A 143,211-nucleotide genomic window follows, 5' to 3' on the forward strand; every position below is an offset into this window, starting at 1 on the left:
TGGTAGGATGTGACTGGCTTCACAATTAGAGAAGGGCCCTGCTGACCTAATCATACAGGATCTTTACAGTACTAACATGCCTGCTGTCTGTGCGGACACTTCAGTCTTATTTCTCTTCATTGACATTTTTGTGCACCCACTTGCTACTTGTCTGTCTATTCAGTATGCTGTACAATCCCATAAAAGTGAATGAGAATGCAATAACTCCATTAGGGCTAGATTAAGGATGGTGTCTAGTTTGTTTGTTTTTTAAACCTGTAAGCCTTGACACCTCTGCTGAGGTTGAATGCAGTGACCAGAGAAGATTTGGGTGGCACCTTACCAGGAAGGTTGTGCTGTGCATTAGGGGAATAGCAGAGCAGTAGCATATAGTTGTAGTTATGTGCTTCCCCCCACCTGATTGAACACCTTGTGTTTTGAAGGTTTCACACAGATATAGTAACCAGCATAGCACAAGCCCAGGAATGGGACCCAGTCCCTCTTTCCTGCACCCCCACTGAGATGCTTCTCTGTGCTGTGATGAGCCACAGCCAGACCTTGAATACTCTCACTTCTTCCCAAGATGGTTATTTGGGGTTAGGACGTTTGGGTTTGGTTATCAACCACAGAGGACTGTCTGGCTTTGTAACTCCTCAGTTCAGTTTGGTTAGTCTACATTCAATTCCCAGCTTAGCAGGGTGCTGTTGTAGCAGCCTCTAGGATACCTCCCCGCTCTGGAGTAACAAAGGGGTGGATTTTCTCACTACTGGAAGCCCCTCATCAGTCACATGGTGCATTGAAACATAACACAGGCTTACGTGCTGTTCTGCCCAAGTTGTTTTTCCATCCTCCTTGCTGTTTTCCTGACCCATGTTCTTTAGAAGCACCCCAATACTCCTGCACTCTTGTTCACAATAGAACTTGTCTTCCATGTGACTGTCTACATCAGGCGGCCAGCTGCTTCCTCCAGGCAGAGGCTCCTTCCCCCAAGTCCAAGACTGTATTAACTACACCTGTCTCAGGACGAGAGTCTCAAGCTTGTATTTCAACGCTCTTTGGGCACTTAACCCACGCTAGCTATGCACGGATAGGACAACTGACAGCAGAAGCCATGCTCTAATAGCAAGGCTATTCAGTACAGCTTTGCAACTGTTGGCTGCTATAGCTACATCCATGGCTAGAACTGCTAGAGAACAGAAGACCTGCTCTTACTGTGTACGCTCACACATGCCTTCCCTGCCAGAAAGAAGCCCAAGGGGGATGTTATGGCACAGAAGGCAACTTCCAGGCAGACTCCTAGGAGAGCTGCTTTGACTTAGATAGCGCTTGTCTCAGAACTTTCCATTTAAGCTGCTTACCACCTCCGGTGATATTTAAGCCATCACCTCCCAGAGGCTTCCAATTCTGGTACGCCCTCAGAGGCTGTGTGCTCTCTCCAGCACTGCTGTATGTGGTGGGTAGGCAGATTTCAGACAGAGTGCCACTTGCTTCAAGTCCTCACCCGTGGAGGAATCCTTTTTGTTGGATATCCATGAGTGCCTCCTTCCCCTCTCTTGAAACTTCAGTGAAGACATGACTACTCCCCTACTTAAATGCACTGCTGGCAGAGCATGTGGCTAGCCACCTGGTTAGTGTAAAGTCACCCTCTCAGCCCTGCCATGACTTCAAGCCACCTTCAGATCTCACGTTGCCACTTCAGCTTTTGCATTGCAGATGTGTTTTTAAAACAGCTTGATGTTAGCTAGATAGACCGTAGTGCCTTATAGTATTTAGAAAACATTTTGGAGGAAGAGTTCTAGGGCTGCTAGCCTTTGGCCAGTTGGGTCATTTCCCCTTTAGTTTCTGTCAGTCTAAATATGCTTCTCTCCTTTGATTGCCTGCCGATGATGGCTTTGCTGCAGAGTGCTCTAAGTTCCCTAGAATAGTGAGGCAGTCATACAGTTTACAGGTAGTGGTGTCTCACCACACCTCACCTCTGAATCCTCTGGGCCCTGTCCAGACTCATCCTAGAGCAACAGCAGCTAAAGCGGGAATTGCTCTAACCTACAGCTTTTGCAAGGACATAAAGCTTTCTGGGAAGGGGCATCTCTTTCCTTGTGCTTGACATCATCTGTCTGCCCAGCTCCTCCACCTTACTGCTGCTGCCTGAAACGTCTCACCCATCATATACATTTTTGGCATTAGGCTTTACAGCTGGGGAAATTCTAGCTTCTGGGAAAAGGGAGACTAAGGGGGAGGCTCAGGACTGCCTGGTCTCTGCAGCTCATATTCATACAAGAGCGTCTCCTGATTTCTAACTGACCACGCTTGATACTGAACTTAAAAACTGACACTGGAGGGACAACTCTAGCTGTTACAAGGTCTAACCCTAACCAGAGTGGGGGCGAGTTGAGGGCTCCTACCAAGGAAGTTCCACTGAGATTGAGGCTCGCTCTCACAAGCCAGGTTTTTGGTAGAACAGATGACATGGCCCTGTCCATGTTATAGGATTGTATTAAAATTGTTTACTTCTAAATATCCTGTTTACAGTGGGAGTGAGGGGAAGTAGCCACATTTCTGGAGGACTTCGAAATGCGTTGGCTACACCAACCTGCACTGGAGGTCGGCACCTCCAGCATCGCACCAACACGGGGTTGGCTGTAATACCACCAATGTGAGGAGCGGGGCGCCAAGATAGGCTCAATAGGCTGGTTAGAGAAGGGGTCGAACTAGCTTCCCCCGTGTTCTCCTGCTGCTGTGTTTAAGGTTCAGAGGGGCTAGTGACAGCTAGACAGTGGTCCCCCTTTAGTCTTCCTTTACTCCTCAGGATCCAGCTCCTTAACATATCAGGAGGCTCCCAGAGCCTTCGTGGAGCAATAAGAGACTTTAACAAAAGTTACCATCTTTGTGGAATTCCTCATTTGTGTAAATCTTCTCCATATGCAGTATCTACTCTGGGTTTAAGCCTGCCCAGGGACATGGTGCAGCTACAAAGAGAACAACCAGCTACAATGGGGGCAAAAATCCAAACATACTAAGTTTAATTTACAGAGGCCATGATAGTGGGGAACACATTGCTGCTTTGTTTGGTTTCCTCCTCTAAACACACTGCCAAAGCATGTTAGGCAAAACCCTTCCCAGGTGCTACTGGTGTTACTGTTGCTTTAACACTTTGTTTTAAAGCTAGTCTTCTTTTCCCTCTGGAGTTGAGTTGGTGCCCTTCAGAGATTTTTCTCTAGAAAGCTAATCAAGCACTTACCCCATTCTTCAGCATCCACCCCTACATTGTCATCTGTAGGTGGATCTAGACCATGCTGCTCAAATTCCCCTCAAGCTGTGTACTGCACATTGCATTGCAGCCAACCAACTTTCTTGGAGACACTGGTCTTTGCACTGAAGCAATTCAGATTTGAGGTTTGGCTGCAGTACCCTGGAGCTGGACCTTGTATTTTTTCTGATGCTTGGCAACACTAGTTTGTGTGGCTGAACAAAGCAAATTACTTGGCGTTCACATTTATCCATTCCTTCCATGTTGCAAGCAATACATCTGCTGCTGGCACCTCTGGCTATAGTTCCTGGAAATCACTGCATAGGCTGTTCTGTTTGCTACACTACAGTGCTAGCTATTTCCTATGTGAACTGGTGCCTGCTTACGCTGGGCTGCCCACTTCCAGTGTAAACATTTGACTGCAGTGTGAAATGACAGTCCGTCACTTTCCTGAAACCTCCCGTGACAAAGCAGTTACACCATTCCAGTCTAAAAGCATTTTCACACTTTTCAGAGTCGAGGGGGAAGGGAGACAGGGTGAAAAGGACAGTAGAAAGTGGCCTCTTCTAACTGCAACGTGACAAATTCCATCTTTCTGCAGTTTGCCATCTCAATGCTTTTAACTCTAAGGTGTGGCTCCCAGGGGGATTTGTGGTTGGATATTTAATGCATCTTCTCTGCTGAACGAGGTAGAGTGGGAAGGCTTAAACCCAGACTCCAAACTAAAGTTAGTTCATGATACTAGTTGTTAAATCTGTATTTTTCTTTTTTGCACAGAAGCTGGTAATCTAGGACCTATGTGTGAACTTTATATAAATATTTTTTGTACTTGGTTTACTTGGGTTGGTATGAGACGTATTTAAGTTCCTTGAACACTGTGGATACCCTGATGTGTATGAATGGCAGAGGCGTTGTAAATTAAGATTCGTTTGTGTGAATAAAGCTGTTTGATGGGGTTGAAAAGCCATACTCAATTTGAAACGTGAGTTTTGTTTCTTTGTTTTCAGCCTTCCAGCTGCAACACATTGTTAAGAGAAGGGAATCCTTGGAGCAGCAGCATACACCATGCGCTCAAAGAACTGCAGGGGCCGGGTCAGGCTTGTTCTTTGATTTCCCCTTAGGGAGGCTTCCAGCATCGAGCTCCAGCAGAGAAATGGCCAAGGAGTTAAGACATGAACTGTGAAGTGAAAGAACCTGCAGCTCCTCTCTCCAGAGAAAGTGGTGGGGAGAGGGGAAACAGGAGTGAGGGCAAGACAGGAGCAAGGCTTCCCTTCCTCCTCTGTCCTGTTACAACCACTGCTATTTCCAGCCTCCCCCCAGATCTTGCCAAGGTCTTACAGCAAGGAGGGACAAGAGCTTACAGTATATTGCTGATATGAAAGCAAGCCAGGAAAAGGTTTTTCCATTGTAAGGAGCAAAAGGTGCAACCTGCAAATCAAAGAAACCCTAACTAAGGTGATGAGCACAGTCCAGGCTCTTATGGGCTACAGCTAGAGCTCTGGCTGAAACAGAAACCTTGATCTTGGAAGTTTTATTTCTGCTTCACTTCTTCCAAGAGAGAGTCTCCTGCTCCGGGCCTTGAGAAGGAGGCTGAAAGGCAGAGTCTTAAATTCTGCACCATTGGAAATGTTGGCAGGCTGGGGTCAAGCTGCAGAGGGCAGGTAGAGCGTGAAAGGGGCTGCAGCTAACAGTGCCATGTTAAACAACTAAAGAAAATCGGAGGCTAAAATGGCTTGAGGTTGCACTTGTTTAAAACATCACCTACTACCCCATTGCAGAGGGCATTGGTTTAAGCTATCCATGACTTCTCACCCTGAGAGAGGCTTCAGAGTTTGTCTAACCTTCCTTTGGGAAAGGACTCATCAGGTTGGGGCCATAAAAGTAACATTGCTTCTGCTGTGCATACTCTTGACCCCCCAAGAGCAGCTCTGGGAGCCCTGACCTAACCCGGTTTTATGTCAGGGATGTCCCTGGACTCACACCTGCTTAATGACATTCTGAAATAGGCTCTGCTGCTTCAGAGAGGTCCCGTCTCTTACACAGACGGGCAGCAAAAGGAGCGCACGAACACAGGAGAGGGTGTGTTCCTCTCCTCAGAGCTACTTTGGGAAGCCAGTTTACAGATAAGCCCTTTCCCGCTCCTGGTGTGGCTGGACATTCTGGGCCAGCAGCATGGTATCCCTACCGCAATGGAGAGGTCATGGTCTGAGGATTCTCTCAAAGGTCACGCCGAAAACAGAAGCTGAAGAAAATTCTCTTTATAGCTTAGTATCAGTCTGAGGAGGTTGGAGGGGAAGTGGCCTGCCCCTATGGTGGAATGACTTAGTGCCACCACGATTAGACCATCATCATTTGTAGTCTAACCCAGAGGATTCACAGCAGGGAGGAGTTAGGCCGCAAAAAGATGCGTCAATGTTCTCTACCTGCTCTGAAGCCACCTCCCCCCACGCTGTGTCTGGGAGGAACTGAAGTTCTGCTTCAGCTGCAGGGAAGTCCACATAAGGGGCTTCTTCTCATCCTGCCCACCCCTGTCCCTGGGTGAATGGAACTAGCTAAAATGTAAATAGGACATCCTGGAACTGAACTCCTTGGGCCCAAGTCATCAGCCTGCACCTTGCGTCAACACCCTGCATGACGACCAAGGAGCGGTTCCCAGCTCTGTGCTGGTGTAAGCACGTACACAAGGTTCAGGGAAATGAGGGAGTAAGTACCATGGGCTCCTGAGCGAGAGAGCCTTCCGCAAACTCTGTAGCGTGACCCTAGGCAGAGAGGCCTGTGGGGTCCATTTCCGTAACAGAAGTGCAGACAGCTACCTGCCAAAGGCAGAGGGCGCAAGTTGGCCTATGTCACTGAACTCCGCCTTTGACAGAGGGAACTTAAAAGGATGGTATCCTAGGAGATGCTGAATGCCCTAACTCCCACTGAGCCTGCTTCTGCCTGCCGCTGAGAAGAGAGCTCATTTCTTTAATTCCTGGAGCAATGAACTCATATGCAGGGGCCCAGCAGCTCCGCTGCTAGCCTTTTAAAATGGATGCTACCAAGGCTGGTTAGACCCAGCTGTGAGTTTTCTGATAGTGAGTGGAGAAAGACAGTGTAATGATTCACAGAGTTTGGTTTCAAGGTCAGCACAAAACCAGACACTTTGACACTTATTCTAAAATAAAAGCACAGCAATAGATGTGAGTAGCACCAAAGTGACGTGGGGGGGGGGTGTTCAAATTTAAATTATGAAAGCAGTCTCAACTGTGTTCTATTAATAATCTCACGTGTACTTATCACCTTTAAATGTGAATGAGCCCCAAGCACTTCGCAAACCATATAGCAACTGCACGGGGAGGGAAAAAAACAAAACCACCATCCATCCCGGAGGTGACTGCATTTTAACACACAGCAACAGTTCAGGACAGGGAGAGAGGATTACTGCAGCCACTCGAAACTGGAGTGCAGGGAAGGAGAAGTATTAGGTGAGCAGATAGTTGGATAAGGCACAGCTTGACATGCCTAGTCTCAGATCCTTCAAATATTGCTGTGATTTAACTTGGTCTCAGATTTGGGAAACATGGCAGGTTGGCCAAACTTTTTATAGAAGGTCCGTGCTACCCAAGAGGAAAGCCAAGCAATAAGCCAAGTCTGAAATGCTATTAGACTCCCATATAAAGGCACAGTTGTCTAGTTGATGCTTTTTCCCCCACCCCTGCTTACTCAGAAGTTGAGGCTTGGGGCAGTACAGACCGTCCTTCCTCCAACTTTTGGGATTCCAGCACCCCGCCCTGTCTTGGAGGAATCTGGTCTCCCATCCTGACAGCAGATAAATCACAGCCCTAGCAACAAGTCCATTTCTTTCCCTGTGTTGTGTAACCTGAATGGAGTTTTACAGCTGTTACTCCCAGTCTGTTACCAGAGTTTGGCAAGATCCTGCCCTTTTTGGGAGAGGAGGTTAAATCATCAATTGAAATATGCTAGACTGAGTGCACATGCGTGCTCACACCCACAGCCAGAACCTTATATAATGTGTCGAACGTGGTAGTCTACCATTTAGTGTACGTTTAGAGAGCTGTTTAACAACTCAATTTTTTTCAGCACTTGGCATCCTGAAAGCTCACAAAAGCATAAACTACACGTAGTACATACAGCACCACAGATACGAGGCCAGCTCTGGGGTGGAAGACAGCAATCTGCATGCAGCATAGTAACCAATTAGTTAACATCTGCTGGATGCTCCCTACAGCCCCAGGACATTCTGGCCTTAGCTCAGCTTGTTTTTATGCTTCACATTTCACCTGTTGTAGTCTTCTGTTTTCTGGCCCACATAAATTGCTTTTACCCCCAAGCCAGAGCCAGCATCATGGTTTCATTTTTTAATTAAAGTTTTAGATAACAGCTCTTGCTTTGGCCATGTGGCTCTTTAAGGACAGAAGGATAATAGACTGAATCAAGTAAATATTGGGGGAGGGGAGGGGTTCTAATTAAAGAGGATAAATCTGGTAACCACTGCTCACATGAGCCATCCCAGCCAAGATTCATGAGAGTATGGGTTAGGGGAATCAGACCCTGAGATTTCAATACTGTGATTTGAATACCATGACCAGGTCAGCTTCTCTATCTTCAGACCCCCTCAGAAATCTACCACCTTGCTGATCACTCCTCCCCCCCTCCCCCCGCAATATTCAGTGCAGTTGCCAGGGAAGGATGAAAGGCTGTGTCAGCTCGGCTGGGAACCGACTCCAGTTCCAGAAAGTCCAGGTGGACTGAGGCTTACATACAAAGCCAACACACTCAGGCCAGTGAGTCCCTGTAATGCTTTTTCCTGGCACGCTCCATCACCTATGACATCAGGATAAAACTGCTGAGGATATGATGAGCTTTGTTCTCTCCACATCAGGTACAATACAGGCCAAGGCACAGAGCATCCCAGCCATTCAACAGAGAGCTCAGGGTAGCATTTCCTTGGAGCTGGGGGCCTGTGCAGGTGATAGGGGGGCGATCATGCAGTGGTGTGATGCTCCCTGAGAGGTGCCTCTGCTTTCCCTTCTCCCTCAATAATCTACTGTTCATTAAGAAGAAGGGGATGAGCGCTTCTCTGTGCGGCCCCAGGAAAGCACTAGGCTCAAAGCCACAACAATGCACCCACCCAGTTATGGCTTCAAAAGCTACAGACAGACTCTTTACTCTGCAGAATCCCTCTGCTCCCTCTCCTGCAGTCAGACACATGGGCCAGGAGAATTTAAGCCTGGAATAGAAGCAAGCGAAAGACCGCCAAACGCCCCATTCCCATGCATGGAGATGCAGTCACCCCTCCCTTCTAGTCAGTGGCTATTCTGAGGTTTGCGGTTGTATGAACCGTTCTGGAATTGCTGCCAGAGACTGGCACAGGACAACTCCCCAGTAGCCGGGCCAAGAGGAGAGAAGCATCCCAGCCAGTGAATGCAGTTTTCAACTGGCAGCACAGTAACATTCAGGACTGAAAGTAACAACCAAGTTCGTAGGATTTTAGGGCCAGAAGGGACCGTTATGATCCTCTAGTCTGACCTCCTGTATAACACAGGGCAGAGAATTTCACCCAGGGGGTATCTGTTCTGCAATCAGACATGCAATTGCAGCATGCGGAGATGCATCCCAGCTCAGTGAATCCAGCTAGCTAAGGTACCAAGAGCAGGGGAACTATGGCAAGCACAGACTTCACCCCAGCCAGCTTCCCAAGTGCCCAGCGTCCTGGGCAAGTTATACAGCCTGCATTGCCATGGCTTCACGGCTATTGGTAGCCACACTAGCTAGATTAGGTTTCAGAGTAGCAGCCCTGTTCTTTTTGCGAATGCAGACTAACACGAGGACTTGTGGCACCTTAGAGACTAACCAATTTATTTGAGCATGAGCTTTCGTGAGCTACAGCTCACTTCATCGGATACATTCAGTGAAAAATACAGTGGGGAGATTTATATACACACAGAACATGAAAAAAAATGGGTGTTACCGTACACACTGTAAGGAGAGTGATCACTTAAGATGAGCTATTACCAGCAGGAGAGCGGGGGGGGACGACCTTTTGTAGTGATAACTAGATTAGACTGCTCAAGGGTCTGCCTACCTGCTGCAGTCACACACCGGGACTGAAGTGTAGACAGACCCTAAGTGAAGTGAAAGGGGTGAAACCCTCCATGTAACGAAGACAGCAGAGAGTGTCATGTTTTGGGCAAGTGTCAAATAACCCCCGCAACAGAAGAGCTCTCAGATATTACAGGGACGCTCAGTTGGTGGCTTTTCAAGGGCCAGTAGGCTCAGAACATTGTAGTTAGTGAGGACAATGCTCTGCGTCCCCCCAGCCCCAAGAGAGCCTAACGTCAGCTACAGCCAAACCCAGGTTCCTCCGCAGGTACCAGGCAGCATCCTGGGCTATCCAGCTTAGCAGACGGAATGGCTCAGAGCCCGAGAGGGAAGAGCCACATGACGCAGCTCAAGCACTTGCATAACAGCTGACAGCAGCTAGCAATATTACCGCCTTATGTAATCGGTCACCAGCCTGATCCCAGAGACCTCCGCGGTTTTGTTTTGAACGTGCTTCCTTCCCACTCCCCTGCCCTGCCCCGGGGAACTGAAATGGCCCAGAGAACGCAAACCGCCAGTCACCGGCTCCCCTTAATAGACCCTGTCACCATTGTGCTCTGTAATCGCTTCCGACACTGATCTAAAACGGATTCATTCAGCCCGACTAAGCCTGAATGAGCCTTGTCTCTTTCTGTGCCTCACTGGGGCTGACAAGGTTCAGGCACTGAGCTGAGCAAGCTTAATAGAGCATCACTCACGCCAGGGCTGCACATGCATTCGCATGCCTCAGGTGCGTGACTCCGAGGGGAGCTGCACTGCTCACCTGGGGAATGGGGTGGGAGTTAAACCTGCCCAATGGAATCTCCATGGACCCCTTTGGGCTGTAAGATGCCACCTACCAGTCCATTCCACCTTGCAGACCTGTGACAGCCCGGGCCATCCCAGTGCTGAATGCCACCACGTTAGCAGCCTGCACACCCTGCATCGTCGCTCAGCAGGGCTGGATCATGGAGCCCTCCCTGATCTACTTGCACTGCTATAGTCCATAGAAAAGGGCATTATACCCACCTGCTGGCCACACAGAGCTTCAGCCATCACCTGGCTGCGGTCCATGGCTCTCTGGAACCTCAGGCTAAAAGCAGAGGAAAAATAAATACAATCAGATCCACAAGCCCTTCTCCTGCCCCCCCAACACTAGAACAAAAAGGAAAATCTTCAGTAGTTCTTATCAGCACAGGGGCCATGACACAGCTGAAGAGTTTTGCAATTACCCATGACAGGGCATCGGCACGCACACACCGCCAGCTCGCGGCACTGTTGGCCATATGAATGTGGTGTTTGGGAAATGTGGACAGCCCCGACCGAGAGCCCAGGAGAGAGTGTGAAATCCACGGAGCAGGGACATCAGCAGTGCAAGCTTCTGTCTTGCTGCCACCTCCACAGGCTTCCCATGGAGGGATTGCTTCTAGGGATGAGGGGGATTTCAGGCTCCATGGCCCGTCCAGTCCTTGGCCTCTCTGTATGTTACTGGCAGCCTGGGCAATATGGACACCTGACCACTAGGAACAGGAGTGAGTTCGTTCCACAACTGCTGCCCATCATCCAAGCATTTTCAGGGCCCCTTAGCAGCTTGGTTTGATTGATAGTTGACTTGTCTGTGTGTCAGCAGCTCTGGAGATCCAGCTCTCCCCATGCCTGCCAATGGGTCCCTGAAAAGATTTTTTTAAAGAGAAGCCCAAGGAGCCTGACACAAAGCAGGGCAGTGAGACCTGGGCTTAGAGCAGACCTGGAAGCTTGTGAGATGGCCCCTGCATAGGCCTCCCTTGCCCCTATCTCAACCACCCTGCAGCTCCATGTGTCCAGTCATGCATTCGAGATCCAGGACTGGAACGGCCAGTGTGCTGCAGGCCACCGGGGAGTTGCGTTAGCAGAGCTGGATGGGGTCCAGAGGAGAAGCAGCAAGGGATGCTGCGTGTCTGGATTGTGGTGCATGGCAGAGCTTAGGGAGGATGTTTGCACAATGCCTGCCTGAATTGTGGCTTAGCTAGTGCGATTGGCCCCACTCTCAGATATGCTGACAAAGGAGATGTGGAGTCCTAGAATTTTATGGCTCTCGGGCTTGCTCCATATAGGGTTCTGTCTTTTGGTCCTTCAAGGTACATCTTTCTTCTTCTTCCCTCCCACCTCTCCTCCCCTTCAGCAGTCACTGCAGTGTCAGAGGCAGGTTCTCCTTAGAAGTTACTGATGGAACGACCCTCAGTACATAAGACGAGTCCTTGCCAATTGCCGAACAGGAGCAGTTGTTCAGCGGAGAGGTCATGTGATCAGTCCAGCAGCGTGGGCGATTCCTGTCAATGGTCCGACGTGAGGAGGTTGGCGGTGACATTCAGCTTCATGTCATCTCATTAACCCACCCTGGAGAGCGGAGTGTTGGCACATTCTGAAGTGCTGCTCTGCGTTCTCCTGTCTAAGGCGTCACCTGAGGAAGGGAAGGAAGATCTGTCACGCCTCATTAGTGGAATTTTCCATTTGGTGCTTAACAATGGATCTTGTGTGCCGAGAGACCTTTGAGTGGGAGCACACAGCAAGGAAGTCACAGGCCAGCTGCTGCATCACACCGAATGTGGCCAACAGCCAGGGTTTGCGCTCCGACTCGTTTCCTAGGGCTGCTCTGGAATCCAGCTTAGCTGCAGAGTCTCGGCAACCCTAGGGACAAGCGTCACCCCTGGCTCCTGCAGTGCTGCAGCATCTTTGAGGTCTCTTCTGCATCTCTTCCATCACCAGGGCATCATGATACATAGACTGAGAGGGCAAGTGAAGAGGAGGGACTCTTACTCAACTCATTGTCACAGTTACACCCCAAATTCCCGTGTGTCTCGAAGACATCAGGCAGGCAGAAAGGCTACTAGTGAGGGTGCCTAGGGCCTTTTCTCCAAGAATAAACTCTTTCCAAGTGCACCCACCCCTGGCATGTTGTCTTGCTTCAAGGAAGTTCTTGGCAGCCCCTGGCGCTCAAGTGCCAAAGGGTGTCCAGTGAAGGGACAGCTATTCACGTCTGGGCTGTGCATCCAAGCCCCACCCACCAAACCAGAACTTAGCACTGCTGAGCATTGGGAAGGGCTGCTCTCTAATCACACACACCCCTCCAGCTTAGTTCTCACCCACTCCAGTTCCTAATGGACAAGTGTCCACATCACAATGAAATACCTGAGACAGCCAACACCTCAAGAGCCAAACAGGGCATGGATCCGCAACTGAGCCTCCTGATCTGGATAAGGGTGCAGGTCTGAGAGTTGCTCATCCACTGTCCATATTGTACCTCTTCTGTGGATGGAAGGTGTCAAGCAGCATTGCTGTCAATCCAGCACCTACATTTCTGCGGAAAAGGACCTAGGGGTGACAGTGGACGAGAAGCTGGATATGAGTCAGCAGTGTGCCCTTGTTGCCAAGAAGGCCAATGGCATTTTGGGATATATAAGTAGGGGCATAGCGAGCAGATCGAGGGACGTGATCGTCCCCCTCTATTCGACATTGGTGAGGTCTCATCTGGATTACTGTGTCCAGTTTTGGGCCCCACACTACAAGAAGGATGTGGAGAAATTGGAGAGAGTCCAGCGAAGGGCAACAAAAATGATTAGGGGTCTGGAACACATGACTTATGAGGAGAGGCTGAGGGAGCTGGGATTGTTTAGCCTGCAGAAGAGAAGAATGAGGGGGGATTTGATAGCTGCTTTCAACTACCTGAGAGGTGGTTCCAGAGAGGATGGTTCTAGACTATTCTCAGTGGTGGAAGAGGACAGGACAAGGAGTAATGGTCTCAAGTTGCAGTGGGGGAGGTTTAGGTTGGATATTAGGAAAAACTTTTTCCACTAGGAGGGTGGTGAAACACTGGAATGCGTTGCCTAGGGAGGTGGTGGAATCTCCTTCCTTAGAAGTTTTTAAGGTCAGGCTTGACAAAGCCCTGGCTGGGATGATTTAATTGGGGATGAGTCCTGCTTTTGAGCAGGGGGTTGGACTAGATGACCTCCTGAGGTCCCTTCCAACCCTGATATTCTATGATTCTATGATTATGGGAGCTCTTCCATTCCCAGCCATGCATCCACTCAGGCGCTGCTGTTGTGAGTTCAGAACCATTCCCATGTGCTGTAGCCACACCACACAAGACTCTCCATCTAGAGCTGGGATCAGTCCCTAACTCCAACTTGCCAGCAGAAACTTTCCCAGATCCTCCTCTGTTACCCTATTCCCCCCAGCTGTCTGACTAAGCAGAATTATCAAGGAGAGACTCTCCCGAAACCTCTGTGCATTGTCCCCTGGGATAGGATGGTGCCAGCTGAGCTAATTGCATCTGATGCTTTTCCTGCATCACACGGCTGGAGAAATGTCAGAAAAAGTTAAAGCAAATGGTCCCAAAGGGAAAACAAACAAACATTCTTTGCTTTCTGCAGAGGAGATGGGAGTCCATGCCTCTGTGATGCGCACACACACACACCAGCATCCAGGTGCAGCCAAATAGTTGGGAAAGGGGGAAATCAGAATAAGGAATTAAAACCTAGAACTGCTCTGTGATCAGATGCTGGCCAGTGGCATCTGAAGTAGCCTTCCTTGGTCCATGTAGCACAGAGGACTAGAGAGAAGAGAATCCAGATACGGCCAGCAAGGATCAAGGAACAGGATGGAGAGGGAAATGCACATTGAGCTGCAAGCCATAGTGTCCACAGATTTACTACAGCCTGGCATCACCACTGCCAAAAGTGGGCAGTGGCTTCTGCCTCAGTGTCAAAGGCCAAGTCGGACTTGCTAGGAGCTCCATTTCCCCAAAGGACGTTCGGCTGCAAGGACCTAGCAATGCAATAAACTGACCCAGCATTTGCAGAGGTAATAAACCCTCAGATGAGCATTTCACTTCCTCCCACCTCTCCCTCCATGTGGGCTGAAGACATCAACGCCTGGGTATGCCACACCACGTTGTGACACCCGCTCTTCTGAGAGGGCTCCTAGCTATCATTTTCCATTGTGTGCAGGGAGGAAGCAGTAGCTTCATACCCTGAGCGGGACAACCACGTGGATCACTGAGGAGCTCATGTGGACTGGTGACTCGAGGTGGAACAGAGCCAGTAAAACTGGCCACGGAGCCGGGTCTGTCTGAGAGCCAGAGGTTCCATCCAAGCTGAGCTCTCTGAATACATCAATTCCACCCTCGCAGGGGGTGATGCCTCAGCATTTCAATGCTCTAGCACAGCAGTTTGCAAGCTGTGGTCAACCGTGGTCCCTGGAGCACCAGTTGGTGACCCAGAGAGCTGGCCGGTCACATGGTGCTGGCTCCTCATTTACAGCTATGAAATGGCATTAGAAGAGCTAGAAATACATTAAATGCATCCACCACACTTTTCCCCAGGGCTGATATTCAATTTCCAGTGTGCAGAAGGGGTCTGCATGGTGAGGAGTGGGAGCGATCCCAGGAGACAACCATGCAATAGCACGTGATCCCCTGCTGACACTCTTGCAGGTCCAGCACCTAAGAACAAGAGCCCACAGCTTTGCCACTCGTAGGAACTGCTCATTAAACGCTTCCCGTTAGTGTAACAGCTCGTACATGCTGCAGCTGGTGGGCTATCTGCTCCACATGCATGACCGGGGCTGGCTGGATGTGTAGAGAGAACATAGCCCTACAGATTATCCTGGAGCTGGAGTAGTAGAGGCAGGTATTTTTTGGAGGAGTGGAAACAGTTTTCTTCCCATTGTCAAATGGAAAGCCCACCCCAGCACCAACTAGCTACTGGCTGGGAAGTCTGCCAACCCATTGAATTGTCACACCCTCCAAGGAGGGGGAATATCCCACAAGTAAGGTCTCTTCATGCCACAGCTGAGGGCCGGGCTATTTGGGCTGGTTTTTGTAGCTGTATTTGTTTGCATTTGATTTAATGCAGCGAATTCACAGCCCTGACAGTGCCGTGGCTTCTCCACCACACTGGCGGGACTAGGGGACCAGACAGAGATAATGCGCTCATCTTCTCCCTGAGGCTTGGCTGAGTGCCCTCTCCCAGTCTTATTTCTCTCTTGTTCTCTCATGTATTGTTCCTCCCTGTCCTCCTGGGGAAGCAGGCTGCGAGGCAGCATTCCCTCCGTTAGTAAATGGATGGTGCTCAACTCTGCCTGGATGCTCCTATCTCTACTCAGCTGCAGCTCGGGGGAGATGCTGCCAAGCTTCTGTCTCCAGACCATAACATGAAAATCCCCAACCCCACCACTGCTCCAATGGCTGGGGCAAACTGCTGGTTCCTCCTAAGCACAGAGATCACAACCCTCCAATGTGCCTTCCCTGCAAGTCCTTGGGCTCCGAGTTGGGTTCCTTCTGTTCAGTTATTTCTTAAGAGAAGAAGAGAGCTGAGAAAAAGCTTCCCAAGAGCTTTATTTGCTGGCTAGTTTTGCATTCCCTTGGTGGGAAGGTATCTGCTCTCTCTGCGCGAGATGGGACCTATTGTAATCCCAGCTTTGGGAAGGGCATGTAGAGGGAGGAGGAAATTTATGCACCAGTACATCTCATCCCTGACCAGGGAATATCACTCCTTCTAGGCTGCACTGGAAAGCTTCCCCAGCCTAAAGGAACCCCCCTACCCAAGGGTACCATGGGATCTCGTGCCATTTCAGTTTACTTAGGTCCTGGCCTTCTCCAACTGGCCAGCCTATAGGACTCACCTCTACCCCCATAAGAAGCAGATGCTGTTTCTATATCACTTCAGCTATAAGCCTCACCAGCTCCTGCACACATGGACCCCTGACCCTTATCTGGAGGAATCACCACCTCCAGGGAGGCACATGGAATTCACCCTCTCTGTTAGCTTCTCCTCAGCTGGTCTCAAACTGCTTGACCTAAGCCTCCCCAAGAGGAATTCTCATCCCCAGGGGTGAAAGGGCTCAACAAACTTCTCTCTGCTCCACTTTCGGCCAGTTGAGACTACACCGTCCCCATGCTTCTTCATTACTGAGCTTCCCACAGAGCCTCTCCAAGGGACCCCAGCCCTGACATGGATGGACCATGCTTTCCAAGGGCAAGAGGGGGATTCATTCAGCACAGGTGGTCATTTAGCCCTGTGCAACCCCTACCGTGATATCGACCGGCGAGAGCAGGGCTCCCATGGTGAATGTTCTGCTGGGTGAAATCTCCTTCATTTCTCTCTTTCAATAGAGAATGCTCTGTTAGACTCAAGGGGGAGCAGGTTTCCTTTCAAGCCAAGCCTTGTGGAAGAGGGAAAATAGTCTTCCTCTTCCTTCAGGCCTGAGCTTTGCTCAAAATTGCTCCATCGACAGACCACGCCTTGAGATAAGATAAGGAAGCTCCAGTTCTGCTGGCGTTTTTCCCCCCTCCAAGTGACTTTTTCCCCCTTCAATCAAGGTCCTTTTTTCTACACTGAGTATTTTTGGGGAAAATCATCAAGCTTATCAATGAAATCAAATGAAAAAATGTAGCTGTTTTAAAAATTCCATCCCCTCCCTGTTTCCAGTTTGCTGCTGAAGACGATCGAGTGACCGGGGACCAGGACGATTCTCATGTTTCCTTTTGCTGCTCTAACTTGTGGAGAATTCCTCAATTCTCAGCTTTTCAAGAGTCAGTCACAACCCCCCACACACCCAGGAAGAGGATGAGAGAACGACCAAACCACACGATGGATGGGAATCACGTCACTCCCTGTGCTAGTGAAAGGTGCTCAGCACTACAGTGTGAAGTGGAACAGGACCCTTCAGAGAAGAGAGCAGGAAAGGGAGAAAAGAAAATCCTCTGCTATTGTTCACCTGCCACGTTCATTGGCAAAATGGAAAAGGAAACAAAGGGGAGAGGAGGAAAAATTGGAAATAAGATTGTGATTTTTTTAAGTGCAAATGGTTCCATGTGGAAACCGACAGAAGAACTTTGTCTTCTGACCAACTCTCAGCCTCCATTCTTAGCAAGAACAGAGCCAGGCCATCTTCAGAGCCCACTTCCTCCTGGACAGCAGTGCCTGCTTGGAACCCTCCTCTGCCCCTCTCCAGCTCACGCCATGATTTCTAGATGAGTGGAATAGAAGGTCAAAAAATCCAAACTCTTTACCTTCATCCTGACCAGCCTGTTACCACAGCAAGAGCAGCAAGCTGCCATTCACTCCAGGCAAGTCTCTCGAAACTCTCCTTAGAAACCACAGGCCAAATTCTGCTTTGGTTTACACAGGTGTAAATCCAATGAAACCCCATTGCCTTCTGTGGAGTTGCTCCAGATTTACACTGGAGTAAACAAGGGCAGGAGTTGACTGCAAGCCCAGGCCTGCTCCCTAATCAGGGATTCATGACTAAACCTGATGTCAGGACATAAAGGTCCTTTCATTCCCAACAACAAGCGTTTGCTCTCGTCAACCCTTTCCCAGCTGCAGTTCTTCTGCAGCCCACCTGTTGTCTGAAGTGCCAGCCCTTCGGAGGAGACCAGCCAGGTATACGGTGCAGCACGGGAGGCTCCATTCTCTCCCCATGCCAAAGACAGAAGAGAAATGCTTTGTTGCCCCCTTATCCATCTCCCCCAAATCCCTTCTCACCTTTGCCAGCTAAGAGAAGAGGCTCCTCACCTCAGCTCCTGGAGAGCCGCCAACTCAGCTGAGGCCAGCCCTCAGCACCTAAAAGCACATGGCTTCTTGGGAGCAAGTTCTCTGGCGCATGAGCTCTACCTCCAGGACAAGACTCCCCTCCTCTGCAGGAGATTCTCTCTCCTTCCAATACCGTGGGTCCATGTTCTTCCCCCGAGTGCCGCAAAGCGAGACTCCTTTGCTGCCAACAAGCCAACAGCAATTAGTGCTGCTTAGCCCCAGGGCTTAGACAGCCCCATGTGCTCTCCAGTTCATTGTAACTGGATCAACGAAGCTAGAGATGCCAGACATCTATAAGCTCATCTTCTCCACCCCCAAAAAGGCAAGATTGCTCCCCAGGATGCATGCTCCAGGGTTTCACCCAGGCTAGGGTGAAGTGATTCAGTCAATAGGACTCTCACCGCTTCCTGTTCCACTGTCTAAGATCTCCATGTCAGGACGCTTCCTCCCCCCTCCTCCACACATACACACGGATACCAAGCCAAAGCTTTCCGTTCCTCGCTTTTCCCATTAGGCCTCATGGCACCTCCCCTTGGAGCTGCCCAAACGGTTCCTATCCTTGGTGTTCCCACCCTTCAGATTCTCCCAGACAGTAATCATATCCTCTCTCAGCTAGCATTTAACCAAGACACAGCTGTGTGTGTTCAGTTCTGTCTCCTGATGCACCCCCACCCCCGCGTCCCTTCACATTTGCTGGCACTTCTTTGAGTTTCCTTCCATTTGTAAGCATCTTGCAGCTACTTAAATGCCCAACCCTGAATGAGAGATTCTAGCTGTGGCTCACCTAGTTCTGGGGAGGAGCTTGCTGTCATCTCCCTGGTTAGCACTGTCTCTGTCTGTTTAGGGCCCTGCCGTGGTACAGACCATATGGCACTATATAACAAGAGATGAAAGGAAGATGGGATTGAGGCGGTCACTGCTCCTCTGCCCAGGCTCTGGTCCATGTTCCCAGAGCTCTGCTGGTAGCCTATTCAGAGTGGGCAAGAAGGGACCCCTGGCTGCTACTAGCCCAGGGAAAAATGTGTCATTGCAAAGCTCAGACAGACACGTATACAATCCCCGAGTTGTTATTAATAACCCAGGAGGTCAGGGAACATGTCCCTCTGCCCTGGGCTGGCTAATGGGAACCAGATGGAGCTTGGCTTGCCTGCCAGCCACTGGGATCACTGACCCTTTGAAATGTAAAGCTGTCCACAAAGCAGCAAACCAAACGGCTGGCATTAATTACAGCACAAGTACCAACCCACTAGACGCATGGAAGGAGAGTCCTCCCAACATCAGTCCTGCCGTTCATGCCAATGGGGAGGCTGCATGATCCTGCATAACAGGCCCAGCTGTATGATAAAGTGGGAAGGGCTGGCGTTTGGTAGGTTTCCACTCATGAAGCTTCAGTTGCCTCCAGAAACCCCAGGACACAAAACACCCTCCCTGTCCACCCTCTCCCCGAAAAATAGAGTATGGAGCCCAGCTTGTGTAACACAGAGGGCTGTGTTGGCAAGTGGCCAGTAGCCCCCAGCGTCTGCACATGCTTTGCACACAAGTTCGTGTTTTCTCCATTAAAAGAGCACCGCTCTGATACACACACTTAGCAACACTGCACACGTACTTTGTAGAGTTAGCTATACAGGCATCTAACTGGCACTTTGCACATGCAAATTAAGTGTGCAATTGCACACATTTGCTCAGCTAGCTCCACATTTGCAAGTCCTTGTCTTTACCTTGATACATGAATAGAAAATGCTGTTTGAGTTCTCACCTTTGTTCCACTCTCACTTACAGCCCTTGCTCCTGGTTGGGGGTATTTTAATTAGAGGGGAACCAAAAATGGAGCCTTTAATCCACATGCCTTGGAATTTTACTGGCTGAGACTAACCCCCGGGTACAAGCTGATCCATCCTGAACCCTAACTATAGGGATCTAGAACTGGAAGGAGATTATATTCCGGTGCCAATTTGGACACAGCCAAATCCAGGCAAGAATGGTGGTTGTTCCCATGTGACCCTGCTCCAGAATGGTGGCGCTCTCCCCAAGTTAGCTGTTCTTGACAGAGGTCTGTCATCCTAGACCAAAAATCTCAAGAGAACTGCTTGCTGAGTCAGTGCTGTCAAGCGCAACCCCCCACCCCCTGCTCAGTCTCAAACCCAGTCCCCAGCCTAAGCTGGATTTGAATCCAGATCACAGCACTGCCTTCTTAGCACATTTTAATGTAAAGATTCCTCAGGTCTCAATCTGCATCATCCCATCAGGTCAAATCCTGCATTTCTCCAACCCTCACTCACCCTTGGAGTGGGATTTCTGGATATGTGATTCAGCCCCTACATTGTAGCTGCCAGTTTGAGGTCAGTAAAGATATTGGCCTGTCTTCCCCCACCCACAATTTTCCCATAATCCTCCAAGGGACACCCGTCATTACCCATAATACAATTGTCGGCACAGCAGGTACAAGTGAAGTAACAAGCAAAGCATTTAATTAAAAGATCCACTGAAGAACAAAGCTACCGGCCAGTCTCATAGTGGGATCAGCCCAGGAAGAGGAGACACTCAACTGCTAGCATTTTCAACATGCATCTGCTTACACCCACACTTTAAGTACTTTCCAGAGATGTGCACAGGGATTGACTCACCGACAGCGAGATGGTGAGGGGCAAACAGTGCATTTCTACTGATGACTGGACACTAGATGCCATTCACCCAAGAGTACCGAAGGAACTCAAATGTGAAATTGCAGAACTACTAACTGCAGTCTGTAACCTACCATTTAAATCAGCTTTTGTACCCAATGACTGGAGGATAGCTAATGTGATGCCAATTTTTGAAAAGGGCTCCAGAGGTGACCCCAGCAATTACAGGCCGGTACGCCTGACTTCAGTACTGGGCAAACTGGTTGAAACTATAGTGAAAAACAATTGTCAGACACATAGAGGAACATAGTCAACATGGTTTTTGTAAAGGGAAATCATGCCTCAATCTACTAGAATTCTTTGAAGGGTCAACAAGCATGTGGACAAGGGGGATCCAGTGGATATAGCCTACTTAGATTTTCAAAAAGCCTTTGACAAGGTCCCTCACCAAAGGCTCTTAAGCAAAGTAAGCTGTCATGGGATACGAGGGAAGGGCCTTTCATGGATTGGTAACTGGTTAAAAGATAGGAAACAAAAGGTAAGAATAAATGGTCAGTTTTCAGAATGGAGAGAGGTAAATAGTGGTGTCCCCCAGGGGTCTGTACTGGAACCAGTCCTATTCAACATATTCATAAATGATCTGGGAAAAGGGGTAAACAGTGAGGTGGCAAAATCTGCAGATGATACAAAACTACTCAAGATAGTTAAGTGTTAAGACACTAGTTGATAAATGCAAAGTAATGCACATTGGAAAACATAAACCCAACTATACATATAAAATGATGGGGCCTAAATTAGCTGTTACCCCTCAAGAAAGAGATCGTGGAGTCATTGCGGATAGTTCTCTGAAAACATCCACTCAATGTGCAGCGGCAGTCAAAAAAGCAAACAGAATGCTGGGAATCATTAAGAAAAGGATAGATATGACAGAAAATATATTGCCTCTATATAAATCCATCTTGAATACTGCGTGCAGATGCGGTCGCCCCATCTCAAAAAAGATTATTTGTTCAGAAAAGGGCAACAAAAATTATTAGGAGTATGGAACGGCTTCTGTATGGGAGAGATTAATAAGACTGGGACTTTTCAGCTTGGAAAAGAGACGACTAAGTGGGGTGATATGATAGAGGTCTATAAAATCATGACATGTGGAGAAAGTAAATAAGGAAGTGTTATTTACTCCTTCTTTAACACAAGAACAAGGGGCACCAAATGAAATTAATAGGCAGTAGGTTTAAAACAAAAGGCAGTATTTTTTCACACACTGCACAGTCAACCTGTGGAACTCCTTGCCAGAGGATGTTGTGAAGGCCAAGACTATTACAGGGTTCAAAAAAGAACTAGATAAATTCATGGAGGATAGGTCCATCAATGGCTATTAGCCAGGCTGGGCAAGGATGGTGTCCCTAGCCTCTGTTTGCCAGAAGCTGGGAATGGGCGACAGGGGATGGATCACTTGATGATTCCCCGTGCAGTTCATTCCCTCTGGGGCACTTGGCATTGGCCACTGTCAGAAGACAGGATACTGGGCTAGATGGACCTTTGGTCTGACCCTGTATGGCCGTTCTTATGTTCTTAGACACCATGATGATGGTCGCATTATAAAAATCAGATGCGGTGCTCTACTGGTAATTTGTCTCTCTCCTGTTAACTCAGTAACCTTCTGGGGACATTTCTTTGCAATTTGGCAACTGAAATTGATTTCAAAGATAAGTTCTCATCCTGGGTTTGCATATTTTGCACACACACCCCATTCGCACCTGCAAACATGTTAGAACACACAAATGAGGCAGCCATGCTTACAACGGGCTAATTTGTGTACACAAGTGTACGTGTGCACAAATGTACGTTTGTGTGCATAATTTCCACAGGTGCCATTTCAGAGGCCATGTTTGAACATGTGATCCTCAGCGTTCTAGACTTTGTCATATTGTCTCCAGGATTCACGCCCACTTCGTTCAAACAAAAACATACTTTGCCCATCTGTAGTATATGTCATGTGACGATCCCAACACAAATACCCTGTCAGGTAGGTCAGCATTATCCCCATTTTACACACAGACAAGCCAAGGCACAGCAAGATCAAATGATTTGCCCAAAGATACAAAATCAGAGAAAGAGCACTCAGAATCTTGCATCCCAGCCCCCAAGTTCCAAGCAGTTTGTTTATAGTATGATTTGGCTAGTCTACCTGTCCTGAGGGTCAACGTCTAGCCTCTTGTCTCATGCTGCCTTGTCATGCTTGGTGGCTATTCTGGGTCTGTATCGGCCAGCCCCCCCACTTCCATCCGCCCCAGAAAAGAAGATCTCCCCTGTTTGAGGAAGGGCTGTGGGGAAGGAACAGCAGCTCTGTCAGGAAACCTCCACACAATCTCAGCTACATCTGCAGATCAGTAAGCAGGGCCAATGCTGCTCCCTCGTGGTTATAGGGAAAGCTGCAGCATTAAGAAGCAGACAAGATAAGAGCAGAGTCCCATGTGGAATGTCTTAGACAGTCTCTTGTTGGATGGGTTGAAAATCCTGCAGTGCGCAAAACTGGCCAGGGAGAATTTATTCCCTTAGGGACATCCCTAGGGGTGCATGTGCTCTCATCAGGGGGTACCCATGAAAAATCCTGTAACAGTGAACAATGCATTTGATTTAGTAAGACTTGGCAATCTAATCCAAGGTATATGATGACCCTATCTTGGATGGGGGTACATGGTACACTGCCTTATCTGGAAAGGGCTATGCAGCCTAAAATGGTTGAAAACCACAGGCGTAGAGGCTGGGAAAGGGCACACTCACCCATGGTGGGCGCCTCACAGCTGAGTGTGGTGAAGCAGGCTCTCTCCTCTCCAGCGCCTCCCGCTGATGGGTGCTCCAGTGCTGCAATGGTCTCTCTTCCTATGATCAAGTCCACCCTTTCCAGGGTAACGAGTCTAACAAATAAAGTCCAAGGTCCTTACATTAGGTCTCCTGCCCAACAATGGGTCCTGTGTCCTTGCACCCCTTGGCACAGGGCTTTCTGATGTCTGAAGCCCCCGATGTAAGGGGCCAAAGACCACATCCTCCAGTGGCTAGCAGAGGAGCCTGAGCCTTCCCACTACCCAGGGGTCCAGCCTAGGAACACTGCAATGAGCAGGCCAGGTCCATCTCTTCAGACCTGCCCCTGTTACCTCCCTGGGCTTCCTCCTATCATGGCCTTTGCCCAGGCCTTCCCCCCATAACCTCCCCTGGGATCCCCTGACAAATCCAAACCAGCTTTCACCCACCTCAGGCTTGGCCTTTCATGCCCCTTCCGTTTCCCTCACTGTTCCCCTCCCAGTGCTCTCTACCTGAGAGTCTGGAGCCTGCCCCTTTCATCAGGGCTTTATCACTCTGCTCCACGCCCAGGGGCTGCTTCATCTCTCCCCGGCCAGTTGTCTGTATTCAGGGAAGGATCCAGGGCTGCCTTGCTTTGCACTAACCACACGGGTCCTGCCCCAGCTGGGGCGCATCAGTAAGTCTGACCCACCCTCTAGGTGCAGCCCAGTTTGTTCATTGGGCCCCTGAGGGCCACATTAACCCTTTCAGAGCCAGTGTGGGGCCCACACCCTCTCTCAAAAAATAACTGGAGCCATCGGTCCTTCTGTGGCCCCTCGGGCTGGATGAGACCAGCCCCCCAGTATCCTCCCTCGTGTTCTCACAGCCCCGGCTTTGAACCAGGGCCCCCTACTGGATTGAAAGCTGCCACAGGTGCTCCCACGTCCCTGAAGAACCAGCTACTGTCACTCTCCTCCCCTGGGCCCCTCAAACCGAAATCTCACAAGCAGCCAGTTACTGCCACCCTCTTTCCCTAGGCCATTCCTGAGCCTCAATTCCCAAGTACCCAGCCATTATTCCCCTCCTTATCTTGAGGGCGCTAGCGGAATGAATTGGGCCTTGGACACTGAGTTCCTATGGGGAGTGCGTGGCAGGGCAATCTCTCTGTTGCTCCTCAGGTCATGTCAGGCCCCGGGACGTCCAGTACAGAGTTCTTTGTGTTCAGGGCTTGCGTTAACTCACCCAAGTCAGTGTTGCAGATGCTGCCACACCAGCCCTAGAAAGGTTTCAGAGTAACAGCCGTGTTAGTCTGTATTCGCAAAAAGAAAAGGAGGACTTGTGGCACCTTAGAGACTAACCAATTTATTTGAGCATGAGCTTTCGTGAGCTACAGCTCACTTCATCGGATGCATACCGTGGAAACTGCAGCAGACTTTATATACACACAGAGAATATGAAACAATACCTCCTCCCACCCCACTGTCCTGCTGGTAATAGCTTATCTAAAGTGATCATCAGGTGGGCCATTTCCAGCACAAATCCAGGTTTTCTCACCCTCCACCCCCCACACACAAATTCACTCTCCTGCTGGTCACTAAGTTCCCTCAGGGAAAGAACGCTTTTTGAAGGTGCAAGGGCCTGATCCCATTAGGTTCTGCACACCCTTGACTCCACCTGTTTTCAGATGCCTGGCCTCTGGCAGGATTGAGCCAGCATGGTGCTGTGAGGGGCCACTCAGACCATTGTGCTTGGACAGCCCCAGAAAGAGCGGCTGGGATGAAACCCGGCAGCTGTTTGGGACGAGATCTCCAGGTCGGCTTTTATGTAACATCACAAATGAGCCAACTCCAAAGTGCAGAAGTGAGTGGGTAAGAGCTGGTGACCGCACAGAGCTGAAAAGCTTTTAAAATCATTAGCACAGAGAGCTTGGTGTCAGTCAGTCACCTGGAGAGATGGCTCATGCTGGAGTTGCTCTCCTGAGACATTCCATTTCATATGCAAAGAGGGCTGCTAAACTCCATGAAGACTTCAACTCTTCTACTGCTGCCAAAAAACCACCTCCTTTCTCCTGGGGACCAGGGCAACTATCAGATCTGTGTCTAGCTTGCAGGCTGCATGAGGCAGTTGGGAGCAGGGAGGTGGTGGTAGCTGAGGGACAGGCAAAGCACTGCAGGGTGAGGCTGAGGAATCAGCTACTCAGTTACAAGGGACAGCAAGAGGACACCCAGGGCACTGCTAAGGAGTGTGGTGCAAGAGGTCGGGGAGGTATAGACAGCATCTGGGCTTGCAGCCCATGTTCTAACCTATTGTCCCCACTGGTTCAGCTTGAGGATCCAAAAGGAGAAATAGATTATGGCTGTGGGCTCCCACACTGACCTCATCGCCCAGAGCAGAGTCCGCAGCTCAGCCACACAACGAGCAAGTGTTCCCCAGAACGCGAGGCTCTGGCATTGCATTGTAAGGCTGGAGCACTGTCATTCCACTCACACCATGGCTGGGGGCTTGAGTCCATACTGTTTTCAGGAGTCCTCCAGTCCCCACAGCAGGGTCCACACCCAGAGGACTGGCTGAGCTAGTGAGCCGGATGACAGCAAGGCTTGTTTTATGGCACAGAGAGCTCATCTCAGCTCATTCCCAGGCTGATAAATAGCCATGGTTGAGCCAGCGTCAGGCTTGGAGAAGGCAGAGATAAACAGGCTAACGCCGAGGCCAACCCACGCACTCCCCGTTAGCAGGGAGATGACTCAGCCTAGGCTGCAGGAGGAGCTGGAAATGAGATTTGGACTCTGCTAAACCTTTCATGTTGACAAGTGTGGGGGCCCTCCATTTTCTGCCCTTTGCATTGGACTATCAGGAACACTGGCTGGAGACTCTGGAGCGGAGGCCACAGACTCACCAAGACAGGAGTAGCGCAGAGGCCAGATGGAACCTGAACAAGGGCTTCTTTTTCCCACCTATCTCCTCCCACTGCCCCATCACTTCTGGGATGCCTCTATAAAGATGGACCACCGTCAGAGGTATCCACCACCTGCCTCAACTCCATGGAGTAGAAAAACCTACTCTGATCTCAGTGCTGGATACAGATGGAGGACGGAGCAGCTACCAGTTATTCAGTTGTGTATAAATCACGTCACACTATTGTAAGAAGCTTGTCGTTTTTCCAGAGCCAGCTTCCCACCACTGGCATCTCTGTCGGAACTGGTGGATGCCCATCAGCAGTGGAGGGCGCTCACAGCCACACCCAGCCCACCTGTTTTCAGCAGAAATCACTGCAGGGAAGGCCTAAGAGGTATTGGATTCAGAGAGCTCCCAGCCCCTCCAGCTTCAGCCTTTCCCAGCAGCAACTGGCACCAAGTGGGATGGAGCGAGGAGGAAGAGTAACTATCTTCAGAAACCTGGCTTCAGATTGGCATGGAGACAGCAGACAATGTCCACTCTCGAGTGTATTTTTTAGCATTGCACCCTATGGCTCAGCTTGCAGTGTTCTGCTCAGGGACGGGAGCAGGCTGGAGGAACAGTCAGGATTCAGACACATGCATGGAGCTGGGAAGGGGCTATGACCTGGAATAGCAGGAGTTTCTGCGTAGTTCAATGGAGATGCACTAGCAGAGCTGCAGGGGGACCCAGTGCTAGCACAGGGGAGCCAGGATTGGGGAGCTGGGCTGTTGGGGTGGAAATGCACACAGCCCCTGCACATTCTGCGGGGCACTGGCCAACACTATTACGCCGTCAATTTCATAGACCCCAGCGCCGCACAATCACATTTCAGGTTGATCCCGAATCCAGAGAGCAAAGACACTTCTCGTGGCTGTTTCCTTTTAGGATTGATAGCCTGGCTTTCTCCTCTGTGGACTAAGCACCAGCGAAGAGAGACAGCAGGAGGCAAATGGCAGATGAAATGAGGGAATTAAAACCTCATTCCCTTGCCAGAGATGAGAGCTAGAAACAAGTTTTCAGCCCAGAACTTTAATATGTAACAAATTACAAGGGAATCTTGTTCTCCAGAATTGCATCCGCCTCCAACCCACTTAGCGCTGTCGAGGCCTATGCCTCCCCTGGGACAAGCCTGAGAGCAGCAGAGATGGATGAGCTGACACAGGCATGACTTCACCTACCTGCCCCACAGTGTGTATGTAAAGTGGTGGGGGTGGGGGAGTGACAGGACAGACACCCCGCCCCCCTTCCCCTAGCACACAGCAATACATCACTGCCAGCAGCACGCAGCAGGCAGGTACTGAGCCGCCAGGCAATAGCTCCAGTGGGGCCTGGCTCAGGTGGGCCTGCTGAGCGTGTCCATGGCAGGGACAGCACGGCCGATGTCTCTTGGCTATCTTGCATGCTGGAGTGCAGGGAGAGGTCATTGTTCCTCCTGCCATTTAGAACGGCTTCTAAGCCCCTTGACTCAGTATCCACCCAAGCCAGTGAAGCTATTGACCTCCTTCTCTCAGGCTGGGATCCAAGAAGCTCCTGTGATGTTCCAGACCTAGATCCATCAAAATCCCATCTCCAACAAACACCCACCCAGCTAGGCAGCCTTGGTAGAGCCCTGGCTCCCAGGCATGTGCCCTCTCTTCCCACATGGGCATCCAGTCCCAGGGGGATTGGTTAGTGCAAGGTCTTTGAGAGACAAGAACCCTTCACTGCAAGGGATGAGCCAACCGTTCATCTTCCCTCTGGCCCAAGGCAAGCTGATGGGGCAGATGGGTCACAACAGGCGGGGACGGGTTAGTAATGCAGGGTGCAGTGCAAGGCAGAACAACCCTTGGAGGGTGCAGTGTACAGGATGGTCCCTGCTGACAGCAGTTAGCTGAACTCCAACCATAGGCCTGGCCCAGCCAACCCTGGTTTCAAACACCTCAGAGCTTTGGGCTGCCTGAAATCCAGCCTGGAGCAGGAGCCGGGTTTGGGGCTTGAGTCCATCTCTGATTAAATCTGAGCCTTCCCAGACCAGCCAGAACATCCACCCGCACCGTGCTCCTCCTTCCCTGTATTTCAGCCCCGGGCCCAAGCTGTGTGGGCACTAAGAACAGACCTTGAACAGGAATGACCCCACATGCACACTCGGTCAGATCTGACCCGAACTCACTGGGACGACTGACCGTAACTTCTGTTGTAACAAGGGCTGGAACGATTTCCCCATTCAGAGATTCCAGGCACTCATCCTCTCAATCTACTGGGGTTCATTGAGGAAGGATGCTCCAATGGTTCAGGCACTAGACTGGTACTTGGGAGACCTGGGCTCAAGTCCCGGCTCCACCACAGACTCCCTGTGTGACCTTGGGCCAGTCACTTAGTCTCTCTGTGCCTCAGTTTTCCATCTGTGCTGATAATAGCCCCGCCCTGCCACACAGGGGAGCTGGGCAGATGAACACAGTAGTGATGGTGAGGTGCTCAGATAAGTAATTTAGATCCCAAAACAACCTGAGCCTCAAAGAGAGTAAACAAGCCAGGACAGGAGTGGGGACCCGAGACAGCAGCAGCCCACACCCTGCACTGTTGTGTGATTGTTGCATTGATGCTTTCTCCGGGATAGGTGCTATGCAGCGTCTGCTCCCATCCTTTCTCCTCTCTGGGACTGTAACACTTTGGGTGGATTTATACAGTACATTGGTGCCGTAAATTAAAGTGAGGGATCAGAGTAAGCAGCAGCCTGTGGAGCATGCTATAAATTACAGGCAAACAGGCTCCAATCCCAGAAGGTGCACTTAGTCTGGAGATATTAGTCTGCAGGTTCCCAGCCAGACACACGATCCTGACAGCTCCAACCTCAGAGCGTTGCCATCTCCTCTGCCTCCTGCCCCTGCAGGGAGTGGGGACTTTCTACCTCCTGCTACACCAGGGTCACAGAAACAAAGTCCAGCAGTGTCCTTCCGTGTACAGCAGGGAAATCTGGTGCTGAAGCAAGGGGGTGAGTTTCTGGAGGGCTGGGCAGAGAGAGAACACACTGCCCCACAGGGCTGCATTCAGCTCTCCGGTGGGAGTCATCCCAACAGTGACTGGCCGCAATGGGGCCAGAAACATCCCACACCACCAGGCACTGGAGGGAAAAGAGCCTTTTGACTTAACCCAATCACAGCACCTTGGCCTGAGTTGGAATGGGCGGGGGCAGCACCGGGGAAAAGCCCTCACTGGGCCTGCCCTTTCTTTCTCAGGCAAGCTGCTCGGGTTCTCCCATCACCAACTGGTCAGTAGCCTGTTCTCAGTGGAAGCAGAAGCCTATGGACAGTGCGTCCCCTTCGCTGAAGGAGTCCTGGATAATCACGCCTCCTCCCCTAAGGATTCTAACAACAAAAATTTTGGTGGCCTCAGAGTGCGGCCACCAACTCTTGCTGGTGGCCGCTCTCACAATTTTTCCTAAAATACTTAATTAGCTTTGGGAAAAACAAATATGCACATATCCATGCCCAAATCAACAGAATAGCACAAATCAGGTGCTTTGCATGTTGTCTTTTTTCTTGTTTCTTTTGCTTTTTTGGTTGTTTTTTGTTTGTTTGTTTGTTTTTTGTTAAGGACTTGCTGGCTACTAAGTCTCCTGGGAAAAGTGATATTAACATACAAACAAGTATCACTCTTCACAGCAGACTTACTCAGCCCTTGCAAGCCTGGGGACAAATTAAGTCCTGAATGAGGAGGTGGGTACGGAAGCAGTGGGGACCAGGGGTGATGGAGCACTGGGGGAGGCAGTGGGGGCCAGGATTGATTAGGGGGGTGTTGAGCTCAGGGCCAGAGCCCGCCACGGCGTGGCTGGGGAATGGAGCCCGAAGCCCTGTGGCTTGAGCCTGCCACCCGCCACCACAGGGCTGAAGACCGACCTCACCACCCCGGGAAGGTGGGGAACTCACTGGCTGCCTGCTCCTCCTGCTTTTGTGTCTCAGGGAGGCGGGCAGGGCCCAACCACTGCTGGCGGTGCTGGGGGAGGGGCCGCTGCTTTGCCCCTCCTCCCCCCAATCACCACCCAGGAGTCTGTGGCCGCAAGAAAAGCTCCTGGTGGCCACATTTGAGAAACACTGCAAGCCCCTTGTCCTACCAAACTCAGATCCCCTTGGCAGAAGCCCAGCTGCTTCCTTCTCTGTTCTGTGCCCTCCTCATTATTGACTAATGCTGCAGGGCTCTCCCACCAGGCTTGGGTTTGTAACAGCTGTTGTGGGGTGGGGTAGATTTAAGATGCTGTCTTTGGGACAGACCCCTCCTGCCCTGGTCCAGTGTGTGGGATTTGTACATCCCATTACAGTTCCCAAATGAGCAGCTCCTTCACCAAATGAAGATTATTTCTAAACAAGTGGCTGGGGAAGGAAACAATACCCCCAGCCCCTGCTTCTTTCCAGGGCCACCCTTTTCCCCCAGACCCTAGTTGACTATTTACCTTTGAGACTACGTGCAAGGCAACCTTGAAACATGGGATCAAAGTCAAACTGTGAGGATCAAGGCCCCCATTGCCCAGCCCCTTGTGATGACAGGGAACTGTTTGTATTGGATGTAGCTAGTTGATCATGATGGTCCTTCCCTTCTTGGTGCCCCAGAGGATATTCTCCCAAGGTCCCAGCCAATATGGCATAGAGATCAATCCCCGCCCCATCCCCAGGCCCTAAAGTGGGTCAGCAGCATGTGTGATAAGTCAGGTTGCTAGCAGTGTCCAGTTGGAGGATCACGGTAATGTAGGGGAGTCCACTGCACAACTGCTAGGAATGGATGTGACCACAGAATCGTTGGTGGCAGGGAAGTGGAAAGTTATTAACAAGGCGTCCTAACATCCTGAAAGCTCAAATCCCCCAGGGATTCGGCCCATTGTACGGCTTTGTGTAAACAGAGAGCACAAAACAGTCTCTGCCCAGAGAGCTCACAGTCCAGTCTCCCCAAACCCGCTACCGGTTCTGAAGCAACTCCATTTGCCCCAACATTTTAAAGGGGGCAAGGGCAGAACAACGTGCTTAAAAATAATACAGCCAAGTATTTTCCTTTATCCTCTGATGGTTTATTTATCAGTAAATTGCTATTTCATAAAAGCAATAGACATGAAATACGAGGACAGAAATTGCCAGTGACTTTTAATTTGGGTACTGCTGATTCCTCTGTTCCAGCTATTGATTTTCCATGAAGATGAATCCCGGCTCCCCAGCCCACAGTGACAGGCAGTATCTGAGCATTTTGCTCACTCCTCAAGATTGGAAATATTTGTTTTATTTACTGTCAGACCGCACTAATGAGGAGAGGAGGAAAATCAATTGGCTCCTTATATTTTGATCTTGAAGACAGAACCAACAAGTTCTTAATTTTAATGGTGTGGGAATGGGGATGGGACAGAATAACTGACTAATGCCACATACTGCATCTGTCAGCACTTCTACAGGGCTGTCTTGGTTGATGAGAAGGGGGGAAACGGAGTACACGGAGTTTGATTGCTTCATGCTAATTTATATTCATATTAATTTACAGAGATTCATAGAGTCTTGTAAAGCCTTATGGGCAAACTGATCCCTGGCGTAATGCCACCAAACTCCGTGGTGTTATAGTACAGATGACAAGAAACTAAGATCATCAGCCAGTCTATATTTTTACATTTCTAAATTCAAGATGGAGGCCCACAGGCTATTTGGGAGTCTGGGTGGGGTGGGAAATTTTTAAGGGGCCCCTGTCTTTTTCCGAATCCATTTGGGGTGGATATTGGTATTTATGGCAGTGAGGAACTGATAGCGCTCCCTGCAGCAGGATCTGTACAAGTTTCTCCACAGAGCTCTAGCAATGCCCCAGTTCAGACGTGCAACACCCTTACTGTTAAAAAGTACTGAGGTGAAATCCTAGGCCTAGCCAAGTCAGTGGGAAAACTCCCATTGACCTCAGTGGAGCCAGGATTTCACCCTAGGTCCCTAAAGTGCTGTGCCACCCAGTTCAGACTTGCAACATTTCTACTGTTCTAGTCTTATGCCCCCACCTTCCTCAGCTCAATCCTGACCTACAGTGACATGTCAGCTTTCCCACTCCTTGGCCTCTCCGGCCCCAAGACTCAAATCCAATGCATTAGAGCGTGGCAGACCTTCTCTTGTGGAGACATATGTACTAAGGAGCCCAAGTGAGCCCCTGTCGCTTATTTCCCTCATGATCTAATCCAGATTTGGTCACTGGCCTCCAGTGGTGAAACCTCTGCTCCATCACTTGACCCTTTTCAAATGAAGTCCTTTTAAAAATTATGTTGATGTGCAAAAAACTCCCAGACTATACAGGCTGGGGGCAAAGGACAACTCCATGCAGCAGTGACAAGGACCACCATGCTTCACACCATGAGCTCTGCCCTGCAAGTCCACACTGAGACAGACTCCTGGGCAGAGACTTGTGCCCTCTCCAGGGAGCAATGCCCCTCAGCAAGGATTTTCAGTGACACCAAGCAGTGTTTTCAGAACAGAGCAGCATTAGACAACCTGAACACGGCACTGGAAGCACTCAGGTTAGCATGGAAAAAACATAGTCTGTCTGGCCAAGCCACAGCAACCAACCAGCCAAGCTGTAATGGATTCCATTTCAGATTCTGTCTCTCCCGGATTCCTTGGGCAGATCCTGATGCAAGCAGCCAGCTTCTTCCAGAAGCCCACTCACTCTCCCCAGCTGGTCACCTCTCAGTCCTTTGTCTCCAGGCAGGGCCACACTGAGTTCACAACCCCACCCACCCAAGTTTCCCCACTGTTGAGTGTTGATTGTTCAGTCACTGGAGATTGCATTCTCCCTCTGAACCCCTTGGTGATCTGGGTCGGTTTCAATCAGTTCCTTAAAGATTCCTATTCTTTGCAACCCAGTCAGCAAACTGACACCCACACCTCATGTCCTGAGCTGTTCCAGGAGCCATGTTAACTCTTTTGCACCCACTGTGTAGCAATGCAAAGTACAGAGGGAAACTGAGGCAAACAGGGTTCATAAAAACATACAGAAAATTCCTGCTTTGTCATACATAGGGCAAGCAATTATGGGCCAGCATTCCCAGGGACTGATCAGCGAGGTTCCCATTGATGTCACTGAGAGCTGCAGGTGCTGGGCACCTCTGACAAGCAGGCCATTAACTGTTGTGCCTTGGGTTCCTCCTCTGTAAAATAGAGCTGCCTGCCTCACTGGGTGCCGGAAGGCTTGATGTTTGACAGCATTCTGAAGATGTACAGCGCCAGAGTAGTGCTAAGTATCACGTTCACAAAGGGAGTCACTGTGCATTGAGAGGAGGAATGAGCATGGATCAAGGTATAATCAGCTATAATAAATAGTGTGCAAGAAGAGGAGATGTAGTGTGTGGCAGGTCATGGATACAGAAGGTTTAAACTGAGTGCTGTGCGTGAAAAGTGCAGGGTGGGTGGCAGCGGAGAAAAATGCAGGTGGGGGGGAGTGAGCGGCATGTGTGCAGTGGGTGAAAGGTGAGGGAGGTGGGTCTAGAGGCTACAGAGTGATGGCTCTGCAGTGGATGGCATATGAAGGAGATGCTCCTAAAGAAGGAAATGAGCAGCTCAGTTCTCTCTCGGCACTGGACCCTCCCAGACCTGTCTAGTTTTCCCTCTTCTACTCTGGGAAGGAGTGTGGAGGCAGGGGGGATAGTTTTGGATAGGTGTCTTGGATGCTTCGTATTGGGCAGCCAAAAACATCTCACCCGTATTTCTTTCCCCTGTGCAGAAAAACCCTGCCTAGTCCCTATTCAATAGCATGCTCCCACTGCAATGAGGCAAAGTTTAAAACAGCATAAATCTTTCAGTGGTTTCCACTGATGGGGCAAGGAGGGGAGTGGGACAGATGATTTTGCTGCCCTCTTGTGGAGAAAAGATATAGAAAATTATCTTTCATCCTTTAGTTCTGACCTAGCAATGGCGTCCGAGGGGGCGTAGAGCAGAATCCCTCTCCTAAGGACTCACTAAAAGCTTATTTTTCCCACAAAATTCATTCCTGTAAATCAAACCCCATGGACATTAAGAGACCAGCACTCACCTTCTAGCCCATGAGTGCACCTGAGATTGACCGGGACTCTCCTGTCTGTTCCAACCGGAGACATTCCCAGGAGTGGATGCAGAGCAGTCTCAGCACAAGGCCTTTGCAGCTTGTCCCTTCTGGCTGCCTAGCAGGTCCTGTGATTCCCCCTCTGGGGTAGTTCTCTGTCCAGTTCTCTATATTCTTCCAGTCTTCATACATAGAACCTAAATATTAAGGACCACATTGTGATCCCCTTCCGCCATGAATACACCAATCAGCCATCTCCAGGAATCAGGTACTATGCAAGTATCTGGGATCTGGCCCTAAGGCAGGAAGTTGTGTAAACCCCTTAAAGAAAAGTAATTGAAAATGGGCTCAGGGCCACGTATCTGCACCGGTTAGTTTTGTGAAGCAAAATGTATTTATTAGGTCCTAAGCATAGTTCTCAGTGCCCCAAACCCCACCCGGAGGCAGATAGGAATGAAATCTATAATGGTAGGTACCTAGGCACATGCAAGCCCAGGATGCAGTGTGGGCCAGCTGTATTCTCCCTGCCGACTGGAACAGTGAAATCGTAGGATCCAAAACCAGGCGGACAGGAGCACAAAAGAAACAAAAAATCAGGGCTGGTCTTAACCCTTAAGAGAGTTTCTATGCTGCTGTTTCCAGGTGTCCTCCCCAGAACCAGGCACAGACCCACCCCCTTCCCCCCAAGCAGTCCTCTGCCACTGACCCAGCTCAGACCCCCATCCTGCCCAGCACTGCAGAACCAACCCAGCTGCCCCTCTTTCACCCATCCCCAGTTCCCCACTCATCCAGCCCCCCACCTGTGCCTCTCCCGCCTCCCCAGCCCCGTCCCCTGCCTCTCCCAGCCCCCTCCCGCAGCCCTGCCTGTGCCTCCCCCAGCCCCCCCACACCCTGCCCTCCCCACCCGCCACCCCCACAGCCCTGCCCAGCCCCCCCTGCTCTGCCTCTCCCAGCCCCCACCCCCAGCCCTGACCTCCCTGTGCCTCCCCCAGACCCCCACACCCTGACCTCCCTGTGCCTCCCCACCTGCCCAGCCCCCCTGCTCTGCCTCTCCCAGCCCCCCCACAGACCTCCCCTTGCCTCTCCCCGCCCCTCACCCAGTGCCCTGCCCTACCCGCGGGGGGCAGACGGGGCGGGCCCCGAACCCGCGGGCGGGGGGGGTTACGAACAATGGGTTCCCATGGCAGCTGCCTGGGGCTGGCCGGAGCCAGGGCAGCCCGGCCCAGGAGAGGGGGCGGCGGGGAGCGGCCCCGGGACACGCCGCCCGGCTCGGCCACAGGTCAGGACGCCCACCCCCCGAGGGGAACCAGCCAGAGGGGACCCCGGGGGCAGAAAGGGGGGCCGGGGAGCGTCATGGAGGAGGGACTCCTGAGAGGATGGTGCAGGAAAAGGGGGGCGGCTGCAGGAAGGGGGAGCCCAGGGGAGGGGCATGGAGGGGGGGACCCCTGAGGGGATGGTGCAGGAAGAGGGGAGCCTGGGAGGAGGGGCATGGAGAGGGGGAGGGGCATGGAGGGGGGACTTCTGAGGGGATGGTGCAGGAAGAGGGGAGCCTGGGGGGAGGGGCATGGAGAGGGGAGGGGCAGGAAGGGGGACCCCTCAGGGGATGGTGCAGGAAGAGGGGAGCCTGGGAGGAGGGGCATAGGGAGGAGGAGGTGCAGGAAGAGGGGAGCCTGGGGGGAGTGGCATGGAGAGGGGAAGGGGCAGGAAGGGGGAGCCCAGGGGAGGGGCATGAAGGGGGGGACCCCTGAGAGGATGGTGCAGGAAGAGGGGAGCCTGGGGGGAGGGGCATGGAGAGGGGGAGGGGCAGGAAGGGGGAGCCCAGGGGAGGGCCATGGAGGGGTGACCCCTGAGGGGATGGTGCAGGAAGGGGGCAGGGAAGGTGGAATTCCCAGGGGGAGGGCCATGGAGGGGGAAGGACTCCCAGGGGTGGATGGTGGGCAGAGAGCAGTGGGTGGACAGAGCAGGCACAGAGGCTCAGGAGAGCCCCCACAAGGCAAAGCATGTGGGGGGCATGGAAGACCCTTCTCTGTGCCTCCCTGCTGTGGGCACAGAGGGGGAAAGCCGAGGAGGCCTGGCACTCCCCAGCCAGTGGAGGGCGAGCCCCGGATCCCCTCACTGCCATTAGCAGTGCATCCCCTCACCTTCCCCTCAGCTGGAGCGTCAGCTACCCCTAGTGCCCTCTGCAAGTCAGGGTGTTGCAGCAGGGTCAGACTGGGCCCTGCGCTGTCATGCCCCTAACGAGGAGGAGGAACAATTATCTCTTTCTAGAGTACAACAGAAAACACAAAAGCAGCCACAGTTCAGCACTACCAGACTCTGTGTATCATACTGGCAGCATCAGGCTCTCCCTAGACTGTCACTTAGGCCTGCTGGCCGGGATCATCCAAGGTTCCCTAGTGAATTAGCACCTCTCTCCCAACAATTTACATCAGCCTCAGTTACTAAAGCTGAACACCTTGTTAAAATCTAAATTCACTTCTCCTTCATCCCGCTGCCTCTTTTGTCTTTCTCTGAACAAACTGCAAGGCATAAGCCCCTTTCACTGTCATGTATGGTCAGTTTCACTTTCGGCATCTTCCCTGCTTTCATTTTTTTTTAGGCCCCAATTCCTGCTGTTGTTGCATGCAGCTAGATCCTCACTCCTCCATAAAGCCATGCAGGTGTTTTAAAAGCATCTCTGGCCAGTGGAATGCAGAAATAATTATAGAAACATTTCTGTTTGATTTAGCTTTGTAAGAGCTCGTTTTTACATCATCTAGAGTTTTGAGCTACATAACCAAATAAGCTGCTAGCTCTATATTACGTTTCATATTGTGGTGTCCTGGGGCTGATCTGTGTCAATTTTTTGGCTTTACCTTGTTTTCCTGCATTTTTCTGATGGAAAGAATAAAGTTTAAAAAATTCAGGACACATTTGAATTGACAATATCCTTGAAAAAGCATCCCGGCAAATGAAGGGATTATCATGAAAAATAAGTGCATGCAGTGTTGTTGTAGCCATGTTGGTCCCAGGATAACAGAGAGACAAGGCGGGTGAGGGAATATCTTTTATTGGACCAACTTCTGAAGGTGAGAGAGAGATGCTTTCCGTCTACACAGAGCTCTTCGTCAGGTCTGGGAAAAGTACATGCTGAAAGCTCAAAAGCTTGTCTCACCCCTGGAAGCTGGTCCAATAAAAGATATTCCCTCACTTACCGTGAGAAATAAGTGACACTTTTGCACTTCTCTAATCCAAAGACTGAAAGCACGTCACAAATTTAATTGTACCTCATAATATAATACCCCATGAAGTCAAGTATTACCAGCCACATTATATAAATGGGGATAACGGGGCACAGACTGCTGCTGTTCTACCCACTAAGTAACATGGTCTTGTCAGAAAACATGTGAGGAGAAAGAATAAAATATCAGAATTATGCACTGTAAACACTTTATAAAAAACAACTCTAAAACAAGCCGATGCCATGGATGTCAGCTAGCTACTTGAGAGCTATTCTCCGTTTGTGTCACAAGCCCCCTCGTCGTGGTATTGAAGTGTAGCTAGGGCTAGCAAAGCAACATCTGGACATTGCACATTTTCTTTGTCTTCCATATCAACTATGTTCAGTTTTCAAGTCTAAATATGAGCTTCAAACTGGCATCCAAAACAAGCTGCATTCTGGTTCAGTCATTATCACTGTCAGTGAAGATTCAAGAACCGGAATTTAGCTGACAATTCTGTTTTTGATACCTAAGTCATAGATACCTCAACTAAAAGATAATACAGGTAGGTCTTCCATGGCTATATTGGCTCAGCAGTGGTATTAAACAGTACTCTTGCCTTGGTCATTGTAGGAAACAGATACAACGAAGGAAACAGAGCAGATATGGAGTTTAAAAGGGCCATTTCCATTGTCCCTTTTCTCACTGATTAACCATTACTTCGTTCATGTTTGTTTTTCACTTGTTGTGTGTCATGTTGTTACAGTGAAACGCTTATGGAATTACACGTTTCATCCACATGCAATTGAATATAATTCATTCGGAACCATTATAATGCAAACTAAACAAAAGGTGGGGAGAAGGATTTGTCATTCAAAATGTTGACTTTCAGGAATGGGTTGCACAGTCAAACAGAAAGGACACGTGATAGTTCCTCTCTTTACAACTCTGGTGAGGTCACACTGGGACCATCACATTCAGTTTGGGCCACTGCACTCCCAAAAAGACATTGATAGATTGGAGGGGTTTTAAAGATCAGCAGCCAAGCTGATTTGAAGCCAGTATCCTGCAGTTGCCTAAAGGAAAGCCTAAGACCTGAATGGGTGTATAGCTTGGCTAAGCAAACTAAGGGAGAGACGTAGACACTTGCTGATATGAGAGATGTGAATGACCAGCAAGAATGGAGAAAGAGATAACTTAGGGTGGTATAAAGGGGTCTCATTAGAACTAATGAGATAAGGAAAAAATGTGAGAGTATCAGGATCCATTATTTACCCCTTCACGCAAGAACCAGGAGTCATCTAATGAAATTAATAGGCAGCAGGTTTAAAACAAACAAAAGGAAGTATTTCTTCACACAACGTACTGTCAACCTATATAACTCTTTGCCAGAAGGTGTCGTGAAGGCCAAAGCTACGTTGGGGTTAAAAAAAACAATTAGGTAAGTTCATGGAGGATACGTCCATCAATGGCTATTAGCCAAGATGGTCAGGGATGCAACCCCATGCTCTGAGAGTCCCTAGACCCTGATTGCTAGAAGCTAGGCATGAACAACATGGGATGGATCACTCACTAATTGTCCAGTTCATTCTCTCTGAAGCATCTGGCATTGGCCACTGTCAGAAGACAGGATACTGGGCTAAATGGACCATTGGTCTGACCCATTATGGCCTTTCTTATGTTCTTATTTATTAAATGAAGATATAGTCTCTCAAGGGAAATAGCAGGAGCCCAGTTGACTGGGATATTTAGGACTAGACTAGGCAAAGCACTCAAAATGGTAATGTTAGAAAGGAATGTTCTAGCATTGGCAGGGAGCCTGATAGAGTCTAACAGAAATTAGAGATGGGATAAGAACTAAAATGATTTATAATTAAAGTTATAGTATAAGGAAACAGCAGTCACTATCATGGTATGCTCCATATTGACTGCTTTTCCTTTGGTTCTTAAAGGTTGTTATTGTTGCTTTCCTGCACAGCAACTATGAGTTTTGGAACCATGGATGTGTATTTGAATGAGATAGAAAACAATCTGCAGAGTATTTTGTACAACAAAGAGGAGGACCAGGAGAATGAAACCTGGAAGATGTACATGGAGAGAAAGAACATTGTGCTGGAGTTTCTGCACTCTGACTTGAGTCTCCACCTGCTGAAACGCCACCATAAGCGAATTGAACTTCTGAAAAAGTGCTCATATTACATTGAAATTCTGCCCAAGCATTTGGCACTGGGAGACCAGAACCACCTCATGCTGCCCACCACTATGTTCCAGCTGGTTGACCCCTGGAGATTCCAGAGGATGAAGAAGTTGGGAACAGTCCAAACCAAAATCCAGCTGTTGCTCTTAACTGACCTGTTAGAACAACTGGAACAGGGGCGGGAGGAGCTGGTCCACTTCCTGGAGACCTATGACATGGTAACATTCCTCGCCAGGTGGGACTTGGTCAAGCAAAAGCTGTCAAATCTGTCTGAGCTGATGGATAATTTCCTTGCCATGCTAGTGCCAGGAAGGCTGTATGTTAAGCATCGTCTGGTGTCAGATGTTGGGGCTACCAAAATCCCACACATTAGGCTTGTTCTGAGTACCAAGATGCCAGTGATGTTTGATCGAAAGGAATCAGTGGCCCATGAGGACTGGGTGAGCCTCAAGTGGTTTATCACAAGTCAACAGTCACAGCCTGAACAGTATGAACTCAGGTTTAAGCTACTGGAGCCCCGAACCCAGCAAGAGAGGATCCAGTGTGGAATAATGCCGGTCACGTCCAACATGTGTGAAATCCGGAACCTGCTGTCTGACAGATCATACAGATTCACAGTTAAAAGGGCGGAGACTTACACACTCGTCTATGAACAGTGGCGCGATACCATCACATTGGAGACAAAACCTTACCCTGATGAAGGCATGGAGAGCACCATGTGCGAACCCTGACGGATGAAGCAGCAGCAGAGAATTTTCTAATTTTGTCAATTCAAAGAAGTTGAAGAAGTAAAATTTAAAATGTATTTTTAAAGGTTTTTGCATAAAAATTGAGCTGTTGTGTCTTCAATTGTAATTTTACAAAGTGCCTCATATACATCTTTATGGGCTGAAAACAACACAGTTTAAACAGTCACCACTGCCCCTCGTGCCTCCACCCATCCTTTGCAACGTCCGTTGCCAATGAAGGCCAGCTACCCCTCGTAGTGAGGCTGAGCAGACTATAGCAGTGGGTAAAAGATCACCACATGGTGTCTGACACAAAACAATTTAGGGAAAATTTATCCACTGTCTGGTGCCTTCCTATAAATCAACAGCTAACTCAGTGCCTTCTTCCCACGCAATGTCCTCACTTTTCATTGCCCTTCCTTTCTTCATTGCCCCTTGCCACACCAACAGTGCTCTGTTTACACACACACGCACACACTCACCTGAATCCCAATCCTCATGGTCCCTCACCACTGCCCAGTCTCCTTGCCAAGGTTCCTTCCACAGCCTCTGACATGTAGTTGCCCTCTCATTTCCCATCCCATAGTAATGCTCTACAGTGCAGGAAAAGATCCTTTTTTGACTTAAAACAGGAGAGGGCAAAATCTCCAGGGATCATCCTCTATAAAACAGTTTCCTCTGTTGAATATTGGGGTTAATTCCTCTTTTCCCATCTGTTTCTGTCCAGATTCAGTTCCGTAGAATCCTTTCAATTAAGTACAGGACAGATTCTATTCACGCATGGACACATATACACGCACATAGAGAACTCAATCCCATAGTCATAAATAAACATTTTTCATTTAATAAATTTAATCATCTTTACAATTATGGCTTAAATATGAAACAGGAATGTTGAGGTTCTTATTTAAAAACATTAGAAGCAGATAAAAATATTTGTATCCAAAATGTTGTTCCAAAGCTGTTACAAGTCTCACGTTACAGACACAAGATAAAAAACCTGTCACATTTAAGGTTCCTTAATTTGAATTTCACAACACGTAACATTTTATTTCCATTTAAAAACTGATTTATTGCAGTGGATCGTTCTCTACACAGCTGTATGGCTCCTCAGGAACAGCACTGCAGGCCCACGTCTGTTCCTACTGAAGCCACAAAAGATTTTTCTACTGGTTTTACTGGGAGCAGGAGCAGACCCAAGGGAGAGTGCTAAAATCACAAAGATCAGTCAGATTGAAGCCTGAGACACTGTTTACTCTAGATGTAGATCACCTTTCTTGAACTCACATAGGGTTGAAGTCTCGGTAGTGCTGGGGAAAACTATGCTACCCTCCAGCATGGACGGACATATACCACAAAAGCAATTTTAACACGTGCTTGTCTTCTGGCTGAGAACCCAAAGACAGTCCCTCTCCCCAATCCTGAAGAAAGAGCAAGCTGTATGGAGTGGGGGTGGTGAGGGTGCTGTACTCCGACCTCTTAGCTACAGTCCAGACCCACCCCACCATGACTCCGGTCAGAAGCTCAGAATAGTGGGCTGTGCATGAGGATGGACACCTTTCTGCCCAAACTGCAGCCATTGTGCTGTTCTTTGGGCATGCACCTATGGTCAGCACCAGCTGGAGTTCAACCCCTGATGTTTATGATGAAAGGATATTTCCCAGTCATGGCATCTCCCTAGGAAACCATTCTGATCTCCTATTTTACCATTCACAAGCCTTGTTTTATCAAACTCTGTGATGTGGCCAACAAACTGCACACCATCATGCCAGACACATGCCATTGGAATTATAGTGGGGGCTTTCTCCTCTCCCCCCCCCCATAATAAAAAATGTCTTCTTTGTCTTTATGTCAATAGTTTTATGTAAGAATCCTTCCATCATAAATAACTGATTCAAATCTCTCTACGCATATGAAGCTGGACTAAATTTAATGAGTCTTTTCCATATTAACTTCTCTGATTCTGTATATCCAAAAGCACTATATCCATAACACAGTATTCAGTTATCAGTAATAGTCTCTACAAAACATTACATTAATTGCACTTCCTGCTAACCCCTGGCTACTGAGGCTACATGATCAATTATGCGACTACCTATTTACAACATCAATGCAACTCAGCAGTTTAAGCTGCGATCTCACTGTAGTTTGTAGGCCATAGGGCAGCATTTTCGAACACAAGTTATGAGACCAGTCTCTTTCAGAATAAGTTTCCGGAGAGGATGTGATCTGTTGCCTTGTAAGATAACAGTGACTGAACACAGTACTTCACTCTAGACTTTACCGCACAAGGTGAAGTAGTTTGGTGGGCCGGGGGATGGGTGGTGTTTTGTTTTTGCTTTTTTAAATACGAACAAGTGGAAAATGGTACACGCAGAGGTGACTTGGCTAAATGATGCTCAGCGGTATCAAACTAAGCCCCTACAGTGCGTCTGATTCGCCTCTCATTTATACCAGTTGTACGCTGGTGTAACCTGCATTCTTTCCATGGAGAAACTCCATGATTTACACTAGAGGGAGGAGAATAAGGCCCACTGGACTTAAAGGGACCATGGTGAGTGTGTTAGCTATACAATGTTCTCTCTGCTGGGATGTGTGTGCTATACTGAAGTGTTTAACTTAAGGATTCCAAAACTGTCTTTCAACATTCGTTTCACTAATCCACAAAGTGATCTCTGTTCCAGAGTTTACTCTGGAATCGTAAAAACAATTAGTTTGCAAAAACAAGGCCTGTTTGGAATCCTTGAGATACGAGGCTTCAATGTGGGACAACTATCAGGCCTAAGAACTCACCTGTTCTCTGCCTGTGGCACATAATAGTTTAGTCTCTTGAGGGCTGTAAAACTTTGGTTGTTGGGCTTAGTGTGCAGGTGCTGGGTAACGTTAGTGGCCTGTGATACAGAAGAGGTAGGTCTGGATGAGCTGGTGATCCCTTCTGGCCTCAAATGCCATGACCAGCCTTTATCCAGTGCCCTTTAGAAATACTGAGGAAGCCTTCTACATTCTTTCCTCAGACATGGGACTTGGACCCATATGCTGCACTACTAGAAGAGCAGATGTGCGTGTTCTCTTTTACCAGAAACCAGGTCTATTACATGGCAGGAGAGCAAGCAAGCAGTTTCAAAACAAGAAGCAGAAGAAGGAGAACCTTCTCCACAGGTTCTGCACTTTCCATGGCTATACACGACTCAAACCTAACAGGAAGGATCACGGAAATGGAGTATGACATTACACACTGGCTCTTCAGGTTTTCTTATTGCACATTCCTTCACTTTGGGAAAGAAGCCCTGCAAACGCAACACTCATTCATCCCTAGTATAACTCTTGTTGAAGTCACAAAGGTTGGTAGTTACACCCGGGGTGACACTTGGCCCACCTTGTTTTCATTTGATACAAAAAATGTTGCAACGGCAGCTTGGCTCAGTCTTACACGGACATCTACTGGTCCCCATGTATTTGGTCTTCAGGAGCACTGAGGCAGGCACACGTAGTCAGAACTGGAATAATGAGATTGCCGTGCTGTCCCCCATAAATACCATGCCCACATAAGCCGCTCCAGCTTAACAAGGCTTCAGTGCTGAGCACCATTTCACTACTACACAGGTATGATCGGAACTGAATTATTGGGAAAAATAACTCCTGTTCCTGTCAGCCTCCTGTTCTCTAGTGATCCACACCTCTCAGTTCATAGCAATTTGGCTATTTTAAAAATATATACACATACATCTCACGTGGCCAAAAGCATGGGCCTTTGATTGCAAAGCAAAGTTCATTGAGTTAAAAGTCAATAAGTTAGAAGCAGCTTAAAACAAGAAGAAGAACAGAGGAGGGAACATTCTTTACACAAGAGGAAACATTTTCAAGTAAAACTAGGTGGGCAGCTTAAAAATATCTTTACAGTGTCAAAATCTGCTGGTAGAGGTTGTCCCCCATGGTCTTCATTCTCTTTATACTGGTCATCACAATCTCCTTTGCACTAAGAGTCAATATGTCTATTTATAAAAGTACTTGGCCTTGGCTAAGTGATATTTACCTATTCATAAAGGCCAAGAATATTTCATTATCTGGGTTTTGTTTTGGTTTTTTGGTTTTTTCCTTCATTTAAAATAAAACACAGATTGTTTCTTCTGCTTTGAGAAATGAGATTGCCTTAGTAGTTTCCTGGGCTTGGTTTCAGAATTCATGGTAGCATTTGGCAGCCTTGATCCTAGTATGGCACATCACAGCTCAAGCCTGCAGCTCTGTCACATGCCATCCTTCAGCTCCTGATGAAGTAAAAATATCTATTTGGTCCCCAAAGAATAGCTGCTGTCACAAAAATGCAGGTTGGGGATTCCACGGAGGCTCTCTTGGCTTCCACAAAATCTGCCCCTGCACCCATCAACTTCCACAGCTTTTTGGTTTGCAAATGCTGGAAGTCTTGACATAAGGTTGCCTTTTCATTACAAGAAGTTTAAGGTGAGTGGTCAAGTGCAGCTTGCCAATTCCTGGTGCATTTTCTTCACTGGTTAGTGCCTGACGGGTAGAAAAGAGGCTTGAATGCAGCATTGTTCCCCAATGGGCCCATCAAACATTTCAGGCAGGGACTGGTTTATCCAGCTGTGATCTATTCACATCAGCGAAGGGCTGACTTCTTCCTGACCCGAATGTCGTGAGCCGAAGTGCTGCATCCCATCTGTTTGTAATGCTCCAGCAGTCTCCTCCACAAAGGGTTGGATTCCAGGAGATAGCGGTTTCCTGTTGGTAGAAGGGAAAAACCAACAGTGAGCAGAAATGGCTAATCTGTTTCCATAGAACACTTGGCGGACCTGTCTGTAACCTCTGGGCCTAGAGAAAAAAGCCAAACTGTGCTGGATAAACTGGAGGGACATTTCCTTCAGCCCCAAAGTCCCCAGCCATGGCCCTACCATTGCCACATCACTGTAAATGTATCCTGTCCATGTGACCAACAGGGAAATACCAGCAGGTCAAATTCTGCTGGACTAGAGATCCAGCATGCAAGCAAAGAAAGAATATGATTAAAAACAGAAACAAGACAATACACGCTGAATGTATGTTAAAAACATGGGAGAGATGCCTATGATCACTGCTCTCCACTCTGAGGGGTAGTTCAAATACATGGGGTGGTTCCCAGCCACTCGAACTTCAAAATCATTGACGTTGTAATGTTAGAAAAACGAAGACAGACCATCTTCTTCTGCCTCTAAGTTCGGATCCCCACTTCCTTCTACAGCATTTCTTCTCCCATCCTAGCTTCATGCACCTTCCCAGAAGACTCACCTATAATGCAGAGCCCCTCTTGAGCCCGAGTGATGGCTACATTGACCTGGTTTGGGTCAATAACAAATCCCAGATACTTCTTCTGCCAGCTTTTGGTGGGATTCCTATCAATATCTGATCGAGAGCAGGAGCGTACAGTGGACAGGATCACATACTTCCATTCACTCCCTAGAGAGAAGGAATTGCACCAATTTTATTGATGGTGAAGTTAAAGGCATTTAGCCAGAAAGTGTCCAGCTATGCTTCCCTACTGGAATAACATCCATTCCTCTACAGCAAAAGTCTAGAATATCGCAGCTTACAGCTGTGTTCCTATGGCATTTGGAGCCATTACTGTATCCCATCGTCATTTTTACGAGAGCATCTGCCTTACTGCAGACCCTGGCTCTATGAAGAATGCTCACTTTAACAACCCCAACCTCCCCTCCAAGTGTCATTCACATTTAACTTCTTCACTTATGTTCAACAATTGCGCTCCATCCATGTGGCTGGTTTTCTGAGACACAAAGATTTGGGGGATTTCTTTAAATAGGTATTTCAAGGGCTCCCCTCGCTGCTGATTGTGACCAAGAATCACCCAGAAAGCCAGCTCTGTGGGGTCTCTCCCGATGGCTGAAGCAAGCCCTGACCCATGAGATTTGGTGATTCTGAGTGACAAGGTGCTGTACCCCACAGGAGGGTGGAGAAAGGTAATGACCTTACTTCACACCAGCTGGAAGCTGAAATAGAGAACTCTGCTATTCCCTACGGACTTTACCTTGGCTTTTCATGATAGTGCAAACTGTCATCCCACGGACACCCTCCTGGGCGAGACGTTTGTTGACCTCCGACACCTGGGCGTTGTACGGGCTCAGGATGGCAACATTCACTGGCTTGATGGTGCCATCCAGGGTCAGCTGCTTTGCTATCCTCACCTGAGGGGGGACACAATGTGAGCTCCTGCTTGTTGTTGGGGCTGGGGGGGAGGAAAGGAAACAGCCTTTTCCTTCATTCCACACATAGGTGGAATTGCTGTGGAGGGACAGAAGAGAACAGGTCCCCCCAGCTTCAGATTGGGAAGGAAGGAGGAAGAGAAGACACGAGGTTCTCTCCAGTTTTATGCCATCCCATTGATACCCCACTCAGTGATGCACTCTGGCTTCTTGTCCACATGGCCCCTTTCACCAACGCTGTTTTGGTCTGTGGTTGCACCGTTCATCCCATCCTCTCCATCCACAAGGCACAGAGACCAAGGTGGTGGAGGAATAGACTGGTGTCGAGTTAGTCTTGGGCAGCAAAGCCAGAGATTTTAATGTTAAAGCAAGGAAACTCAACCTGGCTCTCCTAGCCCTACCCATGGCGCTCCTAGGGCTCAATGAGGCATAGCACAACTCTTTGCTGAAATCACTGTGTCAACCCGGGAACAAGACAATTAAAAAAAAAAAGGAAAAAAAAATAGATGCAGGATGATCACATCTTGGTTTTGTGCTGGTAGCCACATTATCGAAGGGTGAGCAAGGGCTTCACACTCATACACTGTGGAGAGCCTTTGCTAGCTGCAACATCAACAGGACCATACATCTTTGAACTAGTGCTGGTTATTTCAGCAAGCCCTGACCAACAATGCCCATGGCAGACCAGAGCTGCACTGGCTACAGCAGCGTTTAAAGGCAGCAGTTCCTAACATCACTCTAATGCTTTCCCCATGACCAGCATGGGCACTGGCTTGTGCTCACCAAATGGTGCTGTAAGCCGGGCTTTCCCGAACAACCTGGCCCAGCCCCACCGGTTAGACCAAGCCTGGGCCTCGGCCTCTCACTGGACGTGTGAAAATGAGTGAATGGCAGGGGCTGCCTGGGGCAGTCTACGAGATTCCCCACGAGCTTCTGTCAGCTTCAGTACTTCCACCAGGGCGCCATAGACACCAGCCGGTCACTGGGGCCATTCTGTTCCTGGCACTGAGGGCAGGGAAGACTCCTCCACTCTCAAAGCTCCCTCTGCTGCTGCCAGCCAGGGAAGACAGCATGGCTAAGAGGTGGTGGTAGTCTGGCTGCATCAGGGACTTGATAGATGCAGGGAACAGGGGAGCAACCTGAGAGACGGTGAGACAGGAGTAGCCCTATCCTTCCCCCAAGCTGAGTCCCTTGGTGGGACTCAACACTCACTCTCCTGTTACCACTCTAATCCGTCCTTCCCTAGCAGGATACGCTCCGTGCACAGAAACCTGCTCCTGCATCTCACCGGGACGCATTGTGGTATTTCACGAATGGCTGATCGATACAAAGACTCTCTCTCGCACACAGGAAGGTAGGGACAGAGCTTGTTTGCTTTGCGAAAAACAGGGGTGGCTGGCAAGGAGCGTGAGACTCCCTGGCCGAATTTTATAAACGCAGACTGATCGTGGGTCTAAGACAAAAAGTAAATCCCCATCAGCACCTGCCTGAGAGATGGTGTGAGAACAGTGTCGTCACAGCTTGTGCAGTGGGCACAGAGAGGGTCGTGCTGTTTCAATGGATGCATTGACCTTATTAATGTTTAGATCTTATGCGTCTCTTAGCAACTCCTTTCAATGACAAAATGGCAGCTGCGTTGAAAAGACCAAACACCACCGTCAATGTTTGCAGCTGATTGGCTGAAGAGCATTTCAGGCTGGATAACTATTAAATGGGACCCACCTGGCAAGCAAACAATACCAGATGCCAAACAATATGTCCATAAACCCAAGTGCTGCCTTACTCCACCCTCACCATCTGCCAGCAAAAAAATGCCCTGCTGGCTACTTACCACCTGTTCCACTTCTTCCCGGTTAGCCCTGGAATTCTCGTTTCCCTCCTCAGTGGAGACCATCAGACTCTGCTCCTTCCCCTCTATGTGCCCGAAGATGATTGGACAGCCACTTTTGTATCTGTGTTCGAATGCGCTGGTAGGGCGTTTAAGCTCAGGGCAGGTTGTCAGATTGCTCATGTAAAATTCCTGGGATGGGAACCTGCAGATGTCCTTTTGCTGACAGATCAAAAGGAGAGACCCTCAGGTGAGTAACAAAAGTGAGGGCCCCAGGTCCCACAGTACCTGTTTAACCAGGCTGTCTACCACCAATTTCTCAAGCCGTAGCTCTTCATACAACCTGCCACATAGCCATTCTTAATAGCCTCCAAAATGCTGCCCCTATGGAAAGGGCAAGAAATTCAGTGTCACCTGTATACCGATAGATATGGACAAGAGAGCAGGTGTGTAGACACGCATTTTGCATGTGCCAACAGCCAGTTGTGACAACTGGGTACCCAGCCCCTTGAGTTGTGTCTTCCCAAATCAAGCAATTGCATGGGCAAAATCAGAGGCCGGGCAAAATTTTACCGGTCTGCTATTTATATGTCCAATGCTTTACAGAAAAGCTCTTCTGACAGTTAAACCAGAAGGCAGTGCCCGCTCAAGCGGCACGGTGACTGCCATTTTGGCCTGGGTCACCTAGATCAACACTTGTGCATTCTATAAGGCAGCAATTCCTCCAGTACTGAACCCACTGAGGGTGGCTATTGCTAATTAATTAATTCAGAGCCGTCCCAGAGCCTGCATTATACAGGAGGTCGCTTTCAATTATCACAATGGTCCCTTCCGGCATTAGGGTCTATGAATTATTTGTATTGTGACAGCACCCGAAGGCCTGAGTCAGGATCAGGGCCCCATTGTCCTAGGCACATGGAGACAGGGACTGCCTTTCCATAAGAAATTACAGTCTAGTTTATGACAAGCCAACCTGTGGGTGTAGCTAATAAACAGGAGTATAGAGGAGGGTATCAGTGATAGGAATATGTATTTACTGGCTAACAATATGCCAGTCAGATTGACTAAAGGGTGAAACTCAACAGATCAGCAACCCCCCGTGACCCTGCACCTGCCCATTGTCAGCTGGCAATCTATGAGATGAGAAGAACGAGTGAAGAGTTGGCCAATGTACTAGGGAAGCTCAGAAAACCATGTTCAGAAAGCTCTTCTGCAGTGAAGAGTGCCCTATCCTGACTAAAACAGTATCCAGGAAGGCTCCCCTAAAGTAAATACTCAGGGCAGACTGGATTATCAGAGGAGATGTTACAGCAGAATATTTGCATCCCAACAGGCTGGAGCAAGCTAACAGCATTTCCTATGGCGGGGGGTGGGAGAAAGACCACCAGGGGACTCCTACCATGCGGTACTGCGTGTCCAGCATCTGGGCTTGGTTCCGGTAACGTTCAAAGAGGGATGTCTCCATGCCAAGGCTCTTGCAGAAATCGTTGTGGACTACAGGCCGCAACTGCTTATGGTCCCCAAGCAAAACAACCTGGAATATATGGAGTGAAAACACAGGCTCCAGTTCTCTGCCTCTTCTACTCCACTCCTTCCAGTTAACTTGTTGGAGGAATGTGTGTGAAGGCACATACATTATTACTATTTATTTCTATTCAGGCAGCACCTACAAACCCCAATCCAGGATCAGGGTCCCACCAAAGAACACAGTCCGCAGCTCACAGTCGAGGTGTCATTTGGTATTCAAGACACTTTGCTGAGCAAGAGCTTGCCAGACTCTCTACTATATTCTCCAACTTCAGGACCAGGTGGGTCATTAGGACAACCACAGCACATCTCATCGAGATTGTCTATACAGGCCAGCACGTTTCCTGGCTGTAGTGCCAAATGCCTCTTCCAGAGCATGCCAAAATAGCATCCACATCTTCCATCTACTTTTCTCTCCAGCTCCGTATGTGCTTTGAGGAGAGTCAAGCCAAAATGTGGATTGAGCATGTTTGAAAGATTGCACTTGTGGGGCTGAGATGAGATACTTAGGTCAAGTAATTAGCTAGTGAGCATACGGACCGGTTTTATGCTGCAGTTGTCACCATCATAATAGACCCACTAAGTGTGTGTGTTTATATACTGTGTTGACCTCTGCGTGCATGGTGTGTTTGGGGATGCGTGTTTATGCAGAGCGGTGTGAATGCAGATGTACAATGTGCACCTCTGAGCCTGGGATGCATCACACAGTTTGACAGGAGTTGCGTTTCCCTTGCAAGGTAAAAGGGCGACACATAACGGGGCATAACGCCCAGCATCCCAGTGCTTTGCTTGGAGCTCCACCCTGACGAACACACGGAGGAGACACCACAAGAGTGCATGCATCACCACAGGAGCCATCAGGGACAGCCTTGAAATACAACTGCAAACTTTAGTGGGTAGCGAGGCGCAGTCTAGAGTGAGTGCAGAGCCAATGGAGAGATCCTCTGGTTAGGGAGCAATTCCGGGGCAACTGACAGCGCCCTAATGACTGACCACTGGGAGGGACTCACCTTTTCCGCCTTCATGTAGCTGACCAGGGGTATGAGGGTCTCTGGCTCGGTGGACATGGCGCACTCATCAATGAGGATCTGCTTGACGTTCAGGTTGTCCACAAGGCAGGCGGCAGAGGCTGCAGAGCACGTGCACAGGATGACATTGTGGCATTGCAGCTCTTGCACACGGGCTTCTAGCAACAGGCTTTTGTACCTGTAGGCGAAGGTGAAGGAGGTCAGATTCTGTACTAGTGGCAGCATTTGTGAAACTTTCACCTCTGCTCAGTTCCTACTCTGGAAACGGGATACACCTTCCCAAAGGGTTACACCCTCCCCTCCCCCCAGCACGGCCCTCTCCATAAAGGGTTTCCCACAGGCCCAGTTGGAGACACCCTGGGGTCTGAAAGCTATGGAACCTACATCCCCAGGCCTGGTAGCTTCATTTTTCAGTCCAACAGCCCAGAGTCTCATGAACCACACAAGCAGAGCCCTCGAAGCAGAAATCACTCTAGAAGCACTCACAGGCTGCAGTGTTACCCTAAGGAAGTATCCCTGGATGTTCAGTTCACAACAGATTCAGAGAGTTACTATCTCCACAGCATATTCTGTGCTACAGGGTCAACAGGAGCTGGTTGTATTTGTTTTTTTCAAAAAAAGCAACCTCAGGAACATGATGTGGTTTGTTCTTTAGTTTCAATTTCCAATCTCAGCAAAGGCTAAGAGGGCCAGATTCTTAGCTGCTGTAAATCAGCATAACTCCATTGACTTCCATGCAGCTATGCTGATTTATAACAGCTGAGGTTCTGGCCCAGCAACTGCATCTTAAACCTCTCCCTGATGGGGATGTGAGTAACTGCACTGTGTTGCATACAGGTACTGGCTATTTCATACTAATACACGCTCCAGTACAGCCAACGACTGCCAGACCTTTCATGTGGGTCTCTTTTCACTCACTTCTTAACCTCCTCTTCTGATATCTGCTCTTCTCTTTTCACTTTTGTATCAAAGTCACGGATTTTTCGCCAAAGAGGATTGGGTGGCTGCCGGATTCGGTGATGCAAAATTATTTCACTGAAATTAAAAAAACAACAAAAAACGGGATTTTTCAATATAAACGTTATACATACCCACATCCATGCACACTGGGAGATGTCCCGCAACAACGGAGTATACCAGCTTGGTTATACACCAGCAGCATCTCTAAGAAAATACGTCCCAGCTTTTACATTTTCTCAGGCCCTATGCTTATTTCTCCCTAGATGGGCCAAAAGATTTTCTTCTTTCTATTCCAGTTAGTAAACTGAATGAATTTATAAGAAATGTCAACATTTGTCAAGAGAGCTTAGTAACCTCTTATTTCTGAAGTTATCCAGAAAAGAAGATGGCTTCATTCTAAATACATGTCCCAGACATGTCCAAGCATCTGCCAGGGCTGGTGGACAGCTGGAGGGACACACAAAAGGGGCCAATCGACAGAAAACCCTCCACTGAACATACTCAGAGAGGGAAAATGTAGGGGACTTAACAGAGAGTAAACGCAGAGAGTGGCCTGGAATAGGCAGAGATGGTGGAGCCTTGTTCATGATCTGATGGTGCTGGAAGGATTCAGATTCTACTCCAGAGACCCTCCTGCCAATAGTTCCCGCTCCCAACCTGCAATTCCCCCGTATACTGCAATATGATGTATTTGGACTCTCCTGAGCAAACTAGAGGATGGCTTCCTTGGCTCCACTGTGGGGTGAACTCAGGACACACTCTCTCTTTAACCTGCTTGGGGTTGCATTGTCCTACCTGAGCTCCGGCTTAGGTTTTGCATCCCGCAGGGCTTTCCGGGAGAAGTGCCGGCTGCTCCCGGGGTAGGGGAATTCCATCGACTCCATTGCCTCGCCATAAACCCTCAGAGGCTTCAGGTTCCCCTTCATCTTCAACAGCATCTCTGGGGAGGGAGCAGAATAGACTCCACTGAGTGACACCAGGACTCATGCTCTCCTAAGATGCCCCCCAGGCAACAAGCCCTTTTAGTCTCAGGGTCCCAATATACAGCCTTGCACTCAAAAAGGCACAGATCTCCAAGCTCCTTTGAGAGCAGGTCAGTGAGGGATCTTTTATAGAGCAAAGGGATGCTGGAGCAATCCCAGACTTCAATGCAAGCTGCACCAGGCACCCTGAGCGTAGGAACCATCTGCTGTTTAAGAACATGCATTATCTCGCTTTGTCAGATGTACTATTCCTACCCCCTCTGCAACTTCTCACCTGCCACTGCCTTGTTTCCATTTAAGAATTTCAGCCTAAGTAGTACGCTAGGATCTCTTCCACCTTCCCTCCCAGCTCTCTGAAAAAACGGGTAAATAGAAATCTTGTATCACGTGACCCCCAGCAGTCAGCATGCCAAGTTACCTGCAACAACGTCAACAGACTTGTTGGATGGGCCACAGTACAAGATGCATTTTCCTGCTTTTTCCGCATCGTCCAGAGATGGTTCCTTCTCCAGCCTCTCCTCATTCAGCTTGTTGAACCAGTAGACAATATGGACCCCAACCACTGTCTTCCCCGTGCCTGGGTGAAACAAGGTCTGCTGAGAATGTTCCGACATACCGTTGTTGGCAAGTGGAGCAGAGAGACTTCCAGGCTGGTGTGTTTGAGAATTTAGAACTGAATGGATTTGCACAGCCCTGAGTGTCACTGCCCCACCCCATTTCTGTGTCACTTGCGTGTGGTCCCACAAAGAACATGTCACTTCAAGGACCTGGCAGCAGAGGAGTCTGGGGGAACCCCGGGCCAGGCCTCAAGCGGCTTCCATAAAAAGTGCTATCACCCATTCACACGCATGCATGTACCCCCTCTTGTCTCACCTGGTGGTCCCTGGATGAGAGTGAAGGGTTTTCTCAGAGCATCTAGGATTGCCTTGTTTTGACTTTGGTTGAGCTTCCTCAGGCTCCCAGGGATATCAAAGGTTTTTTGGGCCAGGAGTTTGGATTTTTTCTCTGCTACATTTAAAAAAATAAAAACAAGAACACCCAACAACTTTAAACTGAGATTACAGAGGGCACCAAACAAGAAGCACACTTTGCAGTGTCATTGAGCACGGCATGGTCCAAGCATAGGACTCAGAGCCAAGAGCTCCCAAATTTAATCCTACTTTGACACCAACTCCCTCTGCCACTGAATCACCTGTAAAGATCCAGAGGGTTAAATGTTAACTGCTCTAATATGGCGGCTAGGTCCTGTGACTCCATTCCCCTTTGGAAAGAGGAATCCCTAGCCAGGGAACAGAGAAGAGGCAGATGCTGAGAACAGCAGAGCTCTATCTGGGAGCACACTCGCTTCTCTATCATAAGGACCTGGGCAGACAGCTGGGACTCCTGGGGACATACCTAGGTGGAAGCAGGTAGCCACCACACAAGGGAGCTGGCCCAGCCCTGTCACAAACGACCTGCTTATTGGCTACCCATTAACAAAGGTCACCTGTGTCAAACCCAGAACCAGGACTGTGCATATATCTGGGGCCTGTAAGATCTCAAACCTCACATCAGCTAAGAGACCCCATGCAGGAACTGAGGGAGATCTTTTTATACTTTTTCTGCCTCGGTTTGCCCATTCACAAAGTACAGATCATGCTTATTCAGCTGCCTCACAGAGGCATTAGTTAATGGCTCCCAAGGGCTCCAACGAGAGTGGTATAAGCACAATAGAAGTGGCAGTGTGGCCTAGTGGATAGGATGCTGAACTGGAACTCAGAAGACATAGGTTCAGTTCCTGGCTGTGCCATTGGCCCGTTGGGTGATCTTAGGAAAGTCACTTCCCTGTGCCTCAGTTTCCCCATGGGAAGAATAATACTTGACTTCTTTTGCACTTCTCATACTCTGAGAGCTATGCATGAAAAGCGCTAAGATCGTAAGAGCCAGATCGTTTTATTATTATCACCAGGTATGGTCTTAAACATGGCCCACTTGCTTTGGCAACTGAGCAAAAGAAGCCTGTGAATGTTTGCACCTACCTGTCTGAGGAGGCTCCTGGCCCAGTGCTATGCTCTTGGCGAGCGAAGAGGCATGTTTCAGTTTCCAGATTGCATTCTCCTTCCGGCTGATAGAAGGGAAAACAGAGAGTTACTGAAACATAGCCCCACATGGTGAAAAACACGACACAGCTTTCTTGAACTGCCTTTCGGTATCCTACCACTTTGCTTTGTTCATTCAATGAAGGCTCTAAGCAGAGAGCTAAAAGCAATTTGGGAAGAAGTTGTATTGCAATAGTGTTACTCTGTACAGGTGACCCATTCCCTGCCTGCATGAAGAACGGAGCCAGGCAGGATTTGGGGGCAGAGGATTACATTTCACAGAGCAGCAGGGAGCACAGATCACACCCCAGCTGTTTTTATCTCAAGGCACCAAGGGAGAGGTCACTCCAGAATAAGAAAAGCTAAAGCTACATGCAGTTGTAGCTGGGTCAATCCCAGGAGATTAGCAAGATGAGGGAGGTGAGGTGGTATCTTTTATTGGACAGATTGTTGGAGAGAGAGACAAGCTTTTGAGCCACACAGATCTCTTCTTCTGCTACAGTTAACTCGAGCGAGATTGGCCGCCTTGCCTGTTAATGAGGCTTGATTCTAAAGGCAGGCCATGGATCTACTTGAAGTGTGGCTGTCTCAATAAGGCACGGTTGCAAAGGAACCGGCATAAAGGAGAATAAGAACGAGAAATCAGGGGCATGGGGCTGCTAAAGAAACTATGAACAGCCTTTCAAGCCGAGTTGTTTGTGAAAGATGCTGTAGCAAGAGTGAGGTGAATTGCTACAGTAACAGAAGTTGAGCAGTCCCCCCAGGGCTGCCTCTTTTCCTAGCCCCCTCAATCCTTTGCTCTTTAAGACAGCTAGGACTGCAGGAAGCGGGGTGTTTCGGGAATGTTTGAAAAAGCGACAACCAAAAACACAGAGCACCCTGCCAGAAGCCCAAGGGCCTGGCTGATTTGTGTAGGGACATGGGGATTTTCAGTGGACCAGGTACACTCAGGAGAAGGGCTCCATTCTGTTTGGGAAGGCGGCGTGGGGAAAGCTAGCCCCATATCTGCTTTCTTTTGCAAAGGACTGAAATCACCAGCTACACGTTGAATATCGCACCCACACTTACATATCCGGAAGCATCTTTGGAATGATTTCCACTGTAAACCTGGCTGAGTCCCGGGAGATCTCTGCAGGAACTGTCTCCATGGACATAAAATGGATGTAAAAATTCAGAGTCTTCAGACCATTTCTGTCCAGCTTCTCATTGTCACTACATTCTTCGGTCAGCCCATGGGCTACCCAAGTGTATGTAGCTGGATCAACCACGAAGCTGCCACCTGCCGTGCTCTCGTTGGACAAGCTGAGTTTCTGGAGGCCGTGGCTAAGACATGCCTCGTCATTACGGCATCCACTGAGCGTCAGACCTTCTAGCCGGATGCACATGTAACAGTGGTTGAAGTCTACATCAATGGCACACTCCTCTAGGAAGCTTTTGGTTAAGGAGAAAGTCCCCTGCAGCTGCCCTTCGCTGTTCCTTTGCTTGTCCCAGGTTATTTTGACATCCTGCAGGACAATGGAGTCGTTTTCTGCCACAGCGCACGAAGCAGATTCCATGGCATTGAGCGGCTTCCACACCCTGCTATAGTCCAGTGGATTCTTGTACTTGTCCTTTGACGCTTGCGTGGCGTAATTCGAGAAGCAGTTGATGGGCTTTTCTGTGTGCTCTAAACAGACCTCGAAACCCGGAGTCACGCTCCACAGCTGCACAGAAGGCACCAGAAATCCCCGCTGAACCGCCGTGGTGAGCTGCAGTTGCACAGCATCTCCGGCGCTCAGCTCTAGAAACAGCCGCACATAGTGCGAGCAGTCGCTTCTCTCTATTCTCCCCACCTGCCTCTGGCCCATGGCCCGGCCGCTCCAAAGCAGAGCAATCACGCTCTCAAACTCTTCCTTTCTGATGGCCGCCAGCACGTCTTGCCACACCTGAGCGCTGAAGAGGGTGATGTGGCGGTCCCGAAGCGGTGAGGACCGCGGGGTGTGCTCCTTTGAGCTCACCACGGAGTACATTCGCCGCCTCCACGTCAGCCTCATGCTGTTCCGCTCTTGGTTAAACGAGGGCTGTTCCACTAACTGCAGAGCCCGGTAGTTGATTAGTTGGGGATCTGGAAGGCTCTCCTTGTTCAGTGGGAACAAGGCTTTAAAGAACCTATCAACTCCCTCAACGCTCACAACGAACGCGATCTTCTGCAGGACTTGGCACCTCAGCCGGGTGGCCATCTGCAGGGAATGGGCCCTCTTTTCGTAGGTTACTGCCCGCAAGTTCTTTCTGTTGAAGTCATGGCAGAGAAATTCAATGTCCTCTGAGGAGTACAGTACTGGCTTCTTGCAGAGCACGGAATGAAGGTGCCGCTGGACCACGATGTCCAAGTATCGGCGGATGGGGGAGGAGGCCCAGGTGTAAGAGTCGACGTGCAAGGAGTAATGTCCCGCCTTAGACTGAGCGGTCGAGTTGGAGCGACTGAAATAGGAACGGCTCAGCAGCCTCCTGAACTCCAGGACGATGGGGGCGAGCTTCGGGTGAATGTCATCGGTAGCAATGAGGTCAAGCATCTTGTGGACATCACGAGCGTCCACAGCTGACTCGAGGTGCTCCCACAGTGGGGTCAGGAGGCTGAACTCACCCCATCCAGCAGGGGCTGGGCCAGCAGGCAGAGCTCCCAGGTGGTGCGAGAGGTGGATGGACAAAGGAATGATGTGGCTGTATTTGTTCTTCATCTGAGCCACTTGCTGAGGGTTGGGCTCCATTTGACACCGAAGAGGAGTGACGTTCTTGGTGTGGTCTTTGTTGGTTAGAAACTCGGCCACAAAGCTGTTGAACATGATCATGAACTCCTCTATCATCTGGTGGGATCCCCTGTTGCCTGGGGTACTTTCCTCATCCAGCCGGTCATAGTAACAGTCTTCCTGCAGCCTGAACTGTCGGTGGACTCTGGAGAAGTGATAAGCCACAGCTATACAGTCCTCAAGGGTGTCAAAGCGAAGGGCCTTCGTTTCCCCACTGTAGTGGTTCTTAATGATGCTTTCTGCCTCCTCGTAGGACAGCTGCCGGTCCGAGCGGATTGTGGACACAGCGAAGTTCCGTTTCATCATCCTGTCTGTCGTCTTTTCTACAGTGACAAACAGGGAGATCACATGGCGATTCTTTTGTGGCAGGAGGCTGCAGAGGTCTTGGCTGATCCGAGGTGGGAACATGCAGAGCGGCTCCTTACCAGGGGCATAGTAAGTAGTGCCTCGTTTCTTCGCCTCCATATCCAAAGCACTGTCTTTGGGAACAAAGCCAGCCACGTCTGCGATGTGGATCCCAATCTCGTAACAACTGCCCTCATCTCGGACACTTATCGCATCATCCAAATCTTTAGAGCCTGGGGGGTCGACAGTGAAGGTCAGGTAGCCCCGGCAGTCCCTCAGATTCTCCTTGGGAGGGTTCGATTTGCTGGACGTAATTTTGGCCAGCTCCTTGGTCACCTCGCTTGGGTACTTTTTTGCCAGACCGTACTCCAAATCAAGGATCTTCAAGCCTTCTTCCAGAGTCAAAGCCATGGGCAGGATGTCTGTTACTATGCCTAGAGGGTAGTAAAAACCTTCCCGCCAGGAGATAATTTGGACACAGAAAAGCTGACTTCTTTTCATCTCCTGGCTTATCTTCTCACAGCTGACCACCTGGTACTTCCCCTTTATCAGTTTGCGGATGGGGACAACATTGGGTTTTTCTTTCAGCCCTGGGACAAATATTTTGGTGATGGTGCGGTCGATGGGGATCATCACGCGGGGGTCGAACTCGTCCATCGTGCAGACGAAGGACCGCTCTCGCTCGGCCCACATCAGCACGCCCACCACTCTCCCTTGGGGACGGAGGGCGCCACCCTCAGGGGCACTGGTCTGCAGCAGCTCCACGAGCACTTGGTCGCCAGTGAAAGCCATGCCACAGCGAACTCTGCCTTTGATCTGAATGTTGAGGGGAGGTGACTCATCGAAGGCGAAGGCAGATGCTTTGTCAAACCCCTCTTTGACCAGCTCACACCTCTTGTACATTTTGGGGTGCATGCGAAGATACTCCTGCATTGTGTGAGAGGAGAAGTTGACATATTCCAGCCGGCCGTTCTGCTGGGCCGAGGCCTCGGAGTTCACGTTCAGCAACCCTTCTTCGGAAACAGTCACCTGGACGTTCTTGCTCTCATCCAGGAGCTCCTGGAGAATGGGATCGTCGGGATTTCCGTTATCCAACTCGGAGGTCCAGGAATCCGTGTCGCTGTCGTCCTCCTCCTCACACAGCTGCTGCTGCTCAGTGCTTCCCTGGATCCAGCTCTGCTTGTCGGACACTGCCTGCTTAATCTGCTCCAGCGTCAGCGTTTCCGGAGTCACGCTGCCCTTCTCGATGCACTCCTGGAGGAAGCGCTTCCAGACCTTGCTGCACTGGCCATGGGAGCACAAGGCCACAGCATCTCCCACCACAATGACCTGTGACTGGGCCCTTGTCATGATGGTGTTCAGCACTCTCGCTTCGTTGAAGAACTCCATGTTGGGGGAGGCAGAGCTAAGCAGGCTTTCCTTGGTGTGAACTGTGCTGATGATGATGACCCGGAACTCCCTCCCTGCATGGGACAAGAGGAGAGAGAAGAAAAAGGTTACTGATGGGAACTGAATGAGGAGGACTCTCTCTGGGTGGAGCATGTGCCTTTGGAGGTGTCCGTGCCTACACAGCGCTGCATGTGGACCCCCAGGAGTGACCGGCTAAAAACACCCGCATGTGATCATTTCCCTAAGTGATAAGAGTGACCTGAGATTTAACTCAATGAAACAGATTCCTTGGAATTGCAGGGGCTTCCCACCCGCGAGCCATGATACAGACCAACACCCAGGCACCACGTGAGGAGCCAGAGATGAAGCAAGAGCAAGAGCGAGGTGACTAATACAAGAGCAGTGTTTGTGGATTCCAAACCACTCTTCGATTTGACAGTGTTCTGCCCCTTGTTATCCGCTCCCCGTGAACACACATGGGAATGGGGTTTGTACACCGGGACATTTGGGAATGGGCTTTTCTTTCCAAAAATCCCAGTAGGAACCAGAGGTTTTGTGCAGGAAGAGAAGTATTCACCATTCACCTGTTTAAAAAAAAAGTTTTGATCATCCAGTCCGAGAGTAGAAACAATGCCGTCTGGCTCCGGTAACCATGAACACTAGGGATAACAAACAGCCAATCAATGAGTTCATAAACCAGCCAAAGGCTGAAAATGGTTTGTCAAGAAGGAGGGATGTGAAGATGGGAAACGCACACCAGGCATTCATTATTTCCACCACAAGATGTCTCTGCTGCGCCATAAAACCAGTGAAGAACTAGATCAATCTTCTTTGGCTTGAGAGGAAAAAAACAAACCAAAACCCTCTTTCTTCAGCTCCCATGGCAGAGTCACATTTCAGCAAGCAGCCTCACTGGGAAGTCATGTGTCAGTTATACTGTGTCAGTACCCAGAGGCCTTTGCATATGGATGCCCTGTTGGTTACAACATATCACCTTCTTTTACATCATTATTAGACTCTCCCTTGGTATCCTGGGAATCTTGAGTACAGACATGAATCACACCAAGATACCCAGTCTCTGGGGCTCTGGCAAGTATGGGCATCTCTGCTTGTATGGCTGCAGGCGGGATTATAAAAGGGATCAGCGCCTATGTCCAGGGTTTTCATGCTTCTCAGGAAATAAAGAGATACCCAACCAATTTCATGGGATGAGACTAGGATACGGACATACTTCAGGAGCACATTTTTCAGTTTAAAACCCTATTCATGTGTAAAAAATGACCGGGAACCATTTTAAACTGGACAGATCAGACAGCGCTTTCTAGGCCAGCAGCAACATGGAAAGGGGCTAAAAGCGACTCACCAATTCCTTGCGGGGGGCGGCGGCAAGGGAGTGTGCATGCGCTCATTGTATTCTGTATAAAAATTTTAAAGTGACGAGTGATTCTGGGCACCCAATTTAGGTACCTTAAAGGGGCCCAGTTCTCAGAGTGTGGTGCTCAGCAAGAGGGGCACCCAACATCACCCCCCCACCCCCCCCCACAACTAGAAGGCCCAGCCAGCAGTTTTGTGGTGGGCACAGGATAAGAACCTAGATGGAACAGAATGGCATCGTACGCCTGTGTGGCTGCCCCACATCCATATGGGCACATCAGCTGCACCCGCTCTCCCCTCTGCTCTTTACAGGCTTCTGAAGGTGCCAGAGGCATCTCTGCTAGTCATCCAGCATTCAGTCCATGTTGCCCCTTTACCTGTCCGCAGCGCCCAGCAGCATGGGAATATTCTCCCAGCTTCTCACTGGTGTGACCACGCGAGTTCTCACTAGCCTAGAGGGAGAGCCCGGAGTAGAATGGCTCCTTTTTCCTGCCACTAAGAATGGATTCCATTCCTGCCAAAGCAAAAACAGCCACTCAGCAAGATACAAACCTGGTAAGTTTTCAAAGTTTTCCACGGCCACCTCTCCCAGGTACTTCTTCCTCAGCTCCTGCCTTATTGCATTGACCTGGTGGGAAAGGGAGTCACAAAGTCACAAACCAGGGAGCAGCTCAACAGCTCCCCGCAACCTGCACCCAGCCCCCGATCTCCAGAGAGCAGGTATCATACGGCCACTAGGTGAGAAGAAGATTTGATGGGGTTCAAGCTTGTTTTAGTTCCACCATCACTGCCAAAGGGGCTCCCTATCAACACGCAATGCAAGAGCATCTTGTTTAACAATCCAAGGCTCACCAGCCACCAGGGAAGGCCAGGCAAGCCAAGCTTGGTGCATCCCGATAAGACCCTGCCCCTCAGCTCTGCAAGCTCTAAGCCGGAGCCCAGGACACACTCAGACTCACTGGGGTGACCTACAGCTGTGGGCGGGCAGTGGGAATCACATTTGAGAGACTTAAAGAACAAAATGGACTCCCAAGGCTCAGGGGAAGAATGACACCAAGGAGAAGGGCAGGAAAATTCTGGATTGCCAGTTGGGCTGAGAAGGACTTCAGCAGATTTGCTGTGCTAGACTCTCTGCCCTACCTAAAACCATCCCCTTATAAGTCACCTCTGCTCCACCCGTCCCTTCCACTCCCATGCGCTGTAAACACCCCCTTAGCAAAATGTCCTGGACAAAAGTAAATTCACGGTTCTGGCATCCAGGGTTAGCAAGCAACAAGAGAGAGGGGTGTTTACAGAAAGTAAACCGAGTCCAGCGTTTGGCATTTACAAACAACAATGCGTCCCATGCCGCTCCAGTGCAGAATGACGGATTGACAACGCATCGGCTCACACTGGCACCGTCCTGCCTACCTGCATGCCATGGGAGACCACGCAGATTCTCTTCAGGTCCCGGGCTCCCCATTCATCTGGCCACTTCTGGTGCATCTCTTGCACTTTCTCGATCACCTGCATGATCTCGGAGACGTTGTACCAGGACGTCATGGCCATATCCCGCTCGGTGGAGCCCGGCACGTGGCAAAACATGAGCGGATGGAGCTCAGGGTGGGGCGGGATGTTGCCGCTGGCACGGATAGTGTTGCCTTTGCTGACGTAGAAATGCTTGGAGACAAACTCGATGATGCCCGCAGTGGAGCGGTAGTTCTCGTTGAAGATGATCCTGCTTTTCAGAGCTACTTCATGTTTCTCCTTCTGGTAGTACTGGAAGAGGCGGTTCAGCAGGGTGTGGTCGGCAGACTGCTCACCTCCCAGGCAGAACAACTTAGGGGTCACTTGCATGTGGTCCCCAGCGAGGACAACTCGAGTCTCGTAAGTAGCGTATGAGAGTGGGATCAGAGCTTCGCATTCCAGCATCTGAGCCGCCTCATCTATCAAGATGTGGGTGAAGTATCCAGGGGGCACCCTCAGGTTCTTGGACAGCATGGATGTGGTGATGATAACGCGGTGCCTGTCGATCTCTGCTTGAGTGGGTTGCCTGAAGGTCCTCTGGTTTGGAGAAAGGCAGCAGTACAGCTGAGTGACAGGGTCGGTCATGCTGATGGAACGGTCTGTGTATTTGATCCTCAGAGGGACTGCACCAGGGTGCCCGTTTGTGACATACTCGTGGAAGTACTCACGGATGTAGATGTCAGCCGCACTGGAAGAGAGAGAAAACAGGAGTGTGATGCTGGTGAACCAAGTGCCAGCTCTGGCCAAGGCCATAGGTGTGTGCTAAGAGCTGACAGACTTGTAGCTGGAAAGCAAACCAGCTCAGCCGTACGTTAGTTTTGTTTAAAATAGGTAATGGTCCTCTAAGAATGTATTTAGTGTTCAGACCCTATGAAATACTTCTAAGTTGCTCCATGCATTAATCTCATTGGTAATGTCTGTATTCTATGCTATAAAGGAAATATTACTTTGAATATGTTTGCTCTGAACTTGTGAACCCAGGCATGGGAATTGTCCCCCCACCCATCCAGGAGGGCTGTCAAAAATTAAGTGGGCCATCATAAGACTTGTTAATTTCCCCATCCACCCATGGAGAAGCAGGTGCAGAAGGCCTCATCCCAGACATCTGAACGCGGGAAGGGGGAAATAAACATAGCTGACATGACGATTTTTCATCTCTGCTGTTCAAACTCTCAGAGGGCCAGAGACACTAAACTGAAGCAAGAGATCTCTCAGGGTTATTCCTGGGTCTGCCCTGAAAGACATTTCGAATGGACAGATCACTACAATTCTGTCACTCTTAGGAGCTGGATTCTAATTCATTTGTGTGTAGATGTTTGCTTGCTTTCACCTGTAAATAACTCATTTGTTTTTCCTAGTTAATAACCCTTTAGAATAATTCCAGGATTGGATACAAATGTTGTCTTTGGTGTAAGATCTAGGGGACCAATTGATCTGGGGTAAGTGACTGGTCTCTTGGGACTGGGAGTAACCTGAATATTTTGTGATTTTTGGTGTAAGTGACCATTTATCACCAAGTCCAGCTTGTCTGGGTGGAAAGATCGATGGGAGGCTGTCTGGGACTCCATGGCAAGACTGTTATAGTGATCCAGGAGTTCACACTTGTTACTGACTTGGTGAAGTCTAATTAAAAAACACACCACCAGTTTGGGGTATCTGCCCTGAGATAGGCATTCACGGTCCTGAGCCACTCCAGGCAGCATGGCAAGGGGATGTGAGTGGGAGTCTCAGACAAGCCCTTCATCGAAGATGCACTGGGGTAGTCTGTCCCATTGTTTATTCATTTGGGAACGGACAAGGAACACACTCATTCGCAGTTTCCAGAGCTCTGGCCCCTGATTTACAACCTGCAGGAGATACTCATGTATGTGCAGAAACTAGCGTATGGGGTACATGCTCAGTTATCCGCACTGTGCACACAATAAGCCTGTGCTCATGTTTTTCAAGAGTGCGATTTAAGGCCTAATCAGTGACTGCACAGTGTCTAGAGCCTCACTTACTAAGGGACTTCTGAATACATACACTTGGGCCCTTAGTCACAACGCCACATGCCCAGGGATCACATGGGCACAAGGATGTGTAGGGTCCCAGGTATGAAAGCATGGCCCCAGGCATTCCTCATCCCACAATCAACCTTCCTAGAATCCTGTCCTGGCGGAGTACGTGCAAACATCTCAGAGAGTAGAACAAGCCCCAGTGCAGCCAGAGGGCAGGACACAGGCTAAGATTGAAAGTCATCTCTTTTTATTATACCTTTCAAAAAAATATTAAAGAAATAATGGTCCCCATAGGAAAGAAAACGGACCCTCCTCTGCACATTCCCTCCCGCATTGTCACTTTCATTTTAACATCTCGGAACAATGAAGGCCAGTTCAGAGCCTACCACCTTTGCATGCATCTCGACTTTCCCTCCCCCAACTCTCCTCTTTATGGGACCTGCAGAATCAATATTGACAAATACACGCAGCCTAGCAGCTTTTGGAAAGAGCCAGCATCTGAGGGCAAATACAAAAATGAAGTCACCTGGGCAAGGCCAAGAGGGGACATTAAGGGGCAGAAGCGAAGGAGTTTTCATTTCACCGGGCATGTAACGGTTACCCACAGTGTTGCCGGGGAAGAGGACCCAGAAGGGAATGACTGTAGCACACCATGAAACACATCTCTCTCCTCCCCATCTCTCTAGCTTAGAATCAAGGTCCCCATCAAGAATGTATCCTGATTTCCTTCCACCCACATCTTCCTGCCCCCATCTAGGCTCAGAATGCTTTTCTTTAAGAGAATAATGTTGCTGTATTTCCATAATGGACCAAATGTTTGGACTGTTGGCAAAACTCTTGGCATCGAAACACAATTTAGTTTCCTTAGGGAAACCCTCACATTCCCATCACGGGTGAATCTGGCGCAGCTGAGCACTCAGCCTTCAGTTTATGGCCTCCCAGCATCTTCCCTTGGAGAAGGGCCATGGCAAAGCCAGCAAGTTACCTGTTGGTGTGGGTGCAGATCAGCACTCGCGTGTTGGGCTGCTTGATGATTTCCCTGGTGGCCATGGCCAAGGTGAAGGTCTTCCCTGTGCCAAAAGGCCCATAGATCAGAAGAGGAGGGACCTGCCTGGAGCTGGTGGCCTCGCCAGTGATGAAGGAGATGGCCTGCATCTGCTTTTTGTTCCCGGTCAGCAGGAGCGTGGGGGAGTGAGGGATGGAACAGGCTGCAACGTCGGGCAGGATCAGCCGCTCGTCCAGCAGCTGGTCCACCGCATAGTGCCACAGCCGGAACTGCAGCCGGTCGATCTGGAACTGGATCTCCACCTTGCGGGAGGTGCCCTGCTGGAAGCCAAGCTCGGAGCAACATCTCTTGGGGACGAGAAGCCAGAGGCTCCTCTCCGTGATGGCCTTGCTGTCCACCTTGACCTCGTACACCCGGTTGTCCGTGGGCGGGTCAGGTGCCAGGAAAGCGGTGCTCACAGACCGGCTCAGTAGGTACCCCTCGTTGGTGTCCGGCGTTAGGGCACAAGGGGTCGGCACTTCAGCAAAGAGCTCACCAGGGAGGGCGCACTTCATCCCCACAGACAGGGTCTGCAGCATTGGGGTCAGGGAGATGGTGACCTGGAGGTTGAGCCTGAGACAGAGAAGGCACCAGAGCGAACAGTGATGACTGCACACGACAATTCATCAGCAATATTCCCCACTACGCGGAGGGACTGCCTGCATCACAGCAGCATGAGAATCCCCTCCCGATTGCCCACCTCTTCACCCCACCCTCTCCCCACAAGAGGGCCTGTGCCCTGGTCCTTGTGTTCTGGTGACAGGACTCTTCTCTGTGCTCCCCTAGACCAACCAGAGATCACGCTGAGCAGCGTTTTCAAATTGAATGCCACTTGTTTCAAATTACAGCATGCAGACTTGCGGCACCTGGGGGAGGAGCTGCTTTGGAGATTCGGCCACGTGCACTTACTGAAAAGTGACACGTAAAGAATGGCAGTTTGGCAAACAGGTTGCCAATCCTCGAGAAACTCAACAGCACTAAACTCCTACGGGACACCTTCAAAACCAGGCTTAGAGAGCTGCCTGCCTGTGTAACTCCTGCAGGCTGCTGGGAAGGAGAGCTACACCCTAGGCGCCCATCTACTCTACATCAAGCCGGTGCACCAAGGAGCACAGACGCACCAGGTGCACCCACTTCCTTCAGGGTCGGCTCCTCGTGGTGGGTCTAGTGGGGTGCACAGCACAGCTCCCTTTGTTTCTCCCCAAGTAGCAGCACTGAAAACCTCCACCCACGGCTGGCTAGTGCTCAGCACAAACCAGAGCCCAGGCAGTAGCCAAGATGTGGAATGCACAGCAGAGCATTAGGCAGCCATACCAGCTGGTGCTCTCTGGAGGCTCAGAGCAGGAGATTTTGCCTTGCTGCTTGAGATGGGATGGGGGAGAGTAACCAACCATTGCACTCCAGAGAAAGGAAGGCCCCTGCAGAGGCCATTCCCTTCCCGCTCCCCTCCCACAGCTAGCTTTGCCTTCTCCCCATCACAGACAGACATTTCTCCTCCTCTAACCCCTCCACTTACCCCAGTGACCCCATCTCCTGACCTCCCTTGTGCCTACTCTCATCCCCTCTCTTATTCTTCTCCGTAACCTCTCACTCTCCGCTGGCTCCTTCCCCTCACAATGCAAACATGCTTGAGTCTCTCCCCTCTTAAAAAGCCCACCCTCGACCCCATTTCTCTCTCCAACTACTGCCCCATCTCCCTTTCATCTCGAGCTCATTGGACACACTGTCTACAACTGCTGGCTGGTGTTCCTCTCTCCCAGTTCCAGCCTAGACTCTCTGCAAGCCAGCTTCCGTCCCATGCCCTCCATGGAAACTGCTCTTGACAAAGTCTCTGCTGACCTCTTCCTAGCCAAATCTCAGAGCCAGCTCTCCATCCCCCTCCTCATCCTCCTTATCCTGTCAGCCTCCTTCAACACAGTCAGCCATGCTCTTCTTAAAATTCTGTCCTTCCTTGGCTTCCGGGACTTTTCCTCTCCTGGTTCTCCTCCTGTCTCTCCAATCATTCATCCACTGTGTCTTTCAGAAGACTCTACACCTTATCTCAGGGTAATCTCATCTGCAAACCCAAATTCAACTGCCATCTCTACCAACCCACAGATCTACCTCTGTCCTCTGGACCTGTCTGATTCTGTCCATACTAAAGTCACCATTGGTCTCTCTGACTTCTCCTTCTGGATGTCCAGTCATCAGCTCACGCTCAACAGGGCTAAAGCAGAGCTCTTCATCTTCCCCCCAACCTCCCTGTTCCTTCCTTTTCCAATCTGTTTGGGCAACACCACCATCCTGCCTGTCACTCAGGCCCGTAACCTGGGTATCAGCTTTCATTCAGACCTCTCTCTAGGTCCACATCCAGGTTACGTCTAAATCTTACAGACTCTCGCTACAGAAAAGCTCTCAGATACAGGCCTTGTGATCCATCCACATGGCTAAAACTCTCCTCCTCCCACACTGCAACAACCTTTTCTCCGGCCTTGACAAATGCAGCCTGGCCCCACTCATATCCATTCAGAAAGCTGCTGCAAAGATCATTCTTCTTGCCTTGCTGATGTCCCCCCTCTCTTTATGTCCCTCCACGGACTCCCCGTTTCTCTATCGCAACGAATATACGCCACTTTTGCCTTCCTTTCTAGGCCTTTCAGAGCCTACCCCTGCCCCATCATCTCTCACTCGCTGTCCTGATGCTGGCTCCCACCTGCGATCAGCCCATGACACCAGCCTCCAAGCACACACTTGTTAAATGTTCATGCAAGTGCCTTTGTGCTTTCTCCATTGCTGCCCCTCACCCTCGGGAGGTGCTCCCCATAAACAGCGGCAAAGATACCTCGTTATCCACCTTCAAATTCCCCCTTCAAACTCTCCTTTCTGTGCACCTGCCAAAAAACCCCTGTCAGCGGTTAGGCTGCCAGTGCGCGGAGACCAATGCCTGTCATGCTGACCAAAAGCGTCTCACTGTTTCCTAGTGCTTCCCACCATCTGTGGTCTCCTGGCTTGTGCTTCGATTGCAAGCTCTGTGGGGCAGGGACCGTCTTTGTTCTGTGTTTGTACAGCCCCTAGCACAATGGGTCCCAGTCCATTCCTGGGGTCCGAGATGTTACAGTAATACAAACAGGGTGGATAAAAATCAATGATTTAAAAAAGAATTAAAATAATAAAAAAAAAAACCAAAACACGGATTTTTTTGATAAAAAGTTTTTTGAGGAACAAAACCTATCTAAAGATAGTTTTAATTAAGATACATTATAGCTCAAATGAGATCTCATCATGGAATAGGGATTATAAATTCGGATTCTGTAGTATGAGACAATATATTCATGGAATGTTTAAGAAAAGTTTTGTAAATGAGTTCCAATAGTTATTGGATTAGGGACCCAATCTTATGGGGTTCCAGGGGCTTCCGTATAGATAATTTAGGTTGATCTTTCTAGCTACCCAGTGAGACTCAGTGCTCAGTTTAGAAGATGCCGTCAGAGATGCTTAGTTTTACCGTTCTCAAATTGTGGATTTGTGTCTCCAGAGGTAACATGCTGGTTAACAGCAAAAATGTTTGAAAGAAAGAAAGGTGAGAAATAGTTAAATAAAATAATTTAAATGCCTGTCTGGTGATGTTCTCCTCCTAATACAACCTGGCAAGAAAATCCTCCAAATATTAACGATTAACCCATTGAATTGGAGATATTTATGAAGTCACTGGAAGGTGAACTATCCGCTTTGGTAAATGAAATAACCAAACAATCATTCATTTTCTGATACAGCTGTAAAGCTAATCCGAAAAGTTTTCAAAATAAATCTCTTTAAAAATGTATAGTGTGTACCTTCTAAAAATGAAACCTACGTCTGTCTCGGAGTTGTGAAGACTATGTATGAAGGTTATAACAACCAACAAGAATGCACTTTTATGTAGAAATCCATGATTAAATCGAGTCTTCCTGACTAGTGATTTAAATTATGATTTAAATCAATTTGATTGAAATCAAATCCCCCCGAATACAAATATATACTAGTTTGGAAAGTGGAGGCTCCCTACCTCCACTCCTTGCCATGTTCACACCCCACAGAGCAGAACTAGCCCTATATTATCACTCTCTTTCCTGTTCCACACGTCACCTTCCATGACAGCGCCCCACTTCTCTGCGACAGATCTGACCTGCAACTGTCCCTTGGGACCATTCCTGCATAATGGGCGTGGGGGGGAATATGGGGACTAGACTTGAAATAGCACCAGGGATTAAGGGACAGAATAAGCATTGGTCCTGGACCACCGCAGATAAAAGGAAGGCAGGCCTCTGAGGAGGATGAGCCCTTCACCCTTCTGGATCTGCCACTACTGCCGGGACACTTACTTGTCAACCAGGGTCTGCTCAGCTTCCTCCTCTCGGAACAGGAAGTCATGCATCCTCTCCCTGTAGTTGAGGTGGGTGATGGGCGTGTTCGTGGTGCTGCCGGGCCGGAACTCCAGGGAGAGCTCTGGCGCTTTGTACTTGGCTAGCAGGTCCACCTCGTCACTGGTCATCTCCACGCTGGGAACGATCACCCGGTTGCCACTGTGCCAGCGCTGAAAGTTCACAAAGCGGCTGCCCTCCTTACCGTGCCGGGGGAACTCCCGTCTGCCGATCTTGGCCTGGATTTTCCGCACCAGGACGGGGCGGCTGCCGAAGTCAAAGACGACCCACTGCTCATAGACGCCGAACGTGCAGCACTCCATGCAGACCTCCACCAGGCACGAGAGCGGCGGTGATGGCAGAGCCTTTAACCGCTCCCCCCGGATGTAGGTGAGGCCCCGCGGGAACCCGTCCCCTGCTAGGAAGAAGGTGGCTCCAGGATCTCTCTTCAGTAATGCCACGTGCCTCAGAGGCATCTGCCAGTTAGAAGGGAAGAGAATACCCGGTGAAGAGAAATCTCCCTGCATGGGACCCGCCATCTGGCCACCCCCTCTGCAAAAGCCCAATAGAACTAAATAGGGAACGAGGCTTTTTTCCCCCCAACCACCCTATGGAATTCCACAGCAGGGAGAGAATTCCTACTGGAACCTACAAAATGGTCCCATTCCCTCTTCAATTCTAGAGAGGTTTAGAGTGATTCCCAAGGAACTCTGTGGGGTATCATCTCCATTAACCTCTTCAGGAATTTTCCATAAAGGGTCAGTCCTGGGACCTAGCAAAGAGCAAGCAAAGGCAGCAGGGGTGGAATGAGCAAGACGAGATCCCTCCCTGGCCACATTCCCTCCCCACAAAGCCTGTGCAGGCTTAAGAATGTTTTATTTTGCCTGAAGCACCGCAGCAGGCAGGAACGGGGCTCGGTCAGCATAGCCAGACCCCCCCACCGCACGATAAGGAAGGTTACCAATGCTCAGCACATGCCCAGCCCTGCTTTCAGAGCCCTGGCCCAAACATAACCCGGGTCAGAACTGTAACACCTCTGGGCAGGAGCTCTCTCCCCCTCTTGCCTCAGCAGGCCCCAGGGCGCCTGGAACAGATCCTCATCTACATGCCCCAACCTCCTCCTACTCCTTAACCATGCAGAGACTCCCTCCAGCAGCCCCTCAGGGGTGGAAGAGCAGGCGATTCTCTACCGCTGGGAAGAGCTGGTTTCAAACCCCTGGACTTTCTTTACAGAGAATCCGACTTACCTGGGAGTGAACTTTGAACTTCCACCTGTATCGCATCTTCCTGTCCTCTGAATGCACCCGCATGGGCTGCTCGCAGGTAACCATGACACCATCAACCTGCTCAGAAAGCTAATGGAAAGGAGACAAGAAGAGCCAGGTGTTTCACCTTACGATCGCACACACACAGCAACTGTCAGTAAGCCCCAGCACTGTCAGCTGCAGCAGGACAGCCAAAAGGGCATGGCGAGGGATTCGAGCCCCAATGCTTCTCATCAGTGTAGCCAGCGAGGGCTTGGAAAGATGGAAGGACACATGGCAGAGCAGGACAGCTTGATGCACAGAGTGTGTTCTTTAACAGGCCTACTCCTTCCTCAGAGAAGCCTGGGAATGGGCAGTGCGGGGCGTGTTGGGGGCTGGAGGACAGGGACAGCACACACATTCAAGATTAAGTCTCAAATATACGTTTAAGATCTAATTTACATTTCACCATTTAACCCCTTCCTTTGCTTTCTGCCTCTCTCATGGTCTACAATGAAAATGGTCTGAACTCGTTAATTTCACTTTCATTTTGCTTCCAGGCTCGCATGCATTAGCCCCAGGGGCGCACACCCTGCAAGGGAAGACTTATTTAAGATCAGGCCCTGGGGGCAATCAGCCCACATTGCTGAAGCAGGTGGGGAGATATTGGGATGCACTATTCCAAGAGCCTCTGAAAACACCCCCTTCAAACATGCAAGTGCACACACAGCCGGCATTCCTGGGGCAGCCAGGCACGTAGCCAGCCAGTGCAAATGCAGGGATTTCGCAAGTGTTAATGCTGCCACCAGGTTGTCGCAAGACCCTTTTGAAGATCTGACCCTTTATCAGGATTCAGCTTTAAGCAAACTCAAAACCCTTCCAATCAGCCGGATCATCCACGTGCCCCACAGCCAGTGTCCACCCAGCAGATGGGGACGTACAATGAACACCTCGTTGCGGCACTCCTTGTACTCAGCAACCAGACGGTCCTGGTAGGAGAGGAGCCCGTCTCTCTTGGCAGATTTCTTGTTCCTCTCGACAGCCTTCGCTCTCTGGATCCACTCCTGCAGCTCCTCTACAGAATGGGCCTTGGTGCACCGTTCGCCATATTCACAGATATCCCCTCTGTGAGGGAACAAATTCCACATGCAAAACAAAGCACACAGGTTACTCTGACCAGCCTGAGACCGCATGGGGAATGAAGCACCCTCCTGCACCTGGACAAGGATTATCTGGGGATTCCTAGCAGGCCACAATACTGGCAGAACTGGGACCAGCAGTGCCCCACTGAATGACGGCAGAAGCATTTTGTCTTCTGTCGTCATCTCAACTTGCTCTGGCCAGAGTTAGGTGACATGGCAGTAACACCCCCTGCACCCTGCGTGCTTCCCCCATTGCCAGCCCAGCTGGTGCTGCACCAGTGCAGAGTTATAGGTCCCAACTCCCCAGAGATGCCGCAGGCAGGTTCTTCACCCCCTTCTCGTGAGGTCAAGAAGAGCCCAGGCCTTCATGGAGGCACTTGAAAATTAACTTCCCCCAAACTTACCCCCTTGTATCCTCCCTGTCCTAATAAGGAACCACCCCAAGCCGGATTCTGCTTCATTTTACTCTGCTAGGAGACCATATACCCAAAGTCCCTGCTTGGTTCAGGGAGAGATTTTTAACCCTTTCTCCTCCAAATACGGGGCAGATTCTGTACACATGAGAACTATCACACCCCAAAGTGACGCCAAACATTAGGCCAGCTGGGTTGTCTCTCTAGACAGATGATCTAGAATCAAGTCATCAGCCCGCTGTGCCCCCTTTGCAGGGACCCATGCAGTTTGCTCATTGCCTGCTAGACAAGGCCAGCCATGCAAGGCTTACCTATTGCACAGTGTGAATGTGGTCAGCCCATAGGGAGGCGTGCGGTGAGCCCACTGGATCATGGGGTCAGCCAAAACCATCTGCATGTGCTCCACCAGGGAGCAGTGGTTCTCGAAGCTCTCCTGGGAGCTGAAGGTCACCAAGCAGGCCCGGCAGTAGAACTGGACTTGGGGCTGCGCTGGCTTGTCGCCGTTCTCGCTGAACATCGCTAAGACTGGCAGCAGGTCCGAGCGTGCCAGGCCATGCTTCTGCTCAGCCTCCCACACCGCCATCTCCACCTCGCTGTGTGCATAGTTGCACCGCTGTGCCCCGTGCTTGCACGGGTTGCCTCTGGAGATGAACATGCAGTAACTGAGCTGCGACATGAACTCTGGCCACGGCCTGATCGCAGTGTACTGCTTCTTCCTCCTTCCATCGGTGACCACATGGACCAGGAGAGCTTTCCAAGCACCGTGCTCCTCACAGAGCCTCGCCAGCCCCCTGGAGGATATTTTCTGGGGACTTTGGTAAAAGCAGAGTTTGCAGATCTCCTGGAACTGCCCCCCAAACTCGCTCTGGATTTCCCCTGCAGTGCTGGGCACTTCCTGGCTTGGGAGGCCATTGCTACTGCCTGCTTTCTGTGCCTGGAGCACCATGGCTTTCAGCACACGCCGCTCCAGTTTGTGCTCTCTCTCGAAGTTCCACACCATCGCCTCCTCCTTGCTGCTGGCAAAGGTGCACTGGTTCCTGTGCTTGTTGCACCCTAGGCCTGGGGAGTAGTATCTGCAGACCGCGTAACGTGCCGGGTTTGGGAAGCCCGGCCTTCTGCCCACCTTCTTCCATAGCTGGCTCCTCTTGCTTCTGCACCGGGCCAGGAGGATCTCCTGCATGCAGCGATGCTCCACCTCTCTCCGCCCGTAGGTGCTCTCGTTCTCCCTCACGCTGCACTTGGAGCACACCAGGCACAGCTCCAGCCGCTTCTGCAGGCCGTCCAGCAGGAGGGGGCCGAGGCCGCTAACGGCAGGCATGTTCCCCAGCGGCCAAGGGAAAACAGCTACAAATCTCTAAAAGCAGATCAGATGCTCAGGAAGGCTCCAAAGAGCAGGCAGGGTCCTAGCTCGGTGAGCCCTTCCTGGCCATCGACGCAAGGTTAAAACCCTAGAGAGAAACAAACAACAAGTGAGGTATTTGAGGTGGTAAAATAACCCATCCCAGCGCCTGAATTTTCTGAAGTGAGCAAGGAAAAATGCATCATCTCGGCCACAGCAAAACCAAAGGAAAACTCCCGCTCAGCACTTGGTCAGGTTCTTGGGAAACCGGACGTCTTGCTTTCAGGACATGAACACTGCTGCCCCACTGCAAGGGGGGGGAAGAGGGTTGTCCCGTAGTCTGACAAAACAGACAGAAGGGACCCTTCACTCAGGGGACTCCTGCCTCCAGCCCATCGGTGAACCTGCTCTGCACACCCCCTTCCCTGCCGGATCCCGGAGCAAGCTACAGACATTCAAGGCCGGGCTCCTAGCCTCCCTTGCTGGATGGCCGTGTGGGGCCCTTCCCGTGACAAACCTGCTGCCATCTCTCCAGCCTCGCTGTCCCTTCCTGCTTGGGGCACTTCCTCCTTTTTCTCTCCATTTTCCTCTTTCCCATGTGTTTTGCTGACTTCCTCCCTCGCCTTTTGTCTCTGCCTTCCCCACTCCCCCACGCGCTGGAAGCCCCGGCAGAGCCATTATTGGTGCCCCAAGGGCAGACTGAAGAAACCTGGGCTGGCAGCCTGCAGCACTGTACCATTAGAGGTCACATGGGAGGCAACAGCACCAAGCTTGGGATGGGGATGGAAGGGGGATGGGGCAGCTCCGGGGTCCTGCAACTTTCCCCACCCACGGCGGCCCTCTCCTCTGTCTGCAACCCCTGAAATCAGCCTGCCCCCTCCTCCTTGGTTTGAGAAACACTGTCCGAATGGAACACCACGTGGGACAGGTATATCCCACTGTACCCTTCACTGCTGTGCCTTCATTCCACTGGCACCTCTGTGCTTAGCTGCAGCCTCACTGCCCTCAGGCCCCCCGCAATCCAGGCACTAAGTGCTCAGAAGGTTTCCTTTCTGTGCTAGTTGCCTTGGGGTCCTGCTGCCTCTTTGTCCCATCAACCCCCGCACACACCCCCCCTATTGCTTCCACTGACGGCGAGCTTGACTATCACAGCAGTGATCCTTAACTGCTGCAGCCAGCACCTAGATAAGAAGGTGATGGACGCACCAGCAGAAACGAATACACCCTGTCGGGCTGCCGAGCAGTCAGAGTCCAGATGTGGGAAAGGTGACTCACGGCTCAGTGCACAGCCCCATGGGTAATGGGTTGGAAGCCTTCTGTGGGCCGTTTCCTGGGTAACCAGTGGCTGGGAGCATCCCATAAGCAATCCTTCAGGTCTCAGGAGGAAACTGGAGAATGATGGGGGTTGTGGAGCTGCACTGCTGACAGCATTATGGGGCACTGCTTACAAGGTGAAGGCCCATCCCCTGCCCACCTTGACCACAAGACAAAGCACCTGGGGCAGACACCTGGTGCAGGGCCAGGCACATGCCTGTCTCTTAAATAAATCAATCCTTCTGGCACCACAGGCCAGACAAAACCTGAGTTCTAGGGCGAAAACCCACATCAGTGGCCCCAAAATGACACCTCTGGCCTCTGGTTAGCACCTCAAGGAGTGGAATCTCCAGAGAAAGGAAACGCAGTATTTGTAGTAGCTTCAGCCCTGTTATAAAGAACGAAGCCAAGTGCAAGATCTTGCATTCATTTTATACAGAAGCTTCTCGTTGCAAAGCATTTTCACAAGCAAGGATCCTTTCACCCACCTCTGGGGTGGAACACAGCAGCTGTTTAACAACGCACAGAAGAACCAGGCAAAAGTTTGGGATGAGACATAGCCCACGTCCAATTGAAATTGCGGGGGGATTCAGGTAACAGAATCAACTCGCGCTGGAATTTCCCCAGCACACCATGGCCAGCCCTCCCCTGCCCCCCTTACAGATGTTGAAAGTGCCCAGTGTTTTAAATGTCCATACATGATCAGGACCTTCATCTTACTCCAATCCAAATACCTCTCTAGCACCCTGGCATCAGTACAGCATTGACTCAGAAGGCAGGCTATGACCTACAGAAACCCCAGATACCTTGTAGCACTCCAACCACACACTCATCAGGCCCAATCTTTAGCTTCTAAGACGCAGCAAAATCATAGCCCAATGGGAGATCACTTACTGAAGCAGAAAGTAGTCATTAAACTACCCAGCAGAAAGCCGGTGCATCATTAGAATTTCTCCGTTCAGATTCAGTCACCTACGCTGCGTCTAGAAATAAATCACCCCTGACTCATCTCTGGGTGTTTGTTTCAAAACCTTTGCAGACAACACACGGAATTAAACTATCAAATCTCACACTGCAAGGCTGAACCTACAAACTGCATGTCTTTATTTAGAAGGGATGGCACCCTGTCTCTTACTGTACAGGCTTTGTATATTTATCCCTGTAGCCATCTGTCGTCTCCCTAGACATCAGTTGTAAACTCTTTGAAGCAGGGACCACCTTTCTCATCTGCATTTATACAGCACCTAGCGCATGGGGGTCCTGGGCCACAACTAGGACTCCTAGGTGCTATGGCAATACAAATCACGGTAGCCTGCCATATCCCTGAAAAACACACCTAGATACCGCAGAGAGGTGTATGTACGGATTAAGGCTGTAAAGCAAGGACCTACAGGCCTCAGGCCTGTAGGACTGTTTAGCTTAACATGACTAAAGCAAGGCCTAAAGCTTTAAGTTAAAAGGGGGAACTAACTGATAGAATGCACTGCAAACAGGGAATTTTAAGGAAAAGTTTAACAGCTGATGAGTTTAACCAAAACATACATATACTAACTGCAGAAATACCATAGCAACTGACTGACATAAACGCTAGTGATTAGGATGCCATGGGTTAATTAACCTACGAGAATTAGGAGCCCCAATATTACTGAGACGTGGAAGTATGTCTAAGGAAAGGAGGCTGTAACCAATGTTGAACATGAACGGGGGCAGCCCTCCCTATGGGAGGTGGGATACATGGGAACGCGCTAACCTGATGACTATGCACAGATCACCTGGCCTACTTCGGGGTTCTCCACAAGCATGATGTGAGTAACGCAAGTGCTGGACATTCTATATTGGCTCTGTCTCCTTTGCTATGTTACAGAGTTCACGATTTTGTCAGTTTCGCAGCTATACATTTCTACCATTGCTAGTCAGAGAACATGGACTGGATTGTTTCTCGTGTGCTCCTCAATTTAATAACAATTTCACTCCTGTACCTGATCTGGAGGCACCAGCCTCTCAGGCCACCGCATGTTATGTAGAATCAACTCCCATTTACCGATTAGGCTACATAATAAATAATCGTATGACTTTTCAGCACCAAGCACAACTTGGCTTTGTTTCCTGGGGGAGCCGCTGGACGCTGCAGCAACACAGATGTAAAAGAAGAGATGTCGTTTTCCGAGCTGGGGTGGATGGTGGGTTGCAAGGAGCACAAGGGAACACTCAAAAGGCCATTTCTCGGACCATAGTGATCAGAAAAAGGATGCTCTTGGGGTTCGGGCAGCAGAACAAGATTTGGGAGAGCTGGTTCAATCCCTGCTCTGCCACAGATTCCCTGGGTGACCGTGGGCGAGTGATTTCACTTCTCTGCATCTATCCACCCATCCGTACAATGGGGATAACAAGACTTTGTTTTTCCCGCCCTTTGCCCATCTAGATGCAGAATGCTCCTGATGATCCGAAGAGCAGCAGGGACATGGATTTTATTCAAATAATCAGGAGTTCAGGTAACAGAGAGGGCAGGAGCCCTCCTGTGACAGCAGGGGTGCGGAAGGCTCCCTGCACTGTCACAGGAGCCGTTTAGCTGCCAGGAGACCCTGCAGCCCGGGGGCTCTGCTCTCTTATACAAATCTCCACGTCACCCAAATCCCTCCCTTGTCCCCCCCAGGACGGACAGTGTGGAGGTTTAGAGAATAGGGTTTTGGAAAATCAGGAGTATACTGTACAATGCAAGCTCTTTGCGGCAGGGACTGTCTCTTCCCAGGTGTATATGCAACACCTAGCACAGAGCATGCTTGGTGGGGATGCAATGGAGATAGAAATAATAATTTGGAATAGCTCTAATCCTCAGCACCCTTAGCACTGTGGTCCGGTCACTGATCAACTCTTTTGCCACCCCTGTAAGGTGAGTAGATATGATCCTCCTCACCTGTGCTACAGGGACACACCAATGCTGACAGGTTTTGGGATTAGAGCTGAGATTAGTACCCAGACATTCCTGGCTCCCCACTTGGGTGAAATCCCCTTCAGATGCTGCTTTCCTACCCTGCAGACATAATCATAATGGGATTAAAGCAGCAGACGGGCTGACCTCCACGGGTTTCTCAGAAATTCACTGTAGCATGCTAGACCGATTGCTTAGTCTGCCAGCAGTGACAGCGGGCTACTAGCCTAGTCCATTTCCCGAGCTGCCCAAGGACAGAACAAGTAACGGCACTGGGAGTGTAACCAAGCTCCCCGTCCACACGCAGGAAGCAGAAATTCCTCAGGGGCACAGAAGAGTGGCGGCTCAGCATGGGAAAGGCCAAGGAGGGATTAGGAGCATGTGCATGCTTTGGGGCAGGGCTGTCATTTACTGTGTGTGTCCGGGACCCGGCCCCTAGAGGGTGCTGACCTGGTTAGCCAGGTGCGATCACTACACAAGTGTTAAACAACACTACGGGGGCCGACTGATGGGGGATGTGGCATGTGGACTGGAGGTTCCAGAGAGTCCGATTAGAAAGGCAGAAGGGACAATTGTGAGCCTCTTGTACACCACCAGACTCTGGACTTCCCTGCAATAATTCCCGTTTGAAGCAGAGCAGATCTCTGAGAAAACCCTGCCATCTTGCAGGAGCCGCAGAGCACCATTTGAAGTGTGTGTGTGTGTGACAGAGATCCTGCTTCTGGCAGGAATTGGAGTACACCCTGCACTCGGCCCGCAGCAGCTCCTGTCCCTGCTCCAGCCACCGTCCCTCTGTGACGCCCCACCCCCATCCTGCCCCAGAACCACTGGATCACCTCCTCCAAGTTGGGACCAAAAAGTAGCTGGGCCATAGCCCAGGTGGCCCCCTGGGCGCCGCAGCCCATGCAATCCTAATTTAAACATGCCAGTGACGGACCATCCATCACAACACAGCAGCATGTGGAGAGAGAACGTGCAGAGGCTGTGGGGCTGGAGCACGTGGGAGGAGAGGATTAATACAGAGAGTGCAGAGCTCTGTGGTCGGGGTATGGGAGGAATGGTCTGACGGGGAAATGGAGCCACATGACCAGGAAGTGAGCTGATGGGAGACCAGGATGGTACAGCGAGGACAGCAGCACGATATCGATCTTTCCAGTTACCAGAGAGAGAAACCCCCCTGACCAGAAAGGAGAGTCATCTTGAAAACCAGACACCACATACGGGTCCTTGCAGTAACTCTCCAACAGCCTGCAGTCCCTTCCCCCCCGCCCTGTCAGTATCCCATTGAGGACGTTCCCCCCCCCGCATCGCCTCTTTTTATTTTTGTTACCAATTTTGTTAAAATTTCACCAAGAAAGCTCCCCACAATGGAGTCCATCAGGACAAAGTGCATTTGGAGAGAAGGTCAAGGCAGTTCCGTGTTGTTTCACTTGGCTCCAAGCTCAAGGGATTTTTACCTAGGGGGGACATGTAGTTAAAAAGCTAAAATTTACTCAAGTCTAAATATCAGATAAAACTCCATGCTAGAAGTTCAGAATTAAACGCTGCAATGTATCGGCTAGTCAAGCGCCTTTGGGACCCAGCAAAAGTTCATTTAGTCCTAGGTCAATCCCTGACTGATGTGGGACCAGCATTTCCATCTAAAAAATGCTGGAAAATAAAAAAACAAACAAGAAAATCCAAATCTCTGTCGGACAAACGTATCTGCAGTTCCAGAGACTATCCTGCCTGAGAGGAGCAGCTGCGAGGCTGTGTCTGGCCTCTTCTGGGGCCAGGGGATACCCAGATAACCTGCTGATATGCTAATAGCAAAGCAAAGACAATCTAATAGTGACACAGATCTGGAGTCCCTGAACCCAAGGCAGCTCAGTGTGATAGGAGGATGCTCAAGGTCTCCTGCCTATTGATTAGCCAGTGTTAGAGAAACAAGTCCTAAGGCCTGGGTATTCACAGCTTTTCACCAACAGCCATACTCACTGAGCCAGCAGTTTGCTGGGTCATCGTGCGACTGCACTTTAACAATATATCTCATCTGCATCAGCAATAAGGTCATTCCTAAGGGGGAAAAGTGCTTGATCCCAGTCCAGAATAATCCTAAACACAAGCGAGGCACCTTCCCAGCCTCATGGAGTCCTCAGCTTGCCATCTCTGACACAGCATCCACCGGGGTTCCCTGTGAGCCTTAGGACATAACCAAAGATCATCCGCTGCCCTGTGGCCACACGCAATGCGCCCATTGACCCAGCAAGTTCCTTGTACTTAGATCACGCAACATATGGCCTTTGGGCCTGATTTTCATGTTGGCGCACTTAATTGTCTCCTGCAAATCCGGTGTGCATGCAGCAATGGGGCAAACGGCAACTTGCTCCCAGCCTGGCTTCCTGGGTGCTATGGAAATCCGGCCCAACTCAATTACCACAGTGGGCTGGAAAAGGTAAAGCCACAAATCTTCCCATGGGACAAATTCTTTCCAGGTGGAATGCTACCGTTTTACTTGACTTATGCCAAGGATGCATCGGACCTCATGTTTCAATTTCCCTGCAGGCAAAGTGAGACTAGCACCACCTCCCTTCCTAGCACATTGCTAGGAGAGTTATTTATTGTTTGTGGTGGCAATCAAGACGTTAAGTGCCAAGTAATATTATTGCTATTATGATTTAACTGCACAAATTGCAGAGTCACGCTGTGATGCTGGTGAGCCAAGTGCCAGCTCTGGCCAAGACCGTAGGTGTGAGCTAAGAACTGACGAACCCACAGCTGGAAAACAAACCAGCTCACCTGTGACAGGTGTGATTGTATTGTTAGAATTTATTGAGTAATTAGACTCTGTGAAATGCTTTAATTTGCTGCATGCATTAATCTCACTTGTTATGTCTGTATTCCACGCTATAAGGAAATACAAGAGAGACAAGGCGGGTGAGGACATTAAAAGAGATCACCTCTCCTCTATATCCTGGGACTGACAGGGCAACAACAACTCTGCAAATAAGGAAATATGTAAGTTTCAATTTATAACTTTGAAAATGTTTGCTCTGAACTTGTGAAGCCAGGCACGGGACTCGTTCCCCCACCTGTCCAGGAAGACTCTGAAAAATTAAGTGGGCCCTCATAAGACAAAAGCTTTGTTTATTTCCCCCCTCCACCTGTGCAGAAGGCCTCATCCCAGCCATTTGAACGCTGGAAGAGGAAAATAAAAATAGCTGACATGATTTTTCATCTCTTTGCTGTTTGAACTCTCACAGGGCCAGAGACTCTAGCTCAGTGGTTTCAACCTTTTTTCCTGTGCGGACCCCTGCAAAATTTCAAAGGGAGGTGGGGACCCCTTTGGAAATCTTAAGAAATAGTCTGTGGACCCCCAGCGGTCTCTGGGCCACAGGTTAAAAACCACTGCTGTAAACTGAAACGAGATCTCTTCGGGTTATCCCTGGGTCTGCCCTAAAAGACATGTCAAATTGAGAGATCACTGCAATTCTGTCACTCTTAGGAGCTGGATTGCAACTCATTTGGGTGTAGATGTTTGCTTGCTTTCACCTTTAAATAACTAATTTATTTATCCTAGCTAATAAACCTTTTGACAGTTTATTACAGGATTGGCTACAGGTGTTGTCTTTGGTGTAAGATCTAGGGCTGGGGTTCTCACAACACATTTTTTGGTGGAGTCAGAGTGCGGCCACCAACTCTTGCTGGTGGCCGCTCTGACAATTTTTCCTAAAATACTTAATTAACTTTAGGAAAAAAATAAATAGGCACACAGACATTTCCAAATCACAGTAATTTATGTATGAAGGGGTTTTCCACAGACTGAATAATAAAAATAATGTACAGTTGTCTCTATTTCTTTACTGGACCTAAAACAAAATAGAAACACAAATAAGGTGCTTTGCATGTCCTTGTATTTTGTTGTTGTTTCTTTTGCTTTTTTGGTTGCGTTTTCTTTTTAGATTTGCTAGCTAGTCAGTCTGCGCCTGTGAAAAGTGATATTTGTATGTTTATTAATATCACTCTTCACAGATGCAGACGTGTTTGCTATCTGGGAGACAGTGAAAAGTGATATTAACAAACATACAAATATCACTTTTCACAACAGATTTACTCAACCCTGGCAAGTCGGGGGACAAATTCAGCCTTGGATGGGGAGGTGGGTAGGGAGGCAGTGGGGGTCAGGGGAGGCAGCAGGGGCCAGGCTATGAGTGGGATAGTGAACTTTGCAGCCAGGAGATGGAGCCCTGCAGTTAAGGGACGGAGCCCACCACTGCGCAGCCAAAGCCCAGAGCCCAAAGCCCTGCGTTTGGAGCTTATCAGCACGCGGCCAGAGCCTGCCGCCCGCCACCCCAGGACTAAAGCAAGAAGCCTGAGCCCCATCGTTCCCAGGAAGGTGGGGAAAGCACACTGGCTGGCTCCAGAGGGGGGCAGGGCCCAAGCCCTGCCGGCGGCCATGCGGGAGGGGCCGCTGCTCTTCCCCCCACACTCCAGTTACCACCCAGGAGGCTGTGACTGCAAGAAAAGCCCCTGGTAGCCATATGCACTGATCTAGGGTATTCATTGATCAGGGGAAAGTGACTGGTCTCTTGGGGCTAGGAGCAACCTCAATATTTTGTAATTTTTGGTGTAAGTGACCAGTTATCACTAAGTCCAGCTTGCCTGGACAGCAAGATAGACTGGAGAGCCTACTGGGATGTCTGGGACTCCATGGAAAGACAGTTACAGTGACCCAGGAGTTCACATTTGTTACTGGTGAAATCTAATTATAGAACGCACCACCAGAGTGGGGTGTCTGCCCTGTTTTCTGACAGTCTGCCCTGCAGTCGACACTCACGCTCGTGAGCCACTCCAGACAATGTGGCACACGCCCTGGGAGGAAGTATCAGTAATCTGGCACGAAAGAAAAGCTCTCCTTGGATCAGGGGACAGGACTCTCTTGTTCGGGTTAGTAACCCCAGAGCCAGTAACGTTCCTCCTGACAGGAGTCATGGGTTTGCTAGACGTCAAACAAGGCAACACATTCCCACTGGCAGGTCTGCTCATCTCAAGGCATCCAGCGTTTAAAGAGCTATGACTGGTGGAGAAAAAGGTCTCAGTTATGTAGCTCCATTGTTTTAACAGAGACCCTTTTACTGTATGGTGCATGGAGACTATATTCTTTTAACCAATCATATTTAGGTTCAAGGCATACAGCTGATTTACCGCACTGAACAGAAAGCCCTTTGCATGCCCTGTCAAGTCACCAAGGGCCCATGTACACCACAGTTACAACAGTCAGGAAACTCCTCTTCAACAGAGCTTCCATTTGCAGCATAGACAGACTAGGACCATGGCTAGGTAGGCTGAGTCTGCACCAAGCGGCTATGCTGGCATAGCCTTTGCAGTGTAGATGTAACCCTTCTGCCCATCAGAGTTGGCAGCAACAAGGGCCGGGTTCAGTATCTAGGGGTTCTGTTTCAATAACACAATGCAAAACCAGCTCGAGCCCCCACCCAGTGACCTGGGACAATCACATACCACCCCCCTGGGCGCCTCTAGTAGACTAACTCATTGGTTCCTTCCAAAGGGCCTCAGGAAGCCCACTGTGGCTTCCACAAGCCTGTGTGCTAAACGTATTGGCTCCTCACTAGTCACCCCTGGTGCATCATAAGTTAACTGTTTTACTGATCTTATTACCCTGTCCCATCTATTGAGAATCTCTGCTGTGGAGGGGGGGGTGGGAGCGACAGATGGAGAGGTTTCCTTTGAGGGTCCCTCGGCTACTGGCGTAGGCCCCTGCATCTCTGGTTCTACCAGTGGAAAGTCCAAGGTGCCCAGGGCACCTTCCACCTGTATGTCTCCACTGTCCAATATCCTGTGTGTGTGTCATCACAGGGGGCGTCCCATCGGCGGCACAGGGGTGCCAGTAACAGGCCTAAATACTTCCGCCATGGGATTTAGGGCTGATGAGGGGGAGCGCTCTCTTGGCTCAGCTAATCAAGACCGAAATCTGATCTCCATTCCAGAGTACACTATGGTCATGTCTTCCTCCTCAGACTCACTCTCAGATGTGCTGAATAGGGGTAGGTTAGCTGCAGGGGGCCCGCTGTCCGTGTTGGATGGCGGCTTTGGTTTAGCACTTTTGTTCTGTCTGGTTGCCCTGTCGTGGCCCATCTCATAAGGGGTGCCTACCAACTCCCCCACAGGGAGCAAAAGGTTTCTATGTACTGTCTTTATTTGCCCTGGACCCACTACAGGTTTGATCTTGAAGACCAATCTCCCAGCTTTTCCATCACCAGGTAAGGAAGTGCCTTCCACCTATCAGCTATCTTGTGTTTGCCAGCAATACTCAAATTTCGCAGCAGGACTCTGTCCCCCGGCTGGAGCTCCTGCGAATGCACTCTAGCATCATATCGATGTTTGTTGCGGTCTGAGCTCTTCCGAGCCGCAGATGTAGCTAAGTGATAAGCATCCCGCAGCTTTTCTCTTAGTCAGGATACATATTGCTGATGAGTTTCATAGCTATCTCCATCCTCTGATATACCAAAGCACAAGTCTATGGGCAATCTTGGTTCTCGCCCAAACATCAAGAGATATGGGGTGACTCCCATAGCATCGTTCTTTGTGGTGTTGTAGGCATGCACCAGGAATACGACATGCTGGCTCCAGGTTGCCTTCTGCTCTGGTCGCAAAGTCCCCAACATATCTAACAGGGTTGAACCTCTCTGGCTAAGGATCACCTTGCAGGTGATAAGGCGTTGTCCTAGACTTTTTAATTCCCGCTATCCTCAGCGCCTCCTTCAGAAGGTGACTCTCAAAGTCCCACCCCTGATCCGAGTGTATCCGGGCTGGGAATCCATTCACTGAGAAATATTTGTCCCACAATACTCGAGCGACGGTGGTGGCCCTCTCATCACGTGTGGGATATGCCTGTGCATACCGTGTAAAATGGTCAGTCACTACTAGAATGTCCCCAACATTCCTCGTCTACTCCTAGAGACAAGAAATCAATGCACACCAGCTCCAAAGGTTTGTTGCTGGTGCTGTTCTTCAGATATGCAGCCCTTGTGAGCAGAGTTTTCCTTTGAACATATCGAGCACATGTCTCACATTTCCTGCAAACATCTTCAGCCATCCAGGGCCAATGGAACCTACTACGAATCAGTTCCAGGGTCCTCTCCATCCCCAAATGCCCAAAGTCATCATGCAGGGCCCTCATGGCCAGGGCTCTGTACTCTTTTGGCAGCACTAGTTGTGCTCGTTGCTTTTGTAAAGGGTCCATGGCCATTCGGTGTAGCACTCCCTGAATCAGTTTTAGTTTGGTCCATTCTCTCAATAGTAGTTTACCCTCCGGGTTAGGTGGGACAACCGCAGCTGGACTTCACCCCTCCCTTTTGGCAAGTAGTGCATCACAAATGTCAATATCTTGCAGCTGGGCTTCTTGCCAGTCAGCAGCATTGAGCATGGGCAAAGGAGATTGGTCCAATGCAATATAGTTCACCGAGGCAGAAGGCGCGCTTTCAGGGGGCAAGCCCAGAGCTTCTGCAACATCCCTGAGGGCTCTCATGGGCCTCTAGCTCTCGACAATTCACATTGCAAATAGCTCTCACTCCATCAGTGGGTATCACAGCAACTTTCAGAGGTGTGGACAACGTATCTGCATCTACATTGCTTCTCCCTGATCAGTATTGAATGCTGAACTCTTAGCTAGCCAAAGCAGCCACCCATCTCTGCCCTGTAGCATCCAGCTTAGCACTCGTTAACACATAAGTCAGTGGATTGGTGTCTGTCCACACATGGAACTGGGCACCATACAAGTAGTCTCAAAATTTCTCGGTGGTGGCCCATTTCAAGGCCAAGAACTCCAGCTTGTGGGTGGGATAGCGAGTTTCACTGTCAGACAGTCCTCGGCTGGCAAAGGCTACAGGTTTACATTTGCCTTCCACTTCCTGGTACAGGACTGCTCCCTGACCCTCCAAACTGGCATCAGTATGCAGGATAAACGGTTTGCCTGGGTCAGCAAAGACTAGGACTGGAGCACGAGTTAGGCAAGTAATGATTTCTTGAAATGCCTTTTCACATCTCTCATCCCCCTGTGGCCCAAATGGTTCAAAGGGACCATAGTGTCTCTGTACAGGAGGCTGTGGGGACTTCCCCTTATTCTTGGTCTTAATTTGTTTTTGCGGGATTGGTGTCCCCTGGTAAGATCATTCTGAGGTTTTACAATCGTAGCATAATTTTTCACAAATATGCGGTAGTAGCCACTAAATCCAAGAAAGGTCTTGAGTTCTCTGTAGTTACTTGAACATGGCCATGGAGTAAGTGCTTCTATTTTATCGGGATCAGTACTCACACCCTCATGGGACATGATGTGACCCACATACTTAAATGCCAGTTCTGCAGAACTGGCATTTGTCAATTGAAAGCTTCAAACCATAATCCTCCAACCTATCAAGCACTTTAAAAAGTCTTTCTTCATGCTCCTCCAACATTCTACCAAACACAATCAGGTCACCCAAATAAACTAACACATGCAGTAAATTCATGTCTCCCACAACTTTCTCCATAAGCTGTTGAAATGTGGCAGGTGCTCCAGAAATCCCTTGGGGCATGCGTTCAAACTGATAAAACCCTAATGGGCAGATGAAGGCTGTCTTCTCCTTATCTTCTTCTCCCAGAGGGATCTGGTAGTAGCCGCTCCGAAGATCCAACACAGAGAACCACTGGCTTCCCAGTAAACAGTCTAAGGCATCTTGGACTCGAGGCATAGTGTACTGGTCAACCACAGCACTCCTGTTTAGAGTGCGATAGACAATACACATCCGGATTTTCCCATTCTTTTTACGGACCACCACAGTGGGTGAGGCGTAGGGGCTGCGGGACTCTGTAATGATGCCAGTCACAGCCAGCTCCTGAAGATGATGTCGCACATCTTCCATCTCAGAGAGAGCAATCCTCCTAGATCTCTCCCTAAAAGGTCGAGAATCATGCAGTCTGATGTTGTGCTCTCCTGCTTTTGCACATCCCACTCATGCAGTGAGAACACCTTGGATCTTTCCCAAAGTTTCTTCCTCAGGCGATCTTTCCACTCCTTGGGCACTGGTGAATCTCCAAAGTCAAACTTTGCTGGGTCTATTGTCGGAACTTGAGTTTCACACTGGGGTTTTACAATTGATTCAGGCTCAAAGAGGTCTGCTATCTTTTGTCCTTGCTTCACAACAACATTGCGACACGTTTCTTTAGCAAATTAGTACAGTCACTCTTTCCTGGGCTTCAGCAGGTAGGGTTATGACTCCACTAGGGACCAGCACTCCTTCCGGGAGCTCTCCTTCCACAGGCTGCTCTATCATTGCTAATGCCCCTTTACTGCCTTTCAGCCAGGTACTCATGAGAAGCACCTCTTGCTCCGTCCTTGCAGGCACTACTAAGGGGGTCGTGCCCGCATACTTCAGTGCCCCAATCGGTAGCTCAGATGTCTCCTTTTTAGCGCTCTCGATTTTCTTATAGGCTTCAGCACAAAGCGGATGGATCGTCAGGGTATTCAGGTACTGGTCCCCAGCCCTTCATCTGCAGTAATCCGTGAGTACCTTGAAGAGGCTGGAGTTGGTCCCTATCAACACAGACACATCAGAGGTCCCTTTAGGGTCAGGGCATCTTAAGGCAGCTGTGTCTACCTCTTCTCTTACTCCAGCAACCTCCTCTGGGAATTCCAGGTGCACTATGACATACCCTTGGTAGGGGTATTCATCCATGCTGAGGCCACACAGACCAAGGCCGGTCAGTGACTGTATAGGCAGGTGCCTAAGCATCTGTTGGTAGAATGACTGAAATATAATAGTCACTTGAGATCCAGTGTCAAGCACTGCTTTACACTCCACCCCTTCGATCCTCACCGTGACCTCTGCTCGAGGCCCTATCAGTCCTGCAGGGATCCCAGCTGGACAGTCTTTTCTGAGGGACTCTTCAAATCCTGCAGGCCTGGGTGGTCCCCATCCCCAGACCCTCTGGCGGTTACAGGATCTCTCCCAACTGATCCTCAGCTTTCCATACACTAAGGAGGGATTTTCTTCATTACGGCACTTGGCAGCTCCGTGCCCATCCTGACCACATCAGTAGCAGAAGAATTCTCCTTTCCCCCTTCGTCTGGGTGGGCCGGTGGCTCTAAATGTTGACCTCTCCATTGTCCCAGTTTGAGGCTCCTTATTCTTGGAAGTCTTAGCTCGGTCAACGGTACTTTGCAGCTCAGCTATCCGTTCTGTCAGGACCTGCATTTGTTGGGCAAGTTCCTCTCTGGTGCTCACCATCAGTACACTGGCCGTTTGTAGTGGTGTTGTGCTGGCTGGCTCCGATGTCTGGGCTTCCCAAAACTCGCTAACAGCACTCAGTGATTTCAGCTCTTTGTAATTTTAGCTTTTTAGCGATTTCAACTCATAGTAGGGGAGCCTCAGTACTGGTGCAACATTGGCCCCAAGTGAAATCAGCTTAGCAGCCTGCAATCAGACTCCTAACAGAACCAAACTCAGCTCTGTTATTACACAGTGTAGAGAGAATGGAGTGAAATTGGTGTTTCAAGCCCTCGAAAGGCACCCACACCCCCAGGTACACATACCTATTCCCAGCCTCTCTCATCTCACTGGATTCTAAAACCCACATCCCTTGCCTAGCGAGTGCTACTTAGTTGAGGGCAAGTCCTTCAATCATAAAATGCCAGGTACAGTTCTACTGTCCTTGATTTACATAACCGGGATAACAACACTTTATTACTCCTGCCCCAATAACAAAGAGACCGGGGATCCCACAGCAGGCAAAGTGACCATTTTGGCAAGCAGTCCCATCATGCTAAGCGGGGTGGGTGTGCTCATGAAAACGAGATCAGCCCTTGAAGACCTTTTCCACAACTCACCACCAGATGTCAGGGTAGAGCTCAACCTGACTCTGCTTACATAGACATAGCCTCTGACAGAAGAGGAGAGCGCTCACTACCATGCAGGAGATGATCAGCGCCTCACCAGATCTAGCCCCAGCAGCCTCGCTACCCAGCCACAAAGGGCTGGGGGTTTCTGGGCATACCAGTCAAAATCCCTGTGCTTGCCCACCTTTGACAATTTATCCTGAGAAAGGAAAACTGGAGAGGAAGCTGGCCTGGGAGTCAGGAGACCTGGGTTCTATCCCCAGCTCTGCCACTGACTCAGTGACCTTGGGTAAGTCATGTCCCGTCTCGGTGCCTTTGTCCCCTCTGTCAGAGATAACACCTTTGTACAGCGTTTCCATACCCAGGGATGAGACGCACCAGGTAAAAGCTAAGTGCTGTTGTTTTATAACCTACAGTGAAAAATGGGTTCAGTCACTGGGTTTTTTTTTGAAGATTGTAATGCCCCATCCACACACCCCTGCTGCCAGAGGGCAGCTCAAGGCACCAGGGCTGGGCCACACTAGAGAGTTAGGTCAGCCTAACTACATCGCTCAGGGCTGCGAAAAACTGCAAGCCTTGTGTGCTGTAATTAAACCACTGCACAGACACTTCTGGGTCGACAGACAAATTCTTCCGTCAACCTAGCTACCACCGCTCAGAGCGGTGGTTAGAAGAACCCCTTCTGTCACCGTAGCATGTGTCTACACTACAGTGCTATAGTGATACAGCTGCACTACTGTACCATTTCCAGTGTAGACATAGCCCGAGTCTTCAGAGCATTTCAAGCCATGGCAATTCTGTACCCTCCGCAAGGCCAGAAAGGGCAGCATGCAATCCATGCCTCTGGAATTCTGCAGCGAGTAGTGGGCTCCTTGTTAATGCAGACGACACACTGCCAAAAGCCACAGAATCTCTAAAGCTGGCTCCAATCTCTGTTGCCCTTGCTGCAGACTTACAGGATCCTGGCTGCAGGGGGAAGGCTTCTAATAGAAAACATTCCAGAGAGAACCTGTGGAAGTCCTTCTTGGGAGAACAAAGGACTCCTACACAGTGCATGGGAGGGGAGCATTTGGGCATAAAGATAGTGCCTCTGAGAATGCTTCAGTATCAATTGAGTTTAACTGCCCCACTTCACAACACTTAGCATTTCCAAAAGGGGCTATCAGGGTGGTTGGAGTTGAGCTGAACTGGCTGCTTGGATAATAGTTTACACCTCTGAATTTGCTATTGTTTGACTGAAGCATCAGGGACACACCAGGTCAGCTTCCATCCTGACAGCTCTGCCCTAGTCAGAAGGGCTGGACACGTTCTTTGATTTTAAAACTAAAGCTTGGTCTCTTCGACAACAAAAACCAGTAGAAAGTTACAGGGAGAACATACAGGTCCCTGGACCTCAGGTACTGTGTGCTCACAGTGACCACAGTTCAGTGAAGCACTTAGGTCCACGTGCAAACCCGAAGCATGTGTAAGTTCCACTGAAGTCAGTGTGAATTAAGGATATGTTCGAGTGCTTTGCTGAATCAGACCCTATGTTCTCCAGCATGTCTGGCTGGATGCATGGTTCAGGTTCACTCTGCTACCAAGATTTCATCTCTATTTCCTTTGGGGCCTTTAAAATGGAATACCTAAAGACAGGCCCTTAAATAACAATGACCAGATTTCTTCTAGGGGTGCTGAACTTCCCACCGCATGGAGCTCACTGAGAGTGAAGTTTTCAGCACCTACTACCTCAAAGTCTGTCTGGTCTCATGGGTAAAACACTGGGCTGGGACTTGAGAGACTTGGGTTCTAGTCCCAGCTATGCCAGTGGCCTGCTGGATGACCTTCACTTTCCTGAGCCTCAGTTTTCCTATGGAGATAACGGTACTGGCCTCCCTTGCAAAGCACTTGGAGATCTGCTACTGCCGATGAAGTGAGCTGTAGCTCACGAAAGCTCATGCTCAAATAAATTGGTTAGTCTCTAAGGTGCCACAAGTCCTCCTTTTCTTTTTGCGAATACAGACTAACACGGCTATTACTCTGAAACATATAAAACCACAGGCACTACTGGGCCTATGAGATCAGCTTTTGTTTTGAAAGGACATTTCTGGCCCTTTGGGCTATAAAGGGAACTCTCCCCGCTGCAAAGAGATCCAGGGCTATCATCACTGGGACATACCTTTGCCACACCATTGTTTAGGTTGTTATAAATCCGGACTGTTCCAAGCAGCGAGGGGTGCTATCAGAACCCAGCCACCAAGAACATTCACTAACCCATCGGGGCCCAAGCATTGCAAGCAACATTGTGGATAGTTTTCAAATGCCTGTAAAAGTGCACTCGCCCTTTTGTGGGAGAACACTAGAAAGCGTGACCCTATATTCTAAGCAGGTTCACCGTTGATCTCAAGTTTAGATGCAAGTCACAGATCCTGATAGAGGAGGCTGGTATATTACAGCCCTTACCAAAGTCCAGCACATATGTGTAGTGCCTTCCTACCTCATTAGGATTAATAGCTGGGCTTATTTCTCATAGGTTATATTTTCTCCTCGCATGAAGCCCTGCTACACTAAACTGCTCCCTTTGCCGCTGCTCCAGCCCTTTTCCCGTGCACCTCATGGAGTCCAATGTGCAATATTCAGCTTGTCCACCTCTACCTCATCTGCTGCTTTAAAAAACAACCACCAAAGAACAACAATTCCTTTAAACTCCAAAACCAGCATACTCTTGGGATCAGGGCTGTATACTTTCTGCCTGTACCGCACCTAGCACGAGTCTCCATTCTGGTTCAAGCCTCTAGGTGCTAAGTTAGTATGAATAATAAATAACTTCCTTGGAAACAGAGATCCCTGAATTTAAGGCGCCGCCTCCTACACACGTGTAGAGAAACGTATTCGTTGTACTTAAGGGGCTCGATTCTGCTCTTCAGCACATCCTGGCAACTATAACAACAGCCCTGCAAATCCGCAGATATCCGCATCCGTGGATGTGAGTATCCGCGGGCCAGATCAGATGCGGATACAAATCCGCACAGAGCTTTAACCATAATTCCAAAGAGGCTGAGAAAAATAATTTGGCCTAGTGTCTTTATAGTTAGGCTTTGCCTTGATTAATTATTTACCAGTGATCCCCTAATGAGTTACTCTAAAGAGAGCCATTAACCCCCTTAATTAGGGGTGAGTGACATGGGTCATCATACCAGATGTGCCCTCCCCATCTTGGCACACCTGGTATACCCACAGAACACTGCTCCTTCCCTTTGTGCCAGCCATGGCAGCTCACCCCATCTTCGGGTGCAAAGCCCCCCTCTACCACACACCGCAGTGACAGGTGCATGGATGGGCCTCCACAGCCCGCCCTAGACTCCTGCTCCCCATGAAGTCCCCATACAAGCAGCCAGGGTTCTCACTTCCTGGCAGAGCGCCCCTGTGGTTTGGGAAGCCACCAAAACAATAAATATTACTCCTCTTTTGTTTCTAAGAGGTGGCTGAAAAAATAAACCCAGATATTCAGTGTAATAAGTCAGTTGGATCTGACAGGACCCCAGAACTACGAGTAACCAATTCTGAGACACAAAGTGCCACACCTCTCTAACTGCCTGCCTACACCGGGGTCTCATGGCCCCATGCCCTGTTGGTGCAAATTCCTAGCACAGCGCGAGATCCTCCTCATAGCAGTGCAGACGAGGGGTTTGCACCCGCCTGCCGACAGCAGGCTCCAAACCCAGCCCAGCCGGGACAAAGCCGCCCGTGGCTTCCCCGAAACACGCTGCTCGCGTGCCCGGCACTTGGCTGGGACGGGGCCGCAGACAGGCTGCTCTGCTGACCAAAGCAAACAACTTCACTCGCTCCGGGCTCTCCCCTAACGCTACGCGGGGAGGTGGAAGGGCTGCATCCGACTCCTGACCCCTCACACACCAGCCCGCCGGGAAACCAGACCCCGAACTTCCCCCAACTGGCCCTGCTCTGGGGCAGCCCCGCCCGGGCTTTCATACGGCCGATAACGCCCGAAGTCACTTCTCACTTCCCCATCCCACGTCGCCGCGGAGCGGGGACCCGACGGGCTGGCTCTCGGGCAGCGCCTGGGGAAGGAGGTGTCCCCGGAAACAAGGGCGCCCCAGTCCCCAGCACCGCCCCGCTCGGGGGCCGCCCACGCGGGTCAGCCGGTCCCGGGTGGGAATCCCGCAGGGGGCGGCGGGGACCCAGCCAGGCTGGCAGGGGGAGCCTGGGGGAAAGCGAGAGCGGCTCGTCTCCCCCCCCCCCCAAGCTGAGACTTTGCAAACTGCCCTGCCCGGGGTCCCCGAGCCCTGCCCGGAGCGCCCCTCCTGGGGGCCGGCCAGCTTCTTACCCCGGCGGCCGCATGGAGGGAAGGAAACTTTGTGTCCCCTGCGCGGCGGCGCGGCGGCTCCTGCCGCCCGGCGCTGGGGGGTCCTGGCCCGCGGGCTGCGGCCGCTGAGCTGGGGCTGACTCGGTCCAGCTCCCTCTAAGCCGGGCTGTGCCGCGATCGGTTTCGTTTCTGGGCCCTCGCTGCATTCAAACCTATGGCAGCGCCTCGCGGAAATTACATCACCGCAGCCCCGTGGGAGCCCGGCCGGCCCCCTCCAGCCCAGCCCCCCCGCATTCACAGCCGCACACTCCCCCCCCAGCCCTGAGGGCAAAGCCAGCTCCGCCCCCTGCATGCACAGCTCCGCCCCCCCGCATTCACAGACACACACTCCCCCCCCCGCCCTGAGGGCAAAGCCAGCTCCGCCCCCTGCATGCACAGCTCCGCCCCCCCGCATTCACAGACACACACTCCCCCCCCCGCCCTGAGGGCAAAGCCAGCTCCGCCCCCTGCATGCACAGCTCCGCCCCCTGCATGCACAGCTCCGCCCCCCCGCATTCACAGACACACACTCCCCCCCCGCCCTGAGGGCAAAGCCAGCTCCGCCCCCTGCATGCACAGCTCCGCCCCCCCGCATTCACAGACACACACTCCCCCCCCGCCCTGAGGGCAAAGCCAGCTCCGCCCCCTGCATGCACAGCTCCGCCCCCCCGCATTCACAGACACACACTCCCCCCCCGCCCTGAGGGCAAAGCCAGCTCCGCCCCCTGCATGCACAGCTCCGCCCCCCCGCATTCACAGACACACACTCCCCCCCCCGCCCTGAGGGCAAAGCCAGCTCCGCCCCCTGCATACACAGCTCCGCCCCCCCGCATTCACAGACACACACTCCCCCCCCCGCCCTGAGGGCAAAGCCAGCTCCGCCCCCTGCATGCACAGCTCCGCCCCCCCGCATTCACAGACACACACTCCCCCCCCGCCCTGAGGGCAAAGCCAGCTCCGCCCCCTGCATACACAGCTCCGCCCCCCCGCATTCACAGACACACACTCCCCCCCCCGCCCTGAGGGCAAAGCCAGCTCCGCCCCCTGCATGCACCGCCCCCTGCATGCACAGCTCCGCCCCCCCAGCACCGCCCCCTGCATTCACAGCTCCGCCCCCCCAGCACCGCCCCCTGCATACACCGCTCCAGCCTCCAGCACCGCCCCCTGCTTCCACAGCCACCCTTGGGGAAGGGACAAAGCCAGCGCTGCCCCTGCATACACAGCCACCCCTTTCCTCCAGCCTGGGGGGGTGGGGACAGAGCCAGCACTAACCAGCCCACTCCGCTCCACGCTGACTACCCCCATCTGCTTTCCAGCCTCGGTTGAGACCAACTCAGAGCCAGCACCATCCAGTCTGGTGCATGCACAGCCCTCCTGTTCCTCCTACCCTCCTGCATCCAACCCATCGCTCTTTTTCCCTTCCCCTTCCTCTTTACCGCTGCCCTCCTTACCTTTCCATCAAAAATAACCTGGCCCTGAGGGGGCAGAAAACACCCAAGTTGCTGCACCCATACAGTTCCTGCATAGGCACTGCCCCCCCGCCCCCCCTCAACTCCGTCTGAGTGTCCTACCGAGCCAGAGCTTCCCCACACCCTGAAGCACGGAGCAGGTATATTGCCTGGGCTGGCTTATGGGGAACGGAATCCAGGACCCCTGCCCCGGCCAGCTTGTTCCAAATGGTCTCTGGCATCCAGAACTTGGACGCCTGGGGGGTAAGTTAGATCCATAGATTCCAAGGGCCAGAAGGGCTCATGGGGATCAGTCTGACCACCTGCACAACACAGGCCATAGACCCTCCATGAATTAATTCCTGTTGCCCTAGAGCAGATCTTTTAGAAAAACATCCAGTCTTGATCTAACAAGGGCCAGTGATAGAGAATCCATCACAACCCGTGGTGAGTTGGTCCAGTGGTTAATTACCCTCGCTGTTCAAATGTTGCACCTTATTTCCGATGTGAATGTGTCTTGCTTCCACTTCCAGCCACTGGGTCTTCTTCGACCTTTGTCTACTAGAATGAAGGAGCCCACTGTTAAATATTGGTTCCCCATGTAGGTGCTTACAGACTGTGATCAAGCCAGCCCTTAATCTTCGGTCTTTGTTAAACTAAATAGATAGACTGAAGGAGCCCAATCACTTTAAGGCAAGTTTTCCTTAAAATGTGGCATATGTGACATACCTTGACTTAGCAAAGCTTTTGATAGGGTCTCCCACAGTATTCTTGCCAGCAAGTTAAAGAAGTATGGATTGGATGAATGGACTATAAAGAGGATAGAAAGCTAGATTGTCGGGCTCAACGGGTAGTGATCAACGGCTCGACGTCTAGTTGGCAGCCGGTATCAAGCGGAGTGCCCCAGGGGTCGGTCCTGGGGCTGGTTTTGTTCAACATCTTCATTAATGATCTGGATGATGGGATGGACTGCACTCTGAGCAAGTTCACAGATGACTCTAAGTGAGGGGGAGAGGTAGATACGCTGGAGGGTAGGGATAGGGTCTAGAGTGACCTAGACAAATTGGAGAATTGGGTCAAAAGAAGAAATCTGTTGAGGTTCAACAAGGAAAAGTGTAGAGTCCTGCACTTAGGATGGAAGAATCCCATGCACTGCTACAGGCTGGGGCCTGACTGGCTAAGCAGCAGTTCTGCAGAAAAGGACCTGGGGATTATAGTGAACGAGAAGCTGGATATAAATCAACAGTGTGCCCTTGTTGCCAAGAAGACTAACGGCATATTAGGCTGCATTAGTAAGAGCATTGCCAGCAGATCGAGGGAATTGATTATTCCCCTCTATTTGGCACCGTTGAGGCCACATTTGGAGTATTGTGTCCAGTTTTGGGGCCCCCACTATAGAAAGGATGTGAACAAACTGGAGTGAGTCCAGCAGAGGGCAACGAAAATGATGAAGTGAGCTGTAGCTCAGGACAGCTTATGCTCAAATAAATTTGTTAGTCTCTAAGGTGCCACAAGTCCTCCTTTTCTTTTTGCAAATACAGACTAACACAGCTGCTACTCTGAAACCTGCGAAAATGATTAGGGGGCTGGAGCACATGACTTACGAGGAGAGGCTGAGGGAACTGCAGTTACTTAATCTGCAGAAGAAAAGAGTGAGGGGGGATTTGATAGCAGCCTTCAACTACCTGAAGGGGGGTTCCAAGAGGATGTAGCTAGGCCAGGGGTGGGCAAACTTTTTGGGCTGAGGGCCACATCTGGGTGGGGAAATTGTATGCAGGGCTGGGGCAGGGGGTTGGGGTGCAGGAGGGAGTGTGGGGTGTGAGAGGGGGTGCGGTGTACAGGAACAGCCTCAGGGCAAGGGATTGGGGCAGAGGAGGAGTGCGGGGTATATGAGGGGGCTCAGGGAAGGGGGTTGGGGTGCAGGAGGGGTGCGGACTGCGAGAGGGAGTTCAGGGCAGGGAGTTGGGGTGCAGGAGGGGTGCGGGGTGCGGCAGGGGGCTCAGGGCAGGAAGTTGGGGTACAGGAGGGGTGTGGGGTGCAGGCAGGGGGCTTAGGGCAGGGAGTTGGGCGGCGGGGTGCAGGCGGGGTTCGGGCTTACCTAAAGCAGCTCCGGGGTGGCAGTGGCGCACAACGGGGCCAGGGGCAGGCTCCCTGCCTGCCTCTTGTGGCCCCACGTGGCACTGCTCCGGGCAGCGGCCGGAACCACTTCCCTGCACGGCCTCTGGGGCGGCGACGAGACACAGGGCTCCACTCACTGCCCTTGCCACGCCTCCAGGTACCTCCCCCAAAGCTCCCATTGGCCGTGGTTCCCCGTTCCTGGCCAATGGGAGCAGCAGGGGGGCGGTGCCTGGAGGCAAGGGCAACGCATGGAACCCTCTGCCCCGGGCCACAGGGACGTGGCACCGGCCGCTTCTGAGAGCGACGCAGGGCCTGAGGCACCATGGGGGGGCAATCCTGCGGGCCGAATCCAAAGCCCTGGTGGGTCGGATCCGGCCCGCGGGCTGTAGTTTGCCCACCCCTGAGCTCGGCTGTTCTCAATGGCGGCAGATGACAGAACAAGGAGCAATGGTCTCAAGTTGCAGTGGGGGAGGACTAGGTTGGATAATAGGAAAAACTATTTCACTAAGAGGGAGGTGAAGCACTGGAATGGGTTCTCTAGGGAGGTGGTGGAATCTCCTTCCTTAGAGGTTTTTAAGGCCTAGCTTGACAAGTCCTGGCTGGGATGATTTAGTTGGGGGTTGGCCCTGCTTTGAGCAGAGGGTTGGACTAGATGACCTCCTGCAGTCCCTTTCAACCCTAATCTTCTATGATTCTACAGCTTACATTCTTTGTTCCTCGATGTGTGACTTTACATTTGGCTGCATTAAAACACATTTTGTTTGCTTGCACCCAGTTTACCAATTAATCCGGGTCACTCTGTATTAGAGACCTGTCCTCTTCATTATTTACAACTCCCCCAAACTATTTCTCATCCACAAACTTTATCAGTGATGGTTTGTGTTTTCTTCCTGGTCATTAATAAAAATGTTAAATAGCGTAGGACCAAGAACTGATCCTTTCAGGGCCCCATTGAAAACACACCTGGCTTGATGCTGATTTCTCACTTATGGTTACATTTGAGACCTATCAGTTAGATGGGATATAATCAATTTAATGTGTGTGACCCCAGCACACTGCTAGTCCCAGATTTTCCCCCCAAAATGTATGCCCAGCCCTCTCTTGGACAGTATGAATATATTATGTCTGTTGTTCCTTTAAGGGAATAATATGCACACAACTTGTTACCCCACATGGAGTCACCCAGACATTTCAACCTGAACACACGGAATTAGATAAAACAATAAAACAAGTTTATTAACAACAAAGAGAGATTTTAAGTGAGTAAAAGTAATGAGGCATTGAAAGTCAGCAATAGTTACAAGAAAAATAAACACAAAACATGTGACGTTGCACTCTATATGATTTTATAAAAATATGCTAATGAGTGTGAATATAATGTAACTGGAATATGCTTCATGCAAAAGGTCTCTTGTAAGGTATCTTTACAAAGCTTATCTACTGAGTATGGTCATCCTATTTGTATGTATGTATCATTCTTGTATCTGAAACTAGAAATATGAAATATAACTCTGAGGGCCTATTGTAATTATGCAAAGTGTGGGCCATTAATGGTGGTTGGGAATCTTGATGGCTCCCATTAACCAGGACAATTGTCTGTAGATGGCTCTGTTTTACTTGTAAGTCTTCCTGTATGTGTGTTTGCTGGCAAGTGGATAATGAAGTCTTACAGTAACATGTGATCATGTCACCTGAACTGGAATCCATCTTTAACCTGGTGCTTTTCCATTGAGAAGGAGGGGTAGGAACTCAGAGGGACAAAGGATTCTCGCCTATGCAAAAGATATATAAGTGGGTGGAAGAGAACAAATGGGGCGGCCATCATGAGAAATCTCCTAGCTACCACCTGAGCTGGAACAAGGGCTGTACCAGGGAAAAGGATTGTGCCCAGACTAGGAAGGCATCCAGTCTGTGAAAGAAACTTATTGAAACATCTCTGAGGGTGAGATTTTATCTGTATTCAGTTTTATTACGGTACTAGACATAGACTTGCGGGTTCTATTCTATTTTTCTTGGTAATTCACTTTGTTCTGTCTGTTACTATTTGGAACCACTTAAATCCTACTTTCTGTATTTAATAAAATCACTTTTTACTTATTAATTAACCCAGAGTATGTACTACTACCTGGGGGGGGACAGCTGTGCATATCTCTCTATCATGTTATAGAGGGTGAACAATTTATGAGTTTACCCTGTATAAGCTTTACACAGGGTAAAACTTATTTATTTGAGGTTTGGACCGCATTGGGAGTTGGGCATCTGAGTGTCAAAGACAGGAACGCTTCTTAAGCTGCTTTCAGTTTAAGCCTACAGCTGTCAGGGGACATGGTTCAGACCTGGGTCTGGGTTTGCAGCAGGCTAGTGGGTCTGGCTTCAGGCAGGGCACTGAAGTCCCAGGCTGGGAGGGCAGGGAAAGCAGGGGCCGAAGTAGTCTTGGCCCATCAGTCGGCAGTTCCCAAGGGGGGCTCTGTGATCCTACCCATCACAAAACATTTACTAGTGCCTAACTTAACAAACTGTATTAGACTCAAGCCAAGTTTCACACCACATGCTCCAGCAGCTTAGTGACCAAACTCTCAAGTCAGGACCACGCTCTCCCCCTCCCCAATTCCAATGGCTATTTTCCTTTGCCTTGGGTGAGAGACAGACAGGGAGAGAGAGGAGGGGTCACCCTGTGGTAAGCTTTAAAGCTGGTAGGAGTCAGGGTGTGGCTGCCTGGTTGCAGTACACACAGATATATTGGAATTAATTTGCAAATTGGATACAATTAATTTAGGCTTGAATAGAGACTGGGAGTGGTTGAGTCATTACACAAAGTAAAACTATTTCCCCTTGTTTATTCCCTCCCCCCCCCCTTCCTCAGACGTTCTTGTTAACTGCTGGAAATGGCCCACCTTGATTATCACTACAAAAGATTTTCTCCCCCTCCCCCCCCCGCTGGTAATAGCTCATCTTAAGTGATCACTCTCCTTACAGTGTGCATGATAAACACCCATTTTTTCATGTTCTGTGTGTATATAAATCTCTTCACTGTATTTTCCACGGTATGCATCCGATGAAGTGAGCTGTAGCTCACGAAAGCTCATGCTCAAATAGATTGGTTAGTCTCTAAGGTGCCACAAGTCCTCCTTTTCTTTTTACAGATATAGCTGGGAATGATTTACATGCTGGAGGTGGTTTATGGGCAGTTCAGGCTGGAGGCTACAGCATCAAAGGCATTACAAAGGGCACCTCAGGTACAGGGCACGGGTGACAACTACTCATTGGTCTGGATTGTAGCCTAGTATGCCATTGGGTGTCATTTGAGTTTGTATCATTTTAATTTTTTAATCAAAATGTTGTGTGGCACCAAGTCAAATGCCTTACAGCAGTCTAAGTATATTACATCAACATTATTACCTTACCTTGTATTCTCGTAACAAATCATGTGAGCTGACTAGATCTATTTTCCATAAGCCATGTTGAATGGCATTAGTTATATTACTTATCATTAATTTTTATCAATCGAGTCCCATATCAACCATTCCATTACTTTGTCCAGGATCAATGTCAGACTTACAGGCCTATAATTGCCTGTCCCTTTTACCCTTTTTAAATACTGGCACAACATACCTTTCTTCCAGTCTGGTGAAACTTCCCCAGCGTTCCAAGACGTCTTGAAAATCAACATTCATGGTCCAGACTGCTCCTCAGCCAGCTCTTTTAGCTTTCTTGGATCCAGACCTGCTGATTTTAAAATGTTTAGTAGTTGCTGTTTAACATTCACCAGAGTTCCTGTTGGAATGGAAAGTAGTTCATTTTCGTCAATTATGACTAAATCTTCTAGCTTTTTCCCAACCACAGAACAGAAATATTTTTTGATCACTTCTGCTTTTTCTGCATTAGCACTGAATGTTCTACCATTTCCATCTAATAGTGGACCAATACCATTGTTATGATTCCTTTTGTTCCCAATATACTTTAAAAACTTTTTATTGTATGTAACTCTGTTGATGATTGAGTTCGCCTTCTGTTCTTTTGCTTCCCTTATCAATTTTCTACAATTCAGAGCTTCTGATTTAAATTAAATTGCTTTCACCTTCCCCTTTCTTCCAGTGGTTATATATATCTGCTTTCATTGCCCTTCTAAGTCAGGTTAGGTTTTTTTAAACTAGTATGGCTTTCTTCTTTCTCATTTGTGGCTTTTTGAGCATCTAGTAAAATGTTCTGAAACAGTTCCCAATTATCAATCACATTTTTCATTTACATTCTTTTTCTCAACTGTTTTGGCTCATAATTGTTTTCAGCTTTGTTAAATTGACCCTTTTGAAGCACCAAGTATATATATGACTGGTTTGGACTTTATCCTGTTTGCACAGAACACATGTGATCAAGTCATGTTCACGTGTACCTAAGCTAACATTAATTTGTAGTTGTATGATCAGTTCCTTTTTATCTGTCAAGAGACATCTAATATATAAAATCTATAATATTGAGAAAATCCGAGGATGTTTTGTACTGACAGCATGAGATAAGTAGCATGTGTCACTCAGATTGAAGCCCCCCAAAATAATGCAGCTTTTTCCCCACTACACATTATAGCTAGGCTCATAAGGAGCCAGTCATCCTGTTCTTTAATGTGATTTGGTGGTCTGTAGTGGATGCCAACTAATACCGCAGCTTATGCTTTATCTATTGGGACATTGATCCATAAGCATTCAAGATCATTTGCTTCCAAGTTATAAGTGTCTCAGAAACAGGAAATGTCATTTTGACATAGAATGCCACTCCCCCTCCCCTTTGAATATGAATCTTCCTAGCAGGTTTCAGTAATACCAACTAGATCAAATTTATGCTCATAAATATGCAATTCCAATTCCTTTTGTTTATTTCCCAAGCTCCTAGCATCAGTCCGGCTGACGTAGGGGTCAAATTGGGCAACTGCCCAGGGGCTCAGGTGATTTAAAAGGGCCACTCTGGGCACTACTCCAGGCACCACTCTGGGCACTGCAAGACTGCTCCGGGCACTGTGCTTTGGGGGGCCCCTGTGGGCGGTGCCAGAAGTGATGGATTCGTCACTTCCGCCCCGGTCCACGCCCCCCCACCTAGGGATGGCCCTGGCCCCTGGAATTTCTGTCGGTGGGCCTGCCTAGCACTGGTGTAGAGGCAACTTAAGAATTTCTTCTCTTCACCTATTTTGGTGTCTTGATTAATTTTGTTTGTAACATCTTGATTTTGTTCTAAATGAATGCTTTTTTGTTCCCTCTTTTCACCCTCTCCTTTTGTTACTAGTTTAACACCCTCCTGTCTAGTCCTACAAACTGTCTTCGAGAAGATTTGTTCTTCTTCTAAGATAATAAATAGTAATAAATAATTTCAGGGACCCAATTCAAAGCAACTGTGACTGGTGTAATTGCATCCACACTAGGTGGGTTGTAGCAGTTCAATTATGCCAGTGCAGGTAAAGTGGTACAGTTTTTGCAGGTAAACAAGGTCCAATCAGTTTCCCTTCTGTGAATAAATCAGTTTTGTTTTCCATTTCTTAGTGCCACCAGCACTATTGCATAAGATTGCAGAGGAAAGTTCAAATCCAAGCCAAAGTCATTTCTTTTAATTGAGCAAAAGTCTCAGTGTCAACATGCCTGTCCATAGCAAGATCTGTAAAACTTTTAATCACAACACAACACAAATTTTGGGCCTAACCATCAGGGGGCCTGATCCTGAGAGATGCTAAATACCCTCAATTCCCACTTCAGGAGGTGCCCAGCCCCTGGCAGGTTTCGGCACAGAGTCTCTTTAGAGTTTGATGTTTTTCTCCCTCCCAGTTTGTGACACTCGTTTGTTTCATCTTGTTTTAAATTAGATTGTAAGCTCTTTGGGGCTGGGACCTGGGTGTTGTTTACAACATTTAGTGCAAAGGAGACCTGGTCAGAGCAGCCTTTAGGTGCCAATTCAATACAAATCATAATGATTAGAAAAGTTACTGAAGAAAATGCCAACGTCTGTGACCCCAATGATAGCTGCTCCCTTTGCACCTTCAGGTCCTGGCTGCTCGCGTCACTGACTACATGAAATGGTTATTTTCTCCTGTTAGCCCTGCAGCACCAGGACAGCTGTGGCAGAGAGAGCTGGATTCTGTTCTTCCCTGCACATTATTAACAAAAAACAGCTGAGAAGTTCCTATTGTGCAACTTCATTAAGAGAGATGATGCAAGAGGCAGAACGAGGGTGGCTGGGCTCTCTGGTCCCTGGAGAATGAGAAGCAATGACACACAGGAAATTCCTGTCTGGACTTATAAAGTGAGGCAAAGCCGGTCTAGTAGCGGAATAAATCCACAATCCCACTGTATCATCCTTGCAGTAACTTTTCTGTCTAACTTCCTGGAGGAGGGGAATAATCAGAATGAACAAAGTGCAAAATACACATCCCACTAATCAGCTGAACTATGGCTGAGGAGTTTGTGTAAACAGCCAGCCACAGACGTGATATGCATCATGCAGGGATGTTCAGGCCCAACCATGTTACCACTCAGAGACAAAATAGTCCAGAATGAGGGACATCGTTCTCATGTATAAGGCCCAGCCAACCAGCAGAGCTATGTCATGGGAACCATTTTCACCAAGGGTGGCCCCTGATCTTGTTACAACACTGTTCCATTGTGCGCTCTGTAGACAGGATCTTATCAATGATCCAGAATGGTGCTTAATTCAGGAACAGTGTTAAGGCCCCCTGTAGCAGGGTGGACGGCCCCTTGGTTGTTCACAGCCAGAGGCCATGTAAGAACAGCTGTTTGGGGCTGGGAGAAAAGATTATTAAGCCCAGATGGGAAGGGGTCAGGTGAGTCCTATAAAGGGCTGGAAATGCTCCCTTAAAGGCTAGAGGAAGGAGGTGGTTTCCTATGGCAGGTCCTAGAGGGGGGAGAGATGCGAGGGGAAAGGCCTCCAGGCTCCTGCAGCTTGCTTGTGTCAGTGGAATAGCTTGTGGTGTTGCTTTGTGTTTGAAGAACAAACTGTGCCCTGAAGAAAGGGCCAGAACAGACTCTGGGTGCAGCATGCATCCTTCCTGGGCTGGGGGGACAGGCCAGCCGGCAGCACCCCCTACCCCATGGAACCCGTCCAGGAGCCAGCCATGTCAAAATGAGACTCCCCGACAGCACTGTGTAAGTTGTAGCTGGGGCAGTTCCACCAGCAGCAGCATCCTCTAAGTCCTGCACATGCGATAGCTTCCACTCCTGTTGCTTCCAGTGGTACTCTCCCCGGGGGGATTAGGGCTGCAAACCGTGCAAGGTCTCGGCAGTGTTGCCAGCTCCCATGATTTCATCATGAATCTCACACTCTTGGGTGTTTTTTCTTAAAACCCCAGCTCCTGGAGTCATGGGATGAGGGAAGAATCTCAGCTTTCTTTAAAAAAAAAAAAAAAAATTTCTAGGCCTCCTTGTGAGGGAGAAAAGCTTGGAAAAGTGACCTGTACAGACCCAAGAAAACAGAAGAAAAATTACCTCTCCCCTCCCCCCCCCCCCCCAGCTAGGGTGACCAGACAGCAAGTGTAAAAAATCGGGATGGGAGTGGGGGTAATAGGCACCTATATAAGAAAATGCCCCCGAATTCAGGACTGTCCCTATAAAATTGGGACATCCGGTCACCCCACCCCCAGCATTTATTAAGAAATCACAAGATTTTTTAAAGCTAGTCTCATAACGCAGGGGTGGGGAAGCTGGACTCATTATTTCAAATCTTTCGCACTGATGAGGTCTTCGTTTCTGCTTCAAAAGCTGGCTATAAACACCTCCCTAAACCCACTCAGAGAGAGGCACAAAGGGAAAGCAAGAGAATGGCTGAGGTGTCCTGCTGTTTGGCCAGCTGTGTGCTCAACAGGACCGTGGCCATGGGAGCCAAGAGAGAAAACACTAAAGGACCACTCTGCCAGGGCTGCAAAGGTATACGGAAAGGCTGCACAGGTCCCATGATCTGCAGCCTGTTCCCATGCAGGGGGATTATCTGAGCTATAGGAGAGAGGCACTTGATGCTCAATGGTTCAGTTCTTGAAAACAGAGAAAAAGCAAGGAAGTAGCTACGATCCTGATGGGTGATTTCATAAAGAAGTGGGTGGGGAGAGAAAAGACCCTGAGTCACTCGGAGTCAGAATTTGGTTGTTCTGAAACATGAAGCAAAAGAAACACTCCAGGAAGTTACAAGTTTCTGTTTCCATTTCTCACACTGAGCAGTAAGAAAACAGGCAGCCTCCAAAGCTGTGTGATGTAGCTTTCCCTGCCACCCCTCCCAGAGGGAGGGACTTGTTTACTGAGACCTAGGGACGAGGAACTCAGCATCTCCTCAGCTCTTACGCAGGCTGTTTTTGTGTTTGATACGAGAACACAGCGTTGCAAGACAGTAAAGAGAACCCAACAGTTCCTTAGTGCTGAATACTTAGCAAAGGAGAACAGCCTTGCCGGTCAAGATTGCACCTGCCGAAGCTGGAGGATGATGATGGGAGGGCAAGGGGGACTTTGCAGTCCCCCTTCGCCATCAACACCATCCTGCTGATGGTAGCATATGCTGCAAGCTGCTAGGAGACTGAACATACATCTTAGCTGGCAGTCCATGGGCCCTGGGGTCTATTATTTGTAGACTAGTGTAGTAGCTGAGGGTTGCTCCTGGTTTGTAATCAAGGACCAGCAAGACTTCAGCAGGAGAAACGAAACTTGGTGTGCTTCCTGGCTATCAAAGAAACGTAATCAAGTGTTTGAGTGAGTCAGCATCATGCTGTCAACCTCATAGGTCTCTTATGCAAATAGAGTGGTACTAGTTACTTACAGGCTGTTGTTCATTTCTAGTTTCAGAGTAACAGCCGTGTTAGTCTGTATTCGCAAAAAGAAAAGGAGGACTTGTGGCACCTTAGAGACTAACCCATTTATTTGAGCATGAGCTTTCGTGAGCTACAGCTCACTTCATCGATGTGAGAAACAACTTCATCGTGGAAACATTTCTAGGTCACTTGTGGGAGCCAGCCATCTCTGTATGGGCCAAAGGAATCCCACCCTACTGCATGCATTGGAAGGGGGGAAGAACAGCAGTGTCCGACAGCTAACTGGGCATTTGGGGGTGCATAAGGGAACATGGCAGCGGAATGAGCCATTCTCTGGCAGTCAGGGTAAAGGATTGACACCCAGAAAACCTGGGCTCTGAGCCCAGCCCTGCTTTGTGGCCTTGGACGAATCATTCCACCTTGGGGGGGTATATTACCACTGCACAAAGAAAAGGAGGACTTGTGGCACCTTAGAGACTAACCAATTTATTTGAGCATGAGCTTTCGTGAACTACAGCTCACTTCATCGGATGCATACCGTGGAAACTGCAGCAGACTTTATATACACACAGAGAACATGAAACAATACCTCCTCCCACCCCACTGTCCTGCTGGTAATAGCTTATCTAAAGTGATCATCAAGGTGGGCCATTTCCAGCACAAATCCAGGTTTTCTCACCACCACCCCCCACAAACTCACTCTCCTGCTGGTAATAGCCCATCCAAAGTGACAACTCTCTACACAATGTGCATGATAATCAAGTTGGGCCATTTCCTGCACAAATCCAGGTTCTCTCACCCCCTCACCCCCCTCCAAAAAACACACACACAAACTCACTATCCTGCTGGTAATAGCTCATCCAAAGTGACCACTCTCCCTACAATGTGCATGATAATCAAGGTGGGCCATTTCCAGCATAAATCCAGGCTCTCTCACCCCCCCCCCCACTTTTTTTTTTTCCTGGGGACACACACACACACACAGAGCAGCAGGAGAGTGAGTTTGTGTGTGTGTCCCCGGGGGAAGAAAAAAAAAAGGGGGGGGGTGAGAGAGCCTGAATTTGTGCTGGACATGGCCCACCTTGATTACCATGCACATTGTAGGGAGAATGGTCACTTTGGATGAGCTATTACCAGCAGGAGAGTGAGTTTGTGTGTGTATGGGGGTGGGGGGGTGAGAGAACCTGGATTTGTGCAGGAAATGGCCCAACTTGATGATCACTTTAGATAAGCTATTACCAGCAGGACAGTGGGGTGGGAGGAGGTATTGTTTCATATTCTCTGTGTGTATATAAAGTCTGCTGCAGTTTCCACGGTATGCATCCGATGAAGTGAGCTGTAGCTCACGAAAGCTCATGGTCAAATAAATGGGTTAGTCTCTAAGGTGCCACAAGTCCTCCTTGTCTTTTTGCGAATACAGACTAACACGGCTGTTACTCTGAAACCTACCACTGCACAGTTAGCCTAGCTTGGGAGAGAGCAGCCACACGGGGAACTTATGTTCAAGTTGCTGTGTCCACGCTGGCACTGTATGTAGGGCTGGGATTTTGGGGCGCACTTCCCATGGTTCTTTGTGCTGCAGTTAGCTGACCCTCTCCGTGAGTTCTTTCCCACTAAATTGTGTGAGACTGTATCTGTCCTTTCTGGACATCCACAGGAAGGCACAAGGAGGACTAGTGGCATTAGCCTGTGTCCACACTGCAGAGCCAGGTTAGCTGCTGTCAAGCTGTGTTCACTTAGGCTTTAGCCGGTCCACTCAGCCAGGCCAACCCAGCCCACCTGAGTTCTAGCCACCCCCACCTGTGAGATAAGGTTTGTGTGCGTGGACAAGACATGGCAAGTTATAACTTAAGTTAACTTTGCACTGAAGACAAGCCCTGGATCTCATTTTTAAAAGGGGGACGCCTATCTGCTTTGTGAAGTGCTTCGATATCAATGGATGCAAAGCGCTAAGAGCAAGGTAGGAGGGGCAGTAGTACAGGTGTGGACTTTTTCACAGCACCTGTAAACAAAGATTTTTGCAAATCCATCTACATTTGGTCCCTCCACAGGGGGAAAGTTGCTCTAGTCCCGAGTTGACAGCAACCTTGCTTGGTCTCTAATTAAAGGGATGCCTGCTTGCCATGTTTTATAGACATGGTAGTTAGGTTTTCAAGTTAGACAACAAACATGATTCATATTCCTTGAATGCCAAAACCATCCCGCCTTTTGATTTCTGAGGTCAGTGCAAGGTGGGTTTTGCTTTTAACTTCCATTAAAGGAAACATAATTCCCTGAGAGGTGTTGCACAGAAACAGGACCTATCTCAAATATACAATCCCTAACTAAGCACCTGTAGCTGTTTCGTCAGACTCAGTTCGAAAATAAAACAGGGCAGACATTGCTGCTGGCAGGTGCCCAGCATGGCAGGGCATTTGACTATAGGCAGAAACACCTCTGCCAAGACGTGATCAAACCCATGACATGTATGTAATCTAACAGAGGCGAGACTAGGGAATTCTATCAGGTATGTCACATCCCATTCCCCTTGTATGGATCCAAGATGACTGTCCCTTCCTCACTGACTTTCTGCCATCTTTTCCTAGTGGGTTCACCATTCTCCAGCCTCCTGACTATAACATGATTATGCTGCCATGTAAACAGACACAGAACTTCAGTTTTTATTTCCCTACCACTTAGTTGTGGTCTAAAAATGTAAGGTTCTCATTTGTTTTTTTAACATAGAATATATACAATCTGTAGTGCTTCTGGTTGCAAAGAAAACTTCTGAGAGTGACCTGAACGCAACCAACACAGCAGTCTTTGCCTAAGCCTACAGCCATCTCAGAGCAATAGTTCTGAGAAATGCGTGAACTGCTTCCATTTATCTAACTTGAATATTAACTCTGAAGCCTAATGTTGCCAGGCTGAATGTAAGCTTGGTTAACAATTTAACTGTTGATAATTTCACCAGAAACAATGAGTAGCGACAGACCTCAGGATAGGGTGCATTGGAGCAGCTAGTTACTGAGATGGGAAATGAGGAAGTCAAATCTTTCCTCCAGCTTTAAAGAGTCTCCACTCCTGCCTAAAAGAGGGGGAAGCAGATGAGATGCATTCCTCCTTCCCAGCACCAGAAGTCTAAACTGTCTCCGAGCCAGCAAACTCCAGTGCTCCTATGACAACTTCAACAATGCAGCCATGACCACATCTGCCATTCACCAGAAGTTTGGGGGCAGCATTAAATGCACCTAAGCACCTCTAGGGAGTTGAAGCTGATCTGTTGAGAGGAATGAGAGAACTGTTGAAAGATCTAGCCTCTTTCTCTGTTTGAGAATCAAGCATATTTTATTTCAGAGCAGAATATTTTAGGCCCCTGATTTAGCAGAGTACTTAAGCACCTGATTAAATTTCATTGAAATCGTTGGGACTTTAGTACATAGTTACCGGTGCTTTGCTGAGTCAGGTCTTTGGCCTGGCCTTTTTTGGTTAGGGATGTGACTTTTCTTTTTTTACACTCCAATAGTTAAAGCAGTACATCCCCTAACATGGCAATAGTTTTATCCATGCCTTTTATTCCAATACAGCCTGTTTTATCTTAGGTACTTATGTAGCCCCCCTCACTGGGGTATCTGAGCACTTCATGCTCTGCAGGAGATTTAGCCTCGCAACGCCCCTGTACAGTAGGAGAGGGCTATGGTCCCCTTTGTACAGATGGAAATTGAAGGCCAAAGACACGAAGGTACTTGACCAAGGTCACAGAGTCTATGGCATAGCTGGTACTTAAACCAAGGTCTCCCAAGCTCTAGGCCAGCACCTTAACCTCCGAGCCATCCTCACTCTCGGAAGAGACTGCTCTACCGGCAGAGTCACGAGAGTAAGCTATACCACTGTACGCTCTTTTATACCAATATAACTGCATCCTCACCAGGGGATTGTGCTGATTTAACTAGAGAGGTGTAATTAAAGCAGTGCAACTTTGGCTTGTAGACAAGCCCTTGGAGTGGATACTTAAGCAGGTGCCACCATCCTCCCTGTAACTTAACATACAGCAAGCAGCGTGGCTATGTCCTGCGAATGGAGCAGAGAGTATAAGACCAAAAACACCGTGTTCTGCAAATGCTGTGATAGTGCAGGGGAAAGGGACTCAAACACCCAAGATTGTTATGGAAGTGTATGAGACCTGCCCAGTCTGCTCCCCTGACTGTACCATGGGGATTGTGACAAGGACCCAGTTTTACTCCCGGCAGACCCTTATTCTGCTCACCCCAAGCAGAATTTTGCAAGGCTGGACTAGAACCAGAGAGTGGAACGGACCAGTTCTGTTCCATCGTTGGTGCTGAATGAAATGCCAGAAGGAGAGGTTCACCAATAAAATATAAATCTATTTTTTACAGTCCCTCACATTGCACTAACCTCAGCTATTGATAATCACAGGTATAGATTTTTAAGAAAAATTACACTATGTTTTTTGTACCTTGACATCACCCTGTGAATTACCACCATGGCATTCACAAGAGGTCGGGTCTGCAGGTTCACTGAGCATTCAGAGTCTGTCTTGCAGTTGGTGGAAATTGGCACAGATGCTTTGTCAGAGAATCTGGTCCCCTGAGCCTGGGCGATACCGGACCAAAACTCCAAGTCTGAAGAAGCAAAACAAATTCCATTATGCTGGGGAAAAATAAACCCAACAAAACCTAGTTGGCTGCAGGGTGAATCGATACCATCAGGTATCACTCCACCTAGGAATGCCACAGACAGACAATCAGCTGCCGGAGTTAGGTTTTAGAGTATCTCTGGCAGGGTTATTCTGGTCCTTATGCCACACCCTCTTGTGTCTTACTGCCAGCTATGCAGAACACACTCTTTGCCAAACAGATTAAAGCAGGTATCACCTTTCAGTCACTACAGTTGGACAGAGTCAGGCACTCAGGTCAATTTGGAACTAAAAGCAACAGGCTTCTCTTTATTTTAAAATGAAAAAAATCTGTATTTTCATAGGTAGGCAGGTCTTTGCTTGCAGGATACTCAATGTAGCAACAAACTAATGGTACAGGTAGTGACTGTCACCATATTTACTGCTATCATTATTATTGAGAGAGGAAGGATGGCCCACTAGTTAGGGCCTGAGACTTGGGAGATCCAGCTTCAGTTCCCAGCTCCATCACAAACTAGCTTGTGTGACATTGGGTGAGTCACTTAGGGTCACATTTTCAAAGGTACTTAGGCACCTAACAATGCAGATGGGAGTTAGGCCACTAGGTGCTTTTGAAACTACTGCTAAGCACCTATCCACATCTTTACACACTTAAATACCTCTAAAAAACTGGCCCTTAGTCTCTCTCTGCCTCTGTTCCCCATCTATCCAGCAGGGATAATAGCACTGCCCTATCTCACAGAGTACTGTGAGGATAAAGCCACTGAAGATTGTGAAGTTCTCAGATGCTATGGGTGGGGACGGGGGTGTCAGATAAATATCTCAGATAGATTGATTACACTGACATCCACCCAAAAACCTAGTAAATCTACCTCTGTCATTTGGTATAACAGAATAAAACACTGTCACAGGGTCATTGTCAGTTTCCATGGAAATAAGGGCGACATTTTCAAAGTGCAGGGCTGGGATTTTCAAAAGATCCTATAGCAGACAGGAACTCAAATCCCATTCAATTTCCACAGCAGCTGCTTAATTCCTGCAGTCTCCTTTGGAAATCCAGCCTAGAGGTGCCCCACAGGGCAGCATGCAAATTTACAACACACGCTTGGGTAAATGCATGTGCAAACTGCCAGGTAGGCATCTAACTTGTCATGTAAGCACTCATATCTGTGTGAGTAGTCATTTACCCAATCTGCATATTTCAGAGTAACAGCCGTGTTAGTCTGTATTCGCAAAAAGAAAAGGAGTACTTGTGGCACCTTAGAGACTAACCAATTTATTTGAGCATGAGCTTTCGTGAGCTACAGCTCACTTCATCGGATGAAGTGCATGAAGCATCCGATGAAGTGAGCTGTAGCTCACAAAAGCTCATGCTCAAATAAATTGGTTAGTCTCTAAGGTGCCACAAGTACTCCTTTTCTTTTTGCCAATCTGCATATGCAGTCACCGTAGCACAGTGGCTGTACATTTGCTTGCATGCATGCATCTCTGGCTCTCTCTACTGGAGAATTTTAACCCTAGATGTCTCAGTATACATGTCAGAGCAGAATTATGCAAAGACAAAATGCCCTGTTCTGTTCTTATTCAAGTGCCAGGTAAGGAGAAAAGCACTCTTTCTTTTTAAATTTAGAAAGTAAAGCATTTAAAGACTCCCAAAATAGTAACAATGTGTTTTTACAAATAAAAGCCGATTTTAAATATTTAGGTTAAAGTCATTGGCTTTTTCACTTACCTGGCAGGACCTGAGTTTTGTGCTCTTAGTTTTTCTTCTGCACACTTAATATCATGGACTTTAAACAGAACAGGGCTTTGTGCTCTCACTGTATCAATGGTACCTTCAGCTGTATGAACTGCTAGTAACTATTTGCAGCATTTGAGCCAACCAATCAATAATGTGATTTAAAAATATTGTATAAATTATATAATATATTAATATTATATACATATGGATATTTTGAACTCTCATATCTATCTATCTGGAGAGAGATTTTTGCCCCCCCTCCCCCTTTTGGTTTCTAAGGTTTAGGATGCTCTTGGGTCCCTTTATTTATTTATGTATTTTTAAAGAAAACATTTCTGTTCTGCTGACTTCACCACACGAATAACTCCGCGGTGACGGAGGTCAAACCTTGTTATACCATGGCTTATTCTTGCCTCTGTGTGCAGAAAAACAAGCAAACAAAAAAGCCCTAGAACCACATTAAAGAACTGCGTTTCTCCCCGATAGGCCTCATTTACACAGGTAGATTATCACCCATAAATTCACACCACAGATATAGCATCACCATGGCAACAGCAAATGCTGTAGTGTAGACAGGGTTCAGGCATTTCGAGACCACGCTGGTAAAAGCCCCATCTACACGAGCAGCCTCCACTGTTAGTGCCACCAATGGACCTGCATCCATGAACTGGCGGGGAGAGGGGAGTGTCTCATCTTTGTCAGTGCAGACGAAAAGGCTGCTGTCAAGAATAAATCATATGAGAACATCGCTTGGCCACAGTCCTGTTTTCACAGCTATGTTTAAACATGGCTGGTTTTGTAGCACAACCTGGGCCAAATTCAGCACCTTCTAGCTGGTCTCCCATGTATTAGGCAAAGGCAGCCCTAGTGGGTACTTAGGTTACTAAGGCTGATTTTACAGTTGTAGCAGATGTTTGGTGGCATTTACCGAGGCCACACAGCAATGGATATTAATCTGACAGTTCTAGTTTTACCAAAAAATATAAATAAATCACAGTTCAGACAGCTGATAGACGACATCTTTTCCAAACTGCTCTGTGTTGCAGATTTGCTCTCCGCTAGAATACTGCAAACCAGATACATTAGAACTGTACCTCCAGTGCAAATATTCCTTACGAACAAACAATGGACTCAATCCCAATCCAAATGAATAAAGAGATACTGTAAACATCCTTTGACAAAAATATCCTACCAAATTAATGAAACTCAGACACAGAAAGGGCACTACTTTTGGTGAGAAAGCATATCTGGAATACCAGATTCCATGCAACATGGCACAGTTAACAGTCACTGTTTAGGAGATCCAGGATTTGAGTATGTAGTGTATTGAAAACTGTTAAAATTGTAAGCTATCACTTGAAATTTCAAGGGTTTTCCTGGTCCTCCTTGCAGGGTAGGGGGCTCTGTAGGGAAGCTTGCAATCTGGATCTATCAGAGTCAGTCTGCAAAAAGCCAGCCTACCTAGAGCAAAGTGGGTGAGCCATGCCTTGCCGTAGGGAGCAGCCTGCTTTGTATCTCTGTTTTTGGTTCTTGTGTGTTAAGATTTTGGATTTTAAAAAATAAAGTAGTGATAAATTGCAACCTTCCGGAAAGAGTATTCTATATTTTTACCTTTCTTTGTTTGTATGCTACGAACATAACAGAATGGGAGAGGGACTATTGGTCAGAGCTGAGGAGCTCTGGCAAAGTTATGTAGGGAAGACTGCAGAGCATCTGTGTATAAAGACTTGCCTGTGCAAGACAGACATACTAAGCAGTATCATTCAACCCAGGGTACACTTATACCAAATCCTGCCTGCCTGGAGTACCCTGCAATGCATGAGCCTGAAGTCAGGTGCCTTCTCCCACTCAAGAACAGTCACTGGGCTAGATTCACCCCTGGATTATGCTGGATTCTGGCAGCATAATCCATCTAACAGGGTTGCAAGCAGCAGAAAATTTGGCTTGAAGGGGAGTACAGAAAGATAATATACCAGCAACCTTCACTTTCCAGAAGAAGCCTGAAGAAGGCTAGTACCACCTAGAAGTGGTCACAGGTGGGAAATACAGCAATTCACTGGAAACCCCGTGAGGCTTTCACTGGCAGCATCTCACCCTTCAGGCTGCTTACCCTTCCCTGGCAGCAAATCTCCTTGGGTCACTGTGTTCACTGCTGGGGCAGAGAAGCAATTTGCACCCCAGCTGCTAGTGCGGGTGAATCAAACCCATTTACTACCACTGTACTTAGGATGCATCATTGCTTTTACAAGGCATGTTCTGTTATACTCTTGGAATGGCTGTCTAATCAGTTCTGACCTATATAGCTACACTGGGTACCAGCAGAGATGTGACTGTCATCAGCCAGAAATTCTTCCGGTCATGTCCATTTGATATAAGTCACATTAGAACACCCCCATATACCTCTCTGTACTCACCCTTGACACCTCCAGGTCTGCTGAGCCTGTCTGACTTGCAGTGGAATCACAGGACACAGCCTAGGACCTATCCAATGCTCACTGAAGTCAATAAGGGTATGCCTACACTGCAATTAAACCCCCACGGCTGGCTCATGCTAGCTGCTTGGGCTGAGGGTCTGTTTAATTGTGGTGTAGACATTTGGGCTCATGCTGAAGCCTGGGCTCTAGGACCCTGCAAGGTGGGAGGGTCCCAGAGCTGGGGCTGCAGCCAGAGCTTGAACATCTACACTGCAGTTAAACAGCTCCTTAGCCTGAGCCCTTTGAGCCTGAGTCAGCTGGCATGGGACAGCTGCAGATGTCTACCTGCAGCGTAAACACACCTTTAGAGTCATTCCATTCATATCAGTGCGAGGGAGACTGGGCCCTGTGAGAATGGAGGGTGTTTCAGGAGCGTGGGTGGGAGGAACAATGAAAACAGCCTGTGCTGGCCCCACCTAATTCTCAGCACGCCTGCTCTGACTCACTCGCACAGGGCTGGGTGGTTTGAGCCAGCCCCTCCTCCTCCTCGGCATGAGTTACAGAATAGCAACAGGCCTGTAGGTGAAGGTGGAGTATGAACACTTAAAGCAGCCTAAATTTGCGCTGAGCTCGTAACAGATACACACCCCAGTCCAGCAGGTGGAAAACAACCACCCCAACAAGGGGATGCACACACCTCTTCTGGCCTTTGTGCTCGTAAGGTACAGAAAAGGGCAACAAAAATTATTAGGGGTGTGGAACAGCTTCCATACGAGGCAAGATTAAAAAGACTATTCAGCTTGGAAAAGAGATGACTAAGGTGGGATATGAGAGAAGTCAATAAAATCATGACTGGTGTGGAGAAAGTAAGGAAGTGCTATTTACCCTTTAGAATCATAGAATATCAGGGTTGGAAGGGACCTCAGGAGGTCATCTAGTCCAACCCCCTGCTCAAAGCAGGGCCAATCCCCAACTAAATCATAGAACACAAGAACCAGGGGCCACCCAACAAAATCAATAGGCAGCGGGTTTAAAACAAATAAAAGTACTTCACACAACCGTGGAACTCATTGCCAGAGGATGATATGAAGGCCAAAAGTATAACTGGGTTCAAAAAACTTATTAGAAACTTAGAAACAAAAAACTTATTAGATAAGTTTATGGAGGACAGGTCCATCAAAGGCTATTAGCCAGGATGATCAGGGATGTAATCCCATGCCCTGGGCGTCCCTAAGCCTCTGACTGCCAGAAGCTGGGACTGGATGACAGGGGATGAATTGCCCTGTTCTGTTCATTCCCTCTGAAGCATCTGGCACTGGCCTCTGTTGGAAGACAGGTTACTGGGCTAGATGGACCATTGGTCTGACCCAGTGTGGCCATTCTTCTGTTCAAGGAAGTACAGTAGATTCCACTGAATAGTAATCTGGACATTAACAACTTCTGGTTAATAGCACCATTTTGCTAGGAACCAATCCCATCTCATTGACTTTTAACGTTAATGGGATTTGGATACTGGTAATGGCATGCTGCTTATTAGCAACAGGTTTTTGGAAGAAAGGCTCCATGACAGGCAAGTTTGCAAGGATGCAACTAGAGAAGGAAGCACTAGGACCTGCTTTCCCTGGCTGCTGCCTTGCTAACCTGCCTGGAGCCAGCACTCAGCAGGTCCCAGTGCTTCCTTCCCACAGTGCAGCCTCACAAACCTGCTTTCTGCTCATTAGCAACTACCAGATAATAACAACTTTTTTGCTGGAAACTGAGGTTTGTTAATAAGTAGAATCTACTGCAGTGGAGAAAATGGATGAGCAGCGATTCCCTCAAGACACCAGGACTTAGGTGTATTTGTCCCTAAACACTGAAAAAGGATGTGCCCTGAAATATTAGAAAGCTGGTGACTTAAGGCCCTAGCATCCATCAAGCCAAGAGAACCCTGTTACGTACCGGCACATACTGTTTAAAGACCACTGGATTTTAGCCAGTAGCTCCTAAAAAAAAAAAAAAAATTACACTTTGGTGTGTAAATCCAGACAAGATCCTGCCTATGCAGCCTGTTGTCACCCAGATACACACATACAGAATAAATGAATATTAATGGCAGTCATACATATGCATACTGGGGGAGAACAGACCTCTCCCAACCTCTCTTTTATTCCTGTTTATCTTTTGGCGGCTGTGCTCTGGCAAGCGTCACAATATGCTTCTCTCTAGCCGCACCTACTGGCCTCAAATGGAAGTGCTTCATTAAATTTTAGTCTCCATATTGCTTTATAGATGCATATATGCTTTACAGCGTTTACAACTGTATTGCTAAAATAGATACGAGGCAAACAGCAGTCTCCTGACAATCATTAACAAAAATTCCTCTCACACAACACTTCACAGCCTTGGGTATCTCATATCCTTGGGAAAACATTACAGCAACAGAGACAGTATCTCACACAGCAAAACAAATGAAGGATCCTGATTGGCCACTAAACAGTTCAGAGCTTCCAACAAAGCAAGAGAGGGGATCAGATACTGAAGCGAATTAGGTTTAATTGGTTTTAATGCTCAAACAGACTCTGTTTATTTCTTTATGCTCTAGATGTATGCTGTTGAATCAGAGGTTGCAGACACACAAAATAATTCCGGTGCGATATCCTGGCTTCATGTTGCAGCGTAATCTCTCCCTCCTCTTGCTGGTGAAAGTATGTGTGTTTTCCCCCCTCTACTTGTACCCAAATGCTTAGGAGCAGGGGGAATCCAACCATGCAACTGCCTTTGTTCCCCAGTCTTCAATGGGGATAGGGGACTGGCTCCCCACACATTGGAAGGCCATCCCTTCCCTGCACATAATGGGCAGTGGAGAGCGTTCCTGATGTCACCATGCTGCTTGCTGTTGGAGATACAGGCAGTATTGATCAGAACTCGAGGCTCATAAGCAGCAGGCTAAATACCACACGTGAGAGGCACACAAGGGACATATGTGCTTCCCATGATTCTTTAAGCTGACAAGACACCGTTTGCTAAAGAGCACAAGATACATGAAAGGTCCCCAACACAGTTAATAGCTGCGCTGTCTCCTTCATGGCCTGAGAGAATGGGGTTGCTAGTATTTGTTTACATTTTCTGCCAACCAGATCTGCGGACTCCAAGCTGTTGCTTCAATGGAGCCTGACCTCAGTAAAACAAGAGCTATTGATTCCTGAACCGTGTCCCTGTGGCTGATTCCTGAACCACAGTCACCTGCTAGGTACTTCTGTTGCTTGTCCCTACTGTGCCCCCTCTACTCCTCAGACAGAGTAGGGCCCTTTCAGTAACTAGGGGGAAGGCAGCATAGGGCTCAAGTCTTTCATCTTGCAACTTTATAACAAGCTGCACTCTCCCACTTCCTAGCCCACTCACCAACAACCCTCTCTAATTTCTTCCCCATTTCCACCAAGCACCTCTCTTGTCTATAAGGTCACAACTGCTTTCTCATAGGAGCATCCTAATTCCACCATTATGGAGACCAAGCTCAGCAGCATTTCATAGCCAAGCTGGGGAAAAGAGAACAAAAGTGAAAGATCTTTAGAGGGTTGTTGCTTCCCATCCAAAATAGTTGGTCAGGTTTGCATGATTTTGTCATAAATGTTTCCTGCCTCCTGGAGTTAAGAGCAGCAGCCACAAAGAAATCCCTTTATGTAATTAATAACAAGTCTTGGGATAAGCTTCTTTTCATTCACAAAATGAGGTGATGTCAAGGCTACAATTCACATTTCTGGAAAGCCCTGTTCTGTTTGCATGTAGATTCATGCCCTCTCCATCACTCAAAAGAAGAGGAGAAAGAAGACTCTCCTCCTATAATTCAAATTCTATTTCTTAATTTATTAAAAATCCCTAACACCTTTGAAAATGCTATGTAAAGTCATTAACAATAACATGTCTTCACCCATCCTTAGAGTTTTATTAGCACCAACATATGGAATTCCAGGCTGGCCTAGAAAAAAAAAAACAGTAGTAAAGAAAGCATCAGGGATGCCAATCCCACATCTAAAGCTTTGCCACTATTAAATTTTTCCAAAGGGTTAAGGCAGCAAACAAAGGACATTTCTTTCCCATCAAGCCCCCAGTCTAGGTCTCCAGTGATATTCCCTTCACTTTGCTAACACACCAGCCTATGCTCATGTGAAGGGAAGCACCCTTGGCTTTCTCCCACCACCACAGCACAAAGAAAATAACTTCCTAAAATATAACCTGAAACAGTGTATGGCCAACATTTTGGAAGGATTGGCAGTATTACTTTGCAGGTGTGTGTGGATGGCATGGGGAGAAGAGGAAGAGGATTCTGTTCATTCTTGAAGCCAGTTTTGTGCTTTAATACTAGCTGTAACAATCAGACACATACAAGGAGATGTAATAAGCCAGCAGCACTCTTTCAAAAATATTTATTAGCTTATTAAAGTGACCTGTTGTTGCTGCTGCTGCTGCCAGATCAAGTTGACAGAAAACCCACACTGCAGGAATCCAGCCCCTTTAACACTGTCTCCAGCTGAAACGTCACTTTCTCTCTCTCTCTCTCTCACACACACACACACACACACACTTTTTACAAAAATAAGGACAGTAGCGAACCTCTCAGCGAGCTGAATAATCAAAAGAGTATTTGATATTTGAATATTCTATTTGCATATTCAAACCTTGCAGCCCACAACATATCCTTTTGGGCACATTGGGAGGGGACAAGAACACCCAGCCACACTAGATAAGGCTCATTGGCTAGATGCTTCTGATAAGAGATTAGCAGAGACATGGAGACAATTAGATTCCACAGTTAACACCTGCTAGGATGGAAGAAGTTCAGATGTCTCTTAGTGCTATTATTTAATTGGTTTCTCTGCATACTCAACAGTACAACTGTGCCCCTGGACATCACCTGCACAACCAGAAGGGCCACAAGAGAGTTTCCTTTTTTTAAAAAAAACCAAAAGAACAGATTTTTGAGAAAACAGAAGGAGACCCTAAATCCTCAAAAGATACAGATTTTCCACACCTGTCCCTGGATGGAACCAAAACCTTTAACAACTGTCCCCACACCGCCTTTCAATGATCAGACTTGGGACGCCAGCATCTCACTCACAATGAGGAGACTGCACATTTAGTAATATTGAGATACTGCATTTAACTACCCAAACCCAACATTATGTGCAGAAACCAGCAACAAGGGTCACTTGGCTCAGCCCTGGGACTGCCACACATCAAAGGACCTTCCCTGGTCCAAGGCTGCTTTACCTCAATGTCATGCACATTCTTCATGTCCAGCTATGCACTCTGTACCGGCCTACCCTCCAGAACACCAGCTTCCCAAACTGCCCTCTGTTGTGAAGGGGAAGCAGCAGACTCCCCAGTATTGTCAGCCTACATGCAGTATTGAATCATGCCAGAACTCAGGAGTGCCCCTTGGCCACTTACCCCTTAGTTTCTAGTAAAATGCCTCATCATCTATTGTTTCCTTAACCTTTCGCTACTTTCTGCTCTTTCCCTGTTCTCAGGCCCTGCCCACATCTGCTTCTCTCAATGCTCTGTGCCAGCTGAGATGTCTAGAGACGATGCAGAGCTAGTGAACTAGACATGGAGATAGCATGTATTCCAGGAAAACACGGGAGGAAAGTTTTATATGTAAACCGGCTAATGGGTCAGTGCATTTCCCCCCCTCTTTTTTGGTGGTCTCTCTTTTTCCCTTTCTTTGGCTCAAACCTCATTATTACTCCTTTTAGCCAATCTATCCCAGAGTCTCAATTCCCTGTGCCCTCTTTACACTGTTCCCTCTTCCCTCAGCACAGGCAGAGAAAAGGCAGTTCAAGCCAGAGTATGTCACAAAAAATGTCCCTCCAGGCAAGTCCCCTTTTCATTTCTGCTCTGGCTCTTCTGCCACTGTTGTCACCTCGATGGTGGTGGTATGTTCGTCTGATGCCGTGGCATCCTCAATGGCGCTAGACGGCACCGTCACAATCGTGCTCCCACTGGGAGCCATTTGTGTAACGTTCTGTATGGTGGTGCCTAGTCCCGGGAGGGTGAGCAGCTGAAAAGGGCTCACCACTTTCACCACAGTGCTGCCATCTTGTATGGCTGCTGTGCTTAGGACTGTCAGGTTGGAAGCGTCGGGATGGATCTCAACAGTGTTGGGGAAACTAGAGCCTGAGGAAGCCAGTACGGTGTATCCTCCCAATAACGGTGAGGCCGGGGAGCTGGCTGAGGGTGCCTGCGATGTACTTTTCCCAAGCACTGAGGCTGGAAGGGCGGACACCACTTTGCTGAGAGGGAGGTTGGCCAGCTGAGAGACGGGCACTCCTGGGGCCAAGGCAATTTGTGCTGACTGGGCCAGGACTTGAGAGGTGATAGCAGCTGGCCCAGATGTGGCCCTGGTAAGTCTGGGGCGTTTTAAAGGTGCTGGGATGGAGACTGGAGTCAGAGTCATCAGCACGTTGTTGAGGTGCTGCGATTTGTGCTTCAGCTCCTTTGCTCGCTTGCGGTGCTCGTCACATTGCTGCTCCAATGCTGAAAAGAGACCGTAATGAACGTTAGTACGGGTACTCTCCAACCTCCACCTAACATAAGCTTCCCAGTGGCCATCTTCCCAGTTTTAACAGCATAGCAACAACTGTAGTAAAATAAGCAAGGCAATATAGCTCATTCTTTAGCATCATTCCAAGATAAACTGATTTAGCATGCATTGACTTAGCAAAAGAAAAAATCTACTTTCCTACACAGAAAAACTCCAGGATAGTATCAGCGATGCCAACAGAAGAGACACGGAAATTCCAGGTGGGCATACCTGCTAAATCCCGTGTGTATTGTTCTCTTGAGCGATCCATCTGGCACTTGTGGCTAGCTAGAACTTTCTTTACCAGGTCCAGCATGCCGAAATTCTGGACTATGTTGTTGAGTAAGACAGCATCTTAAAACAGAAAAATAGATACTGATCGTTGAGGAAAGAATCATTCCCTACAGAAAGAATTTATCTTTTTCTTGGTAAAACACAGATATGCCAAAGCAGCAGTTCTCAAACCGTGGGTCGGGACCCCAAAGTCAGTTGCAACCCCATTTTAATGGGGTCACCAGGGCTGACGTTAGACTTGCTGGGGCCTAGGGCCAGGGCTGAAGCCCGAGCCCAACCACTCTCTGGATGGCGGGGCTCAGGTTACAGGTCCCCGACCTGGGGCTGATGCCCTTGGGGTTTGGCCCTTCCACCCAGGGCGGTGGGGCTCAGGCAGGCTCAGCCTTCAGTCCCCCCTCCTGGGGTTGTGTAGTAATTTTTGTTGTCCGAAGGGAGTTACAGTGCATGAAGTTTGAGAACCACTGTGCTAAAGTGACGGAGCCAAATCTGTTTTAGGATAATGCAAGAGGTCAGAGCTTAAGAATTCATTAATATTTATGCTTAGAATACTGAGAAAGAAAGGATGGGGAGAAGCATCAAGGGATGATTAAGAGACAATAGTCCTTTCTTCCCAAACAGAGATTAAGAAGAGAGGTCTCGGGACACATAGCTAGTTGCTATCTGAACAGCAAGCGCTACTGACAGGCTGACCAAAGCGTGGTCAGAGGAGAGAATTGCTTTCACAGGATACAATCTAGAAGCTTTTTTCTCCCCACTTTATGAGTGCTGAAAATTCTCTCTCTAGCTCAGTTTATGGGAAGCATTAATCTAGATGAGTTTAGCAATTACTTTTATTTTCATTCTGTTTTCTCAGTGCTTGTATTAAATCTTGTGGTTAAGATGACTGTTGTCTGAGAATTTCACAAAGACATCCCCAAATAAGAGAATCCCATAACTGAAGGGCAAAGGGTTTCCCAAAGTGACACTGCCCCTCAGTCTCAGTGAGGTGGCAAGACAAGGTGTGTTTCCTCCCAGCAAGATGTGCTGTGAAAGGCCACGGCAGGCAGTACATAAGGAAAAAACTCAAAGATTAAGGAGGACACAATAGCTGACAGCAGTGTTGGTCCCAAGTGCCAGACATTCCAAAATATGAAGCAGTCATATTAAATTATTTTTTCTATATTCAGTGACATGTGTGAGTGGGAAGGACAGTCAATTTCCTTCAATCACGTGGTGCGTTACCTTCTAATGATGCAGCGCAATGAACTGCAGAAACCGGCTCAGATTAGCAGGGCATATGCACAGATGGCAAAGCCAGTGGGAATCTGTTTGTCAGCTGCGGGAAACAAATTTGTACCACAGACTGCATTGCAGATTCTAAGGAAACTGGCCACAAAACTATCCTGCACCACTGATGCACCGTCCATAGTGGCCAGTTATTTCCATACCCCACTCTGCATGTGAGAATTAAAGGGATGCCAGCAAAGTGAGCATAATTCATTCTACTATAGTTAAGACTAGCTTTTTATTTAAAGTTTGACTCTAAGTGCTCGAAAAATCTACATGGCTACTTGGATTGCCTTGAAATATGGTGTGCCTCATTGTGTGCCACACAAATCTGGGGTCGTCTGACCAAGGAAGTCCCAAAATACATCTCCCAAAACAAAAGTTGAGAGATTCTGGCAACCTTTTTTGGCTCACAGACAAAGCTCAACAAGGGCTCAAGATCACTGCATGAGGGTCCCTAAGGCTAGAGTGTTACCCCAACAGAGTGCATGGCACCCACCAGCCCTTTGTGAGAAATCAAATTACACTGCTATTTCAAAAAGATTTTGCTTCTCATCACAAGCCTCATGTGATTATTCTTGCTCCTAAGGTATTACACTGAGCATGTAGAGAGTGAGAGGCTAACTATCTGGAAAACTACTTCCAGGTCACAGGGCTGGTGGGTGCCAGTATCATTTCAGTGCAGAATCGTCTCAGGTGTCAGCAGTGAGGTGGGATCTGAGAGGAGTCTATGGACTTAATGATGGGTAGGTGAAAATATAGCTTTAGGTGGGATACGGCATACATGAGTGAAGGGCTGTAAAAGGGTCTGAAGTGTCTGTCAAATTTGACAAATGTGGTACTCTGTAGGGAGAAGAGGCTCAATATTTCAGTGCAGGTAGTGCCTGTCCACTATAGCAACAAGGCAGAACGGGAGTATGTTATGGGTGCTGTGGGGCAGCACTCAAAGAGGGCAGAGTTAAGGGTATGTGGGCGTTTACCTTAACTGTATTGCCTGGTTTTCAGAAGACTGATTTTGCTGAACTCGACATTCTCGGAGGGCATGAGCTATCACCTGGCAACCTTAACTCTGCAGTCACAAAGGTTTTTTGCGATTTAATAATAAGAATAATAATCAAGACACAAAGATGCTGCTTATTAGCTCCTGCAATCAAGCTCTTACCACTGAGCTGTAAGGGAGGATCCTGGACCCGCTGCTGTAATCCCTTCATGGTCTCCACAAGCTCCTGGTGAAACTCTTCGATCACTTCTTCCAGCAGCCCTGCATCCTTCAGACCACGCCAGAATGCAAATGTGTCATCTAGGGGAGCAGCCAGTATAAGAGAGAACCTCAGAGTACAAGGAAAGGGCAGTGGGGGGGCTGAATGACTGATACATCACCATGTCTTACTGTGAGGTAAAAGGGGTGTGCACATTCAGCAATCCTATTGAAAGGCAGAAGCTCACCCTAAACTTTTCTCTGGTGGGGTTTGAAGCAGAAGACATTCTATCTCTAGGCAGGTGGGGATGGGGCAAAACCCAGTAGGAACAGGCATCCCAAGGCAATGGGTGAAAAACCAAGTTGACTGCGTAGTTTTAAAGGAAGAACATACTTTTCCCTTATAGTCCTCCTATTCCCCATATCACACAGGACTGATCCTGCCCAACAGGGCAGAGAAGCTGCAGAAGAACCTGTGAGTCACTTTGAACCCTGAGCCAGAAGGACTGAGGCAGAGCTCCCGCTAGGAGTCTCACTCACTTTTCTTCCACAACCCAACACAGGCAGCTGGATGCAGCACCACAAATCCCTATCCCATTTCGGTGTCAGACGTTATCCTCCATGATCCTTCTTAATTCTGCTGAATCAGAGAAGCAAGGGAGAAATCTCAGGACTCACACCCAGGTTCCTCTGAGGGCAATGGCCAGAATTTGACCCATGCTTGGGTATTCTGACACTTGGAAGCAATTTCATGCCAAGAAGATGTTGTGGCTACACTGCAAACACAAAGGACTTAGTCCTACACTACAATAATCTAAAGCTATGCCAAATAAATACCATGAAGATCAGGCAGCTGAGTATGGGAACACCTACAGCAGAAACAGTTTTCCTACTCACCCTATCTTTTTTTTCCTCTCTTCAACCTTCTCCCCCTACATCCCTTTCAAATGTAGGTAGCGCACATGGAGTATGATAGGAGATATTAACAGCATTATGTCTTGTTTTCCTGAACTGTACCTCCAATGCTAGTGGTCCAATCACTGGCTTCCTCACAAGTTTCTATGGTGATTGTAGCAGGAGATCCATTTACTGCAACCAAGATTGAAAAGGAAAAGAAAACACAAGTCATGGCTTCACAAGTCTTGCCACATAGCATCAGGTTGTCCCTGTATTATACACCCACCATGTTACATCCAAGAAAACAGGCAAGTCCATGCAGTACTCAATATTGTATCAGCTTATCTCCTCCAGCTGAAAGCCAAACAAACAGAGACTCCGAAGTGGGATTAAAAGTCACATGAGGCCATTGTGTGAGCTTTGCTTACCTTTCCATACAGCTGGGCAATACCCTGGGCACTATTTACACAACTCCTGCAAAATTCTCTTTGCCTCAGGGAGAGTCATTTCTTTAGTATATTAATTTTTCTATTATTATTATAAACAGAGGGCTGGCAAGTAGAATTTGTATCTGGTCTGGTAAGTGTTCAGGACAATTATCTGGCTTGTTGCCAATCTACAGGACATGAAAGAAATATAAAATTCTTAACAGACTGCCTCTGACCTGTGGTTTGACTGGCCTGAAGACTGAACTGACCCCGTCATTCCTACAGATAATACACATTGGGGTACTGTCCTACCCTTGCTGCCTCCAGGGTATATAACTGTGATCATATTTCCGCCCAGCCACTCATGTGATCTCTGCTCTCCACAGCCCTTTCCAATCTCTATGGTATTGTTACTATGGAGACGAAGGAGTCACATGTCAGTTGAGCTGCCAGGAGGATGTCAAGCTGCATGCTGGAGCTGTACAGCTCAAAATCTGGGCCAGAGATGCAGTGATCATTCTGGGAGCACCAGAATGCTCTCCTGAAAGACGAGCAGTTTGTAACACTCCATAGCTTTCAAATAATTCTTTCCCTGAGCAATTTGTTCCTTCTACTCTGCAAATTTGTTTTCCCCCACTTGTGCCAAATACAGCCTGACATCAACAGTGTGGAAACTTCCTGGTTTGCGTGTTAACATCTTGGATTATATTAATAGAACTGCTCACAGCAACAAGGGTTACAGCTATGCTGTGGGGTGGAACTAACCCTGAAATAAACAATGGGTTAAGCATGTACAGCAACCATAAATACTAGCCCAAAGCATGGAATTCAATTGTTAAATACTCTGGGCAGAGCCAGCACAAGGGTAAAAAACAATTTTTGCTTTTCTCCTGCAAAAATCTATGGCTATCAGATTTTTTTTTGTGTAAGTTCTCAGTGGCAAAAGGATTTGCAAATATAAGTATTTAGAAATAGGAGCACATTTCCACCAAAAACATTCCCTGCTTAAGACAAATCAAATTTAGAACAAACTCTAAAGCAATGTCCTTTTAAATTCATTTTTGTAACTTATTTGTGTGAGATCTGATAGAAATTTGTAGCATTCCATGGCTGCACTTAATCTTTCATCAGACAAAAGCAATAAATAATTCAGAAACGGAGCCTTAAATGAAAATATCTAAATTATTCAGAAGGAAGTCAGTTGCCATCTTTGAAAGAAAGTGCAATGAAAGGGGCTCCAAATCCAGCATGCTGCGACAAAGAAATCATGCTCATCTCTGCAGCCTACTGCCATGTACACTGAGAACAGCTAGCAGCTGATCAGATGCTGGCACTGAAGGATGACCACATCACAGGGGGACTACTGCACTAATTCCTGTGGATTATCTGGAGGCCACTACTTTAGCTATGTAGCTCCTAGTAAACCAGGATGCAGTACGGCTAACTCTTTAGAATGAATTTCTTACAGAGTATCCAAGTGATTTCCTTCCAGGCAGCTACTGCTCTGCCATGCAGCATTACAATAGCTGCTTCTGCATAGCTCCAACATGGGAGACCCAGCAACAGGGGGAGGGGGAGAAGTGAAGGAGGAAAACAGCAACAAGAAAAAACATGATAGAGACAACAGTAACCGCATTCATAAGGAAGCAGTAATTAAGCTTTGACTCGTAAGAGCCCCAGTAACAAGGGCTATGGAAAACACTAAACATACCATCTGCAGAGGCAGGGGTGAGAGGAATATACTCTGTCGACGTCTGGCTGGTCAGAGATACTCTGGCTCCGGTCAGGTCAATTTTAGTGCTTCGGCAGGTGTTTGAACAGACCTTGGTATGTTGGTAGAAATCCAGCTCTCCGGAGTCCATGATCTTCCTGCAGCACAAGGAATGAGTATGAGTACACACTTGTATCAGTATGTCCCAGACACAGTGAGAAAGATCACTGAAAAACAGCTCCCCTTCTGAAGTTTTTAACTGCATTTCCAACACACAAACCTCTCCAAATCCGGCACGAATTAACTCTGCATTTCAGCTTCCTGCCCTTCTTTTCTCTTAAATTGGCCTGGTGGAGAGGAAGCAGGACATGAGATTGCCCTGCAGGATAATCAACTGCTGAAGTGCCCTCGAGACTCCTCCTCAAGGGGCCAGTAAAGATCAGAGGGACTGGCAGAGGTAATGGGCCAAGAGTTGCTTCTCTTTTCTCCCAATTATCCATTCTGGAGGGAACAGTAACCAAATTAGTGGCCCATAAATGAAAGTGTGAGTGAGAAAGTCCACTCTGACAGGAAGAGAGGGGGAAAATTGTTTACCAACAAGACAAGCATTTAATCCCCTTCTATACAGCCTTTACATGTGAGTTTAACAACTATACCACTCACTAGAGCTTAATACCATGCTAATACATTATGGACAGAGAAAACCTGTGTCAGAATATCCACATTCGAGCCAAGGTAGAGACCTAGACTAGGAGCAAGGTTTCTGAACATTATTCTAACATGGCTTGAACCTACAGGCTGAGCAAAGCGTATTAGAAGCCAGCTTGACAACAAGTGGGTCTGAATTGCGAAGAATACAAGATTGTTTTATCAGCTGAAAGACCCATGTAGATTGGGCCTTACTATGCAAGTTTTTGTGTGGAGAGGTCAGTGATCAGCCTGTCCAAGAATGACCTGTGTGAGAAATGGAAAGGGTAAGGAGCGCTGTATGGCAGTGTGGTGAAAGATGCTCTCTCTCTGTCTGCTCTATAAGGAAAGGTTACAGAACACTAAGGATGAGGAAGAGAAACATGGACTCTTCACTGGTGAAGAGCACCATGCTGCAGCTTCTCTCATTCGCTCCTTCGGTGCATACGGATACATTAGCAAAGCAAAGTGAAGCAAAGTAGGAACTAGGGAACCTGAGATGAAGATAAAACTGCCGGAGAGGAGGCACCTTGCTGAATGAGCACAGAGCAATGTATATTAATGGAAAGCTGTCAAAGCAAGTGTCACAGCAGGTTAATGAAATCAGGAAGTGGCTATTACCCAGAGAGAATAAGGTTCCACAGGAATCAGCAGAGAACTTGAATTCCAGACTTCTCTAAGGGTATGTCTACACTACGAAATTAGGTTGAATTTATAGAAGTCGGTTTTTTAGAAATCGTTTTTATATATTCGAGTGTGTCCCCCCCCCCCACAGAAAATGCTCTAAGTGCATTAACTCGGCGGAGTGCTTCCACAGTACCGAGGCAAGCGTCAACTTCCGGAGTGTTGCACTGTGGGTAGCTATCGCACAGTTCCCGCAGTCTCTGCTGCTCATTGGAATTCTGGGTTGAGATCCCAATGCCTGATGGGGCTAAAACATTGTCGCGGGTGGTTCTGGGTACATATCTTCAGGCCCCTGTTCCCTCCCTCCCTCCCTCCGTCCGTGAAAGCAGCAGCAGACAATCGTTTCGTGCCTTTTTTCTTGAGGAAATGAGGCTCAAAAGTTCGCGGTTCTTTTCCTGTCTACCTGGCCAGTGCATCTGAGTTGAGAGTGCTGTCCAGAGCAGTCACAATGGAGCACTCTGGGATAGCTTCCGGAGGCCAATACCGTCGAATTATGTCCACAGTACCCCAAATTCGACCCGGCAAGGCCGATTTAAGCGCTAATCCACTTGTCAGGGTGGAGTAAGGAAATCGATTTTAAGAGCCCTTTAAGTCGAAAAAAAGGGCTTCATCATGTGGACGGGTGCAGGTTTACATCGATTTAACACTGCTAAATTCGACCTAAAGTCCTAGTGTAGACCAGGGCTAATGCACGTGCACTTTAGCACACACCTGTATTTACAGGTGATAGATTAGGTGTGTAAAAATCCTGCATGCACACTGACAGAATCTATCATCTGTGTGCATACAAGCAGTGGCCAGGCTGAAACCCAGTGAAAGTCAGGCCCTTAGAAAAGGACTTCATCACTGATGATTATTCAATACATATTAAGTGACTCCTTTCTAAATCCAGCAGATTAATAGAGCGGACAAATTCCCTTAGCTCAAAGAACATAAACATGCCTCAAGTGGGAGGCCTAAACATGCCGAAACAGCTCAAATCGAGGACAAAAGACAGAATGCAGCATGATCTCTTACAGGAACAGATTGCTATAAATAATACTAGAAGTACTAAATGACTGAAAATATCTAGGAATATCAAAAAGAAAATCTTTCTGGAGGCCACAGCTCTTGCTCCCACTATATGGGATAGTGTTCATATCGTGAGACTTGTCTGAGGCCCCGGAACAATTGTGCTTAATGAAGCATGTGCACGTTGGATGTCACAAGCACCATGATTGTAACTGAAGATGCAGCTGGCTCACAGATATATGCCAGCACTTTGAATAGAGGAAGCACGGTAGGAACTGTCCCTGAGTCGATAAGCAGGAGGTTAGAAGTGCTGATGGGGAAGTTAGTCTGAGATTTATTGGGAACCAGGTTCAAGCACACAGAGTTCTCTGCCTACTGACTGAATGCCCTATGGAGGTGTCAGTTAGAAGATAATATGCTCAGCTGAGGGAGGGAGAGGAAGTGGAAATTAAGCCACAATGGGTTAATAAAATAACCCATTCATCTACCTCACGTCCTGGAGACTCTCCCTCAGTGCAAAGAAGGACTGGATGTAGCTCCTTTTGGAATCTAAAAATGAGGCATCTCAACTCAGCAAAAGGACATTGCCAGAGGGGCACAGATGGTCTCCCCCTCGCCAGGTACTGAGCATGTTGCCTCTATAGTACTCCGAGCCTCTGCTGGCTGGAGACAACATCTTGGATTGCTGGGCTCTGTTTGCCACTAGGCTACTGGGCTGGCTCTCACACATCCTTTGTAAATAGGTTTTGTTCCTCAGAAGACCAGCCTTACCAAAACGCTGAGGTATTGGGTTACAACAACCAATGAGTAAAAGCTGATTAACGATAATAGGAGAGCAGTTTGTGTTACTGCAGGAGCTCAGTGGGTGGGACAGCCTTGCTATGAAAGGACTGTGGAACCATTGACAATTCCGGGGTAAGGGATGATTTCTTTTTGCTTCCGACTACAGATGAGGAAACAAGTAGATTTTGGTCAGACAGAAGTCTGGAGCTGGTGCTCTGGGAGACCGTAAGGAAAGGAATTCCTGTAGTCAAGGCCAGAGAAGAGGAAGACACAAATAAGCATTTTGGCAAAAAAAAGTGGTTTAAGACTGACATAACACAACCATATGGATAGATTAATTTCCTGCAGCAGGGAGTGTGGATTCAGTAGGTGGCACTCTTCTTTCAATCAGAATGAACCAATGCTCTGGAAAGGTGTTCAAGAGCATTCTGCTGCACAAGTTCTGTCTTTTAGAAGAGATGTAAACAACACAGTCTGACAACTTGTGGCCATTAAAGATCTCATGACACTATTTGTAAGAGGACATAGGGTTTTAGTCCTTGTCAAGTTCCAGATAAGGCAATTAACATTTGCCTTTCCAAATTTCCCCAGCTTTTCCAACTGGATAGTGTATTCTCTTCACTTCCTGTTCTAAAACCGTTAAGCGCTATTGCTGTGTGGCTGTTACAACTGCCATGCACCACCCTAGAGGCAGCTGCATATCACATTGTTGCCCTGGGACTATGACAGGTAGTGACAGTCCCTCATTTCTTAACTACCTCTGCCTACCTGCAACAAGGAAAACACTTACAGGAAACTGATCACTGGATGGATAGGCAGTTATTGGGACAAATTTTCAGTGTGTTCAGTGGCACACATCCACTCAGTCGCTTAACAGCTGTATCAGAGCATGTGGAGGATCCTTCTGGATTCTCCCAGAAAGAAGAAACCCCAGCCATCAATGCACATATACAAGCAAGCAAAAAGACTAACCTGAGCATGATCCCATTCATCCGGATTGCTCGCTTCCAGTCCTTCAGGGTTGACTTCCCAGCCAAGTGGACAAACTCTTTGGGACTAATTAGGTGATCATCATACTGCAAAGGGGAGAAATGTAACATGGTGTGACGCAGCAGGAAAAATGCAGACTTGTTCCACATGAGAGGACAGCAATATGTTATACCAGGGTGCATAAACTGTATTTAGCACTGTGCCCAGTGACAGAGCAGAATGACCTTGATGGCCAAGTTTAATATTACTGTGAAAACCAAAGCTGGGCTCATACCAAAACTCCTGATCTGAAGAACCACAAAGTTTGATACGACTCTCTGGGCTAGGCCCACCTCTAGTGAAAATCACCCACCAGGATATTGTGATTACACTAAAATATATCCTAATAAGAGCCAAGAGTCTGAACTTTGGCAGAAATTGGTTACAAATTCTTCTCCTAGCTCTGTACATACCACAAAGCGTCAGACAGGAAGGCCATACAAGATCCATCCTAATGCGGTTTGTGCAAAATATAATTTGCATTATAGTGTTCTGTTCCATACCATGTGCAACTAACACACTATTTTATTTAGCTCTCATCTGCTCCCACTATCAAGCAAACTAGTGACAAAAAACAGATTGTTCCCACCCACCATTAGTATCCAGTCTTCCTACCAGCATGTTGCCCAATGGTCAACCCCACAAAGCACTTCAACAATGACTTGACCAGAAGAGATGCTAAGATTAAGGCTCTTTGGCCACTCAGTTCATAGAATATCAGGATTGGAAGGGACCTCAGGAGGTCATCTAGTCCAACCCCTTGCTCAAAGCAGGGCCAATCCTCAATTTTTGCCCCAGATCCCTAAATGGCCACCTCATGGATTGAACTCACAACCCTGGGTTTAGCAGGCCAATGCTCAAACCACTGAGCTACCACCCCAAATCTTTGGCCTTTGCAGAGTTAGTTAACAAGCACAATTAGTGCCAACTGCAGCAGCCACTTTTATGATGTGGACATCTCTTACTGGGAACTAGATTGAGACAACCAGCATATTTCATATTGAATAGCCATGTGACATCTTTCCTTCATTACTGACCAGGTGGATTTGAATTGGTGACCTAGTACCCCTTCTGAGGTTCTCCTTTAATAAAACTTCTATGGGGAGTTCCAGTAGGGATTTGCCACCTCCAGGTCTCTTTTCATTCCCTCCTGTGTTAACAAGTAAATGTGATATTCCCAACTGCTGCATGACATGAAACATCTACCTATAACAGGAACCAGAGTCAAGTGCAAAGAGGAAGCTGATCTCTAGTGGTAGCAGGCAAAACTGATCTGCTCCCGTCTCTACAGTTTGCTTTGGAGAGAGAGAGAGACATGGAAAGATCTCTCTCTCCAAGAGGAGGTGGAGTAGACCATCTCCTCAAAAATTCTCTGGCAGTGCAGCCTGAAAGCAGACCCTTCTTAAGGAACAGATTATTGTTTACCATTGATGCCTTACTGTGTTATCATGAAACATATGTTCTGGGAATGAAAAGTGCCCCCGACTCCTCCACTCATTAAGAGTTTTTTCACCCCCAACCATCTGGGGTAGAAAGAGTGGAAACAGGTCAATACTATCTTTACCAAGAAGGTTTGCATCACCATATCAATTTCTCTTAAACTGATCTGATAAAGGGAATGTCTACAGTTTAGAAAACTGCTCAAAAGCAGAGCCAGATTGAAGTTGAAGCTCTAGCCAGAGCTGCTCAGTTTTCTTATGAAGCACTAAGTCACAATAACAGACTGCATGAAGACAATGGTACTCGAAATAGTTTTCTCTCCTTTCCCCTTTAAAGCAGGATCTCAACATAGTTATAACAGAGTCCTGCTTCCTGACACAATCAAAGCCACATATGGATGGAGTTTAGCAAACAGGTAGAGTGATCTACCATAGCAATAGCACTGGAATGCTGGATTTCATTAGCATCTGTGGTCCTTATTCTCCTTTCTGGGCAAGGAGGGTAACCTAAGAGCACACCTCTTATCTTTATACATGTGGTCCTTCCTTAGGGACCTTCAGAGAACTCTGTACCCTCACCTGAACACATTTCACATTAATGCCTGGGCACACGAACTTCCTCCATATCAGGTTGGCTTTACTATCTCCGCAGGTGATGGGATAAACAATCTCAGCCTCCAAGCTGTCGTCCTCTTCAGCCATCTTCACTTCTCACAGGGAATGAGAGGCAGGGATTGGGGCGGGTCAAAAGGAAAATGAGTTACAACTAGTGATTACCGTCAAGAGTTTAAAGACATTTTGGGACAGAGTTTTAAAGCTTGGGAGCAAAAAGAGAAGGCAGGCAGGAACACCAGATTCTTCAGACAAATTTTTAGCCAGCCTTCAATACCAAACAGCCAGCTGACCACAGGCAAAATGAGTGCATGCCTATTTTTGCAGGTCCACAAAAGTCAATATGAAAGTTCAGTGGCTGACTGAACATTTGACCCTTTATGTGAATGCAGAAACATTTGAGATAGAGGATATAGTCACACACATTACTATGGTGCAACTGTCTATTTTCAAGGTGGTGGGTCTTCCACTGTTCCCAAAGGAGGGCTTATAAGCAGGTAATCATGTCTTTTGCAAAATGAAACACTTGCAAACCCACTTCAACTCAGTTGGTGAATATCTCCTACCTGCCTACACTGCAGTGAAGCCACTGAAGTGAGAGCCACAGGAACATTCCAAGATACAAAAGCATTAGTGTCCAGGCCCGAGCATCAACACTTTATTACAGGAATCAGAGAGTTTTGGGGAGTCACCATTTTTATTACTAGAGTAAGTTCATTAAACTTAATCCAAATAACGAAGAGGCCAGCAAACCCAAGGGAGACTTTCCAGACTAAACTGGTTTATGCCACAGCAGCCCAATTGGCAGAGACATTGTTACAATTTTTAAGTCATAAATTAGTCCTCTGCTTGCTTCTGAAACCTGTAATGCTCTTGTAAACAGACAATCTGATGATCCCATGGCTGAGCTATGGGCAAAACATATGGGTAGCAGATTTAATGGGGAATAAACTCAAGCAATCCCACTCTTAACCAGGAGAGGGCAGCAGTGTGCTAGGAAACCATATCTGCCCACTCTCCCTTTTGGGCCTTCTCACCTTCCTTTTTGTCACATGCAGCTAGGAGGCAGGATTATGGCTCTACTGTTCTGTTTCCTTGAGCAAATGACAGCTACAGTGATGCCTGCAGAAAAGGTGTGAAACCATGATCTGATCCTGAAGCTGTCAGTCTGCCTACTCTGCAAGGAGGCTCCTGGGCACTCACTGGCAGTGCGGTGTGCTCCCAGGCAGCTGAGCTAGGCAGACCTGCAACACTCAAACTCTCTAGCAGCAGGACTGCTGATGCTGCAAAGCTGCCACGAGGAAGGCTGCAGTAAAGGCCAATGCAGTACACTGAACCTACCTAAGACAGCTTCTTTCAGGTGTGTGGAAGCTGTGAAGGCAGCAGCGGCTGCAGCAGCTGCATTTTCGGTCTCCAGAGTGTCTTCATTTAGGTCGCCACTGGGAAAAGAGTTGGAGATGAAAAATTAAGGAAGTTAGATGAATCATTCCCATTTCTGATCTCTGGAGCGAGCGCTGTTTCGAAGATCACTTGTAAAAACACTTTGGTGTGAGCCAAAAGATGTCCCCGTAATCCCTAGAAACGCAGATCTCTTTCCTTAAGAAAGTATCCATTGGCAAAAGGTATGTTATCTTTTCCTCACTTTATATTGCAGCCTGATGTTGCTAACTCCAGCCCAGTACAATAACACTTGTGTGATCTCTGTGCTGCAATTTCCTGATGCGCTCATAGGAAGCTGGCTGTTTTCCTCCGCTAGCACAATGGAAATCAAAATCAGACGGTTGCCAGTCACTGGCAGGCTCTTTTAAGAAGATTCCCAAAGGCAGCAAGTGGGCAACAATCCTCAGCTGGCTGGAGGATGGACTAGATGACCTAATCGGTCTTATTTTCCATCTCCAACTTCTATGGTTCTATGCTTCTTAGCAATAGGACCCGAGAGGGCTGGAAGAATAGTAGAGTATTTCATTCAAGCTTTTCCCCCCAATATAGGTAAGGCAAAACAAAGAGGAAAAATTAACAGATTGCCTGGAAACAGGATTATATTACCTTTGTTTCTGAACTTGAGTGAATCTTGGCGATGTTTGAAAAATGTGGCAGCAGCATGGTGTGGCATGTCGAAAGTATCCAGTGTGATCAGCACCTAGAGGAGCTGATCATTCTGAATTGATGTATAGATATTTGGCATGTAATTGTACCCCAATGAACTTGCTCAATGTTAAAAGCTAGCAGTTCATACTGAATGGGAAAAGGAGAAAGGGCAAAACAAACATATAGAGGCCCCATCTACACAAGACTTTTAACCACGTTCTGGAAAACCGTGCTTAAGCATGTTTTAAACATGGTTGTCTGGGTTATAACTAGGTCTGCCAGCTGATGAATGAGAGCAAATTATGTCCAATTACTGTATTATGTATTATGTATTACTGTGTAATGTGTTTTATCCCAGGGGGAGAGTGAGGCTAGAAGGACTCTAAACGTGGATTGAATGCAGTTTGATCCTGTCCATGTTGACAATATGAAAGGGCATGAATCCATACACCCAGTGAACATAGGGACCCCAAACCATGAATTTCTGCAAAATTTGTTTTAAATTAAGTTTCTAGACCTTATGGTTTCAAGATAATTCTGCAAATGAGAACCAAATGCAAACCAAGGCAGTGCCGCTTCCTGAGTCAGGACCCAGACAGCTCCAGTGCCTCTGCTGCTGCTCAGTAACTTTGGCCATACTTCAGAGAGAAATAAATAAAACTCTGGCCAGTTTCACTTCTTGTTTTCAAAAACTTGCTGTGCAACTGTCAAGGGCCATGTCAGTGTCACACTGACGCTGCTGGGGAATGGTTTATGCAGCAGCAGAGACAGGAACTATAATTACTCACAGGGTAGGAGGATCCAGGAAATGGAGACCTGAGGAAGGAGTAGTAAGACCTGCCCTGCTTGCAACAACAAAAAGGCTCTGGAGGAGCAAAAAACCAGGAAGCTCCTCTTTACTCCAACAGTAAGAGGAAGGCATATCTTTCATTTTAGCCACTAACCAGACATTGATATGTAAGACAGCACCTCCAAGCAGGAACTGGGGTCAGCACCCTGGTAGAAATCCCACCTAGCCGGTGGAGGAGGAGGCAGGAGATGCTGGGCTTCTAACTAAAGTGTTCCACCTGGATCTCACAAGTGGGGCCACCCCTCTTCTTGCCATGTCCTGACACACAAATTAGTTAAACTATGGCCTGATTGTTAAACATGGTGAAGATAGGACTGGAAGAGAATGACGTGTGTGCGCGCATGTTGGAAAGGGAATACTCGTACATCGTGCTTTAAGAAAAAAGGGCTAAAACAAATCTGACAGTTATGATTTCAGAACACAGCATGCACATGGGTGATGTGCAGAAATTATCTTACAATGCACATTGGTATTTGGGGATAAATCTAAAGACCTACAGAGTAGCTCATGTCATTGCTGTCCCTCCCCATTCCTCCCAGTCACTTAGAGCAGAAATCAAAGTAGGAGTTGCTAGCCTCAGCTTAATACCTTGCTCTCCATGCCTGGAATACCTGCACTTGCTGTGATGATGGAAGTCAGAGCCCCTGCTAGGTTTCAGTTTGCTCATGCATCATTGGAGAATTGCAGGGACATGTTTAATTCTTTCTACTGGATACTTAGGCCTTGTCTAACTACAGAGTTTTGTTGAGAAAAGGCAGCTTTTGTCGACAAACCAGTGAACACGTACACAATGCAACGCAACTTTTGTCGGCAAAAATGCTGTTTCGTTGACAAAATAAAAAACACCCAGACGAGAGAAATAAGGCTTTTTGTGCAAAATTTTTGTTGACGAAGTGCCAGTGTAGACACCATGCTTGATTTTATCACTCTACTTGGCCTCCAGGAGGTGTCCCACAATGCTCAATCTGACTGCTCTGGTCACCGGTTTGAACTCAACTGCCCTGCAGCCAGGTAAACAACCCTGCCCCTCCGCATTAGAAGCCCCGGGAATTATTGAAATTCCATTTCTCGTTGGCTCGCAGTGGAGAGGTCTCATCGCATCTTTCCATGGAACCATGGCGGGTTATCGCAGCAAATGCTCTCCCACTTGGACCACTGCAGAGCTGCTGGATCTGATCAGTATATGGGGAGAGGAGGCTGGGCAGTCCCAGCTGTACTTGAGATGTAGGAATTTTGATACTTACAGGCAGATCTGTCAAGGCTTGTGTAAAAAGGGATATGATCCACAAGCTGCAGTGCAAAGCCAAGATAAAGGAGCTGAGGCAGGTATACTATAAGGCGAGGGAGGCAAATCGTCGCTCCGGTGCTGCACCTAAGACCTGCCAGTTCTATAAGGAGCTGTATACTATCATCGGTTGCGACCCCACCTCCACCGCCAAGAGCCCTATGGCTACTTTGGAGGGAACGGAGGCAGCGGAAAGAGAACCTAGCCTAGAAGACAAAGTCATTGATGAAGAGGTGGAGTTAGATGATGATGTGGCGCTCCCGGCAGGGTTGCCCGGTGGGGCAGGCATCCAGGAACTGTTCAGCACTCTGGAGTTGTCTAGCCAGTCTCAGCAGTTGCTCTCCGGTAAGCAAGAAGCAGGAGAGGAGACGCCTGGTAAGTGGCTTTGGTTTCTGTAGTGCAGAGGTGGGTTCAGGGTTAAGAAATGTGGGAGGCTGGCTGTGTTTCTGTGTGCTGGACATTTCCCCATGCAGCTAATCATTACGGCAGAACAGGAAGTTGATGCACACTGAGCTTTCACAGGAATCCCGCAGAGAGATCTCTAGGAAAGATTCCTGGAAGTACTCGGCAATCCTCTGCTGAAAGTTCCTTGGTAGCTTTGTTCCTTCCCCCATTGTAGGAAACTTTCCCGCGTCATTTGGCAATCAATCACTTATGCAGGGACCAAAGTGGCACGCAGGCAAGCAGCATAGGGACCAGGGTGGAAGCCACAAGCGTGTAGTAGATGTACCCTCTCTTCCCTGCTTACCCTCAGGAATGACATATCTGCTACAATGACCCTCACCTGTGGAAAAGTGGGAGAGAATTTTGAATTTTTTCCCTAGTTGGCTGCATTGCAACCCTTGCAGAGTGCTGCACCGCAACCCTTGCGGAGCGCTCTTTTCCCCATGTAGAGTGCCCCCCAGCCAACATTCACCATGCTTTGGGTGTTTGCCAAGATATGTGCTTGCCAAGGGTCAGTGAGAAAGTTACTGTAAAGTTACCAGAGGTGTATTTTACTGAAATGTTTCAATGCTGTGCGTGAACTTAACAATCATGCTTCTGTGCATTGTTCCTTGTGCTTTGGCAGATGTGGCCTTCAGGAACACCCCACACATACCGGCCGAGCGTCTCCACCAGATAAGAAAGCGCCCAAGACGGAGCAAAGACGACATGTTCCAGGAGGTACTGCACTTCTCCAATGCAAAGAAAAGGGAACGCAAGGCATGGAGGGAAGTGGAAAGGGAGGACAGAAAATAAAATCAGGAGTTTGTAAAGGATGTTACTGAGCAGATGATTAAAGTCATGGAGGAGCAAACACAGATGCTGAAGTCCCTAATAATGCTGCAGACTGAGCAGATGCATGCCCACCCTCCCCTACAGCACGTTCAGAACTTGTTTACATGTCCCCACAAACTCTGCCCGCACAGTCCTTTCTGAGAGGTCTCTGTTTCCCCTTCACTCCACCTCCTTGGACAACTTTCAAAATGATACCTGGACATACACACAGCTCTGAAAGTCTGCCTTTCCCTGGTACCTCCTTTCCCACCAAGCCCCTTTCTGTGTGTTTGTGTGTTGTTTCTTGTTTATTAAAAGCAAAGTTTTTGAACAGTAACTCATCTTTATTTGTTTCCTACAAATTGAGATAGTAGGCACTACCAATACACAGGCACTGTAATCATTTGCTTACTGGAATGTAAAGCCCCAAATGTCACCATTGCTTCTCAGGAAAACTACATGTAATGTAACACTGCAGCACCAATCACAGAGATATACATTACTGGTTCTCATTTGAAAGCGTTGCCTCAAAGCCTCTCTGATTTGAATTGCCCCACTCTGGGCCCCTCTGATAGCCATGGTATCTGGCTGCTCAAAATCAACAGCCAAGTGGTCTGCCTCAACACTCCACCCCCAGCAAACCTTTCACCCTTAGCTTCACAAAAATTATGCAATGTACAACACGCGGCTATGACCATGGGAATATTATCCTTATTGAGGTCTAACCTACCATAAAGGCATCGCCAGCGCGCCTTTAATCTGCCAAAGGCACATTCCACTGTCATCCAGCACCTACTCAGCCTGTGGTTGAACTGCTCCTTGCTGCTGTCCAGATCCCCCTGTAAGGTTTCATCCCTCTGTAAGAGGTAGGCCAGGTCTCCCAGGATCACTATGAGCATTAACCATCCCCCACTATAATCTTCTGGTCTGGAAAGAAAGTCCCCGCTTATAGCTTTTTATACAGGCCAATGTTCTTGAAGTTGTGTACGTTCTGCACCTTCCCGGACCACCACACGTTGATATCAGCAAAACGCCCACGGTGATCCACAAGGGCCTGCAACACCATGGAGAAATACCCCTTCCTATTGATGTACTCCATCACAAAGTGGTCTGATGCCAAAATTGGAATACGTGTGTCATTTATTGCCTGTCCAGTTAGGGAAACCCATTTCTGCAAAGCCATCCACTATTTCACATACATTTACCAGAGTCATGGTCCTTTGTAGCAGGATGCGATTAATTGCCCTATACACTTGCATTAACACAGCCCCAACGGTTGACTTCCTGACTCCAAATTGATTCACAACCGACCAGTAGCAGTCTGGAGTCGCCAGCTTCCACACAGCGATTGCCATGCACTTCTTTACCAATAGGGCAGGTCTCAATCTGGTGTCCTTGTACCATAGTGCTGGGGCGAGCTCCGCGCACAGTTCCAGGAAGTTGGCTTTCCGCAGCCAAAAGTTCTGTAGCCACTGCTCGTCATCCCAGACATGCATGACGATATGATCCCACCATTCAGTGCTTGTTTTCTGAGCCCAAAAAGCGACGGTTCACCCTCTGCAGCTGTTCTGTGAAAGCCAAAGCAATCTAAAGTTGCATGTCACACAGCATGTCAGGCAACTGGGAGTCTTCTTCAGTTAGGAACTTCATGATTAACTGCGCTGCCTTCGCGATGTCTTCATGACAGTTATCAGAGCATAGGAGAGCAGTGCAGGATCTATCTCCTCTCACAAAGATGCTGGGGTGCACAGCAAACAAGGGCCGTTGAAAAATGCTGTGAAAGAAAGCTGGAAGCCTATGGAATGCTGGGGCAGAAAGCAATGCATCATGGGATATTGAGCCAGGTCCCAAGATGCGCCGCGATCTGCTCTGCCTTCCCACAACACCTAGCAGCAGAAGGTGTTGAGCTGGACTGTGCGATAGGTACCCACAGTGCATTGCTCATATTGTCGATGATAGTGCCCAAACTGTGGATACGCTCTGCCGACACAGGGAGCAAGTGTGAACCTGACATACAGATTTTTATTATAGCAATTTTTGAGTATCGACATCACTTTTGTTGACAAAACTCTGTAGTGTAAACCAGGCCTAACTTCTCCCTTGTTTCTTTTTTGCAACTGAAAATGTTTTACTAAAGATCTGTGAACAAACCAAACCAACCCATGAATACAGATGTGCATTTTATAGCATCTCTGTGTACCCCATAGTTCAGGCTGCCTGGCATCCGATGAAGTGAGCTGTAGCTCATGAAAGCTTATGCTCAAATAAATTTTGTTAGTCTCTAAGGTGCCACAAGTCCTCCTTTTCTTTTTGTGGATACAGACTAACAACTGCTACTCTGAAACCTATACATATAGTATAAGCCACTGCAGCCATAGGCAGACAGCTAATTAAAGACACTATATCAAAGTGTTCCTCTACTTCCTGCCTTGTACTAGTGGCTCTCCCCATCTTTCAGTGCTTGCTAATGGAAGGAGAGACAAACAACTGGCTCTGCATGGCTTCCCTATCCTCCCAGTTAGTTCCTGGCTTGCAGCAGCTTAATCTGCAGAGTACATGCAAAATAGACTATTTAAAGAGAAGAAATTTTAAAAATATACACAAATGTGAAATATATTTAGGCTACTTTGGACTGTAAATATTTCTTCTTTACACTCAGGGGATGCTGTTGCAATCTTAGCTAGCACAGAACACTGATGCTATATGTGTTAATTTTTCACAGAAGATTCCCATGCAAGAAAGCAAGGGCATACTGGCCACTTGATAGAGAACATCTCTGGCTATCTGTCTGCATAGCCATCTCTACTGGATTTTAAAGACCTGCATTTGGATTTTCTGGCAAACAGGCCCAGTGTAATTAGCGCAGTACATTCTCTCCACCTCTCTGAAGTCCTGAGGTGGGGAAGGGAGAAAGAGGAAATAATAGTTAACAAATTTCCTGACACTTCAGCAGTTTCACTCTGTATAAACTGGGTGTGCTAAGCAGGAGTTTATGGAGGATGTAAATCTAAAGTCTGGCCTGCTCTGATAAAGAGGGGGAGGAGGGCGGGACTGAAGTGACTGATTGACTGACTCAATGATTCATTGGCTGATTACATAAGACAGTGCTAGGGTACACAGGAAAGTCAAGTTCAGGAGCTACCGGTTTTTCCCTTCTGACTTTTCAGCAGATGACTGTAGGGTAGAGCTACAGTGTCAAGAATCAGGTTTCAGAGTAGCAGCCGTGTTAGTCTGTATTCGCAAAAAGAAAAGGAGTACTTGTGGCACCTTAGAGACTAACCAATTTATTTGAGCATAAGCTTTCGTGAGCCACAGCTCACTTCATCGGATGCAAGAAATTGTCAAGAAGTGTCAAGAAATTGCTCTCCCTTCCAGCCACAGGACTAGTATCTTGTTCACACAGATCAGGGGCAGCTATAATGTGGAGATAGGGGATCTTGTGTGGGAGGCATCTCAGAATCATGAGGTAGATGAAAACTCCTAGGATTTCAGAGTTCCTGCTTTGGATAAGTAACAGCACTGGAGAGGAGGAAATAGGATATTCTGATACACGGGTCTCTCAATCTCTCCTGTTGAAGCTGTTCCACTGTGTATAAATAATTAGTCAATGGAGTAGGGAACTACACAAAAATGACGATGCTAGTTAGGTAGAAATTAAAAAGAGCAGTCACAAGGGTCAAATACCTGCATGCAGCATGGAGACTACTTAAAAACACCACAAGAGAGGCTCAGATTAAAAGTATACCCCAAATCAAAAAAGACAGCAGGAAGAACAAAATAATGCCACCAAGGCTAAACAAAAGAGCAATGGAAGCCATTAGATGCAAAAATGCATCATTTAAAATTTGGTCATCAAATCCTAATGAAGAAAATAGGAAGGAACACAAACTCTGGCTAGTAAGTTGTAAAAGTATAATACGGCAGGCCAAGAAATAATTTGAGAAGCAACTTGCTAAAGATGCAAAAGCTAACAGTACATAAGAAGCAGGAAGCCTACCAAACAGGCAGTGCAACCACTAGATGACAAACGTGTTAAAAAGAGCACTACTTAAGGAAGACAAGGTCATTGTAGAGAAGCAAAATGAATTATTTGCATCGGTCTTCACTGCCAAGCATGTGGGGGAGATACTCTCATCAGAGGTAATCTTTTGGGGGGACAAATCTGCAGTACTGTCCCAAACTGATGTGTCAATAGAGGAGGTTTTAGAACAAACTGTTAAATTAAACAGTAATAAGTCACCATCAGATGGTATTCACCCAAGAGTTCTGAAGGAACTCAAATATGAAATTGCAGAACTAAGTGTAGTATGTAACCTATGACTGAAATCAGCTCCTCTACCAAATGACTAGAAGGTAGCTAACATAATGCTGATTTTTAAAATGGACTCCAGAGAAGATCCTGGAAATTACAGGCTGGTAAACCTAACTTCAGTACTGACAAATTGGCAGAAACTTTTTAAAAAACAAAAACCCAGAATTATCATAGACACATAGATAAACACGATTTACTGGGGAAACAGTCAACACAGCTTTTGTAAAGGGAAATCATGCTTCACCAATCTATTAGAATTCTTTGAGGGAATCAA

At 48.6% G+C, this 143,211-nt stretch overlaps 4 protein-coding genes across 14 annotated transcripts in view; 2 read left to right on the forward strand and 2 right to left on the reverse strand.

Moving 5' to 3' along the window:
- STK35 (serine/threonine kinase 35) overlaps positions 1-4,207 on the forward strand; it is a 38,509-nt gene extending 34,302 nt beyond the window's left edge. The window contains exon 3 of the mRNA XM_073308864.2: positions 1-4,207. This exon is cut by the window's left edge and continues 1,302 nt beyond it. The gene's annotated coding sequence lies outside the window, so the exon portion shown is untranslated.
- Positions 4,208-39,195: 34,988 nt separating this feature from the next.
- FNDC11 (fibronectin type III domain containing 11) lies at positions 39,196-40,402 on the forward strand. The gene has a single exon (XM_073309442.2). It carries the CDS (start codon positions 39,428-39,430, stop codon positions 40,370-40,372), a length of 945 nt encoding a protein of 314 aa, XP_073165543.1. The 5' UTR covers positions 39,196-39,427; the 3' UTR covers positions 40,373-40,402.
- Positions 40,403-41,197: 795 nt separating this feature from the next.
- Positions 41,198-93,621, reverse strand: HELZ2 (helicase with zinc finger 2). 6 transcript variants are annotated; one of them, XM_073308869.2, is made up of 20 exons: positions 93,385-93,618; positions 72,917-74,053; positions 71,992-72,175; positions 71,054-71,161; positions 69,768-70,282; positions 65,368-66,000; positions 62,290-63,073; positions 61,432-61,507; positions 56,054-59,579; positions 54,926-55,011; positions 53,781-53,915; positions 53,326-53,484; positions 52,720-52,864; positions 51,883-51,999; positions 50,947-51,142; positions 49,809-49,943; positions 48,413-48,631; positions 46,407-46,563; positions 45,650-45,817; positions 41,198-45,106 (listed from the first exon to the last, which is right to left on the reverse strand). In XM_073308869.2, exons 2-20 carry the CDS (start codon positions 73,921-73,923, stop codon positions 44,985-44,987), a joined length of 8,472 nt encoding a protein of 2,823 aa, XP_073164970.1. In that variant the 5' UTR covers positions 73,924-74,053; positions 93,385-93,618; the 3' UTR covers positions 41,198-44,984. The 6 variants fall into 6 exon arrangements, with proteins under 6 accessions (XP_073164970.1, XP_073164972.1, XP_073164973.1 ...); XM_073308871.2 differs by lacking the exon at positions 45,650-45,817 and having other exon boundaries at positions 93,385-93,620; XM_073308872.2 differs by lacking the exon at positions 48,413-48,631 and having other exon boundaries at positions 93,385-93,619.
- Positions 93,622-116,249: 22,628 nt separating this feature from the next.
- GMEB2 (glucocorticoid modulatory element binding protein 2) overlaps positions 116,250-143,211 on the reverse strand; it is a 43,496-nt gene continuing 16,534 nt past the window's right edge. For 4 of the 6 annotated variants that reach the window (XM_073308877.2, XM_073308884.2, XM_073308880.2 and 1 more), the window contains exons 3-10: positions 134,487-134,584; positions 133,113-133,240; positions 131,038-131,141; positions 126,901-127,058; positions 124,882-124,953; positions 123,829-123,966; positions 121,338-121,460; positions 116,250-121,060 (exon numbers count right to left, since the gene is read on the reverse strand). In XM_073308877.2, coding sequence (XP_073164978.1) covers positions 120,411-121,060; positions 121,338-121,460; positions 123,829-123,966; positions 124,882-124,953; positions 126,901-127,058; positions 131,038-131,141; positions 133,113-133,240; positions 134,487-134,584 — 1,471 coding nt within the window. In that variant the 3' untranslated portion in view covers positions 116,250-120,410. Of the gene's footprint in view, positions 121,061-121,337; positions 121,461-123,828; positions 123,967-124,881; positions 124,954-126,900; positions 127,059-131,037; positions 131,142-133,112; positions 134,268-134,486; positions 134,585-143,211 lie in introns of all 6 variants that reach the window. The other 2 variants (XM_073308883.2, XM_073308882.2) reach the window with 2 other exon arrangements.

The sequence above is a fragment of the Lepidochelys kempii genome, chromosome 13 (genome assembly GCF_965140285.1).
Source record: "Lepidochelys kempii isolate rLepKem1 chromosome 13, rLepKem1.hap1, whole genome shotgun sequence".
NCBI lineage: Eukaryota > Metazoa > Chordata > Testudines > Cheloniidae > Lepidochelys > Lepidochelys kempii.

What these genes read in the sequence shown, in the direction of transcription:
- FNDC11 (XM_073309442.2), top strand. Translation starts at nt 39,428, where the DNA reads ATGAGTTTTGGAACCATGGATGTGTATTTGAATGAGATAGAAAACAAT.
- HELZ2 (XM_073308869.2), bottom strand. Translation starts at nt 73,923, where the DNA reads ATGCCTGCCGTTAGCGGCCTCGGCCCCCTCCTGCTGGACGGCCTGCAG. An exon ending in TCTCATCCAGGGACCACCAG is followed by an intron (nt 53,485 to 53,780) that starts GTGAGACAAGAG and finishes TGTTTCACCCAG; the next exon opens with GCACGGGGAAGACAGTGGTT. An exon ending in AAACCTAAGCCGGAGCTCAG is followed by an intron (nt 52,000 to 52,719) that starts GTAGGACAATGC and finishes TTTTAATTTCAG; the next exon opens with TGAAATAATTTTGCATCACC.